At 38.2% G+C, this 134,453-nt stretch overlaps 1 protein-coding gene across 2 annotated transcripts; it reads right to left on the bottom strand.

Moving 5' to 3' along the window:
• Positions 1–27,976: 27,976 nt before the first annotated feature.
• On the bottom strand, positions 27,977–69,855 carry LOC126248494 (dimethyladenosine transferase 2, mitochondrial). Of its 2 annotated transcripts, XM_049949525.1 has the most exons (7): positions 69,356–69,854; positions 60,153–60,313; positions 59,745–59,892; positions 46,194–46,333; positions 41,724–41,879; positions 28,572–28,729; positions 27,977–28,410 (listed from the first exon to the last, which is right to left on the bottom strand). In XM_049949525.1, exons 1-7 carry the CDS (start codon positions 69,684–69,686, stop codon positions 28,125–28,127), a joined length of 1,380 nt encoding a protein of 459 aa, XP_049805482.1. In that variant the 5' UTR covers positions 69,687–69,854; the 3' UTR covers positions 27,977–28,124. The 2 variants fall into 2 exon arrangements, with proteins under 2 accessions (XP_049805482.1, XP_049805483.1); XM_049949526.1 differs by lacking the exon at positions 41,724–41,879 and having other exon boundaries at positions 69,356–69,855.
• Between the last annotated feature and the right edge of the window lie 64,598 nt (positions 69,856–134,453).

The raw sequence follows: 134,453 nt of genomic DNA, 5'->3' as shown, positions 1-134,453 counted from the left end.
AAACTGATCCATGTATAGGTACCATACATAGTGATGCAATAAAAAAAATTTATCACTAACACATGTAAAGAAAAAAAACTTTCACCCCCCAGGAAATGGCAACATACTGTTGGTATAAGTCATACCTGCATTAGTAACCTACAAAGAACAACCACTAGTTGATGCCTGACTGCCATGAAATATTTCAGTGTTCTTTAAATGGCGAATCATTCACATTGTATTTTGGCTTTCAAAACTATTTTAATATACCAGAAAGAAATATGACGACATACATTATTTTCTAGAATATCCATGAAATATTCTCAAGCCCGCGATTTCCTCTTGGTGGTCATAAATATGCACTCCCAAGTACTGAGTTTATTACAACATTCTTCTACTCGTGCCAGACCAATTATAAAGCTCAAATCGACTGATCAAATTCTCAGGCTATTTTCAAATGTATTTGGTATTGTATAATTCAGGTTCAAAAAAGTTTGAAATGGGACTAGATACCTTTCAGAAATGTAGCAACAAGAGAGAAAAATCAGATTCATTGTTTGTTAAACTATGTGATGCATTTTATATTCCCCTGAGAGTTTCAAAAGTGAGTTCTCTTGGTTTGAAAACAATCAGTACATAGACTACAAAGCAGAAACACATTAAATGTATTCACTGTTGCTTAAATGGACAACTGTCAGATGTGTAATGGAATAATGCCAATGAAAATTTGTGCCGGATTGGGACTTGAACCTGGATTTCCCACTTATTGTGAATGGTCATGTTACCATTTGGCTCTCCAAACACAACTCATGACCAGCGGAAGCATCTCTGGTGAAGCGCGCTACCTGCTCTAGGCGTGAAGAAGAGCTGCGAAGCCATGCTCTGACTGTGACGCAACGCTAGCACAAATTGTCGTGTGTCGTTTTTACGACTCTGCAAATTGTCGTGCTATCTAGCGTCACAGCATGGGCAGAAACGCACAGAAGAAGAAGACAGTCGTTGAGAAGCAGCCGACGCCGCCGCAACCCAGTAGGAATGCGGATCGGAAGCGTGAAGAACTTCATGTACCTGTCCCCCCTCTGTACATCCAGTGCAGTAGAGGGTCGTGGACAGAGATATATGATGTTATAGGCAGCTGCTGTAGCGAAGAGGTTGGCGTCGAGTCACTTGACTCAGGCGCTGTCATACAACTACAGGCAGCGAGTGCAGCTGACCACTGCGCACTTAAGAGCGCAGTGGTCGCCCACACTGTGGATCCACCCAGCATGGAGAAGACTACGGCGCCAAGACAGCGCGAGAAGCAATCCAAGGCCCTGATCAGGGGACTGCCTTGGATTATCGACGAGGAGACAGTCCAGGAAGGGCTGACACATGCAGGATTCCGGGGTGCAACTATCAAGCTGGACAACTGGACGAACAGGAAGACGCCACCGTTGTTTATCGTCGTAATGGTACTGCAACAGACGGCGGCGACATCTTCGGGCTAAGGAAGCTTCTAGGCTTCCCTGTGACAGTAGAAGCTCTCCCCCTGGGCATGGACCCTAAGCCACAGTGCTTCAGGTGCCAAGCCGAGGGGCATGTGGCCAAATACTGCCACAACTCACCACAATGCGTGAAGTGCGCTGGCGCACACGACACCTGCGACTGTGACAGAAGAAGAGAAGCAGCGCCGACTTGTGCTCGCTGTGGCGGGTCTCACACGTGGCCAACTGGCATGGCTGCCTGTCTTTTACCGGTGGTGGCTGCGCTGGTGTGAAGGCTCAACCTGAGAGACGACGACGAAAGCACCGCCATAAGAAGACGGAGCCGGAAGGTGAGAAGACTGCTCCCACTGCCAACAGGCGGCCGGAATATTGCACCAGTGAGAGTGGGGCGGGGGACCGGCCGCCGACGGCGGCTGAACAGGTGCCGCAAGTACAGGAGATGCGCGCCATGCTAGCGGCCACGGCGGAGGAGGCGATTGTGGCCTTCAAAGCTGCCATGGAAGAGGACAGGACAGCCTTCAAGGCCACCCTGACCGCAGAGACGACGGAGGCATGCAACCTGCTGTGGCAGCTGCGCTCGCAGATGGCCCAAGACATCCGGGCAGACGCAGTAGGCAGAGAAGAGACGCCAGCCGCCGCTCCCCCGCTGGAGCAGCCGGCGGCAGGACACACCGCAGCGGACACACCGAGGAGGAAGAGGACGGAACGCGCCGCACTGACACCAAAGCCCATCGGCTCTGACCAGCTCGGCTCCGACGAGTGGGCAAGCATGGCTATAAGGACGCTCAAGGACCTGGGCTACGTCATCCACAACACGGGGAAGACGCAGCCGCGGCCCTCACTGAGCCTCTCTGCACGGCCAACGAGCGAGGAGTGGTGCCACTACGCGGTCACTCATCTCCGAGCACTTGGCTATGACGCGCGCCCGCCAGACGCCGATGGATGACCTGGGCCCTAGCCCGCATGATGTCACTACTGACAGCGCGGTACGCGCTCTCACATCTCGAATTGCAGCACTCTGTGCTGCAGCACCGTCTAGGACTGATCTCTTATGACGAAACTTGGCATGACACGGTATCCGATTGCACGATACCCGCTTTTAACATAACCTACCCATGCATGACCTATCGCAGTCAGCAAGACATCCGCTACTGCTCTTATTACCTGACCTAACTATCGCAGAGGTTTTTTTCCCTTGGTGCTTGCCTTGGCACTTTTTTCCCCTCTGCCCTTAAAATCGCTACCCTTCGTTCGATCTTCGACCCAATCTATCTACAGATGAGTGCGTATAAATGGCTAATCTTAGCCAGACGTACGCAAACATCGCAGTACCCACATCCTGCGACACCTCACATTAGTGAATACTAACCCTTTATGCAGAGATGGCAGTAGACCTTTTGAGTTGGCCATCATGCCGGCGTGGGCGTGGAGGGGCTCCACCTCTTTTTTTTTTTTTTTTTTTTTTTTTTTTAAAAAAAACTGGTATTGACAGAATTTGAGCACAAAGTGCTCAGCCTCCATGATCCGTAAATGTAGAACATTTTTAGCTTCTCTTGTCATCTCTTTTTCTCCTTTTCCATCTATCTCATTCATAGGCGGGCAGCCAGCACTGTGGAAATCAGCACACTGGGAGTGGGCTGCAATGGGGCTTCTTGGGGAGCCTTCATCACAGCCCCAGAGACCTGCTCCAGTGTCTCAACAAGGTGTAAAACCATCTCAAGAACTGCAATTAGCATGGCGATTAACAAAGCTAGATTATACTGGATGCAGAGGGTGGGACAAAGCTAGATCATACTGGATACAGAGGGTGGGTGGTGTTCCACACAAATGGCAGCTGTAGCATTGCCATTACTGCTGCCTGCCAGATTGTTGATATCCTCTCTGTTCTCTGGGCAGTGGGGCTGCCCCTGGGAGATCATCTCACTGCCCCTCTTGCGTGCTGGGCCTGGCACTCTTTCTGGTGCGCACAGGCTGCCTCTTGTAGTTGAAGCAGTTGTATCATCTTTGTTGGCTGGCGTCATTGTAGGATGGTGGTTTTGGCCAATTTTTCTGCTGTCAGTGCATGTTTGTGTGAACTTAAGGCACAGCATTTAGCTCTTATGGTATGCCGCACTGGTGAGCTACTGAGGCTTCAAACTTCTCTCAGTCACTGTAGTTCACAATTTACTTGTCGCGACGTTTCTTATACCTCAACAAGTCTTCAGATGTGGGCATTGTGTAGCTGCTTGATTGCCTAAACACTTCACACATGCCTCATATAAGGAACAGTTGTGTGCCACATGCCCCACTCTTTAGCAGTGGAAGCACTGCAGTGAGCCCGTCCTGTGCATTAGTGACTCAACGGTGACCACTGTATTGGCTATCTGCGTCACCTGATAGTGTTCCCTGTTCTCAAGGTTATCGGTTGTGATAACTATGAGAGTCTGGATCTCTTTGTGTGTTAGAGGTGGCTTGTGCACACCACAAAGTGTACACCTAATTCGAGGTCCTTCACCTCTTCTTAGAGGGCTCAAGGTTTGCGAGGTGTGGGAATTCCTTAAAAACTGCTTTGATGAGCTTCTCTTGGGGTGGTGGCATTTTTATAGAATAGCTGTGAGTGTGCTACCACTTCACTCGTCAGTCTCCTATAGTCTTCAGTATTATCAAGCTGTATCCACACCATATCTGTTCCCGAAGCCCTCTCATTATAGGCTGCAGTCATTCACTGTCTAAGGCACTGCATGAAGCCTCTGTAGACTTCCTTCACTTAGGTGATGACTGGTGGTGGACTTCGCCTAAACCTCCTAGCTCCACACACCGTGTGGGAGCTGGCCTCTTCTGCAATGGGAGGATTGGTGGCCATTTGTACGGCCAACCTGTGTTACCCCAACTATGCTTGAAACGGGTTGGTGGAGGAGGTTTTGGTTTGCATTTGTGCCAGGTGAGCCACGCATTTGGACTCCATGGTCATCCACACAAGGCCCACAGCACTAGTTTCTGCAACAGAATGCTTTTTCCTTCCAATAGTAGTGACAGTCACCTGCCTCTTCTTTGGTTAATGTTTGCCACTTGTCCTGCTTTTTGTTGTTCATGTGGATCAGCACTGCTGATGCTTCTTGACACTTCTACACTTCTTCTGACAGGTGAAACTAGTGTTGTGGCACATTAGGAAGACCATCTGCATTGTTCACACCTGTATCCAAGTCCATGCACATAGGACATGTTGTCATATGTGGTGGGCCGGATGGGGCCACCAACGGAGCAAGCTTTGCCAGATGGTGATCTACCACACAATTTGCTCCATCACCTCAGTCTGTATGCTTTAATATCTCAGCTCTCTCCTACGGCCACCTACCACACTCCATACAGCTTATCAGTATCTTAGCACATGATTATACAATTTTATTGATAAAATTTGCCTCACTAAATTATGCTTGTTTAGTTGATCAAAACATAGTAGCTTTAGAGCAACAGTGACTCATGGAAAGTGGAAATGCTACTTATGGCATGTAACCATGAGTGACGGAATACTGAAGCAGTACAATTCAAGTATCCATCAGGAGGGAAGGCCAAATGCCTGGACTTGATCTCAGTGACTGATTGAATGCAGAAGTGAGAGAAAACAATATTTTTAGTATTAGTGCAAAGGTAGAATTTTCAGAAATTCTACAGTCAGCTGTTCAAAATTTAAATTAGCTGATTAAGATTTTATAAATTGTGAGTATAGTGGTGCAAAAGGATTTTGACATGTTCTATAAAAGACCTAAAACTGACACTTGCATGTGCTTTCCTCCCCATTTTTATCTTTCTTTACTTTTACTACATTCACAAAGGGCATGGTATATATGTTCTCCATTTTGTCACTGGATGGCTTCAGACATGAATGTTGCATTCAAATAACAGTTGGAGCAAGCATCATTTCAGTTAATCTGAAGAGGGGGGAGGAGAATCAAACCACAAAGCAAAGTGGCAACTTCGTTCTCAGGCAGAAAGCATGTGTTTTAGAAGAATTTCATTCTGCATCAACCAACCAAATCAGTGCACTTCTTTTGAGAAATGCTTTCAAAGTTGTCATACATCATTCATGTCAATTGTTGGGAAAGTCTGCAGGAAAGAATTCTCCTCCCCTCAATTATCAGTGTCACCCACGATTAATAAAATCTAGAAATTCCGGTGAGTAATTTTACCTGTCTGACGCACACACTAAGATGTTACCAAAAAGGATGGAAGATTATTGTTTAACATCCAATCAAGAACGAGGTCATTAGAGGGAGAGTGCAAGCTCGGATTAGTGAACGATGGGGAAGGAAATAGGCCATGCCCTTTCAAAGAAATATCCTAGCATTTGCCTAAGCTATTTTGAGAACTCATGAAATCCTAAATTTGTATGGCCAGATGGGAAGATAAATTTTAGTGATAGTGATTTACAGATCTTTGTGAGTAAATCTGAAACTATATTAACATTTTATTTACAAGAAATATACTAGTATAATACATTGTAATACACAGGGACTTCTATATTGACTTTTGTGGTCATTGCACATAAAAAAGTAGTGGAGCAGCTTCTTCACCATTAACTGTCAACTACGACATTCCCAACAGAGCAATGGACAATATTTTCATTGGTATCTCATTAGGTTCGATGTGGAGAGACTTACTTATGGGTAGTAAGACTATAAGGCATTAGTCTCACATTGGAGGACTATGTAGATATGCAACATTTAGTCACTGATTCATTTACAGTACAATAAGTTATTCAACTCTTGAAGGACCATCAATTGCATGAAGAGTACAGAGCCCATCACTTTGATGATAGACACAATATGTTCATACACTTTTATTGAATTTCATTAACATGTATCCAGTGAGGATAACTAAAGGTATTATAATACCACATAAAAAGTTGGAATTTTATTGAAGCTTATAGTACATCAAAACCATATGCAGTGGCTCTTTACAGAAAATACTATAAGTTCTTAAGAAAGAAAGGGACTTTGTGCCTAGTATACAAAAGACTGCATATAAAATTAAAACACTGGATATAGTGAAGAAAGTTCTGTGCCACTCTGACATGTTACAATCCTGCCAATATAGTGGGAAGGGATTGATAGATCTAAGGTTTTATCATGTTAGGAGCCTATGTTACCTTATGTTTTTCGTAGGAGTACTTTGATCAATGCAGTCTTCATGGTTGACATCTTGTAGCGATACATGAGTTTTATCATTGTGTTGATGAATCTGAGTTTCATCTGGCGGGTGAAAATGCTTGACTAAACAGGACTGATCCAGCAGATGAGGACTGCAATATATGGTCATGATGTGTCTAGGCTGGTCAACTTGTTACCTGGATATCAATCAGACTGAAAATGCATATAATGCTAAGCTGAAGGAGAGAAGCCCTCCAGTGGGAGCTTTTGGGACATGGTCTGATCCACAGCACAGAGAGCCAGTGTGAATCCTATATTGCCATGAAAGGACATCACACTGTGTACTGATACTCTGTATATTAGTGGGAGAGATGAAATGCACACAGTAAGTGCTATCCGCAGGCAATGGCTGATCACCCGGTAGACTTTGTACCACATGTCACAATATTGCCAGACATGTTTCAGTGTACATTTCAACTTTAAAAAACATGCTTCTAGATCATTTTATAATAATATCAACTTGTAGAACATTGAGTGTATGCTTCATAATACCGCCAAATGCTATTAAATGTGCAAATACTTCCACATGTTAATGAGATACGAGGCTAGAGTCAACATCCTTCATGATCACATACAGGCAATAAGGACTTTTACTCTATAAACTTAAACTAGACCAGGACTCAGCAGAAGTTGAAATATGGAGGTTGTCCATAAATTAAGGTCTCCAATGCTTTTTCATGTAGTAAACAGAATTTTATCGCAAAAACAATTATGGATTCTGACAGTTTGGACTTTTATGGCCATCTGTGAACTCCCTACACCACTTATACACATTTTTTACATCCATACACTTTTATCCATACACATTGGTCAACTGGCATGGATTTCAATAAGGGTTGACGCCTGAAACCACAGAAATTGAATCAAGGAACACAGTTCACACTCGATGATAGTGTGGTTTTTTCCCTTCCATCCTTAAAGGCTGCTATGTCAAGAATGAACTGGCACGAATAGTGGTGTGGGAAGCAAGGAACATGGTGCTGTTGTCAGATTTCGCTCTGTCCTGATGGGAGCTCGTCGGAGACCTTACTTTACAGACAACCCTCGTAAACATCAATAGAGCATTTGGTTCTGAACAAACACAAGTGTTTAGATTCAAAAAAACTCCATTCTTATTACATTATATCTCATTGGTACATGGAAGTGTGTAGTTATGCATCTGTACTCATTTAAATCACTTAAGTGCACATGCTACTGGAGTCTCATACTCAACAAACTAAGTTATATCACTGTTGGTGTTAATTATTCTATAAAAGAAAGACAGCAAATATTTGTAAAAGTCAAGAATCTGGGTTCACAATTACACCACTTTAGTTCTGTATGGGGTAATGGTGTGGTAAAAACAATGAAAACCTGAGAATTACAGCTGCAGAGTTGTACAGTTAAGGGTTATGTGAAGCACAGAAAACTAAATCTCCAGCCAGAAAAGGTATTGGTATATTCTGCAATGTGTCCTTGGTGTAGTTCTAGGTGGCAGTACAGCTGAAATATTAGTTACAATGGCTCTGTTTTAAGACTTGCTTTTTTTTTTTTAGGGTAAATGGCATTATTGGCAGTAAATGCCATGTGTTTCTGGTTAAACTATTACACAGTGTAAACTTACAACGCATGAACCGAATGGAATTTGTCGAGTGCATATGTAGACAGACCGTCTTTCTACCTCTGAACCAGTATGTAGGTTTCTTTGTCAGCATGCAGTACCATACATTGTGACTAATACCATTGGCAACATGGGGCATTCAAGTGCTATGTCAGACGCCTTCAACTGTCTTCCCTGCTGGCTGTGCTCACCCCCAACAATATGTGGCATAAGCTCTATCCAATGCTTCTTGCCACCTGGCAATTCTGTGAAGGTGAGTGGACTATACTCTGTCAGATCAAAGGTATCCGGACACCAATATGTAATGTGGAACTGACTACTAGTTGTCAAGAGAGGTGGACTCACCAGTATTAAAGGAGTCCCCAGCAGAGTACACACACTCTGCACTTATGTCCATTAATAGTTTTCCGATACCCAATTGCTGCACTATGCTGGCTCAGCAGAAGTGAGGATGGACAGTGCAAGCAAGTATTATAGGAGTAATCATGGAGAAATAATTAAATTAACAGTAAATTGACAAGCAGTAGCAGTTGCGCGTGGACACGAAAATCACCTCAGAAGGGTAAGAATTAGCTTCACCGATCCCAAAGATAAAGGAAAAGTGAACAATTTAGAAGATTTTGTTGAAGGTATTGTACATTTTGTGTAACATAAAATTACTGAATACAGCCACCATGGAATATGACTACTTGAGTTCTAATGAGTCTCATAAATATTGTAATTCCACGCAGATAAAAATATACTAGGAATCATGAAGAGCATGCTGAGGCTTCAATTTTTCCAAGGTCAGAACACAACCAGAAAGCAGTTGTTTTAATTTATAGTTAACGTGAAAATACGTAAAGACTTTTCTATACATTACATCTGATTATAACAGTATATAAGTGACATTTTTGACAAAAATGGGATACAGGAATTGGACGTGAAAATACTAATTTGTTTGGTAGTAAACGGATCCTAGTGATTTTATCAAAAGTATGTGCCACCTAGCGTGAAGCCCCTTGACTACTTGGTGGGTTGTAGTTAAACAGTGGGGGACTAGAGGTCCAATATTACTAGGACCCCTAGTGCTGGTGACAAAGTGTGTCACCACATTTTCTTCCATACAAGACTAGCTGACATGTGACCATTTGGTGCTGTGTTTAGTCACATTTGGGTGTTTCATCCAAAGTAATTGTAAATAAATCGTTTGTATACAATGATTGGGAATGAGAAAGACGTTCAACCTAAGCTGCAAATGATTGGTATGTTTTGTTACAATACTATTTTTTTATAGTTGCTTACATATTTATATCTGGGTAACAATTTAGTTATTTAGTAGTAGAAGTACAGAAACTTTAGGCCTCTCATCAGTGTACCAACAAACAATGAAAGAATTTATTTAAAAAAAGTAGTTGTTTCCAGATTGTATGCCCAAGGCTGATAATAGAAACAGTCATGGCAATACCAATAATGACAATGACAGTTATATTGGTAGTAGCAGTGATGCATCACTGTTTGGAGATGGTCATGATTCTGATAAAGAAAGTGGTTGGAATCCTTGTGATGACAATGATGAAACCAGTGAGGCTTCTTCAGGTACACTCTTTGACATAAAACTCGACCGGCGGCCGGCCGCTTCAGAGGCTAAGTCCGCGCCGATCGCGACATGGGACAAAAAAACTGGCCAACTCGCTAATTCTCTAAGTCCGGTTATCTGCACAATCTGGCAACACTGTAGACTGCGGCACTTCCTGGAGGAAAACTTGACCCATGATAGAGAAACTCTAGGCTGATTACGCCTGTGGTCTAGCGGTAGCGTGCGTTGTTTCTGTTCATAATGTCAGTGGATCGACAGCAGCTGGCATAAAATATTTTTATAGCCTCTTCTGTCTGAATGCTGAAGACGTGAATGTAATGGTAGCGCAGATTCAATCTATTTCGCTTTGTGACACACCGATATCAAAATTTTATCCAGTAACGATTTTGCGGCAGATTTCCTGCAGACTGTCCTCCTCTGGACGCCGTATGCGGCAAAGCTCCGGGATCCATTTGCTGGCTACTGGCAGCGGCCGTGGCGACAGCAGCGGCGCTGCACTCCCCCGTTCTTTATCGAAAGCGCCTGCTACCGCTCATCGCTTTTGATGATTTAAAACGCTTTATTACTAAATGTTGCTCCACAGAAAATTTCGACAATTTCCATTCACGCTCAAAAGCAACGGAGACAGACGCCCTGATTAGTAGGCGGGTATTATATTACATTATTCGGCAAGAGCTGAGTATGGCCCGAAATTAATTTTATAGACTGGGACGAAATTAAACCACCTCACTACATTCGATGAATTTATAAATGCTTCATACCTCGTTTCTTTTCCTTTCAAACTCAATTATTTGTGCAACTTTTGGTCAATGTTTGGATGTTTTCGTCAAGCCAGAGTGAGCGTCTGTGGTGTAAAGTGTATTACAGTTCTTGTTTCATGCCTTATGGTAAGTCTATGCGATAAACTGTGTGAATACCTTGCAATGCATGCTCTGTAGCAGTGCAGGAACACTGCACATTTGGAGTTCCATGTATGGGTTCATGAAGTATTTATTGTTGATCGGAAGTGATAGTTAAGGTCATCAGATTTAAACCAGAAAAATTTGTCGTTTTGAAGGTTTCAGAGAACGGAAAGGAATTGCTAACGCCGGTGTTAGAAAACGTCTACAGTTAAATGCTATTGCAAAAATTTAGAAGAAGGGAACTATATTAATGAACATGTGCACTTCATAAACAACCTTCTGACATGTTAGACCTATATGACGAACAAAGCTCAAATTTATATCGTTGACAGTCGGTTTGAATCTTTTCAGGACCTATTTTAGAGTGAAGCACCTTGGAATTTGCAAAGCAGAAATCCATGATATTAACTTAATTTACTAAGTCGAAATCGGACGAAGATTGATGTTTAAAGGCATTCTTCAGATTTCGCATAAGAAATTTTTACTAGCAGTTTGCAACTCCATTAATTAAAATGGAAAATAAAAGGTTGTAGTCAGCGGCTTCTACCGTGATTCGAACTGCTATGTCTTATAGTACAAGTACTGCAACGCACAAGGGAACCTCTGAGCTAACGACACACTGGCGGCCAGAGGCGGACTATAATCACTGCGATGTTGCCTGAGCCTCAAAACGCAACCTTAAACACACAAACAGAGGAGGAGGAGATTACTGTTTTAACGTCCCGTCGACAACGATGTCATTAGAGACGGAGCACAAGCTCGGATTAGGGAAGGATGGGGAACGAAATCGGCCGTGCCCTTCCTAAGGAACCATCCCGGCATTTGCCTGAAGCGATTTAGGGAAATCATTGAAAACCTAAATCAGGATGGCCGGGCGCGGGATTGCACCGTCGTCCTCCCGAATGCACACACAAACAGATGTTACTTATGTGAAGAACGCCGTTCTTGGAGTCCAGAAATTAAATATACTTTCTAATTGTGTCATCTTGCAGTGGATTATATCGTACGAGTCTTCGATGTGGAAAACGAATGTCAAGTTAATTTAGCGAGGTAACGCCGACCTACACCCGGAAGTAAATGCACTATCAGAGTGTTGACAAATACTTGCTACGACGCTGCCATTTCTCGGCTCTCTGACGAGGCAGCTCTTCAGCGAAATGCTTGCCGTGATTCTCCGATACGGTTCTTCAGAGTGGAGACGCGCGCGCACGTTTGGTTTTTATGCGGCGTTCTCCCCTGATGGTTTCTGACGTCGCCTTGTGGGCTATGTATACATATGACACATTCAATTATCATTAATCCAGAATGATACAAGTTTCAGCTTCCGGCGTGGAAGAAGGCTGTTGACGCCGACATTATATCATTTCAACGTAGGGAAAGCAAAACGGATCATTCAATGTTTCTCATTCAACAAAAAGCATGTGAGATAAATTTCCGTAACGTTCATAATCATCTAAAAATACAAACGAAGTAAAAATACACCGGAAGCTTATTCGAATTGAATATAATGTAAGATACCAAACGCTTTGCACCTCGATGTCGAATTTGTCCACTTGCAATCTTTTGCAGCATACACATAGAATGTCATGATTACCACGAGAATGAAGAAATATGTTGGTAAGGATGGAAGCAAGAAGAGACGCAGTCAACAAATATTCTATTCCTCATGGCATTCATTTCATTTGACACGTAAGAAGAGGTAAAGCGGGAATTTACTTTCGTTAACACGAAAGATATGCCGCACATGTTGATAACGAGGAAGTCTGCGTCTTCATACGTTTCCTCCTTGAAATCTGTATGCTCTATTATATACTAAGTAGCCCGATCATTGTTTCAGTAATGTTACCCTCTTGTTTGCCCCGTAACGATGAACAGATTCCAAATGCATGTCTCTGCGTGAAAGTAGCTGTTCGAACCCTTCCTGGGTTGTTTTTTGTGTTTTATTGCTTGGAATTCCTGAAGCAGACCACTGTGCCTTCTCCCCTCGTGGGTTAGGTCTCAAAACTAAACCGCTTTGTATCCAATGGCATAATTTATTCATACAGCATCAGCATAAGACTCTTGCGAGTGAGAGAATGACAATAACAATCGTAACAAGAACAAGCAAATAATGAATGATGTTTATTCCAACGCAGAACGAGAATGGCTTTAAATATTAAAATCTATATCCATATCTATTGATCTTTGAGTTGGGACAATGCAAATATATTCTTAGCATTTAGTTACTGAATTTAGTTCTGGATGTTTGCAGAGAAAAGGAAAAGTCGGTACTTCTCGCTAGTGTAATATAATGTGAACCAGCAACTACCCTTTCCTTAGAACACGACTCAAGCAGGTCCTCAAGTAGGTACCAAGGCACTGCTGCATTCTGTTCCCTGACATTGCTCTGATGACGGTTAATGCAGATAGTTCCGATTATGAAATACAAAACGTATTGCAGGTTAGTTCCTAGGATAGTAACATTAAATTTGCGTTGTAGACGGCACATGAACGTGACGACTATCCATATTACTCATCAATATAAAAAGACAATATTTTGGGAATTTAGCAGGATTACTCAAAATGAATTCTGAAATTGGGTGACTGACCGCACAGGTGCTAAACGTCGTCAAGAATATACGATGTCCTAATCGCATTAGGAATATGAAGATCGTCTTCGACAGCTCGCAACTTTCACATTGCTATCTCCACCCTACTCCAGACAGCCCTCGATGAAGTTGCACTACGTTGCCGATGTTATGGAAGGCCTTCAAACCGACAACAGACCACATATTGAACAATACAAGCGAATTCTCTTGCAGCGTAAGCTTATTGTAACTAATCTAAAAATTATTGGAGAGGAACATTGTCCTATTCAAAAAAAGTAAAATGTTACACACTGTTGACATCAAACGGACATTATCTATGTCCTGTCTTGTGTCCTACTCATCTATAATATCAAGTGTACTATGAAAATGATTATATATAATGGATTATAAGGTAATGCATTGATACCAGATGGTGGGGGCCGGCCGGTGTGGCCGTGCGGTTCTAGGCGCTTCAGTCTGGAACCGCGTGACCGCTACGGTCGCAGGTTCGAATCCTGCCTCGGGCATGGATGTGTGTGATGTCCTTAGGTTAGTTAGGTTTAAGTAGTTCTAAGTTCTAGGGGACTGATGACCTTAGAAGTTAAGTCCCATAGTGCTCAGAGCCATTTGAACCATCTGAACTATTTAACACAAAATGACATTAAAAATTTTAAGTTATTCACGAGCAGCTAGTTGAGAATATGTATGAACATTAAATGACACGACGAACCGTCTTGTTCTGCATATGGATTCAAACCCAGCTCATGCAGACTAAGCAAAGATTTCGTGACTGACGGAAACTAACAGTCATTCCTGATTAGGCATACAGAGAGTGATATACCTCGATTTTAGAAAGTATCAGTTAGCAAATATCAACTTTAAATTGCATAACGCAAACATTTTTAACAGACGCGAATTCCTACCCAGCATCTATTGTCCCTGTTAACGAACTACGAGAGATGTTAAATATTGCTTCTTCACAAGTAACTTACTTGAAATGCCGTGAGGTAAAGCTGTGTGTTGGACACGGATTCGAACCCGGAACCTAATCGGATTGCTATCGAAGCACAGTCAAATGTGACATATCGGAATTTCGCGGCAGTAGCTAGATGTTTTAACTGAAATGACGAGACGAAACATTAATTTTTCCCTTCCCAGGACTCCAACCCGGCACCTATCGCTGTTATATTCTAGAGAAAACGAACGTTAAATATGGGTTTGTTGCACCAGCAGTGACATGTGAGCATGTTTGAACTGAAATAATATGACGAAGAGTTCAGCGCTCACTGGGAATAGAGCCCCACACATATCGTTGTTGACTACACACAAAGAGACGTCAGCTACCGAATTTTTCTCCACCAGCTGCTCAGAATAGCAGTCATCTCGCAAATAGTTCTGTGTCTCACTGGGAGTTAAAAACGTCAGATATCGTTAGTGTTGACAGCGAATGAAAATACATTAAAAATCAAGATTATTATCCACCAGCAGATAGGTGTTCTCATGCTAGAGCTTGATAATACATAATCTTTAGTGCCGGGCCAGGATTCGATCCCATTCACGCGTAATATGTGAAGGTGTTGAGGAATCTGCAGTTTTGAACAAACAACAAATTGTAGCCGAGCTGTATTGCCACGAAGGGATCAAATTCCGCGTTAAGGGCGGTCTGAGTTGCATTCCCAGTTCAGAACCAATTTTATCGACATACAGAAGCTCAAATAAAAGATGGAATAAGTGTCCTGTGACCATACATAGCGTTTGTGTCGTCACTTGAAATACATAACTAGTATAAGAAAGGTTACTGGTGATAGAGTTTCTACATGTCGCCACTCCAGACTTTATTGTGGTTCAACCTACCGTCTACTTGGTAAAGAAGGAATATTACCTTTAATGTGAATTTTCAGACCACGCAGCCATTATATTTCCTTCACTTGGTGTAGCCAGGAGAGAATGGAATCTGTCTCTCCCTATCTAAAATCATTGAGAGAAGTGGGAATCGAACCCAGACCATAGGTAAACGACCTACCATCCGTCCAACAGACCACGAAATCCTCTTCTCTGCGAGTCATTTTTCTATCGTAACGCAGTTGCGCCACACTGGATGAGAATTCTGACACACAGGCTCCCTGTAGTAATTTGCAGCATGTCCAGTAAATTCATTTACTTGGTTGACCGAATCACCGTGAACTAGCTGCCTCGGCTACCCAGTGCATACATTCGACTATTTTGTAGTCACAGAAATAAAATCACGTAACTGCCACCTACACACAACTGCCAACAGTGTAGGATGCAGAAGTTTAAATAGGAAGTGTTCCTTTCCACTTGAGCTATTCTATTGCGCTATCTGTTACTAGAAAACGTCGTTCAGTCCAAAAGAAAAGCTGTAACTGTTTGTCTCTCAGAAGTCAAGACCTGGCCATATGCATAATCTCACAGTGCTGTGGAATCCAAAAGTTCTGGAGGAATAGTTACCGAGCTCTGGAGCTGTTGTAGCTACGTGTCAGCTTGTAGCATAGATAAGATGTCGCGAGTTCGAATACATTCAGTGCTACATTTTTTAAAACGCAATTCTGCTCTCTGCTGAAGTTATCAATCTAATGGAACTTTGAACATAATTCCCTTCACTTCTCAACCCAAAGTAGTCGCATGTCTTAGAGAATTAGCGAGTTGGCCAGTTTTTTTGTCCCATGTCGCGATCGGCGCGGACTTAGCCTCTGAAGCGGCCGGCCGCCGGTCGAGTTTTATGTCAAAGAGTGTACATTACATCTAAGTTGTATATGTCTCAAGCTAGATATCTAACGTGTTCATTTTTGTGTTTACATTTTAATACAATTTAAGATACAATATTGTTAGCCGACATTACAAAAACCCTGATTTAGTATACATTAATTTTAGATGACACAGAAGAAGAAGCAGCAGAATGAAGACCTGGTCAAATTGAGGACTTGCCAGCCAATGCTATTCCCCCTGAACCTCAGCCCAGGAAAAAAAGGGTAAGAAGGGAACACACCTGGAAATCTCAGAAGAGGAAGACATTGAGGAACACAGGGCAGGCCTATGTTGATCATATGACGCTGCATGGGGATAAAGAGATACATGAATACAATCACCTGTGTAGGTACTAATGTAATGAAAATATTCTCCATGAGCAGAGGGAAGTAATATTTAAAGATTATGGGAAATTAGGTAGCTGGGAACTTCAGACATCATTCTTGAATGGTGCCATAGACGTACAGCCTGTGTTGAGGAAGGAAACCACAGCTGTTATGCACAAAGTCATATCATGTAGTTATAAACCGGATTGTTTTAGTGCATGCAAAACCTTTTTTGTAAAAATGTTTGACATATCTAACAAAAGGATAAGAAACGTTATCAATAACAAAAAAAAATCAAACCCATCTGGCATTGCGCCACGTGACAAACTGGTAATGAAGGAGCCCCCAAATAAAATTCCAGCAAGCAAAATTGCAATAATCAAGAAGCATATAAGAAGATTCCCAATGTACTCAAACCATTATAGTAGAGCAAAGGCTCCAAACCAAAAGTACAGTTTGCCATGAAGACAAAAAAGTGAAACCTGAAAGTGAAAGTTTGTACAGACATATATTCAGGACACAATTTAACCCAGGCTTTCACAGGTCTCATACCGATACCTGTGTAACTTGTGACAAGTTGCAAATGAATATTGTACATGGTACGCCTGATGAAAAAAAGGCAGCTGAAGTCGAAAAAGAATTTCATCTCAGGTAGGCACAAGCAGGAAAAGAAGCTGAAAGGAAATGCAAGGAATTAAGGGATGATAACAGAGTTACAATATGATTTGATGTTCAAAAGATGTTGCCGACACTACATGCGACAAACTCGAAAGCAACTATATGCAACAGTTGTGGATATACAACCTCAATATGCACAACTTAATCAGTGGTACTGCCCATACATTTACGTGGCATGAAGGGCAGGCAAGTGGGAGTTGCCAGGAGATAGCATCTTGCCTGCTTAAGTATATCCAGCGTCTTTCTCACACTGTGAAGCACATCTTCAGTCTTCAGTGACAACTGTGGATGCCAGAACAAGAGCCATCTAATACTATAATTTTTGTGTTATATTATTACAAACACCCAAATTGAAACAGTTGATCACTATTTCGTCGTTTCTGGACATTCATACAAAGAATGTGATCAGGACTTCAGAATCACTGAACTTAAAATAAGAGGAACCAATGTGACATTTATATAGCAGAGGACTGGATAAATCTAGCTGCCACAGCAAGTCGAAAATTTGTTGTTACTAAAATGATGGATGAAGACTTCATTGATATTCAACTACTAAACCGGTACTTTAGAAACACTGTGCCATGGATACAAGGAATGCAGGTACTTCATTTTGAAAAGGCAAACCCAAATACCCTTTTTTATAAGACATCAGCTGAAGGTGTTCTGCCAATGAGAAAACAACGAATAGGAAAAATGCCCTGAACAACTTCACAGTCTTAAATCCATTTCTGTGAAGCCAAAACTAAAATACGAGGGCATTTCAAAAAGTAAAGCTACAATGGCTCGCAGTCCTTAAATAGAACATTTATTTAGAAAACGTCAGTTACATCTTATTAACTGGATTATTTGTTATTTTTCGACATAATCACCCCCGTTAGCCAAACATTTCTTAAGTCGGTGCACAAGCTTTTGTATCCCACAGTCATAGAAGGTTGCCGCCTGTTGACGGAGCCACATTTCAACTTCATCTTTGATCTCTTCATCAGGGTGGAATGATTTCCACCAAGATGTGACTTCAGGTAACGGAAGACACGTAAGTCGGTGGGCGCAAGGTCTGGGCTGTTTCAAAGTCTGGCAGTATGCAGCAGCATTAATTGTCATTCCAGGAGGCATAAATTCCAGCAGAAGAATGCCTTGTCTGTCCCAAAAAACAGAAGCCATTATTTTCTTCCCTGAAATCGACGTTTTGCATTTCTTGGCTTTGGGTGAATTCGAATGGCGCCATCGCATTGATTGTTGCTTGGCTTCAGGTGTATGGTGATAATCCCATGTCTCGTCACCTGTCACAATGTGATCAAGGAACTCATCACCTGCTTCAGCATAGCACGTGAGGAAGTCGGGTGCAAAGCCCATCCTTTTCTTTTTGTGTTCTGCCGTTAACAGTTTTGGAACCCAGCGCGCACACAATTTCCTTTACCCTAACTTGACAGTCACATCATAAAGAGTTGTCATTGACACGTCCGGTATGATCTGATGCAATTCTTTCAATGTGAGATGTCTATTCGCATGAATTGCTTCCTCTGTTCTCCGAAGTAGGGAATCAAAGATCACAGATGGCCGACCTGTTCTTTGTTTGTCATGAACATCGGTCCTACCTTCAGAGAAATGACGACACCATTTCGTTACATTTTGTCGATTCATAATGTTCCCATAAACAGAAACAATTTCTTTGTGAATATCCACTGGTGGCTGACCTTTTGCATGAAAAAAACGTATGACGGAGCGCACTTCGCATTTGGCGGGATTCTGAATTGGCCATTTTAAACACGACCTACTCCAACCAGAAGCAACATTCAACTGCCAAACAACCGTGAGGAGAAAGCTAACGGTTCAAAGTTAACACCAGTGTTGCCAACTTGCTCGCCAAAACTCTTCTGTTCCTCTGGCGTACGGTGTATCTTTACTTTCCGAAATACCCTCGTATACAAAATATGAAGACCTGATGGAACTTCTGCAATTTGTGCCACTGATACACCACCAATTTTATAAACGTTTATCCCATGAAACAGACTGGTGAACCATTTTTAGGTTAGAGAATTCCCTCCCTAGGCCCGACAAGATGCCTCCTGAGACGCGGCAAGATAGTAGTAGTCAAAATGCAACAGGGAATAACAATATTAATGTGCTAATAGTAAACTGCAGGAGCGTCTATAGAAAGGTCCCAGAACTGCTCTCAATAATAAACGGTCACAACGCCCATATAGTACTAGGGACAGAAAGTTGGCTGAAACCAGACGTAAACAGTAATGAAATCCTAAACTCAGATTGGAATGTATACCACAAAGACAGGGGAGGCGTGTTTATAGCGATAAGAAGTGCAATAGTATTGAAGGAAATTGACGGAGATCCGAAATGTGAAATGATTTGGATGAAGGTCACGGTTAAAGCAGGCTCAGACATGGTAATTGGATGTCTCTATGGCCCCCTGGCTCAGCAGCTGTTGTGGCTGAGCACCTGAAGGATAAAATGGAAAAAATTTAGAGTATATTTCCCCAACATGTTATAGTTCTGGGTGGAGATTTTAATTTGCCGGATATAGACTGGGAGACTCAAACGTTCATAACGGGTGGCAGGGACGAAGAATCTAATGAAATTTTTTAAAGTGCTTTATCTGAAAACTACCTTGAGCAGTTAAACAGAGAACCGACTCATGGCGATAACAGATTAGACCTTCTGGTAAAAAACAGACCCGAACTATTTGAAACAGTTAACGCAGAACAGGGAATCAGCGACCATAAAGCGGTTACTGCACCAATGATTTCAGCCGTAAATAGAAATATTAAAAAAGGTAGGAAGATTTTTCTGTTTAGCAAAAGTGACAAAAAGCAGATTTCAGAGTACCTGAAGGCTCAACACAAAAGTTTTGTCTCTAGTACAGATAGTGTTGAGGATCAGTGGACAAAGTTCAAAACCATCGTACAATATGTGTTAGATGAGTATGTGCCAAGCAAGATCGTAAGAGATGGACAGGAGCCACCGTGGTACAACAACCGAGTTAGAAAACTGCTGCGGAAGCAAAGGGAACTTCACAGCAAACATAAACATAGCCAAAGCCTTGCAGACAAACAAAAATTACACGAAGCGAAATGTAGTGTGAGGAGGGCTATGCGAGAGGCGTTCAATGAATTCGAAAGTAAAGTTCTATGTACAGATTTGGCAGATAATCCTAAGAAATTTTGGTCTTATGTCAAAGCGGTAGGTGGATCAAAACAAAATGTCCAGACACTCTGTGACCAAAATGGTACTGAAACAGAGGATGACAGACTAAAGGCCGAAATACTAAATGTCTTTTTCCAAAGCTGTTTCACAGAGGGGGACTGCACTGTAGTTCCTTCTCTAGATTGTTGTACAGATGACAAAATGGTAGATATCGAAATAGACGACAGAGGGATAGAGAAACAACTAAAATCGCTCAAAAGAGGAAAGGCCGCTGGACCTGAAGGGATACCAGTTCGATTTTACACAGAGTACGCGAAGGTACTTGCCCCCCTTCTTGCAGCGGTGTACCGTAGGTCTCTAGAAGAGCATAGCGTTCCAAAGGATTGGAAAAGGGCACAGAGCATCCCCGTTTTCAAGAAGGGACGTCGAACAGATGTGCAGAACTATAGACCTATATCTCTAATGTTGATCAGTTGTAGAATTTTGGAACACGTATTATGTTAGTATAATGACTTTTCTGGAGACTAGAAATCTACTCTGTAGGAATCAGCACGGGTTTCGAAACAGACGGTCGTGTGAAACCTAGCTCGCGCTATTCGTCCACGAGACTCAGAGGGCTATAGACACGGGTTCACAGGTTGATGCCGTGTTTCTTGACTTCCGCAAGGCGTTCGATACAGTTCCCCACAGTCATTTAATGAACAAGGTAAGAGCGTATGAACTATCAGACCAAATGTGTGATTGGATTGAAGAGTTCCTAGATAACAGAACGCAGCATGTCATTCTCAATGGAGAGAAGTCTTTCGAAGTAAGAGTGATTTCAGGTGTGCCGCAGGGGAGTGTTGTAGGACCATTGCTATTCACAATAGACATAAATGACCTTGTGGATGACATCGGAAGTTCACTGAGGCTTTTTGCAGATGATGCTGTGGTATATTGAGAGGTTGTAACAATGGAAAATTGTACTGAAATGCAGGAGGATCTGCAATAAATTGACGCATGGTGCAGGGAATGGCACTTGAATCTCAATGTAGACAAGTGTAATGTGCTGTGAATACAAAGAAAGAAAGATCCTTTATCATTTAGCTACAATATAGCAGGTCAGCAACTGGAAGCAGTTAATTCCATAAATTATCTGGGAGTATGCATTAGGAGTGATTTAATATGGAATGATCATATAAAGTTGATCGTTGGTAAAGCAGATGCCAGACTGAGATTCATTGGAAGAATCCTAAGGAAATGCAATCTGAAAACAAAGGAAGTAGGTTACAGTACACTTGTTCGCCCACTGCTTGAATACTGCTCAGCAGTGTGGGATCCGTACCAGATAGGGCTGACAGAAGAGATAGAGAAGATCCAACGAAGATCAGCGCGCTTCGTTACAGGATCATTTAGTAATTGCGAAAGTGTTATGGAGATGATAGATAAACTCCAGTGGAAGACTCTGCAGAAGAGACGCTCAGTAGCTCGGTACGGGCTTTTGTTGAAGTTTCGAGAACATACCTTCACCGAAGAGTCAAGCAGTATATTGCTCCCTTCTACGTATATCTCGCGAAGAGACCACGAGGATAAAATCAGAGAGATTAGAGCCCACACAGAAGCATACCGACAATCCTTCTTTCCAGAAACAATACGAGACTGGAATAGAAGGGAGAACCGATAGAGATACTCAGGGTACCCTCCGCCACACACCGTCAGGTGGCTTGCGGAGTATGGATGTAGATGTAGATGTAGTACTCGTGTGGATGATGATGATGATGATGATGATGACTATGAACTTGGGTAACAACATCTATGACACAGATGATGATAGTGATACATGTTGATAAGTGTTAAACCCGAATATTTGTATTTTGTAAATCAATCAGTACCCTATTGATGCAATACTGTATCCTGTTATAACAATAAATGTATGTTATATTGAGTATGTACTCTGAGCATTATCATTTTATTCTACTGTAAGTGAGAAGTAAAGGGGTCTAAGTGCGTATTGCCGATTCTTTGTATGTATTAACTATAAACCGGATGTTCTTCTTATTTATTATTATTGGTAATAAAAGGCTAAGGACCTGATTATTCATCTGAAATGTTCAAAATGGTGTGTTCTAAAAACTGTGGTTGGCTTTCTTACTCATCAGAAAAATGGGCCGAGATATGACACTTCAGAAAATGTGTCCTACTTTACATTAACACACAATCTTACAACATACTAAAGCTTCATACAGCAAAAATTTTAGTTATCCAATACGAGCAATTGGGATGTGCATAGCAACATATGAAGTAAAATGTTTTCCAGTATCTGCTGTTGAGCTGAGTGAGAAAGTTGGATATGATACTACTACTACTAAGCATTATTTAGTGTATGTCATAAGATACCTTATAAAACATAAATATGGAAGAACTCAGGGGCTATTTTCTCATCAATGTACACTTTGTAATGCAAGGCATGAAAAACAGCACTTTTTTTTATAGTTGCTCTAATTTTGACAATCCCTAAATTGTCCATATGAATCTGTCCTCAGTTTACAATGCACTTTTTGAACACTAAAGTATCTTTACAACTTGTCCTTCTGATTATTCAAATTGATCAGAATGCACTCAATAGCAAAAACTTGACTGGGAGGGAACCTATATTTCTATAAGTTCAAGAAACACAAATAACTGGTCCTTTTCAAGATCCAAAATGGCGATAACTTCATGAAATATTGAAAGACTGTCTACAGAGAAAGAAATTTTACTATTACATAAGTGAAAACAAAATTCATGGGACATTTTGGCATTGCAAGAATCTCACAGAGGGGTACAGACTGAAGACCAAAAACTGAAGGGGTCAAGATAGTACTAGAATGCCCTAATGAACAAAATGATAACCACTATCTTTGTAAGAACAGATATAAAGGTTAAGGCTAAAAGTATCACGGACACAAAGAACACTGAAATTTTAACAACTGAGGTGCAATCGCGTACTATTATGTCAGTCTACAAACTACCTAATATTGATTTTTACCTTGCACAAGCCAAATAATTTTCATAACCAAACCATGAAGACTGCATTAGGAGATTTAAACTATCAGTGTGTAAACTGGCGATACAGCTTGGTTGATAAAAATGGGGAAAAACTAGAAAGTTGGACAGAGAGAGAGAGACTAAAACTTAATTCTGACCCCAAACTTAGACCACCATCTAACAGCGGCAGATGGCAGAGATGATACAATCCTGATAATATCTCCATTACTGAGTACATTGTACACCCGTCACAAAAAGAGTAGAAGAATCCACCCCCAGGATGCAACAATGTCTCCAGAATGAGATTTTCACTCTGCAGCGGAGTGTGCACTGATATGAAACTTCCTGGCAGATTAAAACTGTGTGCCGGACCGACACTCAAACTCAGGACCTTTGCCTTTTGTGGGCAAGTGCTCTACCATCTCAGCTACCCAAGATTCTTAACATTGTCTCATCTCTTGTACTGTTTCTGGAGTTGTCAGAGTATGTACCTTCCAAATGCAACTATCATAGCAAGTACAACGCAGATTCTTTCTCAGTACATAGAACTGAAGCAGGAGAAGAACTACTCTGAAACATAGCTGAACAAAGAAGGCAAAGATGGGCTAAATTACTATCTGATCTGAGTACATAACAGAACAGTCGAACAGCATGGAAACTAATAAAATTTCTTAGCATGACCCTAGAAGTCTGCTGCTGAGCACAAACGCTAATCCGAACCAGACTGCTCACGATCTGCTACTGAACAGAAAGACAAGACAGAAGGCGACTAGACTGAATCTCGAGCAAAGCATAGGAAGAGGGAGTGAATCTCTAGACACTCCAATCTTACCTGAAGAACTGGGAAGAGCAGTACTAACTGGGAGGGCAAAAAAACAGCAGGTCCTGATAAAATACAAGCTGAACAAATAAAGCAGTTTGGTCCAAAAAGTAAAGACTGGCTAGTGAGGATGATGAACAGATATTTGGAAAACTGTGGAGGAACGCACATGTAGTATCATTACAACGCCTGGCAAAGAGCAGATTGAGCCAAATAATTCTATCCTGTTTCCTTCACCTGCCACCTATACAAGCTATCTGAAAGGATGAATCTGTCAAGAATAGCAACCAAAATTGATACAAAACTTATCCCTGAACAAGCTGGTTTTAGAGCAGGGAAATCATGTAGTCAAATACTAAATCTGATGTAACACACAGAAGATAGTTTTGAAAAGAAATTAATAACTGCTGCTGTCTTAGCTGACCTCTCTGTTGCATATGACACAGTAAACCAGTGATGACTCTTCATGGAGGTCTATGAAATAACATAGGACACCTGACTGACTTACATGCTATGAGAGATGCTGCAGAATAGAAGATTTTATGTAACTCTGCAATGGAAGAAATGTAGGTGGAAAAACCAAGGGAGTGTTCTTTCCTCTATTCTGTGCAATTTATACACAAATTACCAGCCACACCAGCCAGAAATTCAAGGGTTCATACACTCCTGGAAATGGAAAAAAGAACACATTGACACCGGTGTGTCAGACCCACCATACTTGCTCCGGACACTGCGAGAGGGCTGTACAAGCAATGATCACACGCACGGCACAGCGGACACACCAGGAACCGCGGTGTTGGCCGTCGAATGGCGCTAGCTGCGCAGCATTTGTGCACCGCCGCCGTCAGTGTCAGCCAGTTTGCCGTGGCATACGGAGCTCCATCGCAGTCTTTAACACTGGTAGCATGCCGCGACAGCGTGGACGTGAACCGTATGTGCAGTTGAGGGACTTTGAGCGAGGGCGTATAGTGGGCATGCGGGAGGCCGGGTGGACGTACCGCCGAATTGCTCAACACGTGGGGCGTGAGGTCTCCACAGTACATCGATGTTGTCGCCAGTGGTCGGCGGAAGGTGCACGTGCCCGTCGACCTGGGACCGGACCGCAGCGACGCACGGATGCACGCCAAGACCGTAGGATCCTACGCAGTGCCGTAGGGGACCGCACCGCCACTTCCCAGCGAATTAGGGACACTGTTGCTCCTGGGGTATCGGCGAGGACCATTCGCAACCGTCTCCATGAAGCTGGGCTACGTTCCCGCACACCGTTAGGCCGTCTTCCGCTCACGCCCCAACATCGTGCAGCCCGCCTCCAGTGGTGTCGCGACAGGCATGAATGGAGGGACGAATGGAGACGTGTCGTCTTCAGCGATGAGAGTCGCTTCTGCCTTGGTGCCAATGATGGTCGTATGCGTGTTTGGCGCGTGCAGGTGAGCGCCACAATCAGGACTGCATACGACCGAGGCACACAGGGCCAACACCCGGCATCATGGTGTGGGGAGCGATCTCCTACACTGGCCGTACACCACTGGTGATCGTCGAGGGGACACTGAATAGTGCACGGTACATCCAAACCGTCATCGAACCCATCGTTCTACCATTCCTAGACCGGCAAGGGAACTTGCTGTTCCAACAGGACAATGCACGTCCGCATGTATCCCGTGCCACCCAACGTGCTCTAGAAGGTGTAAGTCAACTACCCTGGCCAGCAAGATCTCCGGATCCGTCCCCCATTGAGCATGCTTGGGACTGGATGAAGCGTCGTCTCACGCGGTCTGCACGTCCAGCACGAACGCTGGTCCAACTGAGGCGCCAGGTGGAAATGGCATGGCAAGCCGTTCCACAGGACTACATCCAGCATCTCTACGATCGTCTCCATGGGAGAATAGCAGCCTGCATTGCTGCGAAAGGTGGATATACACTGTACTAGTGCCGACATTGTGCATGCTCTGTTGCCTGTGTCTATGTGCCTGTGGTTCTGTCAGTGTGATCATGTGATGTATCTGACCCCAGGAATGTGTCAATAAAGTTTCCCCTTCCTGGGACAATGAATTCACGGTGTTCTTATTTCAATTTCCAGGAGTGTATATGCAGACTATATCTCTATGCTATATCTATATCTATATGCTATCACTCCTCAATAACAAACATTTGAAGAGGTTGAAAGAAAACTGGTATAGGCTTCGAAAACCTTGGGGAAAAACTATTAGGAAAATCATCTGTAACCTAATCAAGTAATAACTCGAATAAGCACATTTCACCTGTGTAATAGAGAAGCCAGGAGACAGCTGGAAACAGAATGGAGAGGGATTAGACTAAGTCACCGCTCCACCCCAAAATACTTGGGAGACAGCCTAAATCATACTATGTCATTTTAAAAAATCTGCATTGACTTTAATGGAAAAATATGTGTAACAATATTACATGTAAACTAACTTGGGATTCTCTGCAAAATACGAAACTGCATCCCAAAGAGGAAATCACATTTGGGCAACAACTGCAGTATAGTAGAATGGAGGGCATAGAATAAATGGGCACAAGTCACAAAAAAAGCAAACATGGTTAAATGGGACTACTCTGAAGATGAATAGTGTGAATGCAGAGAAACAAGACATTTGCACATTTCCTCATGTGCCCAAGGATTGAATTTGCTTGCACAGTAAAAGACGGACCTTTATGCAATGACAAGGCTATTAAACCTGCTATGTTTTGGAAGATGAGAGTTTAGATGTTCTTGTCCAGACATGGGAAGCAAAGTAAGTAGTCTATAAATTCAAGTGTATGCTCTGCAGAATATTTTACATTGATATGGCCACCATAAGAAACTCAATGATGATACACAGTTTTACATTCTCTGCTGAAAACACAGTCTCGTGCTGCAGAATGTATTTACTTCCAACTCAGTCAGATCACTAATCATTTCATAAATGCACTGAAACTGCAGATCAGTCAAAACTTCTAATAAAAATCTAGTTTCTCCTAGCCTTTAAGGCTTAAATTTACACTAAGCTCATCTTTTAACCTGCTCAGCAAACCTAATAATTCATTGATTTTAGAGTTTTCATTGGAATTAATATTATATTACACAAAATTTTAACAGCTTCCTTAGCAGTCGTCCTTAAGAAGTGCAGATATAAAGAGCAGTCAAAACTTCTAATAAAAATCTAGTTTCTCCTAGCCTTTAAGGCTTAAATTTACACTATCATCTTTTAACCTGCTCAGCAAACCTAATAATTCATTGATTTTAGAGTTTTCATTGGAATTAATATTATATTACACAAAATTTTAACAGCTTCCTTAGCAGTCATCCTTAAAGAAGTGCAGATATAAATTTCTGATTGCCTGGACAGTTTGGTTGGCATGCACACAGAGAGCAACTAATACCAAACCTGAAGAAGATAGCTATGGAAGCAGCTGAAACAGCACATATATCAATATTAACTTTCTGCAAACTTGAAAATTTATGTCACTGCTCTTAATTACATTTCTTCCACCTACCATTACCTTCATTCGATGCTTTTCTTTCATTTACCTCGTGTATGTTAGTGTGAGCAAATGTTAGACAACTTTAACTACTAATGAAATGACCTTGCTGCTCTCTGTACCTCAGCCCCCCCTCCCCCTCCCACCATCCCCTCTATTCCTCCAAATACATTTTTATTTTTTATTTAGTTCTCTTCGGAATTAAAATATATTCATCTCACTAGTGGATTGCTACCTATGGTTGTTAGCTACTGCATTCTATTACTTGGATTTTGTTCTGCTTTTAACACTCATATTATTCTCAGACTTCACATTTTTGTCACTTTCTACAACCTTCTGTGTAAATACTATTGTTCTGTATCCTGTTTTCTTTTTCAGCTTCTGACAAAGGCTTAACGTTTTCATTTAAAAATAATACTGTTAGGGTTTTAGTAATATGGTTACATAATTTTTATTTTTTAATTTTTTGTGCTGTACAACAGCAAATTTACATTTCTTCCACTTCTTTTATTAAAAAGATACATTTGATCTCTAGGGTTCTGTGTACAATCATGAAATACAATGAACACTGTAAGTATAACATAACTTCACACTATGTTTCTTCACACTGTAACACGGTATCAGCATCAGGTTCAGGTTCAGGTTCAGCATCTCCATCAGCAGGGTAGTGTGATGAGCTATCAACTTCATCTGACATCAGTTCTGTCTTCATGAAATTTGTTTCCATGGACGACAAGAAATTACTCTGATAAAACTCAGGCCAACTAATAAATTCCTTAAATAATGATAACAGTTCAGGTGGGTTTAAATCACCAAACTGGTCGAATATACTTCTACCCTTGATTATTAGGCGAGGCCCACAACCAGGAATCCATTGCCTACAGAAAAAGCATTTTTGATAGATGAGGGAAATATAAATAAAAAATAAAATAATAAAGTATTCATTTTCCACATTATACATACATTTATTTGTTGAATGAAAAAAATCTAGTGACCTAAAGTTATTGATTGACAAAATTTTTTAACAATTGCAACTTACTCGAGTTGTGGCACAATCCTGTTGCGGCGACTCATCATGTGTGTTCGTAAGAAGTACCAAAGGGGCTGCAGATGCTCCACTGGAACTACCTTTTCAAAGAAATCTTTGCGTGCCACTATTTTTACAAGGTACATGTATTCTTCCTCTGCTGCTTTGAACTGAAAGTTACATTTCATTTATATTCTTCTTGTGGCATTTTAAAATGTTTGCATAATTACATGGAAACATAAGTGAAAATTGAGTCAGTAAAAAAATCTAAGCTATACTTTTGTAGGAACACTAGAATAACATTTCAGTTGTTATTTAGAACTGTATTCTATACGCCATCATGTGGCAACACATCCGTGGCCAACCATTCTGTTCTGTTGTCTGCACCTACAGTAGCCAAGCTCAACTGTATTGGGAACAGAGCCATTCTATACGCCATCATGTGGCAACATATCCGTGGCCAACCACTCTGTTCTGTTGCCTGCACCATGAGTAGTCAAGCTCAACTGAATTGGGAACAGAGCCATTCTATACGCCATCATGTGGCAACATATCCGTGGCCAACCACTCTGTTCTGTTGCCTGCACCACGAGTAGTCAAGCTCAACTGTATTGGGAACAGAGCGCGTGAGCCACAAGGCATTGTTGAGGCTCGCTGATTGTTCAGTTACCTGGTGAAGCATGAGAATCTACAAGGCTCATTGCAACAGAGAAACAAACAGCACTGGGAATGACTGGCCACAAATGAGCAGATTTGTGTTTTGAATCATTTGACAATTGTGAAGATCTGACATGCTAGGAGGAGGATGTTCTTGATCCTCTGCAAAGTGAAATAGCTCTTAATACTTGTAAAATAATAGATGTAACATAGTAATGAGAAATACAATACTGAACATAGTACAAGTAATTTTTTACTGGCTTATACAATTCATCCTTTCCTTTTACCACTTCTTTCTAAGGAATTCGCCTTCCTAAGATCTTTTCTGAAACTTTATCTCAAATTTTGTAGCTAAGTTTTTATTGCACTTTAGACCACAGTTGAAATACTGTCAATAAATGTTTTATCTAGCTCTTCCTCTGTTTTATTTTTTTTTGTATTCTTGCTTTTGTAATGGTCCTGGGTCATTTACCACAATTACAACCTTTTGCAGTACAATTTTATAAGTTTTTTGATATGGTCACTCCTTCACCATACTGGAAGCAACTAGAACTTGCTGTCATGTGGAAATCACAGGAAAACTCAGAGACTTCCTGGTAGCGGCCTGGCCTGTTGCTGTAGAAATCCACATGTGTGCACCCAGCTGATGAGGCCAGATCAGCAGTTCTGATAATTGCAGCTGACGGCCTCAACGTCGAGGCTCCACTGACACAGAGGTAGGGACTGCAGCTGTTCTAGAATCCACTGGAAATATCTGTTCTCTGTTGCTAAAATCTGCTTGTATGTGACCAAGTAATGCAGCCGTACGGAGACAGTTCAGTACAAGACACTGAAGTGGTCAGAGAGTAAGCGACTAATAACTGTTTTGTTTTTCTTGATAGTGCTTTTCAGTTATCATACATTATTATTATTATGTCAGAAATACACACTGAACAGCAAAGCTCCTCCCAACACCCAATGATTAGAGAATGTGTGGAAGAGAAAAAAGAAGTTTCCTTGAAATTGGAGAAGGGAACTACACTCGTCTGAAGAAATCAGGAGATAGTATGACAGGAAAATTTTTTACACAGGTTATAGATCATTAAAGTAAATCTGTAGGTTTTGCAGGCTGTAGTGGCTACTGTAAGTTATTAGCTGTCCGCATTGGGAGTACCAGTACCCTTGTTACGACACTTTAATACCTGAAAAGCTTCTCCTAATAATAGCAACATTCCAGCATCAGCAAAATCCACTGTCCTGGACAAGTGCATAAGAATGTGTGCTACAAGTCTGTGGCCATTCAACATAGTTGCAGGGGAAGGCTTTCAAGATCTTGCACAGATACTGATAGAACTAGGAGCACAGTACCGTATTGCAAGTGGAAGAGATGTGCTTCTTCACACATCAACAATTTCTCACATTGTTAAAAGAACAGAAGATGAATACCATGTGGCTATGGTCCTCCTCATATTGCAGGATATAGAGAACGGGTGTATGCGCATGTACAGCGACATGTCAACAGACACATACACGAAAATGCATTATTTGACACTAACTTTGCATTCAGTCTTGCGATAGTTGCAGTGGAAAATTTACTCCCTTAGCACTGTTCTACACCACACTCGTAAGGACAAATGGTTGCGGGAATAGAGTCCTTTTAAGTTTCATTGGAAGCAACAAAAAAATGTTGCAACTTATTTAAAAAGTAGTGGCCATATGAAAAACTCACAGTTGCAGTTTTACCATAAAGCAGAATGTACGTCATACTAAAATCTATGTTTCTGCAGCACGAACAAAATGCTGAAGTTTTATGTGAATTCGGAAAAATACACTTTCAAAAGCTGGCATTACCAGGTGGCTGACAAATTCATTCAGTTTCTTGAAGAATTTCAAGAAGTACTGAGGCTATGAAAATTAACGGTGGTCCGACCCTGTAGTTATCGAGCGAGGTGGTGCAGTGGCTAGCACACTGGACTCGCATTCGGGAGGACAACGGTTCAATCCCGCATCTGGCCATCCTGATTTAGGTTTTTCGTGATTTCCCTAAATTGCTCCAGGCAAATGTCGGGATGGTTCCTTTGAAAGGGCATGGCCGACTTCCTTCCCTCATCCGATGAGACCGATGACCTCGCTCTTTGGTCTCTTCCCCCAAACAACCCAACCCCCAACCCTGTAGTTGGTTGTGCCGTATGTGTACTAACTACAGAAGCACTGGGCTGAGAATAAAGCAGACAGTGAGATGAGAACACACAAATATGAAAAATGGATATGTAACCACATTAAATTTAAATTTTTGGTCATATATTTTAAAAACCCGCAACAGGATAAGAGATTATATTTGAAGAAGACAGTGTGCCTCAATATTGTCAATTATTTTCAGGAAATAGCACTGCTGAAAGCATGGACTCTGAATTTCTTACGTGAAAAAATGGAAATAAAGCCTGTGCATTTGCTTGCATTATTTCTAGTACCACAGGCACATCACATGAAGCAACTCTCAGTAACAAAGAAAGAGGAAGTTCATGCGACACCCATGTTCCAAGTGTGGTGCACTTCAAGGTAAATGCAATGTTATGTAGGTTTGCTAAACAAATTTAAGTTTGATCATATAATAGTGAAAAGATGTACATTTGTGTGAACACTGCACCAAATTTATTAGCAGCTATGTCATATAACATTTTTTTTCCCTCCATGCAGGAATGTTGTATTAATTTCAGAATGTAATACAGAGGATGAAGCCTCACCATCAATGCCTTCCAAACTTGGAATGAGATGAGGAGGAAGAGGAAACTGTCGATGAAGTTCCCGTGTATCTATTAATGGGAAAACTAGATCAGGGACAGTCACTTCAGGAGAAGTGGAAATCAAGAGCAACAGCTTAACTTGGACCATTGCAAGAGGTACAAGAAGTTCTATGTAAACCTGTGTCTAGTGCTTCTAGTGAGAGGATATTTAGTAGAGCTGTGGTTGTTATTCACAATAGATGTAATAGAATAGCTATGGAAAATGTGAATGGCCTGCTTATGGTGCACTAAAGTAGCAATGTAAGTTTCACATTCATTTCCATAACACACTATTTTCACTATCATAAACCTCTAAGGTTAATGCCTTGTTTTGGGAATAAATTTCCAGGAGGCTGTTATAGCATTACGAGAAGAGGAATATTTCTTTATTTACTTGAAGAAGTAAGTTTTCAATAAAGTTTGTATGTATTTCTTGTCTGTAGTTTGTGCTCTTACACTATTTCAGCATTAAATTTTAACAAATATATTTGTACCCAAGAGATAATTTAGGGGCTGCTTCGTACAACTGCGGTGTCATATATATATTTTTGCAGATACCTAAGAGCAGCAGTTTCTAAACTTTTTCGACATGTGACACTGTTTCGCAAAAATCTGATATGTGCAAACTTACTGTAACATGCAAATAACTGAATTACAAGCAAATGGTTTAACAGCCATAATGCTTTTATAAGGTTTACATTTCAATTAGGGGCTTTTAATACAATGAGTAAGTTTAGTAGGCAATACTAAAGTATTTTACATATTTCTGTTGACCTACAAGTTTTCATTATGGAATTAACTGGCTCAATCCTTTCTTGGAATTTAATGAGAAGGATCTGCCTGCTTTGCAAGTTGAAGTTAGGAACTACAAAATTACTTTCAGCGAGAAGTTTGTTGTTTTATTTACTTTTAATACAACTGTAACATGGAAAAGTCTTTTTGCACGAATTTGTGGATGAAAAAGGTAACGAAGCTTTTACCACTTTATAACTTAAAAGTCACTGGAGATTTTGAGAAGCTGCTCATTTTAATTTACACTTAATGTGGATTCTAAAATTTTTGTTTCTTCCAAGAGATTGTGAATCCAATTGTTACTACTACACAGAACATGGAAATAGTCCCCTCATATGTTCTTTAATTGTAGTCTTGACATTTTTGTCTGATGACAGATGAATTTCTGTTAGGAAATCACGAAGAGTACCAAAGCACTAAATTTCATTGGAATTCAAACAGCTTTCCCAAATTGTAAGGTTTTTAATGAACAATTCAGTATGGTCTTGCACAGTACAAATATGTGCATTTGGTCCCTGCTGTAATAAATTTAAACTGTTGATTTTTAAGAAAATTGCTGCCAAATAAGCCACAATCTGAAACCAGACTGTGCCCTGGGAAAAGTGTAGCTAGTGAGAAAAAGATACACTTAATACAATATGAGAACAGTTCTGCCACAAAATAGCCACCTAATTTCCTTGTATATCAATAAAAAAATTCTAAATACTTGCCATTTCCTCACACAGTACTGCAAAATTCCGATAACTGGTAGAATGTCCTTAAAAAAAAAAATTACCTTCTTTCAATGCACAGTAAAGTACAGAGTTTTTTCACATGCATTTAACAATTTGTTGATTTACCAGTTACAAGCAATGGAGGAGATTTAGGGAATCTTCTTGTTCCTGATGTTACAGCCATCAGTTAATTTAATATAAGACCTGAGGTAAAATACTGTATCTGTAAATACTGTGTGAAGTAAAAAACTGCTTGCAAACAGGCCACAGAGATTTCATTTCGCGTCCATAATAGTGTAGTGCCTGATGGGCGCTCAACTTGACAAGCAGCTGAGTCACATCGACTCCCGGGCGGACTTGGGCTCTGGTGGGGCACCACACAGCCCAGCAGGTCTCAGTGTGGCTCCACCGGTTTACCGAACAGTGCAAGTCGAGGCTCACCTGGCAGCCGTGGCTACAGTCCCAGGCAGGCCGCACAGGCTTGATGCATGGCTCATGTATCTGTGTGGCAGAGGATATATAGTGTACTGGAACAACTGAAGAATATATTTCTAGACGTAAACTGAAAGGTGAGCTCTCACAATTTTTGTGAGTAAGTCACTACATACTACACAGTGCCTCTCCTATAGTGTCTCCCACTGGAGTTCATTGCCAATTTTACAAACTTGTGGTGAAGTGTGTAACAGGAATATTGAGGCTATTATGCTGTGGTCACATGAATTTCATATTGAAACCCAATGTTTCATCCGCATCTGTGGAGGACATCTTCAAGGAATGCTGTAGTTTCTTTGAAGGTCTGATGCACATCCTGGCTTGCTACTAACTGAAGTGCTCCCACACAGAGGTGTGACATCATGTGTTTTGAATATGTGACCTCAATTGTCCATTGTCGGTTGCTGTCATCCCTCGGCGGAAGACTGGTACGCATCTGCTTCAGCACTGGAATCAAGATGTCATTCAGATTTACACTCTCCTCCTTCCGAGCCTTCTAAGTAAAATATTGGGTTTTTTAACAATTTCTATTGGTACTCCTTGTATAGTATTTCATGGTATCGGCTTGTGGTTGCCAGTACCTGACCTGTATCAAAACAAATCTGCTGGTTTCCTGGCTGCAGAGCATGTTTTGCAAGCTAATGTGTGTGTTTCTCCCCTTCAATAGTTACCCTTGTGTCGTTCTATTCATTTTCTGACCGTTCTTCCGGTGTTACCCATGTACATGTCCCCACAACTAAACGGATCCTTGTAAATTCCTGCTTTTCCCAGTGGTTTATGAGTGTCCTTGGCCAACTTTAGGCATTCCTGTATCTTTTGCATGTCTGTAGATTACAGCGATATTCCGTTTGATCAAGATTTTTCCTGTGTTCAGTAACGTCTTTAATGAATGGCAAGAAAACCTAGCATTCCACAGAAGTCTGTAGACCGCTATGATCTTTTCATGGTTGTCTTAACATTCTTTATATCTCAAGGGATGAATATCTATTCTTGAGCAACACACTGGTGAGGTATTTCAATGCCACATCGAGCAGCTCCAGTTCACAGACCTTCCTTGCTCTATCCACTAATGTTTTTTATAACACCTTGCTTTTGTCATGGGTGGTGATTTGAATCCTGGTCTAGGTAACAGTCTGTGTGCATCACTTTCCAGTGGCCAAAGCTACTGTCCTCTTTCTTGAAGACTAGCACATCAAGAAAATGTAATCTTCCATTTATCTTCTCTTCCATACTAAACTGACTCTTTGTATTGATCTTATTGAGATGGGCATGTAAACAACCTAGTTCCTCTCTGCCATGCCTCCACAACACAAAAATATCACCTTTGTGATGGAACCATGGATTCAGTTTTTTGTTGCCAGTTTATATTTGGTGCCATTATGTAGATGATATGTTTTTATTCTGTAGAAACGGCTTCATAGCAATGTATAGGTGCCTGTGAAATCCAAGATTTTCCTGTCATTCATTAAAGACATTACTGAACACATAGGAAAGATCCTGATAAAACGGAATGTTGCTATAATCTACAAACCCCCCTGAAAGATACAGGAACATCTAAAGTTGGCCATGGATGTTTACAAACTGCTGGAAAAAGAAGAAATTTACAGAATTCTGTGTAACTGTGGGGATCTGTACATGGGCACTATCAAAAGAATGGTTGAAAATTGACTTCGAACAACACAAGCGTAACCACAGAAGGGGAGAAACAGATCAGTTGCTGTGGTACATGCTTTGCAGCCAGGAGACCACTGGACACATTTTTTATAAAAGTGGGAGGGGAGGCCATGGCAACTGCTAAACACCACAATATTTTTAATCGGACAGAAGGGGGTTTAAAATTAAATGACACCTAGATTCCAGGGCTGAAGAAGATCTGTACGAGTCTTCCACAATGGGGTGATGGCAACAGCAGATGACAGCAACTGACAACGGCCAGTTGTGGTCAAGTATTCAAAACATGTGATGTCACACCTCTGGGCGAGAGCATGTGGTTGAAATTTCACTTCAGTTAGTAGCGAGGCTGGTGTGCTTCAGACCTTCAAAGAAGCTACAATCCTCTTGAAGATGTCTTCAGCAGATGGGGACGACATGTTCAGTTTCAGTACAATATTCACCTGACAATGGCGTAATAGCCCGATATATTAAAATAAGTGTGATATTTCCAGCTGCAATAGTTTACACTGTAAGAGCTCCTTGTTTGGATCTTCTCTCTGCCTTACATTAATACAACTTGATAAGGGTCCCAGAAAATAGCAATACTCAAGGATGCCTGAAACTAAAATTTTATTTGTGAACTCTTTCATCGGTGAATTACAAGGGGTAGCCATTAAGTAAGACAACACTTTTTTTTCTCCGCCAATTTTGGTTGAAAAAATGTGGAATTTGTTTTAGGGCATCATGGAATATTCCCACTTCAACTCCTACAGTTTCATGAAGTTCTGATAGGTGAAAGTGCTACATGAAGCCTTCAAAATGGTGTCTGTAAAAAAGGTACTTTCTAAGCAGTGAGCTATCGCTGAGTTTCCTTTACCGGAAAATAACAGTATTGCAGATATTCATAGGTGCTTGTTGCAGAATGTCTACGGAGATCTGGCAGTGAAAAAAAGCAAAGTGACTCGTTGCGTGAGGCATCTGTCATCATCAGAACAAGGTCGCGCAAACCTGTCCGATCTCCCCCATGCTGGCCGGCCACACACAGCTGTGATTCCTGCAATGTTGGTAAGTGCAGTGGACACACTCATTTGGGATGATCAATGGATCACAATCAAACACCTCGCTGCACAACTGGATGTCTGTGTTGGTAGTGCTGAAACACTCATCCACTAGTTGGGTACTCAAAGGTGTGTGCCAGCTGAGTTCCTTGTCACCTAAAGTTGGAGTCACAAATCTACATCTACATCTACATCCATACTCCGCAAGCCACCTGACGGTGTGTGGCGGAGGGTACCCTGAGTACCTCTATCGGTTCTCCCTTCTATTCCAGTCTCATATTGTTCGTGGAAAGAAGGATTGTCGGTATGCTTCTGTGTGGGCTCTAATCTCTCTGATTTTATCCTCATCGTCTCTTCACGAGATATACGTAGGAGGGAGCAATATACTGCTTGACTCTTCGGTGAAGGTATGTTCTCGAAACTTCAACAAAAGCCCGTACCGAGCTACTGAGCGTCTCTTCTGCAGAGTCTTCCACTGGAGTTTATCTATCATCTCCGTAACGCTTTCACGATTACTAAATGATCCTGTAACGAAGTGCGCTGCTCTCCGTTGGATCTTCTCTATCTCTTCTATCAACCCTATCTGGTACACATCCCACACTGCTGAGCAGTATTCAAGCAGTGGGCGAACAAGCGTACTGTAACCTACTTCCTTTATTTTCGGATTGCATTTCCTTAGGATTCTTCCAATAAATCTCAGTCTGGCATCTGCTTTACCAACGATCAACTTTATATGATCATTCCATTTTAAATCACTCCTAATGCGTACTCCCAGATAATTTATGGAATTAACTGCTTCCAGTTGCTGACCTGCTATATTGTAGCTAAATGATAAAGGATCTTTCTTTCTTTGTATTCACAGCACATTACACTTGTCTACATTGAGATTCAAGTGCCATTCCCTGCACCATGCGTCAATTTATTGCAGATCCTCCTGCATTTCAGTACAATTTTCCATTGTTACAACCTCTCAATATACCACAGCATCATCTGCAAAAAGCCTCAGTGAACTTCCGATGTCATCCACAACGTCATTTATGTATATTGTGAATAGCAACGGTCCTACGACACTCCCCTGTGGCACACCTGAAATCACTCTTACTTCGGAAGACTTCTCACCATTGAGAATGACATGCTGTGTTCTGTTATCTAGGAACTCTTCAATCCAATCACACAATTGGTCTGATAGTCCACATGTTCTTACTTTGTTCATTAAACAACAGTGGGGAACTGTATCGAACGCCTTGCGGAAGTCAAGAAACACGGCATCTACCTGGTAACCCGTGTCTGTGGCCCTCTGAGTTTCGTGGACGAATAGCGCGAGCTGGGTTTCACACGACCGTCTTTTTCTAAAACCATGCTGATTCCTACAGAGTAGATTTCTAGTCTCCAGAAAAGTCATTATACTCGAACATAATACGTGTTCCAAAATTCTACAACTGATCAACATTAGAGATATAGGTCTATAGTTCTGTACCTCTGTTCGACGTCCCTTCTTGAAAACGGGGATGCTCTGTGCCCTTTTCCAATCCTTTGGAACGCTATGCTCTTCTAGAGACCTACGGTACACCGCTGCAAGAAGGGGGGCAAGTTCCTTTGCGTACTCTGTGTTGGCACTATGGCTGACTAAAGGGACTCTCTCTGACTGTATTCGAAACAAACACGAAATCTATGGAACACTATTAATAGCACTCGTCAATTAAAGCTTCCTAACAGCAAAAACACACGGAAGAAGAAGTGACAAGTAAGAAAAATACAGTTAATACTTAAATTAAGGTAGCTCGCTGCACAGCAGACATTAAGCAGACGGCGGTTAGGACGACACTGACTTCAGCATGTTTGTCACCACAAAAATTCAAATGAACCTCTTCTCTGTGACAATGCAAGGCTTCACACAAGTCTGCGCACCTGAGAGGAGCTCACAAAACTTCATTGGACTGTTCTTTGTCATACTCCCTACAGCCTGGATCTCTCATCTTCCAACTTCCATCTGTTTGTCCCAATCAAGGATGCACTCCGCAGGAAGCAGTACATGGATGATGGGGAGGTTATTGATGCAGCAAGATTTTGGGTCCGATGTCAGTCAGTAGAATGGTACCATGCAGGCAACAGGCCCTGCCAGTAAGGTGATGTAAGACTATTGCATTGCACAGAGATTACATTGAAAACCAGGGTTTTTATAGCCGAAATAGTGGGGAATAACATGGTGTATTGGAATCCTGAATAAAACCAACCAGCTTTCATAAAAAACATTGTTCCATCATTTACTGAATGCCTATCGAATTTTTCCTTACTCTTCTTCCAATAAATATATGTCTTACGTTTATTTTTGCCATAATTCAATTGAATAACCACATAAAACACAATTTGTTCCGGACACAATAGCTAGTGTTCAAATATACAGGAAACTCAAAAATAATGTTGCAAAATTCCCTCCAACTATGAAGGATGAAAAGATTAGTGTTTGACCTCCCTTCAACAACAATGTCTTTAGACATGTCATTCAAGCCTGAATTGGGGAAGAATGGTGGAGAAATCTGGTGACATCTTATTCAAACGAACAATCTGGCATTTGCCTGCATTTAGGGAACCTATGGGAAACCTTTACCTATATGACCAGATTTTGATTTGAATGGTGGTCCTCCTGAAATGTAGTACACTGTCTTACCACTGCAGCACATCACTTAAACTGTGTAAGGAAACAGTAAAGTCTATCACTTGCAGGGAAGGCATGGTAGGATAATATAAGAAGATACTGCACAACATGACAGCAACTCACACTGGTTTTGATATTGTTGACAACATACAAGCTCTGAGTAAGGATTTGTCTGAAAGCTTCAATCTTGTTTATGTGGCTATCAACTACTCAACACGCCATCTATTTGGTACATTGTTATCTTTAAGTTATTTATAAAAGGTAAACACAGACGAGTTCCAGAGAGATACAAATAGTAAACAGGTTCTTGCCCTCTTAACAGTTTGCATGATAAAAAACAATGAACGTGATTTTATTTCTGATGGGAGGGAGTGATGAAAATCCAAGTCTGTCTGTATTATACAGTTTCAACAAAGCTCACATATCTTTCAATGTACTGCAAAAATCTAAAACACAGCTGGTGACTATACTGATTAAAAATAATTATTCTCTCCTACTATCATGATACAACCATGATAAACTGAGGTCTATTTGAATCATTAGATTGTTTCATGAATTATACACTGGTTTTGGTGTTCATAGATAAAACTTAATGACAGCATTTACGTAATTCACATCTAAGTTTATAAAATTATCAATGCCATCTTATACAGAACTAACAACATAACAGCATTGCTATTACCATGAAATGATGTTCACACTGAAGTACTGCTTTAGTCACAGGAACACATACTAGTATTAAAATATGTATCATCGTTACAATCTGTTCGAAATAGGTATCTTAATTTATTTTTATATTTCCCTATTGGGAAGCCAAACAAATATGGGAATGTAGAAATTAGCACATTGCACTCAACAGAACGTGTGAAAGTAACTTTGGGTGTACCTCCCAGGGAATGCTATATGATTGTTACTTTTCAAAATACATAACAATGACCTGGTAAATAATCCTGGAATCTCCACGAGGTTCTTTGTGGATGGTGTTACTGTTTGTAAGAAAATCAAAATGCCATAAAATTGTAGGTAATGCAAAAACACCTATAGAATTATAAACACCTATTAGAACACCTATGAATTACAGTTAACTTCCAGGGTAAACAAATGGAAAGTATTGCACATAAATAGAAAGAAAGGTCCGAACAACCATAGAAAACTAGCTGTAGGAAAGGAAGATGCCAAACTGAGATTACTGGAAGTAGTCTAAAAAGTTGTAATTCATCCATGAAGGAGATAGCTTACATCATCCCTGTATGTCTGATGCTTTATGACTGCTTCTCAATCTGGAACACTTACTAGATAGGATTAACAGAAGAAACAGAGAAGAATATCAAGTATTGTCACTGGTTTGTTTACTAGTCAGGAGAGCAAGATGGAGATCCTCTCCAACAGCAGACACTACTTGGGAGGTATTGAGCATCACAGAGAAATGTATTGTTAAAATTCTGAGATTATACTTCCCCAGAAGAATCAAGCAACATATTACTTCTACCACAAGTATCTTGTGAACTGTCCATGGTTGAAGAGGGAGAGAAGGGGTGAGGGGAGGGGAGGAAATTATAGTGTTATACCAATTATCCTTTATCCTTTGTGGCATACTGTAAAATGTATTGAGGAGTATAGGAGACAATGTAATTGTAAACAGAAAATTAACAAATGTGGTAAACAATGTAATGGTAACTGTTTAGTTGCTAATCTAAAATACTTATACAAAAGATTGTCAGAAGATTACTCATGATACACTGACTCTGCAAGTGTGTTGTGGTAAACTGACACACTACACTAGTATGATAATTTATGGTGCTGATAAGTAATGCTGTAGTGGACTTCTTCAGTTCAAAGATGGAACAAACTGTATGGGATTCTCAAGGTAAGTATTGAGACCTAGTATTACATTAACTGCTGACATCATCTCTTAATTTTAATGAAAATGATGTTGGATACAAACATGTTTCCCCATCAAATCAAATTATAGGGGAATCAGGTGACCGGGTTATTATTCAAACTTATATGGGATGTGCACCCAATATAGTGTGAACATTATTTGCTCCACCACTAAGTCCATTATTCAACCAGAATAATCACTAGATCTGTTGGGATGTAACCTCCACGAAAACTTGCAGTCCTTCATGTGACAATCACTGACATTAACAGGAGGGTCAACAAACCCAATATATATCACAAGAAATGACTCTGCCAGTGTACAAATTTCACCAGTCTGTACTGGGGCCAATGGCATCACATCCATGAATATGAACATGAGTCTGAAACAATGATTATAATGATTCTGCAAATGAAGTCCCAAGCCACTCGTGGTACAAAATAATATGCAATCTGAAAGGAAAGGTTCTAATCCTATTCAGTATTAGTATCACTGAACTCACCTCATCCAACTTCTTCTTCCCCATATTCCTAGTTATCCAAGGGAAAAAGGCTTTTCGTGGCACCTTTGATAAAAGCATTGCTTCAAAGATGAGTTGAAAGATAACGGTTGTAGAACGATAATATCGATAACTTGCTTTGCTGTTACATGTGAGGTGCTGCAACAATAAGCAGATAAATTTACTTTGACAAATAAAATCTAGCAACATATAAGATGAGCATACACTGATCAGCCAGGACATTATGACCACCTACCTGATAGCCATTACGTCCACATTTGGCATGGATAACAGTGACGACGCATCATTGCGTGGAAGCAATGAGGCCTTGGTAGGTCACTGGATGGAGCTTGCACCATATCTGCACAAACAAATCACCTAATTTCCATAAATTCCAGGGAGGGGAGCAATGAACTCTGAACATCCCAGATGTGTTTGATCGAGTTCAGATCTGGCAAGTTGTGGAGCCAGCACATCAATTGGAACATCACTGTGTTCCTTGAACCACTCCATTACACTACTGGCCCGTGACATGGCACATCATTTTGCTGAAAAATGCCACTGCCCTTGAGAAACATGATCGTGGAGGTGTACATGGTCTGCAACTGGTGTATGATATTCCTTGGCCATCATGGTGCCTTGCACGAGCTCCATTGGACCCATGGATGCCCACATGATTGTTCCCCGGAGAACAATTGAGCCACTGTCAGCTTGTCTCCATCCCATAGCACAGGTGCAAAGGAGCTGTTCCACCGGAAGACAACAGATTTGCACCCTCCCATCGACATGATGAAGGTGGTATTGGAATTCACCAGACCGTGCAATGCTCTGTCACTGCGATAACATCCGGTGCCAATTGTCATGTGCCCATTTCAGTCACAGTTGTCGATGTCAAGGTGTTAACACTAGCACATGCGTGGGTCATCGGCTGCGGAGGCCCATCGTTACAAGCTTTTGGTGCACTGTGTGTTCACACACAAGTGTACTCTGCCCAGCATTAACGCCTGATGTTAACTCTGCCACAGTTCGCCACCTGCCCTGTTTCACCAGTCCACCCAGCCTATGATGTCTGACATCTGTACTGAGGGGTGGTTGCCCAACCCCATGATGGCTGCATATGGTTTCACCTTGGTTTTGACATGTGCTGAAGAATCTAACCACAGCCCTTCTTGAACACCCGACAAGTCGTGCACTTTCTGACTTGATCGTGCTGAGACTCTGGGCCATCACAATCTGCTCTTGGTCAAACTCAGATCACGCGGCTTCCCCATTCTATAGACACACACCACACTCACTGTTACAACATGCACAATGTGTGTCTGACTAGTAGTCATTCATTGCCAGGTGATGTTACTATTGTCTGGGTGGGTTTATATCGATAGCAGGTCTGTGGTCATAATGTTATGGCGGATCAGTGTATGTAGAACTATGTAATAGACTAATAATCAAGATTACTGCTGCACCATTTTGTGCAAATTTTGGAGTTTGGAAATGAATAAGAAATAGTAAAAACTGAAACATCACAACTACATTTTCATTTAACCCATGCTTTGTAATCCATCCTCATTTTTTAAAGTATCATTATGATTGATAGTAATGGAGTACATATTTACAACTTCACATTCTAGTGGTAACCATTTTACTGCAAAAGACAAACCTTTACCGATTCTCATGCAGTTAAAAATGAAATTGCCTTTATCCTTCCCCTGAAAGGAAACAATTAACCTGACAATACAGGAACTGAATAGTCTGCCTTGCAATCACAAGTGGTACTGTTTAGCTGGTTATAGGCTATGTAAGATATGCCATTAAGCTATGTACTTAGTGCCATGCTCCCCCCAGCCCACTCTAATTACTGGTATTTCCTTTTTTCTCCCAAGGAGAAAGGAGCCACGGTTGCAGAAACTAAGAGCACTTTCATAATTTATTTTGATGTAGTCAAATATTATCCAAACAGTCTGTCTCTTAGTGAATGTAAGATATTTTTGAACAGAAATTTGCCTTTTAATATAATGAAATATTAATTTGAATGTGATAAGAATTTCAAGCTAGTGTTTCAGTGACGGTAGTTAGCTACTGGAGAAAAATGATGACTTTTCAAATCACAGACATGGTGGATAAAGCAAACAAGTTTCTCAACCAAGATCATTCCCTTCTGAATAAATGAATGTATTTGATCTGAACATCAATTGATGAAGTATGCATTGGACCTGTAGTTAAGGAAAGCACATCTTAAGTGACTGGAATCTCTGCAATGTGATTATGGAAGACCATCAACTGACTACCAGCAAATAATTTACAAAGTAGGAAACTGTTTAGCAGCATGTAGCATATCCTAGACAACATATTAAAGGTGATGTAGACCTTTGCATGACACACATTGCTAATGCAAACCTTTGATAAGGAATAGCCAAAATCAGACAGTTTGAAGTACTGTTTCTTTGTGACTTATATGTCACCAAATAGATTTCTGCTGTCAGTTCAGAACTATGGAGAAACATGGGACTACCATTATACTCTTGAGCAGAGAAAAAACTTAAATGGACCTGATGAAATTAAACTGAAGAAAAGAAAGTCAATTCTTAAGCATGGTTTGATTGTGTTCAACCACAATTATGCAAAGCTATTTCTGAGATGCACAAGATAGTCAACCAATGAGGATACTCTTTCATCTGGTCGACACAAAAATTCATATTTTGATTAATTCCATAACAAAATTCTACACACTGCAATATTAATTAATGTTTCTTGAACCTACACTAACGTATAATCTTGGGACACCTAAATTTTCATCAGATGAGGGAAGAAAGATTAACAGTTTAACGTCCCACCATCAGTGAGGTCATAACAAATGGAGTACGAGCTGGGGTTATGAGAGGATGGGGAAAGAAATCAGCCGTGACCTTTTCAAAGGAACCATCCCAGCATTCACCTGGAACAATGTAGGGAAATCACAGAAAACCTACATCTGGATGGCTGAATGGAGAATTGAACCGCCATCCTTCAGAATTTAAGTCCAGTGTACTAACACATCCGCTATAGGTGAGTGGTTACTTTCCCTTATTTTGTGTGTAGCTCTGTCCAGGAATTTCCATTATTGCTATGTAATCCTTTCAATTGACTGTGATACATGTTGTCTTCACCCACATTTGTAAATTAGTTACACTCACTAACAGATTTAATTTATTTAGAAACATTTATTTATCCACAATGATATAAGACTTGTCATCATAAAACAATGAAAATAAATAACTCAAAATGTATACGTACATAATATATAAGTATGTTTTTATGAGGATAGGATAGGTGGTTGGCTGTGGTCTTGATGAAGGAACCATCCCAGCATGTGCCACAAATGATTTAGAAAAACCACAGAAAATCTAAATGAGAATGATTGGACAGAGCAAACATCACCACCCTGAATATGAAGTCATTGTCTCAACAACTGCACTGCCTCATTGTGTTTGTCACTATTATACAATGTTCTCTGATTTATGCACAATTTGCTCCATATAATTTATAATATAAAAAAACCATTTTATACTTCATTACTGCACTCACTAAGACCACCCGGTGGTGACTCCTTGGCCACAAATGTGCTGATATGCCTCTTGCAGTGACTCCAGTACATTCAAAAAAACAGTACAATCAGTTATTCTGAAATTAATTTTCTGATTACAATTTCCTTGACATTGGCTGTATTAGGTACAGATCTACCACTAAATGGTAACACGTGAAAATTTGTACCAAACCACGACTCAAACCTGGATTTCCCACTTATCTGGCAGTACAAATATTCATATGTCGCTGTTGGGTAGTAGTTCTATACCAAACACAGCCATCAAGGAATTTGCAGTCAGCGAATTAATTTTGGAATTATTTCATACAGCTGTAGATTGCCAACAGTGTGTGTTCTTTGAGATATGCATGTAATTAGTAGAAACAGTGTTTAGGTCAATTAAAAAGAGTGCACAGGTTGTTAAGAAGATCACTTAAGTAACAGTACAAACAAAGCTACTGACTCAAGGAAGATCACTTCTGTAAGAAAACGTGGGAAAAAAAAATTGAAATGAAAACTATAAAATAAAGCCACATAATCACTTTACAGGGTGTCTAAGGAGGAATGGTCAATATTCAGGGTGACAGGAACAGTCATTTGGAGCAAAGATATCTAGTAAACGTGCTATAAATGCATATCTTAAGAGCTATGAGCACTTGTTCAGAGAAACAGATGTATTTCACAGTAGTGAAGATGAAGTAGAGCTCATAGCTCTTAAGGTACGCATTTTAGAGCCCACATTTACCAGACTTTTTGCTTCAAATGATTGTTCCTGTCATACCCCTGAATACTGACCATTCCTCGTGGGACACCGTTTGGCTGCAGTAACTCCATAGGATCCTACTATCTGCTACAAAATTACACACTGGCAAATTTACGTTACAAGCATTCTGAAACAAGTATAACATGCCTACATGGTAGAGGGTTGGACTAATGACGACATAAAGCTCCGGCCGACCTTGCAGCATGAGACCACTCTGCAGTATGTGACTCAGCATTAGGTACTTCAAGAAACCAAATGATGGCAGCACACCGACCACTCTGAATGCTATGTCTGAAATGAAAATGATATTTTAAGATCAGGTGATAGGATTATAAGATACAAAAATATGTTTCAATGAATCTTAAACATATAAAAAGAAAACCAAAAGCATAACAACATATATACAAAATATTTTTTGATATGAAGCACAAATTAACTGAAAATGCATTATGAAACTCAGTAAACCTGTAAGTATGTTTTTATTTTTATACTTAACACTATCTTTCTGTCTGCTCAGTGACCCGAGAGTTTTTAAGATGTACTATATCTAAAAAATAAATCAATTTCTGGACTAGGAATATTTGTTCGTATAGTGAAATGATAGGAAATGATGCACTAAATGAAAAAGACCACTATTATAAAACTGTAATTCAACTTAGGAGGACTACAATTCATAGTCACATTTAGAGCATACTATGGAGTTTCAAATTTCCAGAAAAAAAAAAAATCAAGAAATTACTGGAGTAGTTTCTTTTGTGGAATCTAACTTAGTTACTGTTCAAACTACTAGTATTTGAATTAGTATTATAACCACCCTAGGATCATTTCACAATGATATGTTTTCTCAGACAAATAAAAGGATTAACATACACAATGCGTACAAACATATGAATATAAACAGAGGCAAGGACAGTGTGTATCATTCACATTAAAGATGATATCCACTAAGTATTTTACACAGACAAATAATAATTGAAGAAAGGAATAAAGTAACATATTTAGTGCAGAGAACAGCTAGACATAAAATAGGCAACATCAGCTTCAATACAGAATGAAATAGAGTGCAAGCGTATCAATGAAATACAGTTACAACAATATGACAAATGAGTAAACAAAGGTAATGTGTTATATAGGGTGTAACTAAATTCCCTTTATAGACATTGAGGACTTGTAGTGGAGACCAAGACAGTTAAGTCCAGTGTAGGAACACATGTCCAGAAACATACCATTTTCCCCACTACACACAAAACACCACAACATATGTTCAAATCTCCCACTTTTTTGGCACCACTGGCTAGGGTATTTCATATGTCATTCACTGATGACCTGATGTCCCATGCCCACTAAACATTTGTTTACATGCCATTCAGTTGAGTTTGTGATCTGCCCAGAGAGGTTCATACCTGCTGTTGTGCTTGTGGTCTTTGTTCGTATTGCACTGCTTTAAAGTAGTAATCATCCACTACACAACAGAATGCAAACTGTGTGTACATTTCATTTTTAGTGTGTTGCTGCTGAACACTGTGAACTACACGTTTGTGGATTACACAGATATACTACTACTGTGCGCTGAAGCACAGTACGATGGGAGGGCTGCCCATCAGTTATATGCATAGTGTTTTCCACACCGCCAGACACTTCTGCTCTCGCTCATTGCTACGGTGCACCAGCAGCCCTCGAAGACAGGTATTCACCACATGTGGTGCTCCATGGGGATGCTGCACACCCATGTTTTAAGAGGTTGTACTCCATGCAGTGGAAGTGGATGCAACGATGAGTACCAGAAACACAGGAGGCAGACTGATTGTGGATCACGGAACTGTCTGGTGTGTTCTGCATGAGCAGCAGATACACCTGTACAAGCCCCAGAAGGTACAGACAATGCAGCCACAGGATTTTAGTTCACAAGCCCACTTCTGCAGGTGGTTCTTGCGCAATTATGTGGAAAGCCCGACTTCCCATGGTGGATCCTTTTCATGGATAAAGCAAAGTTCACCAGGAAAAGTGTTCTCAGTTCCCACAACAGCCACATGTGTTTGATGAAAACCCCCACACTATATGCCCCCATGGGTTTCAGGAATGATATGGTCTGAACATTTGGGCAGGGTTGTTGGATGGATGTGTGAGTGGGCCATACCTTCTTCTACCACATCTCAGGGGGAGGGGAGGGGGGGGGGCTTCGTACCTGTGATTCTTGGATGGCATGCTGCATAGGCTCTTGGAAGACGAGCCACTGCATGTGTGTCAAAATGTAGTTCCAGCACAAGCCCAACTGCTTGGCCCGCATCTTCTTCTGACTTGAACCCACTAGACTACTAACTGTGGGGTCACATGAAATCCTTGATTTAGGAGACCCTTGTGGCATCCAAGATAGGCCTACTGCTGTTGGTTATGGTTGCAGCGGTTGCTGGAGGACCAGGTATTGATGGTTGTGTGCACCAGAATATGGTACAGTGATACTGTATCTGTGTTGATATCAGTGGTCGTCACATCGAGTGCTACTCGTAAGTGGACCAAGACAACAAGCAGCAGAACTAAGAGAGCAACACTGGTATCATAAATCTACTAACAATGAAATTATTAGAAAATAAAAGCTTATTGGAATATTGCTGAAATCTTTAGAGAGTAATGTTTGTAAGCTTTCTCATATGCAAATAAACTACCTTATAAAAATATCCAGACACCTATAATGCGGAATTGGCCACTAGATGTTGGTTGGTTGGTTGATTGATTTGGGGGCGTAACCAACCCACTGGATGTCATGGGAGGTGGACCCATCAGTATAAAAGGAGACGGGAAGTATTGTGTTGTCAGTAGAGAAGCAGGAACAGCAGAATGGGTTGGTCAGGAGAGCTCAGTAACTTTGAATGTGGCCTAGTCATTGGATGTCACCTCAATAACAAATACATGAAGGGCATTTCAACTATTCTAAAGCTGCCCAAAACAGCCACAGCTAAAACTATCTCAGGTAGGCCTCATTTACTTAGGGCCAGGGACCGACAACAATTGCAGAGGGTAGTTGTAAAAAATCACATGAAAGCAGCAGAATGAATTACCCGTGAATTCCAATGTGCTACCAGCAGTCGACAGCACAATATTTGTGCATAGTGTGTTAAAAAGAATGGGGTGCATTGGTCGAGCAACTCCTCATAAGCCATCTTTTGTGCAGACAACGCTAGATGACACTTGAGGTGATGTAAAGAGAGAGACCAATGGACAGTGGATGACGAAATGAGCAATCTGCTGGAAGGGTTTGGTGAGTACCTGGACACTGTTACCTGCCATCATGTGTAGTGCAAAGAGTGAAGTACAGAGTAGGTGATGTTGCAGAATAAGGGTATTTTTTGTGCTTAGCGTGTACTCTACTTATTGCGTGTAAGAAAATGCTTAGTGGGGAAGGGTATGAACACATTTTACAGCATCGTATACTGCGTAGGGCAGAGGAACAGTTCCAAGACAATGACTGATTGTATCAGCACAACAATGCACTCTGCAATAAAGCAGCAACTGTGAGGCAATGGTTTGTAGATGATAACATTCCTGAAATGGACAGGCCTGCCCAGAGTTCCAGCCTGAACCCAATGGAATACTTTTGGGATGTTTTTTTTTAAACATATTCATGCCATAAGCTGTACAATTTTATTTTTGTTCTCATCAGCTTCAGTTATAAAACCACCTTTACAGGAGAAAAACAGTATACATCAATGGATGTCCTATCTGACAAAAATGTATTTTCGATACACAGATGTATACAGTTTTCCTCCTGTGACGACTGTTTTTATAACTGAAACCAGTTGAGAATAAATATAAAATTGTACAGCTGATGCTACAAATGTGCTTTTTTCAAAATACTTAACAGCTGTAGCCAGCCACCTCACAAAAGTTTTACCTTTGAGATGAGTTAGAACGTGTCGCGACATACATACTTAAAAGCTCACACTCAGATCAGAGGTAAAGCGGGATGTTGAGGTCATCTGTTTCTTGCTACATGAGTGGCTGTGGACAGGAATGAAATAATGACGGGATCAAGCTGAGATTTTTCTGGTCTCTGTGGTTGGAAACAGTACGGAAAGGCTTCGATGATTTTTCAATGCATTAGCAATGAACATGCAGAAGAGCACAGACACTGGTTTACAAGAACACAGATGATGCTTACTAGAACAAATGGCCACCCTGGCCTTTAACTTTGTTAAGATGCAGTAATGTATGATACTACAGACCATGATCCATGGAAGTGGCAGATTCTACTGTTCTAATCAAACCCTTACATTCGAGTACTTGTCACAATGGCCAAACGTACGATGGAAACCAGTAACCCTAGTCTAGAGGTTCGTACAGATAAGCTTGTGCAAGTTGTCCTGAGCTCACGAAGTTAACAGAGTTTCATGCTCACTTATATAGTATCTGCTATAGGTTCGTTCATCCAAGGCTGCTGCTGTTCGAACAAACTCTCAAACTCTGTTGAGCTCTTGTCTTGATTGGTGTTTCAGAACCTCTATAGGCCTATTTGGCATTTGGGGCTGTTTGCTTATAGATTGTACATGACTGCACCACTTTTTACCTCCAATTCGCAATCAGCGAGCATGAAAACAGAAGTTTCCCAATGCATGTGACCTCTTAATGGATTGATGAAAGTGGCTTGCACTGTATTTTGATCTAAGTTACAAGACTTACAGCTGGCAACCTCCTCATGATTCGGTCATTACATCTCCCTTATTGGGGGAAGATTTGTCCTCAAATCTTAGGCACTAATATTACACTTCTTTGTAACAAAAGTTTCATAGTGCGTACATATGTGAGTTCCTCTCTCTCTCTCCCCCCTTTTTTATTTTCTTTTTTTTAACACATAATCATTATTCATACACGATTTGCTATCAAATGTACAGTTCGGCTTTAGAAGTCGTTTAACAACTGAAAATGCTATATTCTCTTTTCTCTGCGAGGTACTAGATGGGCTAAACAAAAAGTTTCGAATGCTTGGCGTATTTTTTGATTTAACTAAGGCATTTGACTGTGTTGATCTCACAATATTGCTCCAGAAGTTGGACCATTATGGAATAAGGGGAGTAGCTCACAATTGGTTCACCTCTTACTTTATATAAATGATATGCCCTTTAGTATTATGGGTAACTCTAAAATATTTCTGTTTGCTGATGACACTAGCTTGGTAGTAAAGGATGTTGTGTGCAACATTGACTCGGTTTCAAATAGTGCAGTACATGACCTCAGTTCATGGCTTGTAGAAAATAAACTAATGTTAAATCACAGTAAGACTCAGTTTTTACAGTTTCTAACACACAATTCAACAAAACCTGACATTTTAATCTCACAGAACGGGCATATGATTAGTGAAACTGAACAGTTCAAATTTCTAGGTGTTCAGATAGATAGTAAGCTGTCGTGGAAAGCCCATGTTCAGGCTCTTGTTCAAAGACTTAATACTGCCATTTTTACTATTCGAACGGTATCAAAAAAGAGTGATACTTCGACAAGTAAATTAGTCTACTTTGCTTATTTTCATTCACTTATGTTGTATGGTATTTTGTTTTAAGGTAAATCTTCCCACTCTAGAAGGATATTTTTGGCTCAGAAACGGGCGGTTCGGGCAATAAGTGGTGTGAGTTCACGAACCTCTTGTCGACCTCTGTTCACGAGACTGGGTATTTTGACATCGGCCTCTCAATATGTATATTCCTTATTGTTGTTTCTTGTTACCAATATTAGTTTATTACCAAGAATAAGCAGCTTTCACTTGGTTAATACTCGGCAGAAATCAAACCTCCATTTGGATCGGACTTCCTTAACTCTTGTGCAAAAAGGTGTGCAGTATACTGCTGCATCCATTTTCAATAAGATGCCACTCGAATTCAAAAATCTTAGCAGTAATCCACGTGCTTTCAAATGGAAACTGAAGAGTTTCCTCATGGGTCACTCCTTTTATTCTGTCGAGGAGTTCCTTGAAAAATTAAGCTGATTCTTATTGTATTGCTGATAGCGTTTACTTAAACTTATGGACAGACTTTTTTTCAGGTTCATGAACATTCATTTTTATGTGTTATTACTTTTATGTTGTAAGTTCATGCACTGACACGTTCCACGAACTCGGAGACTTGCTTCTCAATTTGGTCCTATGGAACTTGATGAGTATATATAAAAAATAGAAATAAAATTTCCAATGATACAATTAACGCATCCCTGTAACACGTACATATACAATTAGTAATCACATCTTCCCCAACCTTCATATGTGATTTTGTGTATCTGGAGAGAAAGCAATGGGGTTAGGAATAATTTCACTTAGGGGGTTCACTTCTTGGGATATTTTTCTTCCCGTAAGCTGGATCACAATTCACATGCATATGGCTGTAACACCTCTCATCTTTCCACATTCTGCAATGGATGCAGTAGCTCAGATGTCTAAAGCTTATATTTCTCACTGACATATTCCATCTACGTCCTCTCTTCCTGTTTGCTACTGTTCCCACAGTTAGGTTAATAGAGGCAAAGTGACATGTGTTTAGCTTGTCTCCAAGTGCTGATTACATCTCCCTCACCTACACCTGTAGAACTTCTATACCTAAGATCCTATTAAATAAGTTTTAAGATGGAATTTTGTTTATTTTTTCTCTTTTATCTTTCAGAACAAATGGACTCGACTTTATCACAGCCTCATATTTCTAATGTTATATAAACTGCTTGAATGTGTCCACATGTAATGTTACGAAAGTCTTATTTGTTAACTGAAGTACAACATTTGTTCCATGAGACCTTACAACACGAAAAGGTCCCCTCCATGGGATTGTTAACTTCTTTGATGCCATCTTTTCACATTTTCATCATGTAATAATACCTTGTTTCCTGACTTGAATTCCTCGGGGTTTCGAGTGTGACCATAATACTCATTATTCTTCTCCTTACATTCCTTATTAAATCTCCTTGCTATCTGGTGCATGCAGTGCATCTTTTCCTTTAGCTCTGTTAAGTAATCCTCATAGTTGTATTGTATTTTGGGCAGATTCTCCCAAAAAATAACTCAAATGGAGTGAGCCTAGTTGATGAACGCAGTGTAGTGTTATATACAAAAGTGACAAAATGCATCCATTCATTCTAATTTTCCTGCTTCGTTCCCACATAATGGTGTAGATGTTTGATGCATCTTTTCAAGTGCTCCAGTTGTTTGCAGATGGTATGCACAAAATATTAGATCTTTCAGATTCTCAGTACATGATAAACCCTCTTTAAGGTGTCACTTAGGAAGTCTCATCGTTGGTCATTCAATAATACTGACAGTATCCCATAATCACTAATTATTGTTTGCATTAAGACTTGAATTATTGCGTCAACTTCGTATTGCGCTATGGGCTCTGCTACAATCAATTTTGTGAGTGTATCCTGAAATGTTACGATGAATCTATTACTTCTCTCTGTTATCTGAAGCAATCCGACTATACTGATATCACAACAAGCAAAAACCTGGTTGGGTATTTCCATCAGCACTAACGGCATCTTCACCTTATTCTGCGTAATCTTGTTCTTCTGACAACTCTCAAAACTTCGAATGTACTCTTCTATGCCTTTCTTCATATCTCTTCATTATCTATACCTTTTAAGACGGTCATATGGGTGGTTGGTTTCTTGATGTCCAACAATCAGTGAATTGTGAAATTGCTTCAGAATAGCTCGCTTCTCCTCTTCACTAATCACTGGTTGCTGGTTATCTTGATCTTCCTGATCAGTCTCTTCCACATTCTTGATGACTATAACTGGGTCTTCTGGTATCTGTGACAATCCATCTGCAACTATGTTTTTTGATTCCTTTTTGCATATTATCTCAAAGTTCTATTCTGTCAGTTTAATCCTGCATTTCATTAATCTTCAAGACTGACCACTTATACATGCCAACCATTTCAAGGGTATGTGATCAGTACATACAATGAATTTTCTTCTGTGTACGTAAGGTCGGTTGTGTTTCACAGCCAACACAATGGCTAAGAGCTCTCACTTGGTCATGCTATACCCTCTCTTGGCACGGTCCAACATTCTGGATTCAAAGGTGACAGCTGAATCCTGTCCTTATTCTCTTTGACTCAGTAAGGCACTTACTGACTGCTTGCTAGCATCCATTATAATTATGAACTGCTTTGCAAGATCAGGATACTGTAAGATCAGGGGTTAGTCATTTCCTCCTTTAATTTTTGGAAAGCTGTGATCTGCTGAGTCAACCACTCCTAGTTTGCTCCTTTCCTCAGTAATTCACACAAGTTTCACTATCCGACTGAAGTCCTTAATAAAACAACGATAAAATGACACGATCACTAGAAAGCTATATAATTGCTTTGTGGTAGCGTCTCTTGGATACTCTTTTATCACACTCACAGTCGGTTTAAATCACACAGCTAACACAGAGCTAATACAGATGTCATGTAATCTCTGGTAATCTGCAACTATTCTCTACTTTAGTACCCAAGACGCATCCATCTTCTTCTGAATCATTAGCGACGGTAAATTCCAACCATTTATGCTTGGTGTAATGATATCCTCCATTAATATTGCTCCCATCTCGTTTCAGATGGCTTCCTTCTGCATCTCTGGTAGCAGATACGGCCAGACATTTTCCATTTTACCTTGCACTTTTGGTTTCAACTTAATTTCATGCTTCACCATTTCCGTTGATCTATCTCCAGACAGGTGATATTCAACATGATATGAAAAACACAATTACATAATGAAAGTCCTTTTCTTTTTGTTTATGCAATTCACTCACACCATTTCCTTTAATTTGCTAATTAATGAATTTCTCTTTTGGTTTACTGTAACTATACTACGTATGTGGCATTCCTCACCTTCTCCCGTGTCAGGTACTGCTTCTATCTTCACTTTGTGAAATTCAAATATTACTTCTTCTTCTGTGGTATTCAAAATATTCCTCACGAATCGTCTCTCTGTACAGTTACAAATGCTGCAGATAAATATCCTCCTGTTTGCAACTGTTGGCTATCCATTATTCCTTAGGTCAGATCTGTGTTCTGCACTGTAATCTTTAAAATCTTTTTTTCTCATGGGCCTATTTGGATACCATTACACAGGGTCTCTTTTCTTTCCATCTGCTGCTCATCTTTGTTCAATTTTTACTTTACGTGTTATGTCCTATCTCTTCCTACACTTCTTAATTCTTGTGAATCCTTGCTCTGGCAGTCTCTCTTCTTCTTGGCTCTATGTCGGATTCTACCTGGATTCCTAATGATACACTTGCCACTGTGAGCCATTTCTCTCGGATGCCTAATGTCCAAACCATGGGACACCACTCATTTTTCTGTCACTCTCTTCCAGTAAGGAAGATTCGCCATTTCGCTTCCAGTTCCATCTGTAATTGTACTGGTCTGCCCTTGACCCACAGCATCTTCTTCATTGTGAAATCTATGATTACTTTAAACTCTTGCAGAAGTCTGCCTAAAATTCCTTCATACACATCTGACACACACACACACACACACACACACACACACACACACACACACACACCCCAACGTCATCTGTCTTCAGCGTTAACCTCAGGATCCAAGTGTCTATTACCTCTTTCCTTCAAGTTTTATTCTTTTGTCAGCGCTCCTGCCCACTGTACTCTTCAGTGATGATTCCTTTATTACGTTAACCTGAGTAGCAGTATCTACTATGGAACTTGCCGTTCCCACACTTCCATGAGCACATCTTATATTTACATCATCACTCCTGCACTTGCAGTCTAGTGAAAACAACTTTGTGACATGGGGTGATTGCATACTCGTTTCCTAGTTTCTGAATCTTCATATTCGTTAGCCTAGCACTGACACTACACTGTTGGGGTAAATGTCGTAGTTCTTTATAAACTCAACACATCACAGTTTTCGGCATTGCTGAATAATAGTCATACAATAATTTTTAAATAAACACACCACCATTTGACTGTATTGTTGTTTATTTAATTACAAATCTGGTTTTGGCCTTTTTATGCCACAAATTAAGGAAAATATTCACTCCTACAAAACGACAGATGTAAAATAATGTTTTTACTAGATGATGGTTTTACATGTAGCATTTTTTAATTGATGGCCAATTTTGAGTTTGATGTCCTGCAATATATGTTAATGACATAAACTCAATCACTTCAAAATGGCATAAAAGAACGAAACCTGGGTCATAATTAAATAAACAACACTACAGTTAAATGGTGGTGGGTTCATTTAAAAAATAACACATCACAGGTCTCGCCATAGCACACGGCCACAGATGCCCCCAAAGATCGCATTGATGACACCGCGTCAGTCGCAGGCTTCCAATTTCCCTGTAATGACCTCTGCACAGAGTTTGCTCTATCCATTTCGGCAGTGGTGCCTGTTTCTCTGCTTATTTCCTGATGTGTTTGTCCATAGTGCAGTTCCTCGCATGGTGGCTGCCTCTCTTAACCTAAAACAGTAGTCTCTCGATGACTGTATTCAATGAACTTTTCTTTACTAGACATGATGGATGCTGCTTCTGTTAATACTAGATATACTATTTGTGCTAACATTAAATTCTCTCCTCTTGCTCTTCAAATTGGCTCTGAGCACTATGGGACTTATCATCTATGGTCATCAGTCCCCTTGAACTTAGAACTACTTAAACCTAACTAACCTAAGGACATCACACAACACCCAGGCATCACGAGGCAGGGAAAATCCCCGACCCCACCGGGAATCGAACCCAGGAACCCGGGCGCGGGAAGCGAGAACGCTACCGCACGACCTCCTCTTGCTCTCACACCTGTTTTAATCATCCTATCTTTGATACCTTGTACAAACACTGCTTATGGCATTTTCCCAATTAGAGTATGGCTACCTGGAATATCTGATGCTCTCGTCACTCCCTCAACAGCTTCTAGAAATTGCTGTTGCAATGTATTAATAGGACTCACCCATTCGGCCATGCTTTTGGCTCTTTTCTGTTAACTAGAGAATAATAAACACACATGGTAATCCAGAGTCCATTTTTCACATCTGCCCAAGTTACTGTTAAATAATTTAAGAGTAGTTTACTTTGAGCTGTGCCCACAATTTCAGTTTTAACAAATTTTAATATCACACTATCACTATGGCTTGGTGTTAGATTGTATGCTAGGTCACACTAGTCCACAAACTCTCCAAGTTCATCTTTATTTCCACCAAAAGCTCTCAGGATTAACATCAATGTGTCAGACAAGACTACATGCTGAGCAGAAGAGCTCGACAGGCATACAGCCCACCTGTATGGCCTGCACATGGGTGCAGTGTGAGAGACAGATGTAAAATACCCTTTGCAAATGTTGGCGGCAATTTTCAAAGAGGACCGATGCTACTTTGCCTGATAACGCAGCTGAGCAAGCATTTCTTAACAGCCGTGAATAAATCATGTGCTTATTGACCACTACACAGTGCCAGGCTTTTGAAATCATTTGCATACTCGCAGTGAATGTACAGTGTGAGCATGTGCGATGCGCTACGTTTACCACTAAACTTTACACTTACTACTTCTTTCTGGTCAGTACCATTAACATTATCAACTATAATGGATTGTATTAGTTTATTCGCTCAATTTAATCGTGAGACGAGTGAGTGGCAGAAGGTCGATGTAGGACAATCCGCACTGCTTGCCTGACACTTAGTGAGTGAGCATCGTGAATTGGTGCATAGTGTAACTACTGGCTGCAAGCTTCTGTATGTGTAGCGAGTGAAGGGTGTGTCGCTCACATGGTTTCTCCATGTGAATGCAGGGCTGTACTGAGTGGGGACCTCACTACCTTCCAGATTCAGATTAGGTGTTTTTTTTATCCTTTTTCACAGATGTAGACCTCAATTACACACTGTGTTGTGATCCACTCACTACGTTTCTCGATCAGGCAGCAGTGTTGTGTTGATATCTTGTGCAAATGTAAGGTTGGAATTTGGTGCGGTTAGCACACACATGTTGCTGATTCTACGGTCAGTGTCCCCGATCTTGGTTATCATAATTGCTGCAAAGGTGCCATGTCTTGTTTACTGCTGTGAGCTGCTTGTTGCGATCACGTAGACAAATGTACAGTAACCCCAGTCCAGATGTACGTACTGGCAAGCTTTTGCAAGTCCTTCTGATTGCACAAAGTTAATTGAATCTGATGCTCACTTACATAGCTTCTGCTGTAGGCTTGTTCATTGGCTGGGACTCTCAAATTCTGCTGAACTCCATCTTGTTTGGTGTTTGCGGGTCTCTATATACAGCATTTGGAGCTTTCTACTTATAGATAATAGGTGACTGCATCACATCTTAACTCCAATTTGCAAACAGTGAGTGCGAAATCAGTGGTCTCTCCCCCCCCCCCCCCCCCCATGTGCTCTCTTAATGGACTGACAAAAGTGGCTTTCACCAAAAGTCTCTACCTAAGTTACCAGACTTACAGCTAATTTTCATATTTAGATGATTATTTTTGCAACCCATCGTAGTTTAGTCATTACAGTACGCTTTCCCTAGATCCCAGCATACATCACAACCTGCTCTGGTTTTTTCCACTTGAAGAAGAATGGGCTGCCATTCCTCCACAGACATTCAGACACCTCATTGAAGATGTCCTCAGCAGAGTTCAAGCCATCACAAATGCGAAGGGTGGAAAGAACCCATACTAAAGTTCATAATGCTTTTGACCTGATAATGTGTGTTAACATTAAGCCCATATGTTACAGTATGGGAGTTGTGTGTAAGAAAGGAGGTAGATTAAGAGGCATGTAAAACAAATTTTAGCATCCCAATTTATCCATCAGCCCTGTCAGATCAATATTCTTGGACAAAATTATTCAAGTTTTCCAGCTGTACAAGTTTTAAATGATATTTTCAGCTTTCAATAATCTCCATAGTCAGTGTCAGGAGTTGACTTCTATAACAGATTATATGGTGGTGGTGGTATTGTTATCTTCAGTCCAGAGAGTGGATGCATGCACCACTCACTGCTACTTGATACTGAGCAAGCCTCTTCCTCTCTGAATAACTAATGTAACATACATTCATTTGAAGCTGCTTTGGTCTTCCTCTGCAATTCCCCCCCCCCCCCCCCCCCTACCCACACCCACCCACCCACCCACCCACCCACCCACCCACACACTTCCATCCAATACTAAACTGATAATTCCTTGGCGCCTCACAGTATTTCTTACCAACTGATCCATTCTTTTAATCAAAATACACCACAAATTTCTTTTCTCCCCAGTACTATTCCGTACGACTTCATTTGTTAGGTCACCCGCCCATCTAATCTTCAGCATTCTTGTAGCACCACATTTCAGAAGATTCTGTTCTCTTGTTGTCCTCCTTTCAAGACAATGTATGATTCACACCTGCTAGCACCTACTTTCTTTGGAACTGGAATTGAAGTATGAAGATATTTCTTGTCTCATGTATCTTGGACACCACTCGGAATAGTTTAGTCATGGCTGGCTCTGCCAAAGATATCAGAAGTTCTGAGGGAACATTGTCTACTCCAGGGGCTTGGTTTGACTTAGCTCTGTCAGCATTCTTCCCGCAGTATCACAGTACTTTACAGGTACTGCAGGAAGAAAACTAAGATAATTATAACAATTTTTTTTGTAATATTACTGTACTGGGTGCATTTCCTGAAAACAAATACAAAAATTCTAGAAGCCGTAAAATAAAGCTCTACGGCTATCTCCCAACAATTACATACCGTCATTCCAACTTCTTGCAGGGACACGTTTTATAATAGTTTCAACTCTGCTACCACTGTCCATTTTGTCTTGAAATTTGAACTTTGCAAGATCTAAAATATCTGCTGAGTAAAGTGTTACTCGACTCCTGTTTTCTTCTTCAATGGCCTAAAGAAGATGCATTAATGTGACTAAACTGAGTCTAACACAACAGTATTCTCACAGAGATACTGTGCAAGCAGTATCAACATCAATCAAAAGGACAAATATATGCGACAAGTAATAATGGATAATAAATTTAACTCAATAAATCTGCTATGATAGTACTGTTGGTTCACTATAGTTCATATATGACAACCCATAATTAGGTTTGAAGGTAATCCACTAATTATGATAACTGGTACAAAAATGTTGACTATATAATTCACCTGCAAACGAGCTTTAAACTCAGCACTGGATTCATATAACTGCAAGTTTTGTGCACCACAATTAAGCAATCTTTTAGTTATAAGTCCAAGTCCTGGATTTGCTTCTATTATTGGTGAGTTTAAGCTTTCAACTTCTTTGTTAATGGTTGTCACTATCTCATCTGAAAGAAAGTACATTATATAGAATGCTTACTTAGAAATTATGCAGTACAGTTTATGTAACTATGCTACACTCTATCGCTTACTGTAAAATTATACTTGTTTGGAACAAAACAATTTTTTTCAATAACAACCATTTCAGTGTTTTCTTCCACAAAACTAACAACAATTACAGCTGTTCAATTGCAATTAGGGTAAAGCTATGTATAGGATGTCCCGCCACCTCCTCCTTGAAACCTTGGTTGTGGTGACAGACTGAGCTGTAGTGCAGGCTGAGGTCTTGATTAGGTTGAAAGATGACAATCTGGTCGTGAGATGACGAAGTCGATGAATGTGAAAGTCAAATAAAGCTGCAGTAACAACCTGTGTGGTAGCAAAGCCTAATGTTTACATCCATGCCATATTGAAAAATGCAAGGGGAAAGTATCTGTGAGGAGAGTTTAGTTAAAGAAATTTGTTTCTGTAATGAAAGAGGAAGTTCTCTGTGTGTCATCCAATAGAACCTACTTCTAACTGTGTAATCCTGAAGCCCACTGTATGGTGTACACTGTACCAATAACATTATTCTCTACTCTCATTCCATTCAAAAACGTTGAGCAGAAAGAATGACTGACTGAGAAATTAGAGCTTACACCTTAGTCCTGCAATTATTTTCCTGTATTCAAAAAGGGAAACAACTTCAGGAACTCATCAACAATTTATTTACATAAAAACACCATAAATATTTCAACTGTGACAACATGGAGTTTTGAATTTAAAACTGCATGTCGTCCTCCCTTGCTGATGCATTGTGTTTGTAGTGTCATATTAAAAGGAAAAAAAAGCAATGTTCATCCAAATAATTGAAGAGAACATCCAAGACGATACAAATCCATAAATTGTCCTTCATGAAATGAACAGAGTGCATTATTGGAAGATGAGCATATGCTGAGTGGGGAATATGCTGACCAAAGGAGATAAATGAAATTGACTGATTCTGGTAAAGGCATTTCTCGTTCATTAGTCAATTTTCAGGACGGAAGTGATGAAATTAGGTAACACACTAGACAGCTAAGAATGAGCATCAATGGTTTGATGCGAGGCAGTCAACAGAAGAGAAATATCTCAAGCCTTAGATTTAACTGGAAAGAATAACAGTAACTTATTTTTTGTCTTTTTGATTATTTTCTTTGCCTCAAACTGAGAACGGTGTTATCTACCCTGAAATGTTAGAAGATCCACCAACCTATTAAAACAAATGACAAGAAATGTTGACACTGGCAATTTGCTGACTACATGTGAACATCTGTGCCATCATTATGAGTGGCAACAGGCACTATTGCAGTTCTTCTGGTGGAGAGTTCTGGACACTACTCCTAAAACCCAGATATCACAAAAAAAATTCAGTTGTTTTCAAAGTTGCATGAATACACTTGTGCAGCAACTTTTGAAGAGGATGATGTGGTTCAATTAGTGGTGATGAACAGGTTTAAAAAAAACCAGTACAACGCTATTATCATAAAGCCTTTTAAAAAAGAAAAACATAATATCCAAACTTAGAAAAAGATATGGTCACTGATGACAATATGAGGGACAGTAACTTAGGGTAAATAAAACATACTGCTTCATAAGATATTTACAGGCTGTTTGAAAATTTTTCCCTTCAGATTAGGTGGACAGGTACGAGCATGCGTTTTGTAGTTTGTCCTATTAGGGCATGGTTGTGTAATTTATGGTGTGTTTCACTTTACGAAGTCACATGCACATATTGTTCCAGCAAACTATAATGCGTTTTATGAAGCTTATTTCATGAATGGCGCTTTTACTTACAAGAATGTTTAAATTTGCACTAACTGTGTTAGTGCTGTTACGTATTGGACACCCCCACCCCTCTGAAATCTTGGCTGTGGTGACAGACTGATATGTGGCACAGCCTGAGGCCTAGATTAGGTTGGAAGGTGACACTCTGGTTGAGAGTTGGCAAAGCCAACAAATGTGAAAGCAAAAATTATGGTTGTGGTAACAAATTGAGCAATAACAAAGCCTAATGGTTCTATCTACACCATACTGAAAAATGCAAGGGGATGCAATACATAACTTTCAGGTCAATGGAAGCATTTGATTCCACCCATCTGCTTTGACCCATGACGTAAGGGTGTGCAGTGGCGAAATTTGTTGGTGGTAAGTAATTGTGTTTTTGGGCCTATTTTTCCCGAGTTTTAATGTTTTGTGTATTTACTGTGTATTGAATGTGTTTTAATTTACGTAGGGATGTTTGACTTTTGAATTTTTGAGGTGCTGTGGTTTTAGTTTTATTTTTTGTAGTTGTAGGTGTTGGATTTTTGTATCAATAGTTATGGTCAAGGGAAATGGCCAATTCCAATTTTCGTAGTTTTATATTGGTGTTATGGTATCATCAACTGTGGTCAAGGGAAATATCTGATTCCAATTTTCGTAGTTTCTTGATGGAGGCGTTGGTGTTTTGGTATTGTCAGCTGCAGTTGACCTACATAGGTCAAGGGAAGTGTCCAATTCCTGTAGATTTTGTAATTTTTTTTTCTCTTCATTTTGTGTGTTTTGGGATCGTGGTGTGTTTTCTTTTACTGTTATATTTATGTTGACCCCTCCCTAAAACCCCCAATTTCCCGTTAGTTTGATCATATTTTTGGAGGGAGATGTTATTGCCTTATTTATACGTGTTTTCGTGTTTCTTACCATGTGTATGTAGTGACATCATAGGCGCCATATTGCAGACGCTCAGAATAGCCATTTCCGCTATATTGATGATGTCATGGGTCAAAGTAGACGGGTGGAATTGGACACTTCCATAATCCCATAGCTTTCACACAGTATTGGACGGTGAAGTCGATGATAGGTATGCAGTTCAAGCAAGTCACATGCCAACACGTGCACATCTACATTTACAATCCACACATTATGTTACATTAAATAGTAGAAGGTATATGATGTACCACTATCAACCCCTCCCCTCCCCACTTCTCTCTCTCTCATCCTGTTCAATTTGCAAATGGCACATGACATTGGTGCTGTCTGCAAAGTTCTTGTAACAGTTTTTCTCTGGCTGATGTCATTCCTTCATTATCTCAATCAACATGATTGAGATAATGTTTAGCTGTGGCTTTCAAAAGGGCTTATATATGGATGTTTCTGGCGTGAAAGGATCAGCCATAATTTCTTGACACCCAGTGTATGCCTGACTGCTTTTCTCAATCGCAATCTTCAGGGAGGCTTCTTTCATGTATGGTACAGCAGTGTATGACACCATCAACCACAAGTTATTATTAAATAATGTCTACAACCTAAACAAGGATTTCATCCTCATCAGGCTCATGGCCAATCTTCTGCAGAACCCAAGATTCTTTGTTGACCGATGGAGGCTAGAGAAAAATAGCCTTATCCAAGGATGTGTATTGGTTCCAATTCTGCTCAATGTATGTACTAACGACCAACCCATAGTCCCCAACTGCAGAAGTTTTGGAGTTTGTTGTATGCTGATGATCTCGCCCTGGCAACCCAAAGCCCAAACTTTGATTCAATAGAAATCACCCTAATGAGTGCTCTTGAAGATCTGTCAAAATACTACAGAATAAACCAGATTAAACCAAACCCACCAAAGACACAAGTGCGTGCTTAACATCTGAGCAATAGGGAAACCACCCACAAGTTAAAAATAGAATGTTTAGGCGTTAAACTGGAACACTGTGATACTCCAAAAGACCTAGGAATAATACTTGACAGATTTCTAAAATTAAAAAAAAAACACTGCATGAATTTCAAATCAAAAGTGTTCACCAAGGAAAAACCTACTGAGAAAACTTGCCACATCACACTGAGGCAATTAAGCTGAAACCATCCAAACTCCTGCTGATGCAGAGTATGCCTGTCCTGTTTGCTATGAGTCAACACATGCCAAACAGGTGGATACTGCCCTGAATGACACATGCAGAATTATAACAGGCTGCCTGAAGTCAACTCCAGTTGAATGGCTCTATCGCCTTGCAGGAATTGCACCAAGAGAAATAGCAGCAAACAGGCAAAGAATGAAACTGGAGCAGGAGCCCCCCCCACCAATACATGGGCAACAATCTTACTCAGAATGACTCAGGTCAAGAAAAATTTCCTCACAACATCGGAGAGCCTAACAACTACTGATAAGCCAGGCTGCAACTATGGAGGGCTGAGACATCCCACTCTCGTAGCTGGAAAAGATTTTCAGACTCTTTACCCCCTGGTCATGATGAGAATTGGCCAATCTGGAAGTCCCTGAATAGGCTGAAGTCAGGAATGGACAGATCATGGGTTAACCTGGCAAAATGGGGATACACTGAAGAAAACAAAACATAATGTGATTGTTAGAGAAGAACAGACTGTTCAATATATGCATAAGTGTCGATTGTGTCCAGCCACCTGCAAAAATGATGATCTGTACCAGGCAATGGAAAATGCACTGGAAGTGGCCAAATTTTGGTCAAAGATTATATAAACTGTGGTGCTGTGTTGATCAGTCAACAATTGTATAGACTGTGTTTTATGTATGTTTCTAACAGGAAAATAATAATAATAATAATAATAAGCAAGAAACAAGACAAAAGCTATAAATACTTATGCTATACCAATACAGACCTACTCATTTGGAGTAGTGAAATGGAGTAACACAGACCTAGAAGCACTCAGTACACTTACACGATCACAATGCCACAAATATAGAATACATCACATACATTCAGCAACAGAAAGATTAACATTAAGCAGAAAGGGGATTTATCGATATAAAAAACCTACATTATGGACAGGTAGACAATTTAAGAAAATTCTTTCTAGAACGAGCAGAAACTAGCAAAATACACAAAGCAATCACTCATATAAATACATCGGCTACACCACTGCAATTTCATAACCACTTCTACAACCCTTTAGATCACATAACATTAACAGATACGAAGAAAGTAAATTGGAAAAAGAAAACACTACATGGCAAGCACCCGTATCATCTAACACAGCCACACATCGATCAAGACGCATCCAACACATGGCTAAGAAAAGGCAATATATACAGTGAGACGGAAGGATTCATGATTGCAATACAGGATCAAACAATAAACACCAGATATTACAGCAAGCATATTATTAAAGATCCCAATACCACAACAGATAAATGCAGACTTTGCAAACAACAAATAGAAACAGTCGATCACATCACAAGCGGGTGTACAATACTAGCAAATACAGAATACCCCAGAAGACATGACAATGTAGCAAAAATAATACATCAACAGCTTGCCTTACAACATAAACTTACAAAACAACACGTTCCCACATACAAGTATGCACCACAAAATGTACTGGAGAATGATGAATACAAATTATACTGGAACAGAACCATTATAACAGATAAAACAACACCACATAACAAACCTGACATCATACTCACCAATAAAAAGAAGAAATTAACACAGCTAATTGAAATATCCATACCCAATACAACAAATATACAAAAGAAAACAGGAGAAAAAATTGAAAAATACATCCAACTGGCTGAGGAAGTCAAGGACATGTGGCATCAGGATAAAGTTGACATTATACCAATTATACTATCAACTACAGGAGTCATACCACACAATATTCACCAGTACATCAATGCAATACAGCTACATCCAAACTTATATATACAACTACAGAAATCCGTAATTATTGATACATGTTCAATTACCCGAAAGTTCCTAAATGCGATACAACACATACCATACAGTTAAAAGGAAGTCACGCTTGATCAATGTCTGCGTGACTTTCCATTTTTGACCAGACATAACGTCTGAGAAAAGAAAGAAAGAATAATAATAATAATAATACGACTGGAAAGTGGCTCTCATCCATCCCTTGCACAAGAAAGGTGATAAGCAAAATGTAAATAACTACAGAGGTATATCTTTGTTGTCAGTGGACTACAAAATATTTTCAACAATCATACTAAACAATGTAGAAGCAACATTTAATAGCCAATTGGGGAAATACGGAAGCGTCCGATCCCGCCCGTCTGCTTTGACCCATGACGTCACACACTTTCCACAAGAAGCCTAATGACACTAACGGGACAAGCGCGGGAAATGGGGTGTTTTGGGTGGGGGGCAAACTAAATATAAACAAATTTAGATGCCTTGCGTAGCTACAACGTGTAAGTGAAGACAGCCATGCATGAATACCCACCCACCTCCCAAGGGGTCGTAACCCCTGCAACCCATAGAAGATAAACATGCTTCAGTAGCTGATTAGTGTTTTTTCTCTTTTTTTTAAAAAAAATCTCATGGGATAGAATGAACAGATCAGAAAGATAAATATAATAAACTAAAACAGAAATTGGAGGAAACAGATAATTAAAATAAGTAATAAGTGTTTTTAAATTAAAAAAAAAAAAAAATCTCACGAGATAGAACGAACAGATCAGAAAAGTAAATAAAATAAGATAAAACAGAACTGGAGACAGCCACACTCAAACCAAACTCTGCGCCGTCATGACGTCACACACGACAACACCCTTACGTCACGGGTCAAAGCCGACGCGTGCAATCGGACGCTTCTGTCGACCCCCAATTGGGAGAATACCAGAGTGGATTTAGAAAGGGCAGATCTTGCTCAGAACAGATTTTCAACCTAAAGTCCATAATTCGTCACAGACTTACAAACTCCAAAGATATAGTTGTAACATTTATAGATTTTAAAAAGGCATTTGACTCACTTGATAGGGAAACACTATAGATAAAGTGATCAGAGAATTTGGCATCAAATCTAAATTAGCAAACCTTATTCATGAAACACTCACAGACACCAAATCAAAAGTAAAGTCTCAGGATGTAATATCAAAGGCATTCAACATGAAAACAGGTGTAAGGCAAGGTGATGGCCTGACTCCACTCCTGTTTAACTGCGTACTAAAGAAAATAGTAAGAGAATGAAAACAAAAATTAAAAGAAGATACGCTATCACCAATCAGACTGGGAACTAAAACAAAGGTATTGAAATTCACTGTTTAGCATTTGCGGATGATTTTGCCATTCTTTCTGAAAACCTAACAAATGCTGGAATACAAATCAATCTCTCAGAAGAAATAGCCAACAAAGCAGGTTTAAGAATATCTGTAGAAAAAAACAAAATTTATGACAAATATAAAAAATGCTCTGGAATCCCTAGCAACAGATATTGGCCAGATAAAGAGGATAAATAAATTTAAATATTTGGAGAAATTATCCAAGAAAATTGCTTAGAAAAATTTGCTAGAGAGGAAAGAGTACACAAAATGGAGAGAGCTTATGAAATAATTAGGAATGTCTTTATGCAAGTGAATGTTTAGTACTGAACTACAAATTAAACAAACTTGAAGTACTAGAACGAAAAATCATTTGAAAAATACTTATACCACCTAAAAATACAGAGGTATGGAAATTAAGAAGCAATGAAGAAATTTATCGCAACACAGAGAACATAAATGAAACACTATGAAAGAGGCAACTGCTATTTTTAGGACACTTACAGAGAATCAACAGCAACAGGTTAACCAAAGAGATTTTTAAATATCTTTGGGACAAGAAGTCAACAATAGCCTGGATTCACGAAGTTAGGAAAGATCTGGAAAGAAACAACATAAGTGAAAAAGATGCAACAGAAAGGGAGATTTTCAAGAGCCAATTGTTAAAAATGGAAGGTTTCCAAGGCAAGAGGTAGAAGAAAGACAGGGTCAAAATGGTCCGAGAAGAGAAAAAGGATACTAGTGAAGCGATGAAAGAATACGGGAGGAAAAAGAAAGAACAACAAAGAAGGAAGCATTGAAATTTGTGTGTGGTCCTTAGATGACCCACATGAAGAAATAACAACAATAATAATAATAAGCGAACGGTAGGTGGGAAAACTGATTGTCTCAGGTACAAGCTACAATTTCACCAATTTTTACCACCAGCCACTTTATGAGATATATATGCCAGGAAGAAATATACCACTTGACTCTTCATGGAACAATGAAAGTTACGTGATGGTTATCCTAGCATTTTTCATTGTTTTTTTATACCATACACATACATAACATGCATTAAAATAGTTGTAAATTGTCTAAGATACATTTTATGAATTTAGCTTGCACTTCTAGTTTTTGTGATGAAACATGCATAAACTATGCCACTAAGTGTATAGCTACAGTGCGAATGTAAAGATCAGGCTACATTATACATCAATCTGTTATCACAAATTTTATTCACATTCACAGACGTTGGTTTTTCCAACTCACTACCAAATTATCATATTTCAACTAAACCCATACCTCGGGCTACTTTACAGAGCAGTCTGTTACCAGCATCAAATTTTCAGTGTAGGGGGAGGATCCAATTAGACTTGCCCATGGAGCATACATTAGCACAGTATTAACATTAAGGTCTCTGCAGTTCATCTCACCAATCTTGTAGCATTTACTACTGTATTGATTGATTTCGGGAATGGACCAGACAGTGAGGTCATCGGTCCCATCCGATTAGAGAAGGCTGGGAAAGGAAGTTGATTGTGCACTTTCAAAGGAACCATCCCAGCATTTGCCTGAAGCAATTTAGGGAAATCAGGGAAAAAACAAATCAAAATGGGCAGAGGCAGGTTTAGACTGTCATCCCCCCAAATGCTCTCCCACTGTCGGTGGATGACCATCTTCATGATACTCATTCGACGACTAAAAGAATCCTTGCCAAAATCTGTAGTTCCATGCTGAATGCTTTCAATCACCCCTATTTCTGAACTGGCATGGATCCAAAATTGACGGACAACAGTCAAGAATCGTGTAACTAGTGTTGTGATTAATCTTCTTTACATTTGAATTATAATTAAGTTTTGACACCTCTAGTACTGGCTGTCATGTGCTAACTGACTGTGATCACCAAGATGTTATACTCAATAACTGTTAGAAATATCGGTACTAGACAGCCCGTTAAACAGACTGGCTGATATATAAACTTACAAAGGAAGTGTGCAAGAAAAAGTGTCAAACCAAGTCAATCTGTGGGTCCCCTTCTTACCGGCGACATCGTCATCAACAAGATACAATGCTTCTGGAATTTTTCTCCGCATTTTTAAAATTTTCCCCGGAACATCTTTCAGTACATTCCGAAGAGATTCCTTTGTCTGAAAGTAATTACTTATTTCCTCAGATTGAGTGATGCGTCGCTTTCTCTTACGATGTTCCTCAGGTTCATCTGATTTCCATCGAAGAACACATCCGCATAAACTGCAAGGTCGAAGCCGAATGAACAACGCTTCAAATAGTCTTCTGTTTACATTCTTCTCAAGACTCGTGTACTTTCTAGCGAAACACCAGTCATTAAAAAAAATGGAAGTATTCCTCAGCATATTAATCAATGATGTGTCACACAAAAAGGAAGAACACGAGTCCTAGTTACTTTTCCTCCACAGAATAAATATAAAAAAAAAAAAAGTACACCGCACGTTCACAGTTAGCAAATACACCACGTGCACCCAATCAATTTCCCTCATCTACTACCAAACAAGCAAACATAAACATTGACAGAGATATTCGTTAAAACAAAGACGGCAGAGATAGTTGATTATACGCAGCAAGAGGTAACCAAAGAAATAAACTATATTATCTATTTGGAATAGGTATGTTTATAAATAAATAAATCTTCTGCTACCAGTCACGATTTTCCTTTATTTTACTATTCGCACGACGCGTTTCGAGAAATGATTCCCATTTTCAAGTGGGTCTTTTGTGTGTATTAAAATTTAAAATGGGAATTATTTCACGAAACGCGTCGTGCGAATAGTAAAATAAAGAAAAATGGTGACTGGTAGGAGAAGATTTATTTATTTATAAACAAACCTATTGTTTTTACAGTCGCAGGCTTTCAAAAACCATTTATAATGTATCAAATAAGATCTATTTGGAAATCACTGATTTTATAATTTCGATACGAAAATAGCAAGAGAACCATTCACTGAATATTTAATCAATGTACCAGTGCGAATAATGACCAAGGAGGAAAAAGGAAATATCAGTACTAAAACAGTTTAGTACTGTTCTGTACTTAATTGGAGTTCTTCATATTTTTAGGACAATTTAGTGAAATGGTATGACTGACACTTCACACTGGTGGTCACATTACGTCAAAACACTCCACAATGCATTTGAAATAGCGGCATTCACTCAGGCCGTCACGTTTCTCGAGAAGAAAGTTTTGATGGTATCGTCGTTTGCTGACATTGGAAGTTAACGTATTTTCGATACTCTCCCTCATGTTGTACTAAAAGATTTCGTGCTCTTGTATCTTCTTTATCTTTATTTTACTACTGTACGTTGTTTTCCTGCCAAATTACAAATATTCCATGACGACTTGGATATTTTTTCTGTTTTTTGTCATTTATTACCAAGTCTGTGTCGATCGCAATTTGTGGATGGATGGATAGACTGCATAAAAATTACAAAACTGACATATTAATAAATGAATGATATCTAACATGGCAAGAACAGATTAAACATTTTACTGTAGACATATTTCATATCCAATTGACATTTTAGTTCTCTGACATTTCCGAGTTTAGGAGAAAGTTCAGTAAATCCATTTACTTTCATCACAGTCAAAAAATTCCTGACAGACTGCAGTGGACGTAGATTTGTCTCTTGAAATTTTTTTCTTGAACATCTCCAGCGAAAGGACCTGCACTTCCATGGGTAGTGATCTGAACATTCTCAGGGCAATTGCTGGAAAGCTGTCTCTTCTTCTGGAGAGTCGACGGGTTGGTACAGTTATGTTTTCTTTATTGTGGATGTTTTGATGGTGTACCTCATGCCTGTTTTTGAAGGAATCTAGATTTTCCATATATACGAAAAGCACAGTGACTATGAACAATCATTATTCGCAATTTTGGGAACAATAGCCTGCAGTAGTCCTGTCTCCTACTCGGTGTTATGACGCGTATTGTTTTTTTTTTATTTTAAGTAGTAGTAACATTTTAGCAGCCTGTAGAGTGACCCCATAGTAATAGCTCGTAGCTGGTATGGCTGGGAAACACTGAATAATATACTATTAGCAGATACTGATCAGTTACAAAATGTTTCAGTTTTCTCAGGAGGTAGACGAATTGTGACAGTTTATTAGATACACGTGCAGTGTGTTCTCATCAGACGAGTTTTTTGTCAACCATGAAACCTAGAAGTTTCATCAATCCTACAAAGTTCAGGTATCCTTTTTGCGGTTTTTCTTCATTGATTTTCATTTTGTCTGTACCAGGTGTAGAAGTATGAAACCGGAATTTCCGTATCGATGGTGCTAGCAGTCAGTGTAGGGCGCTTGAGACCACGTCTGCAGCGCCATCTACTTCCTTTAACGGGTGACGACGAATGTCAATCCACAGTAAGCCAAGTTCCATAAATCATATCTGTTTCAAACCCGTAAATATGTTGATTTTGCGCCTACGAACTAACATTTGCGGACAGCATTAGTTTTCTGTTATCATTTGAAGAAAATGGCATCGAATGCTTGTCGAAGCTTTCGGCGAACACGCTCTTGAGAAAACACAGTGTTTCGAATAGTTCAAAAAATTCAAAAGTGGTGACTTTGACATGAGAATCGACGAGCGCCGGAAACCACCGAAGAAGTTCGAAGACAACGAATTGCAGGCTTTATTGGATCAAGATGATACTCAAACTCAACAGGATTGGATTGGATTGTTTGGGGGAAGAGACCATACAGCGGGGTCATCGGTCTCGTCGCATTAGGGAAGGATGGGGAAGGAAGTCGGCCGTGCCCTTTCAAAGAAACCATCCCAGCATTTGCCTGGAGCGATTTAGGGAAATCACGGAAAACCTTAATCAGGACCGCTGGACGAAACTCAGCAGGAACTCGGCACAATTGGATGTTTAAAGCTATGGGAAAGGTGCAGAAAGAGGGGAAATGCGTTCCACATGAACTGAGTGAAAGACAGCAAGCAAATCGAAAGGTCCCTCGTGAAATGCTACTCGCCACATACAAAAGAAAGTCTTTTCTCCATTTAATAGTAACAGATAATGAAAAATGGATATATTTTGAGAATCTTAACCGTCGTAAATCATAGATGAATCCAGGCAAACCATAGACATCCACTTCAAGACAAAAACGCTTTGGAAAGAAGACCATGCTCTGTGTTTGGTGGGATCAGAAGGATATCATCAATTATGAGCTGCTAAAACGTGGTGAAACCGTTAACACTAATCGATACCAACACCAAATGATCCATTTAAATCCAGCATTACGTGAAAAACGACCGGAATATGGCAAAACGCAACACAAAGTCATATTTCTCCATGATACCGCCCCAACACACACAGCAAAACGGGTCAGGGAAGTGATCGAGGCGTTCAGTTGGGAAATACTAGGGCATGCGGCTTATTCTTCAGATTTGGGTCCATCCGATTATTGTCTATTTGCATCAATGGAACACACTCTCTGTGAATAACGCTTTAGTTTCTATGAAAATGTACGAAAATGGGTCATTGACTGGTCTGCTTCAAAAGAAGAACTGTTTTTTTGGCCTGGCATTCATAGCCTGCAGGAGAGGTGGGAGGAATGTATAAATAGCAGTGAATGTTACTTTGAATAAAATATTGTTTATTATTTTCAACATTGGTTATGAACTGCAGATTAAAGGGTTGGGTTGATTTGGGGGAAGAAACCAAATGGTCAGGTCATCTGTCTCATCGGATTAGGGAAGGATGGGGAAGGAAGTCGGCCGTGTCCTGTCAAAGGAACCATCCTGGCATGTGCCTGAAGCGATTTAAAGAAATTATGGAAAATCTAAATCATGATGGCCAGACCCTGGATTGAACCATCATCCTACCGAATGCGAGTCCAGTGTGCTAACCACTGCGCAACCTCACTTGGTCCGCAGATTAAAACTGAAGAACCTGCAAAAAGGTGGGAATTTAAGGAGATGGGATCTGAATGAACTGAAAGAACAAGAGGTTGTAGAGAGTATCAGAGAGAGCATTAGGAAACGAACAGGGGAAAGAAATACTGTAAAGGAGGAATGGATAGCTTTGAGAGATGAAATAGTGAAGGCAGCAGAGGATCAGGTAGGTAAAAAGACTAGGACTAGTAGAAACCCTTGAGTGACAGAAGAGGTATCGAATTTAATCGCTGAAAGGCGAAAATATAAAAATGCACTAAATGAAGTACGCAAAAAGAAATACAAACGTCTCAAAAATGAGATCGACAGGAAGTGCAAAATGGCTAAGCAAGGATGGCTAGAGGACAAATGTAGAGATGTAGAGGCATATATCACTAGGGGTAAGACAGATACTACCCACAGGAAAATTAAAGAGACCTTTGGAGAAAAGAGAACCACTTGTATGAATATCAAGAGCTCAAATGGAAAACCAGTTCCAAGCAAAGAAGGGAAAGTAGAAAAGTGGAAGGAGTATATAGAGGATCTATACAAGAGCAATGTACTTGAGGGCAGTATTATGGAAATGGAAGAGGACGTAGATGAAGATGAAATGGGAGATATGATACTGTGTGATGAATTTGACAGAGCACTGAAAGAAGTAAGTCGAAACAAGGTCCCGGGAGTAGACAACATATCCATTAGAACTACTGATAGCCTTGAGTGAGCCAACCCTGGCAAAATTCTACCATCCGGTGAGCAAGGTGTATGAGACAGGCGAAATACCCTCAGACTTCAAAAAAGAATATAATAACTCCAATCCCAAAGAAAGCAGTTGTTGACAGGTGTGAAAATTACCGAACTATCACTTTAGTAAGTCATGGATGCAAAATACTAACATGAATTCTTTACAGGCAAATGGAAAAACTGGTAGAAGCTGACCTTGGGGAACATCAGTTTGTATTCCACAGAAATGTTGGAACACGTGAAGAAGTACTGACCAACTACTTATTTTAGCAGATAGATTAAGGAAAGGTAAACCTACGTTTCTAGCATTTGTAGACTTAGAGAAAGCTTTTGATAATGTTGACTGGAATATTCTCTTTCAAATTATGAAGGTGGCAGGGATCAAATACAGGGAGTACAATTTGTACAGAGATCAGATGGCAATGATAAGTGTCGAGGGACATGAAAGAGAAACTGTGGTTGGGAGGGGAGTACAACAGGATTGTAGCCTATCGCCAATGTTATCCAATCTGTAAATTGAGCAAGCAGTAAAGGAAACAAAAGAAAATTTTGGAGTAGGAATTAAAATACATGGAGAAGAAATACAAACTTTAAGGTTTGCCAATTTCATTGTAATTCTGTCAGAGACAGCAAAGGACTTAAAAGAGTAACTGAACGGAATGGACAGTGTCTTCAAAGGAGAATATAAGATGAACATCAACAAAAGCAAAATGAGGATAATGGAATGTAGTTGAATTAAATCAGGTAATGCTGAAGGAATTAGATTAGGAAATGAGACACTTAAAGTAGTAGATGAGTTTTGCTATTTGTGGAGCAAAATAACTGATGATGGTCGAAGTAGAGAGGATATAAAATGTAGACTGGCAATAGCAAGGAAAGCGTTTCTGAAGAAGAAAAATTTGTTAACATCGAACACAGGTTGAAGTGTTGGGAAGTCTTTTCTGAAAGTAAGAGTAGTCATGTATGGAAGTGAAACATGGGCGATAAATAGTTTAGACAAGAAGAGAATAGAAGCTTTCGAGGTGTGGTGGTACAGAAGAATCCTGAAGATTATATGGGAAATGGGTAGATCATGTAACTAATGAGGAGGTACTGAAGAGAATTGAGGAGAAGAGTAATTTGTGGAACAACTTGACTAGAAGAAGGGATCGGTTGGTAGGACTTGTTGTGAGGCATCAAGGGATCACCAGTTTAGTATTGGAGGGCAGTGTGGAGGGTAAAAATCGTAGAGGGAGACCAAGAGATGAACACACTAAGCAGATTCAGAAGGATGTAGGTTGCAGTAAGTACTGGGAGATGAAGAAGCTTGCACAGGATAGAGTAACATGGAGATCAGCGTCAAACCAGTATCTGGACTGAAGACCACAACAACATCAGTTTCAGACAAAAGATGTGTAGTTATTGCAACCAAATCGCGGTTTCATACTTCTACACCTTGTAAGAAGCCTGTCTTTTGTCACTTCAAACGAAGTGTCCAATTCTCCTTTGGTATTGCTGCCATTGATGGCTTTCGAGTGCAAAGCTGTGTAATCTGCAAATTGCAGGAACTCTCCATGAGAGCTTAAATCATTGATAAAAACTAGGAATAGAAGGGGCCTATTAGTGATTTCCGTGGCATGCCATATTTCAACTTCAGTTCACTTGATAATGCTCCTTTGAGTGACACAATCTGCCATTTCTTTTAGAGATAAGATTTGAGGTCTGCCAGAGCAGCGCCTCCAACTCCATACTGACTGAGCATATTCAGAAGGACCTTATGGGGTGTACAGTCAAATGCTATACTAAGGGCAAATAGTGTCAGTGCTAAGGATTCTTTTTCTTTCAAAACTGTGCTCTGTCTTAGCAACCAGATCTAGTGGTGCTGTTATAGATTTACCTTTCTGGAAACCATACTGTGCGTTTGAGAATAGCTATTTAATTTAAATGGAATTAGGGATCTTATCTTTCATTGCAGTCTCAACGACTTTTGTGAGGGTGTGTTGTCCATGTGTAGAATGGGGAACAGGCGCGATCTATATGAGTTTGACCGAGGGCAGATTGTGATGGCCCGGAGGCTTGACATGAGCATTTCGGAAACTGCATGACTTGTCAGGTGTTCAAGGAGCGCTGTGGCGAGTGTCTTTAATATGTGGCGAAACCAAGGTGAAACCACGTCCATACATTGTGAGGTTGGGTGATCACCACTCATTACAGATGTTTGACATCGTAGGCTGGGCAGACTGGTAAAACAGGACAGGTTGCAAATTGTGGTGGATCTAACATCAGAATTTAATGCTGGGGAGAGTACACTTGTGTCTGAACAGATGGTGCACCCAACATGCCTAATGATAGGCCTCCGTAGTCGATGACCAATGCATGTGTTAATGTTAACACAACATCGGCAACTATGACTGAAATGGGCAAGTGACAATCAGCACCAAACGTTGGTGCAGTGGCAGAGCATTATGTGGTCTGATGAATCCTGACACCTTCTTCATCATGTTGATGGGAGAGCGCGAATCCTTCGTCTTCCAGGGGCAACAACTCCTTGACACTTGTACTGCGGGATGGAGACAAGCTGGTGGCGGCTCCATTATACTCTGGGGAACATTCACATGGACACCCATGGGTCCAGTGGAGCACGTGCAAGGCACAATGAAAGCCAAGCAGTATTGTACACTCGTTCCAGATCATGCATACCCCTTCATGACGACCATGTTACCTGATGGCAGTGGCATTTTTCAGCAAGAAAAAGCGTCATTTCACAAGGACAGCAGTGTGATGGAGTGGTTTGAGGAACACAGTGGCGAGTTCCAGTTAATGTGCTGGCCCCCAACTCGCCAGATCTGAACGCAATCGAACACATCTGGGATGTGATTGAATGTGGCATCAGAGCTCATTGCCTCCCTCTCCAGAATTTATGGGACTCAGGTGACTTGTGTGTGCAGATGTGGTACCAACTCCCCCCCAGCGACCTACCAAGGTCTCACTGCTTCCATGTCACGATGCATCTCCACTGTTATCCGTGCCAAAGCTGGACATACCGGCTATCAGGTAGGTGGTCATAATGTTCTGGCTGATCAGTGTATATGTCGACTATCAGAAGGCTTAGAAGATTTTACAGTCTTTGTCGTTTATTTTTTTGTAATTTCTTCCATTTCATTATGAGGCACTTTTCGTCATTTCTTACAGCAGCTGTGCAGTCTATATTGCATGTGTAGTGTTTTCCACAATCTCAATAAAATAATTATTGAAGTGATCTGTACTGCACAAGCTTAAGGATGAGATAGAATTTTTTATTGTGTTCATTGATTAGGTCCTAGGCTGCCTTACATGGGTAGTGAGCGCCTTCAATGAACCTAACGTTGCTTTTCTTTTAGCTTCTTCTGAAGCCTTTCTCTACAGTCTTTTTATCTGTAAATATTTGCTGTAAAAACATTTCTTTTGCGTTGAGATCTATTTCTGTTTTGTAACGATCATGTAACAGCAGTACAATGAGTTTTAATTTATTCATTTCACCAGTATACCATGGTTTTTCTTCCACTAAACTTCGCCTGTGTTGTGACATGCTCACAGGACAGTTTTTGGTCTTCTGTGGATTTAATGGTCTGGAAGAGCACTTTAAATGAATCAGTTGTTACTTCCTGTAATCCAGTCTGCCACTTCTACTGAAGGCAGTGCAATTACTAAATATTTGCAATATAAATATTTGCAACTTCCAAAAGCGAGGTCACATATCTGAAAGCGAAACATTATTAAGGTTTTACAACAACGGAACAGAGCTGGTGTCCACACTGTAATATAAATAAGAACATAAGTTTATGAAGCAATTTTCATTAAATAACGTTTTAAGTGAAGAAGTTGGCACTAATTAAGAAGAAAAATAGCGTTGTTTATGACATTGTTAGTTACATAAGGAAAAAACTCGTAACGCCTAAGGTAAGCAGGCTCTACTTTTTTCCCTTCAGACATTGTTTGATATATTTCTATGTATATATTTTCGCAAGAAAATAAATGTCTACGTTTTGAAATATTGTTTCGCTAATCAGCTCTGAATGACGAAAAAGTTATCAAGAACATACATTATGAAGCTTGCATTGGTTATTAATCAACCTTATCATTTGTTTTCCAATTCCAATACCACCCTCTGACTTTTTGTATTATGAGTAGTATCTCATAGCTTCACTTTCACCGTTTGGTACTGGGCTAAGTGAATTGGTGTGATGTGACATCAAGGAGAATGTGAATTTCTCCACCTTGTGACAGTGCTGTGACATAACGTGAGGTGACAGTCAGTGTGAATTGGCCTTGATGAGTACAGTTTTCCTGCTCCTTTTATAAATACATTTGTATTATAGTTAATAGTGAAAATAAAACAGTTTTTAAAAACTATATATTGAATTATCTAAACAACTTTAGCTGTAACAGAATATTATGTTAACTAAGAAGGTATGTGAATATTATCAATTCGCAGTTTAAGAACACAAGGAAAAAACTGAACTCCAATGCAGCAACAAATACAACAAATATTTACAAGGCATTGAAAATTTTATGCAGAATAGCAAGTAGAAGATCACCAACATGTAGCTCTTAAACTCATAAACAATTGATGTATGCTATAAAAGCACTCATTAGATGATAAATTTCAGGAGTTGATTTGAAATATGTAATGTATTGTTCTGCGTTAATATAAACTGATAATTTTATTGCAAAGTTTTACACCTGCTCATAATGGTTCATTTTGCTTCACGTCAAAATGATGTATAGAGCTGAAGCTTCTGTTTAGTATTGTGTGTGTGAATATCCTGAATTGTTGGAATAAGCTGGTTTCTAATCTCTATAATTTTCTTCATAAGTACAGTCATCTTCAAAAAATATATGCAAGAGAAATTAAGAAGTTTAAGTTTTTTCAAACAGTGGTTTGCAGGAGCTTCTGGAAGTTGTAATTTCAGATTCAAGTAATTGTTTATGAATTACAATGCAGTTGCTACTTCCAAGAAAGTTCCCCCCCCTCCCCCAAAAAATTCCATACCTTAACAATCATTCTACTTGGGCAGAGTACGCTTTTTTACTACCAGTGCCATATATGTTGTGCATCCTATAAGAATTTGGATACATACTGTCTGACTATAGCAGAAGAATAAAGACATAGACCATAACAAAGCTTTTTAATGACTTTCCAGTTTAAAAATTATATATCAAATCACCATATAAATATGTACAAATTTATTGTCAGTCACAGAAATAATGGAAAAGCTGAGGAAAAAACTTGTGTAAGAGGTTATCATACCAGCCATTTCTGCACTGCAAGTATTATTCGTTACTGCAATGCTAGAGAGAGATAGTATTCAACGCAAAACTAAAGCATTACCTGCTTACTACAAAAAATACTATAATGTTTTATGGAAAGTTATTAAAATACCCAGAAGTAAGTATTTCCCAACAGAAATTAATATTGCAGATAAGCATATGGGGTATTGTTAAATGGGAGATGGCACAGCCAGTCAGTGTGCAAGGTATCATGACAAACTAAATGACAATGTTGTGACCAATAATTTAAAAGTGGTGTGTATTTTTAACAATCAGTTTCTAAATGTAGCAGCAAACTTAGGATTAAACGATTCAGTTGAAGAAGCAAGAAAATGTATTTAAAAGGTTATTCTACAAAACTTTAACGAACTAGAGTAACACCAGCATATATAATGAACAGAATTATAAACATTCTAAAATATAAAACCTCATATGCTGTTGATGAAATTTCAGACAGAATTCGTAAAAGTTGTTACAATTTAGCAAGTAAGATCCTCAGTGACATACATGCAATGCGCCAGTGGCACAAAGAATTTTTCTAGACAAATAAAAATACACAGTTATCAAATCACTTCATAAGAAAGCTGACAAGAAATCCTTAAATGAATAATATTCAGTTTCCTTACTGAAATCTTTTTCCAGAAGATTTTAAAAAGTAATGAACTCAAGAGTAGTATCATATTTCAGTAGAAATAATTTCCTTATCATATCACAGTTTGTATTACAGAAGGGTTGCTACGCTGAGAATGCTGTTTGCACTTAACTCATCAAACATCAGGTATCTTAAATAATAAAATATAGCCAGTGGGTATTTTTGTGACATTTCCTAGGCATTTGATTGCTTAGATCATGTTTTTCTCTTAGAAATAGTTAAACTTTGTGCATCTGATGACTTTGTACATAACAAGTTGGAATATTAATTAACAAACAGAATGCAAACAGTTCTGTTGAATAATTCAAACCATGTTTAAGTGAGAGTAATTTTAGTGATGTGGAGAAATCACAAAGGGAGTCACACAGAGTTCAATTTTTAGTCCACTACTATTCCTCATATATACAAAAACTTTAAGCTTAACATTCATTAAGCAGAATTGGTGCTTTTTGCAGACAATACTAGTGTTATAATAAATCTCATTATGAGAAAGCAACAGAAGGAATTGTTAGTGACATTTCTCAAAAATTATTATGTGGTTCTGTGAAATGGGCTCTCCTTTAACTTTCAGAAAACATACTATGTTCATTTCTGTACAACATATACAGACACACCAACAGCTGAAACATAGAACAGCAGTCAGTAAGTAGGACAAAATGCTTCAAATTTTTGGATTTCATATTGATGAAAACAAATTGGAAGTAACATATTGCTGAGCTTCTCAAGCAGTTATATTTAGCTTCTTTTGCTCTTCATATAATTGCTAGTTTTGGAAACAAACGAATCAGCCTTCTGGTATATTTTGCATAGTTGCAATCGATAATGTCTTATGGGATGATTTTCTGGGGAAACTCATCACTTAGAAAAAAAGTATTGATTGCCCAAAAGAGAGCAGTAAAGATAATATATGGTGTTCAGTCGTGGTTGTCATGTATGCACCTCTGGAAAGGGATCAGGCATTTTAACTGCACATTCAGAATACATATACTTGCTAATGAAGTTCGTCCTAAATAATCCATCACAGTTTGAGAAGGACATTGATGTCCATACCCTTTACACTAGAGGAAAAAATTACCTTTATCAACCATAATTAAAGCAGTTATTGGCTCAGAAAAGACTTCAATATACAGTAACAAAAATTTTTGATAATTTGCCCAAAAACGTAAAATGTATGCTATATGGGTAAATCTAACATAAAATAATTTCTCCTAAACACCTCTTTGCATTCCATGCAAGAATTTATATTTAAAATCTGGCAACCCATAAAAAATAAAATAAAAAGTTCTTGTTTTTAAGTGTAATTGCATGAGAAGGACTCAAAAATAATGTGATCGTTAATATTAACACAAATAATATGTAAATATCTCATAAACTGATTTCTTCCACAACAGTTTGATAAAAGAATCGTTCAAACGACCTATGGAATATGTAACTAACTAAGTTCATTTCGATGAGGCAATGTGACAAGTATGTCATCTTTCAGAAAGCAAATTTCTGGTTGTTGATTTTCTTGAATTGTACACATTAGCAGCATGTCTCTTTAGAATAGAAACACATGCTTGTTAATTTAACTTTTCGTAGAATTCCTTGTAGTTGGTTCCTGTGTGGCATACTAAACAATATCAAGAATAATATCTTCTTAATATGAAAGAAGATATCTCTTCCCAAAACGATAAACATACTAATTTACTGGGAGACATTTACGGATGCTTACAGAACAAAGGGATTTGCAACCATTTTCCTGAAAGTCAGATTTTTAAATGTATTATTTTATGCTGCAACTTTCTTGTTTATATACTCTCTGTGATTCTTTTGTTAGAGACTCATCCCTAGAATAATATGTGGATAAATGGATGTAGACATCTGATTTGCCTCTAACTTCCTGTTAAAAATTAGGTTTTCACATAGATCATCTTAAGGACACATTTAAATGTTTTAATGGCTTGGGCATTGTTGATTATCTCTGTAAGTGAGGCATTGAGCATCATGGACAGGTCTGCTGGTGAAATGCTGAAAGTATACATATGAGGGCGAGTCAAATGAAAACCTTAAATATTTTTTAAAATATTATTTATTGTGCAGAAGTGGTACAAAGCTGTATCACTTTTCAACATAATCTCCCCCACGCTCAATGCAAGTCCTCCGGGGCTTACAAAGTGCACAAATTCTTTTAGAAAAAATTCTTTTGGTAGACCGTGCAACCACTCATGCACTGTGTGGCGTACCTCTTCATCAGAACGGAACTTCTTTCCTCCCATTGCGTCTTTGAGTGGTTCTTTGGTTTTGGTGATGAGGAATGGCGCCATTCCTTGCTCGCTCTCTTCATTTCCGGTTAGTGAAAGTGAATCCAGGTTTCGTTCCCAGTAACGATTCTTGCACGGAAGCAATCACCTCCTCGTTCAAAGCGCCGAAGAAGTTCTTCATAAACAACAACACGTCGTTCTCTCATTTCAGCAGTCAGCTGCTGTGGCACCCATCTTGCAGACACTTTGTGAAACTAGAGTATATCGTGCACAATGTGCTGTGCTGACGCATGACTAATCTGTAAACATGCTGCTACGTCATTCAGTGTCACGTGGCAGTTTTCCTTCACTATGGCTTCAACTGCTGAAATGTTCTGTGGAGTCACAGCTCGTTGTGCCTGACCTGGATGAGGAGCATCTTCCACTGAAGTCACACCATTTGCGAACTTCCTACTCCATTTGAAGACTTGTTGCTGTAACAAACACGCATCCCCTACTGAACCTTCATTCGTCGATGAATTTCAATAGGTTTCACACTACCTGTCGGCATTTGTTGTTGTCCCAGGAACCATGAAGTCGACTAGCAACACTCTCTTTGGCGCCCAGAACATAGTTGCCATGACTTTACCAGCAGACTTTGTTCTTTTGAAATTTCCCGCCTTGGGTGAATCGGGATGCCGCCACTCACGTGATCGTTATTTGGCCTCAGACGTGAAATGGAAAGCCCAGGTTTCATCCCCTGTGACTATTGAATCCGAAAGGTTGTCCTTCTAAGCTGCATAACGTTGAAGAAATTGGCAGGAAGTTTAAACGTTTTGCTGTTTGTGGTCTTCTGTCAGCATTCGTGAGACCCATCTTGCGCAAACCTTAGGAAATTTCAGCACTTCAGTCAAAATCTGGTGAATGGTGCTTCGAGAAACCTCACGAACGATATTGCAGAGCTGCCGATCTCTAAACACAATTTGTTCAACCTTTGCAGTTGTCTCTTCGGGAACTGGCCGTCTTCCGCTCCTTTTCTCGTCGTAAATTTCAGTACCACCACCTGCAAATTCTCTACACCACTTGCGGACATTTTTTACATCCATATACGACACTCCATACACTTTCGTCAACTCTCGATGGATGTTGATTGATTTAACGCCTTTTACACTCAAAAACCGAATAACTGCGCGAACTTTGCATCTGGCGATACTGGTTAACGGGAGCTCTATTGCAACTGGCTGCCAAACAAGGCCGAAAGCTCCAGCCGATGCCCGATGGCTTCTGTAGAGAGCGGAGAGAGCACGGGAAAAAAAGTGTGGCCAACAGTCACGCAAACAGTTTCCCTGTGTCCCCAGTGCTTGGAGACCTTACTTCTGGGATTACACTAGTAAAAATCGCAATAAATAAAGAAATGAAATAGATACCGGTGCGTTGCTTTCAGAGAAGATAGTATGATGCAATGCTATCATCTGAGATATCGTATGCTGAAATTTCACGAAGTGTTTAAAAGTTGTTAATTCAGAGGTTCATTGCAAAAATGTTTATTTGCTGTGAAATATTAACTTCTGTCGTTTTAAAAATACCGAAATATTGTTGAGTCATTGGATGTGCCTCATTTTTTTTTGAGATGGCAGATGTATTCAGATTTGCTTTAATACTTGACAGAATTATTACAGATTTCTTGAAGAGCTGTAAGAAGCTATCTTTCAGCTTGTCTGACACCTCGCTATTTCTTGGAACATCGTCTCCTGGACCAAGGCCATGTAAGCAACAGCTGTCTAAATTTCCAGCTTAGAGATTTACTTATTTCCGGCGACGCTGTTCTTCTTTGTGCGTGACTGGCCGGTCCCAATCACCTAGCTGGACCCACAGCGGCCAGCCCTGGGCCCACTAGTACAACAGTTTCACCTCCCCTCATGCCAACTACAGGCAGCCATATCGCTCGCCTACATACGTGAAACATTACAAGACTGATGGCATCACTCTGTTGGTGGCCATCTTTTCTACGGTGCATTTCTAGAGGAGAGCACTTGAATCAGCTACATTTAAGCCAGCTGTACTTGCTAGGTATGAGTACGATGCTTCCATAGTGTGGCATCATTGAGAATATAAATTGACAGAATTGCTACACCTTCTCAACTCCATACAGCTCACTATGAAAATAGAGCGTCGACCGCTGTGTCCGAGTGTTTCTAGGCGCTTCAGTCCGGAACCGCGCAACTTCTACAGTCGCAGGTTCGAATCCTGCTTTGGGAATGGATGTGTGTGATGTCCTTAGGTTAGTTAGGTTTAAGTAGTTCTAAGTTCTAGGGGACGGATGACCTCATAAATCCCATAGTGCTCAGAGCCATTTGAACCATTTGAAAATAGAGCAGGGTGGTTATCTGCCTTTCTTGGATGTCTTGGTTAGTTGGAAGAATGACGGCTTTCTGGAGCATTCAGTTAATCCTAAGGCCACTCATACTGATTTGTATTTGCAAGCGTCAATTTGTCATTATTCGTCTCAAACTATGAGCATGCTTAAAACACTTGTACATAGGGCTCACACCTTCTCAGATATGGTCAGCTTACATGAAGATCTCGCCCACGTAAAGACAGGTCAGAAGAAATGGACGTTCCACCGAGTGAATTAATAGGGCACTGTGAATTAAAACCAAGAATCAGGAAGTGGATAAAGAGGAGAACACACAGCCAAAATCCTTAACTTCTATTGCTTTTATGAGCAATATTTCGTTTAAAATAACAATAACACTCTGTAACTTTCATATTAGGATGATTTCCTGTCTATCATCTAAGATGGCAGACCTTTTGGGACCAGTGAAAGATGACTGGCTATTGTGGAATGTCAGAGTTTACAAAATACCTTGTCAGTGTGGTATGTCTTACGTAGGACAGGCCACACAAACTGCGAAATAATGCTGCACTAAACATCAACATTACACTTTCCTTGTGCAACCAAGCAAGTCTGCCATTGGCGAACACTGTATTTCCACTGGACAGTCAATGGAGTATGAGAGACCTATGATTCTCACCACAGGAACACCTTTCTGGGACTCCATTACTAAAGAATCCGTGGAAATACGCCTGGCGGAAAAGCGAATGAACCATGACAGTGTCTATCAGTTGGACAGTGCATGGAACTCCACCACCCCCATAATTTGTTCTGTGCTGGCGTACGCTGGCGCCAGTACACCATACGGCATAGAGGTTACGAGAGTATCGATAGAGGCCAAAGACAAGACTCGCTGGAAACACGCCGACAACGCCCTCTCAGCCGCCATTGTTTGGGATCGCCGCCGTGGACGGACCGGAGGGCCAGTTTAGCCAGCTAGTTAGAGCCTGTTACGCTAGTTAGTTCGAGTCTGTACGCCGTGGGGCTCCAGCATGTCACCGAGACGAAGTCACAGACTTAACATCCAGCACAGAGACAGGCAGCACATAGCAACCTTACAGAGAACACAGCAGACTTCTGTTTTAGCAGCATTGAGGCTACGTGGACTATACAGAAGGGAACTTGCACCACAGCACATCGAAACTTAAGTAGTTCTTTCAATAAAAATTTTTCTGGGTTTGTGACTGCATTGTCAATATATATAAAACTATCGACTTTTTGGTCGCTGTTGCAAGCGACCTTCTTCAGGGTGTTTATGCATACACCATACGGCATAGAGGTTATGAGAGTATCGACAGAGGCCAACGACAAGACTCGCTGGAAACACGCTGACAACGTTCTCTCAGTAAAAACACCCTGAAGAAGGTCGCTTGCAACAGGGGCCGAAACGTCGCTAGTTTTATATATATATATATATATATATATATATATATATATTGACAATGCGGTCACAAGCCCAGAAAAATTTAATTGAATGTGACAATGGCCATGGAAGCCTACGTTCATATTTAAGTAGCTCTTTGTTTATGAATAAAGAACCCAGTTATTAACTGCGTGTAGTTTGTGTTATAGAACGAGGATACTGGCCACCAATCAACATCCTCTCCTTGTTTCCCACGGTACAGCTCTACAGAGACAATGAGACAACAAAAAGCGGCTAAAGAGAATACAACAGTGACGACGAGAAAACTTCAGTGACGAAGAATTTGCTTGCTTATCTTGTGTTTCAGATTGCAGGGTTTTCTAATTGATAAATTTTTTGTTGTGTTCTGGCATGTATTCCAGGAGGGGAGCCGCTGAACTAATCCAGTTTCTCTTTTCAGAGGTTTTGCTTACTTTTTGCTATAACATATTTGTGTAAACCATGGCTACCCCGCCGCCTGCACCCCTTGCGTCCGCGCCTGTCACAGACAGCTAGTGTAATGGATCTAACACCAGCTTTTCAGTTTCAGAACCAACAAACTGCTGCCTTGCTGACGACGGTACAACTTCTGGCTGCATAAGCAACGGCAGCCGCACAACAGGCCGACCAACACGCCCAAAAAGTGCCGCAGCCCCTCATAGCTACGTTCCGACGACACCGAACAGGAATGGCACGAATACCCAACACAGTTCCAAACTCATTGTGCAGTTCATCGAGTTCAAGGTACTGTGAAGCTACAATACTTTTTTTCGATTGTGGGGTCCCCAGTGTTCAGGTTAATACAAAAACTATTCCCAACTGCGTCTCCCGATGAACTCAAAGTTGGTTCTAATGGCTCTGAGCACTATGGGACTTAACTTCTGAGGTCATCAGTCCTCTAGAATTTAGAATTACTTAAACCTAACTAACCTAAGGACATCACAAAAATCCATGCCCGAGGCAGGATTCGAACCTGCGACCGTAGCGGTCGCGCGGTTCTAGACTGTAGTGCCTAGCCGGCCGATGTGGCCGAGCGGTTCTAGGCGCTTCAGTCTGGAACCGCGCGACTGCTACGGTCGCAGGTTCGAATCTTGCCTCGGGCATGGATGTGTGTGATGTCCTTAGGTTAGTTAGGTTTAAGTAGTTCTAAGGTCTAGGGGACTAATGACCTCAGATGTTAAGCCCCATAGTGCTCAGAGCCATTTGAACCATTTTTTTGTAGCTCCTAGAGCCGCTCGGCCACCCCGGCCGGCCCGACGAACTCAGATATGACGAAATAATAGCTGCATTAACCGAGTACTATGACCAGCAAGTTCAAGTAGCTGCAGCCAGATATCAGTTTTTTCGTTTGCAGAAAAATCCGGAACAGACGCACCGTCTGTGGTACACAGAATTAACGGGCATGAGTAGAAAGTGTAAATTAAAGTGTAGTTGTGGCAACTTTTACAGTGACCTCATGATTTGAGACGCTATAACAGTCAATGCCCCCGATAGTAGAACACAGGAACAGATCCTAAAGCACTCTGATCCTTCACTTCCTCAAGTGTTACAAATCTTAAAGCAATATGATTAGGATGCCTTAGCGTCCGATAAGTTTGCGGAGGCCCCGATTTGTCCGGTCGAGTCGCCCCTTGCTCGCGACCGTCCCAAGCAGCCACAACAGCGAGCGCGTACACAGCCGCTCGGACAGCCTCGTAAAAATGTAAACAGACCTGTGAACTTAGTGAAGTCCTTCCCCAGATGTTTTGCTCGCCATAAACGACAAGACTACCCATCACATGACGCAACGTGTTACATGTATGGAAGAAAAGGCAATGTCCAAGCTGCTTCTTTGCAACGTCATGAAATCGCCAATTTGCCCGCTCCCAGAAAACAAAGGCTCGTGTTCGTACAGTGAACGTTGTGTCCTCCAAATCTACAACAGGTTCCGGCAAACGTAAGATTAAGACTGTGTCTCCTTTTCGCCCTAGTGCTGTGCAACGTCGTTCTAACAAACTATTTGTCTCATTACGAATTGCTGGCCATCGTGTAATCTTTCAGATAGACAAACGTGCCTCAGTAACCTTGCTTAATCGTGCCATGTACCAACAGTTAGGCGCACCATGTCTTCCTAAATCTAGCAAGCACCTCACTGCTTACAACAGACAGAAAATTCCAGTGCTTGGACTGTGTAGTTTGCCTGTCATACACAAATCTAACACCAGGACAGTGGATTTTACGGTGTTGATATCAAGAGACAGGTACATTTTCGGTTTAAATACATTTGATTTGTTTGGCCTTAGCATCCAAGACAATGTACTTTCCTCATCGGCTTTTGATCCGAAAGCCAATGTAGCTAGCTTGCTTAAAGAATACCCTGAACTATTTTCCGAAGGAATGGGCAAAGCTAATAACTTTGGAGCGCATGTTACATTGAAAGACAATGCACAGCTTAAGTGTTTTTGGGCCTGCCGCGTTCCAGTTGCTTTACGAGACAAAGTAGCTAGTGAATTGAAAGAATTGCAAGATAATCGTTTAATTGCTCCCATTCAAGCTAGTCAATGGGCCAGTCCAATAATCTTGTTGCGTAAGACTTCTGGTTGCATTCGCATTTGTGTTTACTTCAAGTCTACAGTCAACCCACAGACAGTAGTTGACACTTATCCGTTACCGCGCCCTGAAGAACTCATGGACGGGCTTGTTGCAGGACGTAATTTTCTAAGATATATTTGCGTGATGCTTATTTGCAAATTCCATTGGATAAAGACTGACAGAAAGTGTTTGTTGTAAATACACACTTAGGACTGTCCAAGTATTTGCGTTTGCCCTTCGGCAGTGCTTCCGCACTCGCCATTTTTCAACGTTACTTAGAACAGCTGACTGCAAAAGTGCCAGTTTGCTCCAACTACCTTGACGATATTGTCATCTCAGGTCGTAAACCAGAGGAAAGCACAGCCAACTTGTGTGCTCTTTTTCGAGTGTTGTCAGAAGCAGGACTCAAGTGTCGTCTCAAAAAGTGTGACATTTTCAGACTGAACTGTAGTACTTAGGTCATGTAATAAACAGTCAGGGTGTGCACCCCGTCCAATCTCATTTGATGGCATCGCTTGCGTCGCAAAAATGTAACTTTTGTGTGGCCTAAAGAGTGTCAAAATGCGTTTCAGAAACTCAAAAATGCCTTGCTTATTGACAGATGTTTAGTGCATTTCGACCCTGCCAAGCCAGTAGTTTTGAAAGTCGATGCTTCTTCCTACGGAATCGGCGCTGTGCTTTCGCACAGAATTGGTGCACAAGACAGTCCTACTGCTTTTGCCTTGAAGCTGTTAACTCAAACTCAGTGCAATTATTCTCAAATTAAAAAAAAAATGTTCTGAGCACTACGGGGTTTAACATCTCAGGTCATCTGTCCCCTACAACTGAGAACTACTTAAACCTAACTAACCTAAGGACATCACACACATCCATGCCCGAGGCAGGATTCGAACTGCGACCGTAGCGGTCGCGCGGTTCCGGACTGAAGCGCCTAGGACTGCTCGGCTACAGCAGCCGGCCTCAAATTGAAAAAGAAGCTCTTGCTATTGTGAATGGTGTGGTAAAATTCCATCACTATCTGTATGATATTAGTGATACATCACAAGCCGTTGCAGTCCTTGTTTCACCTGTCAAAGCCGGTTTCTACGCGCACTGCTCACAATTTTAATGCTGGGCTTTGTTGCTTTTGCAGTATCGGTATGAAATTGTGTACAGACTTACGGCAAAGCATGGCATGCAGACGCCTTGTCTCGCCTTCCAATTGGCCTAGACTCTGAAATTGATGCATCTGCCGTATCTTATTGCCAAATCGATGAGCAGGACTCTGAATTGCTGGAATCTTTTCCCTTGCACTACAGAAAAATTGCACAGGCCACGGAAGCAGACCCCGATCACAAGATTATGTTGCATTACATTCGCACGTCTTGGCCTCGCTCATTGAACAGTATCCGGAACTCAGTTGCGCGCAGGTATTTTGTACGTCGACATAGATTTTCAGTCCAACAGCGTGTGATTCTAGTTCAAAATGACAGTGGACAATCCCGTGTGCTTATTCCCAAAGTGTTGCAAAAGTCTGTGTTACGATTGTCCCATGAAGGACATTGGGATATTGTTCGGACTAAACAGATAGCGCGACGGCACTGCACTTGGCAGGGCATGGACGCCCGCATTGAACAGATGACGTCATAGTGTCGCACATGCGCGGAGAACCAATCCGCTCCGCCACAGACATTTGCAGCTTCGCCTAAGACTGAATCGCCATGGCAACGAGTACACACAGCCTTTGAAGGACCATTTTGGAACAATTGCTGGCTCATAGTGGTAGAATCCTTTAGCAAGTTCCCATTTTACAGTGCCTATGGACTCTACCACATCACATAGCACCATTCAAGCGTTGTCCTCAATATTTTGCCTCGAAGGTTTGCCACACCCACCGCAGCTTCCGACACCGCCAATGGTCCGCCGCAAGCATCGCTTTACGCCGCGCAAGCTTGTTCTTTTCAGGGTTTATGGCAACAGTGGGTGCTGGGCAAGAGGCGTAATCCAGGAACGCATTGGCTCATATATGTACTTAAATGAATGTTCCGATGGTTTGCAGCGCCGCCACCAGAACCAAGTTGGCGTATGTGATTTGCCCCGTGATTCTGCTGCTTTTCTTCTCCCAGATTCACGGCTTCACGGGTCTGCGCCGCCTTCCAGACGCTTGCTGGTGCCACCAGGGCATCCCAGGAGGAGCGGATGGACGAGGCGCCCTCCTCTCTGCCGTCCCCGCTCGCCGACCCCACGGACCTGTACCCGCCATCGCCGTCATCGCCATCGCCATCGCCGTTATCGCCCCAGCACACGTCCTCAGACCTAGATGTGAGCCCTGGCAGCAATTTTCTGGACGATAATTCTGATGTCTCGCACGCTAGTTGACGGGGTGCGGTCGGGAGTCCGCCATCCTCCACAGTCACGGCTCCCAGCCCATCACGACGTCCAGCGTCCTGCTTCCCTCCCCATTGTCGTTTGCAGACTCACTGCACGACAACGGTGCGGAATTTTGGGGGGAGGAATGTGCTGGCGTCCACTGGCGCCAGCACATCATGCAGAATAGAGGTTAAGAGAGTATCGAAAGAGGACAAAGACAAGACTCGCTGGAAACACACTGCCAGCACCCACTCAGCCTCCAGTATTTAGGATCGCCGCCGCAGTCGGGAGGGCCAGTTTAGCCAGCTAGTTTGGCCAGCTAGTACACGCCTGTTACACCAGTTACTTTGAATCTATATGCCATGGAGTTCTGGCGTGTCACTGAGCCCTAATTTTTACAATAACACAACTAATTGCAATAACCAACTGATTTCTAACTCCATTATTTCATTTACAATGTGATTGTAACACATTAACATGTATTAGTTAACAAAAGTAAGTTATTTTTAAAAGGTTTTACTGTGAATGTGAGTAAAATAATTAAAATGTATTAGTTAACAAAGTACATTATTTTAAAAAATCACATTGTGAATGTAACAAAATAGAAAATGTATTAGTTAACAAAAGTAAGATATTTTTAAAAATTTTACATTGTGAATGTAAGTAAAGTAATTAAAATGTATTTGTTGCCAAAGTATATTATTTAAAAAAATCACATTGTGAATGTAAGTAAATTAATTAAAATATATTAGTTAATGAAAGTAAATTATATTAAAAAATTTACATTGTGAAGTCTGTATCATAAAATCAATTATTTCTATTTGTAAGTTCCTTCATTCCTTTATATTTCAATTTCATTTGTCGTTTTTTAGTTACTTCAAAATCAAAATCATCAATTAATTTAGAAAATATATGTGGTAAAATAACTTTAAAATCACTATCGAGTTCTAGACAAAGTTGTTCTCCATATCTATTATTTAAATATTCATTGTTAGTAATATTATATATAATATTTATCTCTGTGCTATGAACCAATATTTACCATATGGTGGATTTCAATGGGATGAACCAAATAAATTTAATTGTGCAAAAATAAGTGAAATTTCAAACAATAGTGAAAATGGTTATATATTTGATGTAGATTTAGAATTACATGATTTACATAAAGATTTACCATTAGCTCCTGAAACAAAACTTATTTCAGGTACAAATTAAAGTAAATTAATAACTACTTTAGATAAAAAGCAAAATTCTGTAGTAAATTATAGGAATCTTAAACAATATTTATCTCTAGAAATGCAACTTACAATCTAAAAATTTAAACAAAGTAATTGGTTAAAGAAGTACATAGATTTCAACACACAGTTAAGAAGTAAACTTACAAATGATTTTGAAAATGATTTCTATAAATTAATGCATAATTCCGTATTTGTTGAAACAATGGAGAATATAAGAAACAGACAAGTTATAAAATTAGTTTCAAATAGTAAAGTATGTGATAAACTTGGAGCTAAACCAAGCTTTAAATGTAGGACTATATTTAACGAACATCTTGCTGCCAGTCATATGTATAAAACTAAAATTACATTTGATAAATCTATTTATGTTTGATTAAGTATACTTGATATATCTAAAGAATTAATGTGTGATTTTCACAATATAGTTATGAAACCTAAATATGGAGAAAACATTGAATTATGTTATCGAGATACAGATAGTTATATTTAAATATTAAAACTGAAAACTTTTATGAGTATATAAAATCAGTAATCGATTACATTGATACAAGTAATTATCCAACAGATAATATGTATGGTATTCCCCAAATAAACAAGAAAGTTGTTGGTAAAATGATAGACGAATGTAATGGAAAATTAGTTGATGAATTTTTTGGTTTAAGAGCAAAAATGTAAGCTTATAAAGTTGGTGACAATATGGAAAACAATCTAAAGGAATTAAGAAATGCGTTGTTAAAAACAAAATAAGTTTATAAGATAACAAAGATTGTTTGTTTACCAATATTGAACAATACGGAGAAATTAATTTAATTAGAAGTTAAAAACATAAAATATATACAAATTAAGTAAACAAAAAGCGCTAAGTCCTCCTGACAATAAAAGATATATTTTGGAAAATAAAATCAGTACATTACCATGTGGTCACTATAAGTTATTAAAATGTAATTAAAATATTTCTATATAAAGTTAATAAGAGTATTTCTATATAAAATTAAAAAAAATTTTATTAATAAAATTTTTCTATGTAAATGGAAACTTTTTACAAAGATCAAATAAAACATAAAGATTGTTGTTTACAAAAGCTAAAACATTGAATAAAAAAAACAATGAAATAAGAAAAATTAAGATGGTAGAATTAAAACGAAAGATGAAGGTAATAAAGTAAAATATTTAAGTATTAAAGTACAGATGAAATAATAAAATCAAAATATGCTCAAATTCAAAATTTGATGGAAATTGTTGATACTTTCAAAAAAACAAATTGATTGTTAAACAAAATAGTAAACTACATAGTAAACTAATTCCTTAAAAAATTAATTGTTTGAAATTTATTTGATTGTTAAACTAAATAGTAAAGTAATTCTTCTAGAAAACTACTTGCTTAAAAATTAATTATCTGTTAAACTAAATAGTAAACTAGTTCTTTATAAAATTATTTTATCTTTATGTATCCTATTGTTGTGTGAATTATCAAAACCTAACCATTTAACATTAACCTGATTACCTTTCTTTCTTATAACTTTTTCAACTAAGTAGTCATCTGGATATTTAGTTTTCTGTGATTCTTGTTCATTAAAAATTCCTTTTGAACCTTTTAATTTGTATGTAATTGGTTTAGAATGAATAACATCTTCAATTTCAAAAATGTCTGTTGACCAATTAGCTTTACTTTTTCTAAAAGACATTTAAGTTTACTAATTTGTACATTATCACCTTTTTTAAATTTAGCATTTTCTTTAGATACAATATTACATATTTTTAAATTTTTTAGTAACTTCTATTTGTTTCATTTTTATTGAAGAATGTTTTGTGTTATTGTATTCATGAATTGGATTTTTCACTAAATTTAACCAATTCTAATTTCTTATTTCATTAAGTTTTCTGTTAAATCGTTCAACAACAGATGTTTCAAATCTGAAAAAGTTGAATAATGATTAATGTAATATTTCTACATTAATTTCTTAAATTCTTTGTTATACAATTCTTTACCATCTGTTTATTAATTGGCTTTCTAACTACTGAAATTTTTTGAAAAGCATCAACTATATTTCTAGCTGTTTTATCTTTAGTAGGTACAGAAAATGCATATTTTGAAAAAACATCAATTATTGTTAATAAGTATTTTTAACCATTGTTTATTTTTTAAATTCTTTTTAAATTACCAGAATCCATTTCAAATAGAGTTAAAAATTTATAAAGATTTTTTATACAGTTAATAAATTATAGAGTTATATAGTTGAAAACTTATATAGTTAAAATTTTATAAAGATTTTTATTTTATTTAAAAATTTATAAAGATTTTTAAAATAGTTTAAAATTTTTTAAATATTTTTATAATCCCCAACAATTTTCAACAAATCAACATTAATTCCCAAACCTAATTTTCGTTTTCCATACATTATTCATCTAACAACTGTTGCTGCAACTTTTTTACCAAATGAAGCATCATTTGCATATGTTTAATCTTTTGCAGCTAACTGAAGTTCATTATCAGCTATATGCCTTTTTTCTAAATCTTTGTTATCTCTGTAAGCAATATCATGTTTTTTACAATCTTCATCTAATGGATTTTTACCTTTATCACCTTTAGCTAATCTTTCTTCTAATTTTGTACCAGGACCACAAAATCTATAACCTGGAAGATGCATCTGAAATGGTAATTTATTAATTAAAGTGTTTACTAATCCTTTTCCATATTTATCACTTTTCCAAAATGTATGTGGAAGATTATTCAAAAATCTAAGTAAGTATGAAATTCCTTTTGGATTATCAATTATAAAATCACTAAATTTGTTTGTTAACATTAGTGCAATACAAACTTTTTGATTATGATAATTCTTTTTGCCAGCTAGTTCTTCAACATGAATTACTGCTAATCTATCAATTAATTGTCTAACATAATTCAACCAAACATATTCAATTGCTTTATCTGTATATTTTTTAACTAAAGCTTCACCTATTTTTCAGGTGAACTAATATCTGAATCTTCTATATTTGATTTTAGCTTTGGAAAATAATCATCAACAACTGATTTGATTTGATATTTATATTTATTACCTTTATCTGATCTTGTTTTATTTGGATTATTATCAGAATTTGATGTTCCTGAATTGAATAATATATTTGCATAATTTGATAAATTTTCACAATTGAACTTTTCATTTAAATCTTCTACAGTAATTTTTTTTGAGGTAAAAGTCTAATTAATCCATCAGTACCTTCATATGTTTTCACCAATTTTTAATTTGTTACCATTAAATCTACAGGTTTATGATCAAAATATTTAAACATACCAACATGTTTGAACCAAATACTGAATCTTGACTGATTTATATAGTTTATCATTCTTTCACTGACATTTATCTTTTTAGTTTCATTTATCTTTTTACTTTCTTTTTCTTCCCTGTAGTTATTTAATATATCTTTAATGTCTGTTTTACTTTATATATAACTATATTTTCCAGAAATATCTGCAGACCAATCTTTTAATGGGTTAGTTGGTGTTGTATCTCCGAAATTTACTATGTGATTACTATACAGAACCATTTCTTTTTCGACTTTCCTATGTTTAATATTTGCTTTTAAAAAATTTTCACCTAAACCTTCAATTCTTTGTTATACCTTTTCAATAGCATCAATAATAGGTTGCTCTTACTTTTTGTATTTCTCATATTCTGTTTTTGGTTGCTTTTTCCAAAGCTTAAATTGTTCTTTTTGTTCTTCAAATTTCTTTCTGTTTTGCTTAGCTTGTTCAATTACCTTTTAATCATACTTTGCAAACATTTATTAATCAAGAAAAACAGTAATTATATATGTGTTTATGTTTAATATTTATATTTATGTTTATGTTAATATGTAAAGTTTAATGTTTTTGTTTAGTGTTTATGTTGTTAAGAAATGTTTTATTTTATTTCTAAACTTACCTTCATTTGGTTTTCTAGACATATCTGATGTTAAAAAATTCAACATTTCAACATTTGCTACACATTTCTTTTAAATTATCAAACTTTAAATCTTCATTAACAAACTCATGGTAAGTATGATTTAAATTAGTAACATCTTCTCTAAAAATATTTAAAAAATTTTAACTGTCTTTTACTAGTTGTTTTGTTATTTTTAAATAAGTTTAGCTAAGTATAAGCAATCTATACCTTTGCGTCTACCTCTAGTAAAATAATTTTTAACAATATCTAGATTTTCTAGAATAAAGTCATTAAATACAACAACTGAATTTTCTTTACCTTCTTTATTATTTTCAATGAAACTAACATTTGGTTTATTAATTTTTTTACATTGTTTTATAAATTCTTGATATTTTGGTTGATCTAAACCTATTGTATAAACATACAAATGTTTAATTTTATTCCCATTCTACCATCCTGACGTTAAAATATAATTATCAATTATTGAATTATTAATGTTGTTTTACCACAACCACTTGGTCCAATTATTGCAAATCTTATAGAATTTGGTAGACGTATACCATGTTTATTTTTTAGCTTATTTTATGGAATTCTTACTTTATGTTCCCAATCTGTTTTGTTCATTTATTAATAATTTTTTAATTTATTGATGATTTTCCATTTATTAATAATTTTTCAGTACTAAATGAGTAGTTAATTTCAACTTAGTAACAAATCTTCTATAATTAGAAAACGATAACTGTTCCAATACATGATAGTTTTAGTAATGTTTTATTAATGGGTTTTTATTAAACTTTTTAACACCAAATGTTACAACAAATAATAATAAACTTTACTGTGATGGAGAAGCAATAGAAATTCCTGTAGGTCAATATAGATTTAAAAATTAAAAAGACTTATACTTTTGAAAAAACCCAATGTACACAATAAAGCAAATGAAATTTTAAGCAGAATAAATATTGAAAGTGATGTAAAATTGTATACCGCTATAGCAGATAGTATTGGAAGTGTACTTGGTTTTAGGAATCAAGTTTTCCAAGCTAATGAAAAAGCTGTAGGTAAAGATGTACCTAAAATAATTCCTTTTGAATTAATCAATATAAATTTCAGCTTGCTGATGGAGTGTATGAAAAGATAATGATCATTTTCATAAAGAAACCAATATTATTGCTTCATTTAAACATAATGCAGAGTTTGTTCGACCAATAATTTGTGAATCAAATTATCCTGTAAAAATTACTATATTTAATACGATTCAAGATTTAGAAGTTATTATAACTGATGAAGATGATAATTTAATTTACTTTAATGGTGCTACTGTAACAGTTATTTTAGAAATATCTCAATAAATTTTTTTCTTATAAAATACATAATTACTAAAACAATCATGAATAAATTTGAAAGTTTTCAGTTTTGTTCACTTCCTGTTCATGAGAAAACTAAAAATAATTTAAATGTTCCTAACAAAGATACAGAAATTGAAACAAATATTAGTGATGGTCAGCTTCATCGAAATCATGCACAATTGTATGTGAATTTCGTATCATAGGAAATGAATGTACAGATTATCCAACTTATGATGGTAAATAAAATAAAAAATTACTTGATAATTATGAAACAAAATTGTTTGACTTTGTAACAATACGAAAAGGAAATAATATTTTGTCTAGAATTTAACATCCTTTTATTTCATTAATAGTTTTACTACATCTAACATCATCTGTTACTGAGAAAATAAGTTTAGAACGACATATTCTTAATACAGGAAAAATAAATAGTAAAAAAAATTAAGTAATTTATCCATTGTCAATGCTTGGTGGGCATTTTACAGATTGTAAAGAAATTATGTTTGAAAGAAACTTAACTGCACTTTTTACACATAGTTCATCTTCTTGAGATGCAATTCTACATTGGTTTGATACAAATGATGCTGGTGTTGAAATGAAAGATACACTTCTAAAGATGGTAAAATAGTTATAGAATCTATGGAAACACGTGTACCAGTTGTTAAATATGAACCAAATTACGAACTTGAATAATGTGAAAATATTTTTAAAAAATCAAAAATTCCTATTTTATGAACTTCAATCAGAAGAAGTTGTTGGTTTATCTAGTATAAAAGGTTTTGATCTAGATATAACAAATTTTTATAGTTCTACAGACTTTAATATGCCAGATTTTGTTTTTGTTTTATTTCAGACAAATCGTAAAATTAATCAATTATTTGAATCATCATTATTTGATCATATTAAACTACAGAATATATATTTAAAAATGGTAGAAACGAAGCTTTTCCACAGCAAATGTCGAATATTAATCCTCTAAATAATTATCTTAAAATCATTCTTTGCATTTCTAGATTTTAAAAGTATTAGTGTACTAAAATCAGATATTGATATTAATACATTTAGTTCTATAGGTAATACAATTTATGTAATCAGTATGACACAAAAAACGTTGTAACTACACGGAAAGCAATTATGAATCTATGTGCATCTTTTAATGATAAAATTCCAAATGATACACATCTTTAAGTAATTATGTATGGTAAAAAGTATCTTACATATGATGCACAACATAGATTACTTACTGAAAATTTTTAGTTATTAAACATTAATATTTGCTTCTATATAAATGAATGAAAAATTTAAAAAAAATAAAAATATTAACTTCAATTTTATATACATTTCTGAAACATTTTAAGAACAATAGAAAAAATAAATACTGAAAATATTAACATAATTTACTTTTGTTAACTAATACATTTTAATTCATTTACTTACATTCACAATGTAATTTTTTAAAAATCTTACTTTTGTTAACTAACACATTTTATTTATTTACTGACCTTCACAACATAAAATGTTTAAAATATAGTATTTTTGTTAACTAATACATTTTAATTAATGTACTTAAATTCACAATGTGAATTTTTAAAATATTCTACTTTTTAACTAATGCATTTTAATTAATTTAGTTACATTCATAATGTAAAATTGTTTAAAATAACTTTTTTGTTAACTATTACATTTTTATTTATTTATGTATACAATGCGATTTTTTAAAATAGTTTACTTTCTCAACTATTACATTTTATTAATTACTTACCTCCACAATTAAAATAATGTCCTTTATTAACATAATAAAATTTAAATTAATTTACTTACATTCACAATGTGAATTTTTCAAATTATGTATTTTGTTAACTAATACATTTTAATTATTTACTTACCTTCACAATGTAAAATGTTTCAACTAGTGTACTTGGTTAACTATCACATTATAATTAATTTACTTACATTCACAGTGAAATTTTTTAAAAAATAGCTTGCTTTTGTTAACTAATACATGTTGATGTGTTACAATCACGTTGTAAATGAAATAATGAAGTAAGAAATCAGGTGTTTATTGTAATTAGCTGTGTTATTGTAAAAATTATGTATTTAGTTAATATACTAAAATCATTTTATTTAATTAAAATTATACTGAATTTTAAAAAATCTGTTGTGTTTCTTATAAAACTCAGAATATCGTTCAAAATTGCGTTAGTGCACCAAAACCTGTAAAAACAATCTACTAAAGTTCTAACCGGAAAGGACAGAGTGCGCCATCTGCTGCTGCATGCGGTAATGCAGAGGATAGCTGATTTCCATGGTTCCACCAGGAAGGGCGCTGCTACCAGATTGTGGTTCGTTTGTCAACTGGATTTTGATGCATGTGCAGAATACTCACAAATTCTATGTATTGCAGAATAGAGAAAGTCTTCTACAGTCTTCGATGTCTCACCTGAAGATGCCTGTGGGATGAATTAAACAACGACTGCCTGCAAGCACGAAATTTGTTGTAACATTAATTCACTGAAAAAATTTAAAGAAATTTTGTAATTCAAATAATTTAATATTATTAAATCAATTGGATATATAAAACTAAAATTTAGACAACGTTTCTTTTATAATGAGAATCAAAAAGATGTTTCCCACTGATGGTGGTCATCCTATGAAACACCACTTGAGCAGTCTTTGTTTGAGCTGAATCCAAGAGCAGCCTTTGTTTTAGCTGAATCCAACAACACATAAAGAACTTCAAAGTTGTCAGTTTCTCCATGTTTAGATACATGAAATAAACACAACACAAGACATCTACAAAAATGGCGGTATGCACAAAATTTACAATGGGACTGTAAAGGTAGCAAGTCATTTCACACAAGATCGTCATACCTTGCACAGTATTCAAAACACCCACATAATACTTCATACAATTTGGAAGTGGTACTTTATGGACATGTACAAAGAAATGTAAATTCCCACCTGCCTAAAAGAATCCAAGGAAAAACTATCAATGGGCAGTGAACACTTAGAAACACCTTCAGCTTCCTAGACATCTGTCGCCCTGTTATAGTTGTAGTGTATCTAAGTCAGTTCAAGAACAGTTCAAGGTCATCCCCTCCAGCTCCCCCTCAAGGTCATCCCCTCATAGTTCCCCTCAAAGCCAACCTCTGGCTACCCTCTCACAGTCACCACCTCAAGTTCACACTTCGAAGGTCATCCCTTGGCTCATTACCCTCACCGCTTCTCCATTCGTCCATTCCTTGATTAACCCCACCTGCTTTGATTCCTCCTACCCTGTATGTTTGTGTCCAGGTGTTTTTTAAACAATTTAGGATTACTGCTGCTGCTCAGCCACTACAGTTTAGAGCTGAATGCCCTGTTATTATTATTTATTTAAGCAGTTATACTGGAACAGGCAGCATTGTGAGTGCTGCAGCTAGCAGCATCCACCACAGCTGTATGGACCAACAGCCTCTAATTTATTTAGGCCCATACATTGCCATGCCTCTTGTGGCAGCCACCAGCTATGGGTGCTATGAGAGTAGTGAAAGCTACAGCCTTGTGGCGAGAGCACTGCCATGTCTGAGACAATTTTGGATAATCTGTGGTTGTGTGAAACTCACTTATGAGTGAAACACAACTGTCTGAGCTGAAAAGAACCACACCCACAACACCTGCCTTTTATCCCACCCATCCATCTGAGCTGAAAAGAAGAATTGCAAGTTGGAGGACGGTTACATGTGTAAATAATGACGAGGAGCGACTGTAGGGAACATAAAAATGAGTCAAGAATGTACTACTGAATTGTGCTGTGAGTCCCAGCTCGGGTACTCGGGTAATTGCGACATCACAGACATTGAGACGACATAGCTTATAATCATTTCCTATACTTGACGTTTTTTTATGTGAATTTATACATACCTTTCATACAAGACGTTGTTCGATTTAGTCACTTTGTACAACCTTTGTACAACTCGCATTTGGGAGTTTGATGCTTCAAACCCACGTTCGGCCATCTGATTTAGGTTTTCTGTGATTTTCCTAAATCGCTTCATGCAAATGCCAGGATGGTTCTTTTGAAAGAGCATCGCTGTCTTCCTTCCCCATCCTTCCCTAATCCAATGGGACCAATGACCTTGCTGTTTGACCCACTCCCTCAAACCAACGAACGTGCATAGATCAAACTTATTACTGGTCCATCATTTCTGAGCAGCTTTTACTATTATCTCTGAACCCACTGATCGCCTTTCACTGTGGTATTTGCTACGGCTGTTTCTGTGGGTGTGAGGAGCCTAAGCCAGTGCGAGGTGATGATGTGCAGATGCTAGGCATGGTTTTGAAAATTTCGAAGGAAAGCAAAACCTGTGTCTCCTTCCTGTTGTGTTTGAGGCTATGTTAGAGAATAGGTGCACTTTCCTACAGTGTAAAATAGTCTACTGTTGATAGTGACTGCATATACACGGCTCTATAAAACTTAAGGGTGAGATACATAAAGTAACATAACATAATAACAACTTCATGGAAATGAATGGAAGTTTGGCAAGACGTTGCCAGAGATATGCCAGTTCTACACAGAAATCTGGACGTCACGTGACATGAAATCAGCGAGACTGCGGTGGCCCTGGAACACTGGACAGGTGAAGGAATGGAAAAGCAAGTGTGTGTGTGTGTCAATCAACATGCAGTTACAATGCACTGTGATGGTGTCTGTCATCACAACATGGTCCAGAGGCAATATTTGGATGACTTCAGATGGGGGAAGAATAATCGAGATACTGGAAAGAGGACGAGCTGTGACGACTGTAGTCCAGGAGTTTGGTATTTCTCACAGCATTGTTTCACGTGCAGGTGGAACATTTCGAACCACAGGCACTGTTGGCTGTAGGAGAGAAGGTGGCCGACTGTGGTCAACTGTAGCAGCATATGACCGCTACATTGTACAACAGGCAATAAGGACCCACGTCAAACAGCGGTGCAACTGCAACCACATTTAATGGAACTGCAAGTCATGCAATCTCACGCTCCGCAGTCGCACAGTGACTGCGTTGGAGTGGTCTGTTTGTCCAGCCAACCGGCCAACAGTATGTTGTGGAAGGAGGACGAAGTGTGACGAGTACAGCGCAAGAGTTTGGTATTGCTCACGTCATTATTTCACGTTCATAGGGAGCGTTCTGGACCACAGGCACTGCAGCCCAAAGTTTAAGAGGTGACACCTATACATCAGTGGTACCATTTGTCGTGGTGTCAAAAGTATAGGGACAGAACCAATGCGGAATCGAGTCGTATGCAGTTCTCGGATGAGAGCAGATTCAATCTGAGTAGTGACTGCAGATATACCCTCATATTGGGAGAGGTGGGCACACGTAATGCACCAAAGTACATTGTGAACATGATCGTTCAGGTGGTCCAGCTGCTATGGCGTGACGAGGCATAACTTTGCGTGGGTATACTGATATCCAAATCGTTGAACACAGTACGTCCACTGGACAACGTTATTGTGACACTGTACTCCTTGAATATGTGTATCTTTTCATAGGTGCATTTGGCCGTGACTTTATTTTTATGGATGACAATACGCAATCCCATCAAACAGCAGGATGAAGGCGCTCTTGGAAGGAGAGGATATTCAGTGAATGGATTAGGGTACATACGCCTCCAACTTAAATCCCATCGAGCACATGTGGCATGCATTGGTGAGACGTATTACAGTACATCCACATGCACCAATGACCATCCAGCATTTGTCAACCATTGTGGCAGAAGAATGGAACGCCCTATCACGAGAACTCCTTACCAACCTCATGGGAGCACTTTGCAGAGCATTCACTGCCGTCTGTGGTGATCACACACCCTACTGAGAAGCATGTCCTGCCTTTTGTAATGCCGAGAGACCATCAGAAATCGTGGTGACGTCAGTGTAATCATTGTCATCGTATCAAAGTGTCGTATCTGCCCGTCTCGTTGCATGTTTCTTTCCATTCCCTTTTATACTCTACTATGGTTCAAATGGCTCTGAGCACTATGGGACTCAACTGCTGAGGTCATTAGTCCCCTAGAACTTAGAACTAGTTAAACCTAACTAACCTAAGGACATCACAAACATCCATGCCCGAGGCAGGATTCGAACCTGCGACCGTAGCGGTCTCGCGGTTCCAGACTGCAGCGCCTTTAACCGCACGGCCACTTCGGCCGGTATACTCTACTCTGCTGTAGCAGCTGTTTCTCTATATGGTCCAAGATTCATCAGCTCTGTTACTTGGCAGTGACACATCGTGCAAAAGTTGCTTTCGTCCTTAAGTTTTGTACATTAACATATATACTGGGTGGTTGTAATTAAAGTATAGGTACTCACAGAGATCCAATGTGGGCTGTAATTATCGTATGGCAGCAAATTTGGCAGGTATTATAATGCGATAATGGAGAGCTGATTTATGCTGGAAAAAATTTACCTATTGGTCTACATGTTCCTTTCTGCCCTTCCACCAGTATCATTCCACTACCTTCTGGTTAATTGCCCTATGCCCTCTGTGCCCAGGCAGTATGTGATCACATGTTTCCTATAACACTTCTCCCTTTGGATTAGCTGGCACCACCACACATGGCCTCAACCTTGTTGCCTCAAATCAAGGCCATCACACATGCTGATCTGTGGCTGTATTATGTACAGCTTGCAGCCAGTGTCAGTAGTCTGTGTTGCTTTCCACCTTGCAAAGCGATGACCCAGTGCCTGTATTATGGGTACCTTCCTGCTGAACCCCATTCTCCTTGCATGGCTTATATACAAGTTCATAATCAAACTTGTTCATTCTCAAGTGCCCATCTCATGAGCCAGCTACAATGGTCCTTTAAACCTAATACAATTGAAGAACGACATGATCGGTTCCAACCTTGAATTTGTTTCCATACAACTAGCATCGAAAGTATGGAATACCATACACCATCTGAGCATTTATCGTATGGCAGCAAATTTGGCAGGTATTATAATGCGATAGTGGAGAGCTGATTTATGCTGGAAAAAAATTATTTCCAATTTTGGTCACCAGGTGCAAATCTGGAGCTGAGAATACTCTTAAGACGTATAGAAATGTTTCCATATGTAACGTATTAGGAACGGGATATACGAAGGAAGGGGAAACAATTGAGACAGGGGTAATGTTGATTTTATTGTTAACTGTCGCCGACAGAATGTATTCAATATGAGCACCAGTGACATTGACAAGATACTGAACAGAGCCACATTTGCACCCAGTGGCCAAAATTCGAACTAATTTTTTTCCAGCGTTAATCGGTGCCGAATTAATTCATTAGCATATCTCCTGAGTTTTGCTGCCATACGATTATTATAGCCCATACTGGACCTTTGAGATTAGCTGCACTCCAATTATAATCACATGGCATGATGACAGAGAGAGAGAGAGAGAGAGAGAGAGAGACAGACAGACAGAGCAATAAATGAAGCAGCAATGCATATGTATGTGTGAGTGCTGAAGCGAAAGACAAAGCTCCTCTCATACGATTATTCTTGATCAGAAGGTAACATATTTCCATTACTAAGTGTGCTTTCAGCCATGTTGGGTTGTCGGGATTTACCTGGGTCATACACTGAATGTTATGGCAGAGTGATTCTGGGGATTATGATGTAGTGGGGCAGATTCTGTTGTGTTCATGAACTGCATTTAATTCATGATTGGGTTTAGAAAATTGATATTTTATTCCCCAGAAAGGTTTTCCGTCTTACACGCTTTTCAAATATACGTTAAAGAAGTGGTCTTTGTATGAGTGGGATGACGGCAGCACGTTTTGTAAGTAACATTAAGCGGATTGGCCCACGTAAAACTTTTGTTTTATTGAGGTACATTAATAATTATAAAATTAATACAAATCTCTCATGTTTATTTGAGATTCGCGCCTTTCACGAATTTAACTTAATGTAATACCAATTTCGTAAGATAGCAGAAGCGAAATGCCTTACATGTGGAAGCATTTAACTAAATATTCTCGTGCCTAAATCAGTCGTTTTTTCGCAATCTAAACCACTTCTAATCGTAATAGATGTTCACAAACGAACTGCTCTTTGCATCAGTAAATCATTACCAGATCACAAAAGGCAAGTTGTCTCCAGGTCTTGGAGAGGACAACTGTTCGACATTCTGTTAACATGTTTTGCGATACCGTGGTATTAACAGGTCACCACAGCAGCATATAGTAGCTTCAAATATGAATACAGAGTTCTCAGTTTATATCTTGTTAATCTGGCAAAAACTGATTGTTGTTACAATCATTCAAATTGTATTCAGCAAAGGGAAAATTAACCAATAGGCAATGCTAAAATATTTAAAGTATTAAAAAACTTTTCCATTGTGATGTTTTTCTATGGGTGTCTGAAGAACCATAACTGAGAATAGTCTGACTGCGTCACATTACATGGGCCTTACTCAGCTTTGGAGGAAGGGTAACATCTACATCTACATGATTACTCTGCTACTCACAATAAAGTGCCTCGCAGAGGCTTCAATGTACCACCTTCAAGGTGTCTATCTACTGTTCCATTCTCGAACGTCGCGGGGGTAAAACGAGCACTTAACTTTTTCTGTGCAAGCCCTGATTTCTCTTATTTTATCGTGGCGATCATTTCTCCCTATGTAGGTGGGTGCCAACAGAATGTTTTCGGAACCGGAGGAGTAAACTGGTGATTGAAATGTCATGAAAAAATCCCGTCGCAACGAAAAACACCTTTGTTTTAATGATTGCCACTCCAATTCATGTATCATGTCTGTGACACTATCTCCCCTATTTGGTGATAATACAAAACGAGCTGCCCTTCTTTGTACTTTTTCGATGTCATCCGTCAGTCCCATCTGATGCGGATCTCACACCGCACAGCAATACTCCAGAATAGGGCGGACAAGCATGGTATATGCAGTCTCTTTAGTAGACCTGTTGCACCTTCTAAGTGTTCTGCCTACGAATCGCAGTCTTTGGTTTGCTCTCCCCACAACATTATCTATGTGATCGTTTCAATTTAGATTATTTGTAATTATAATCCCTAAGTATTTAGGTGAATTTACAGCCTTCAGATTTGTGTGACTTCTCACGTAATCGAAATTTAGCGTATTTCTTTTAGTACTCATGTGAATAACTTCACATTTTTCTTTATTCGAGGTCAACTGAACTTTTCGCACCATACAGATATCTTATCTAAATCATTTTGCAATTCATTTTGGTCATCTGGTGACTTTACAAGATGGTAAATGACAGCATCATCTGCAAACAATCTAAGAAGGCTACTCAGATTGTCCCCTATGTGGTTAATATAGATCAGGAGCAATAGAGGGCCTATAGCACCACCCTGGGGAACGCTGGATATTACTTCTGTTTTACTCGATGACTTTCCATCTATTAGTACGAACTGTGACCTTTCTGACAGGAAATCATGAATCCAGTCGCACAACTGAGGGGATATCCCATAGGCATGCAGTTTGGTTACAGGGCGCCTGTGAGCAACGGTGTCGAAAACTTTCTGGAAATTTCTTCTGTGGGCGTTAGTGATCAGTGAGCATTGCAGTTCAGAACACAAGTAACGCTAATGCATTTACAGAAACCATACAAGTATACCAACTGCAACTATGTACACATGGTGGACTGTCTGTAAATGTGCCTCCACGCCAGTTTTCTGATTGTACTACAAAATTTTATTGCAACTGCTCATCAGAAGCCACAGGAAAGCGATACATCGACATACAGTGACAAGAGTAGAGCAATGCCTTCGTCATGGGCTAAATCTGCAGTCAAGTAAATTCAGTGTCACAAGTTCCAGTGGCAGAGTTACAAGTAAACAGTCCAAGAAGAAACAATATCATAGCGATCTGGTAACAGATGTGGGTGGAATCTATAAACTAAATTCACTGGCTGTGTTTTTACGAGTTGGCTCACTTATTACAGACGCAGATCCGGGGTTCAATTCTGTGTGAGCTACATATGCAACAGGTGTTCAGACCCCACCAATTTTTCCCCTCCAAATTTAACTTGACTTTTAATATGGCACAGATGCCTATTATACAGAGTGAGGCGGAAATGACGGACTTTTTTTTAGGACAGATGGTATTCAGGGTCAGGTAATAGGAGTGGGGAGACTGATGTGGTCGTGTGTTTGGTAGCTCCTGCCATTTTGTTTAGACGAGGACATGGAGCTGTTGACTGTGCAGCGTCAAGTGTTCGCTTATGATAGTTTTGTGCATAAAAATGAGTCTATCGTTGCAGTTCAGAGTGAGTTTCGTCGCCAGTTCAATCTCGTGAGACACGACAGTGTTTCCACTCGGAACACCATTTTACGTTTGGCTGAATCATTTCGTTTACAATGAAAAGTGATGAATGGAAAACCGCCAGGCGCTCCTTGCTCAGTACACACTGCAGAAAATGTTGAAAGAGTTCAGCAAGCCATACTCCATATCCCTTCTCGAACTGCTAGGAGACATGCTGCTGAACCACACCTCGCTAATGTAATCGAGGACTTCATCCCTACAAAATGGCCACAGTGCAGCAATTAAACTCTAGACATAATGTACAATGGCTAAATTTTGTTCGAGAAATGGAGGCCATATTTCAGAAAATGACATTATTTTGTTTATGAATGATGAAGCTCATTTTCATTTGAACGGTGTGGTAAATCAGCAGAACTGTCATTATAGGGCCAGTGAAAATCCAAAACTAATGTTATATAGTGAATTTTATCCATAGTGGATGCTGTTGAACTCCTTGACTGTTCCTCTATAGGGTGCAGAAAAATTTCCGCTACCAGTCACAATAAAAGATTATTTGTCACACGACCGGTTTTGGACTTGTGCCCATCCTCAGGTGTTTACACATTCAGGTACATGTTTATATTCCTGGAAATCACTGTATAAATACAAAAAAATTATTTTCTGGTGACTAAACAGATACAAGTAGACAACTGTAAGATGGAGCGCCGGATGGAGTGGCCTAGCAGTTAAAGGCGCTACAGTCTGGAACCGCACGACCGCTATGGTCGCAGGTTCGAATCCTGCCTCAGGCATGGATGTGTGTGATGTCCTTAGGTTAGTTAGGTTTAAGTCGTTCTAAGTTCTAGGGGACTGATGACCCCAGCAGTTAAGTCCCATAGTGCTCAGAGCCATTTGTAAGATGGAGCATCATCATTATAATTACGCTGTGGTGACAGTTTTTCCACTTAGGTGCACACTTGTTATCATTTCCACGTCCATATTTCAGTTTTATAATGTTTAGCTGCATATGCATATGTCAGTTTTATAAAATTTAGCTGCATATGCAGTTAAACTTCCTTGATGTATATGGCATCAGATTTCTATGCACAGAGCACACAATTCCCATAAATTACTGGCCAACTGTTCATGGGTGCAGACCTGGTTCCTGGTAACGTCCGAAAAGTGTTCCACCAGGTTCAGATAAGACGAATTCGATGGCCAAGAAATCACTGCCATTCTCCTCAAACAACTGTAGTACGTTTCTGGTCTTGTGACATGGAAAGGTATCCTTCTGTAAGTTGTCACCACCATTGGAGAAGACATCAAATATGAAGGGATCCAAGTGATCCACTATAACGATCGCTTAGTCCACGGCTGCCATGATGCCTTTGGTTACTGTGACATGTACCATGGAAGCCCAAGTAGTTTGCCCCACAGCATAATACTGCCCTTCAATCTAGCATGCATGACCTAGTGTATGCTTTGAGCATCAGATGATGGTGTATGCAGACATGGCTATTGAAATGGTGTGACAAGAAACTGGAATGATTCCCCATTCATCCCTGCTCTGCTTATATATCTGCTTATCCACTTTGTTGACAGGATGGTAGTGCTCTGCCTGGGCCAGCTCGCATTGTGTAAACTGTACTGATGCCGTAGTGCATGTTGGATACTTATGGCTTCTTCAATTATTGTGGTTGATCTGCAGTAACGCCAAAAAAATAGTGATGGCGCTAAATACCTCTGTCCTTTTGGCGACCCAGCCCCCAGGCCTGTAGCCTGAACTGGTTTGCAACAAAACTCAGCATACATGAATGACATTGTACAATATTTACAGTTTTCCTCCTAAATACCAAACAACTTGAGCCACAAGGGTCAGAGTCAGAGGCTGTGAACCTTTTAGCTATACATAAAAATAAACTACTTTAGTGACTTGGCGAAACTTTTAACTGACTTCCCATCCTTGCCGATGTTTGGTCTGAGCACATGAAATGGGGTAGCCAGTTTCCTTCCATACACCACATCATAAGGAGAGAGCCCAGTGGTAGTGCTAACTTTCAAGTTGTAATCTGCTATGACAAATGACAGGTTCGTACCCCAATCATTATGGTGAGAGTTTATGTAGTAACTCAACTTCCTCCCAGTAGTACAATGCACACATGCCATTCTGCCATTAGTTTGTAGGTGCAGTATACTACTTCTTAATTTTTCAACCTGTAACAAATGATGCAGCTGTTCATCATGTCCAACATGAAATTCATGATTATTGTTTCAGGTACACCAAACTTGAGCAGCGAGTTGTTGACCATGGATTGCTCATATAGAATGATGATCACTTCCACATTCTGTGATAAGTAGTCGGTACTGTTAAAAGAAATGGTTTCCCACTGGAATCTGGTTGAATAGGTTTAGGATATCCAATCCTATCTTTTCAAATTGTTTGGTTGCATCTGATAACCATGCTACATGCTTATGGTTCACATCCACTAATTGTGTTAACTGTACATGATTCTTTACATATTGGTCTACATGTTCCTTTCTGTCCTTCCACCAGTATCATTCCACTACCTTCTGGTTAATTGCCCTATGCTCTCTGTGCCCAGGCAGTATGTGATCACATGTTTCCTATAACACTTCTCCCTTGGGATTAGCTGGCACCACCACACATGGCCTCAACCTTGTTGCCTCAAATCAAGGCCATCACACATGCTGATCTGTGGCTGTATTATGCACAGCTTGCAGCCAGTGTCAGTAGTTTGTGCTGCTTTCCACCTTGCAAAGCAATGACCCAGTGCCTGTATTATGGGTACCTTCCTGCTGAACCCCATTCTCCTTGCATGGCTTATATACAAGTTCATAATCAAACTTGTTCATTCTCAAATGCCCATCTCATGAGCCAGCTGCAAGGGTCCTTTAAGGAGGAGGAGATTAGTGTTTAACGTCCCGTCGACAACGAGGTCATTAGAGATGGAGCACAAGCTCGGGTGAGTGAAGGATGGGGAAGGAAATCGGCCGTGCCCTTTCAAAGGAACCATCCCGGCATTTGCCTGAAGCGATTTAGGGAAATCACGGAAAACCTAAATCAGGATGGCCGGAGACGGGATTGAACCGTCGTCCTCCCGAATGCGAGTCCAGTGTGCTAACCACTGCGCCACCTCGCTCAGTAAGGGTCCTTTAAACCTAATACAATTGAAGAACGACATGATCGGCTCCAACCTTGAATTTGTTTCCATACAATTAGTATCGAAAGTATGGAATACCATACACCGTCTGAGCATTTCCTTATCTGTTGTAGACTAGTTCCTTTCCCAGTTATTCAATTGTCATGCAGTGTAAGCCACAGGATTCTCCTAACAACTTACCATCTGACTTAAATCACAGCAGTAGTAGATTTGTGACAGATCTGGACCAAAGAGCATATTTTTTCAAAATTCTCAGATGCAAAAAGCAAGATTTTATTTTCGTTGTTTCTCCTATTTAAAAAGTTATCTACATCCAGAAACCAAATTTTAATTTATTTAAAATTCTAATAAATTTATTTTTGTAAATAGGTTCAATGAGATTACATTTATCTATATTCATCAACAAAATTTTCATGTTTTAAGAAAATAAAAATTTAATAAATTTTTCTTTGTAAATAAGCTCTCCAAGATCGTGTTTATCTATATCCACAAACCAAATTATCATTTATTTAAAAATAAAATTCTAACAAATTGTTCTTTTTATAAATACACTCTGTCAAAGCTCATATATTTATATCATCGACTGAAATTTTCGTAAAAAACCCAAAATTAATTTCAATTGTAAATGTTTTTATTTTTTAAAAAGCTTAAGTTTTTTCTATGTAAATAAAAGCAAAACAACATGTACCCCAAAGCTGAGCAATTTCTAAACCAAAAAACTATTATAAAGAAAAAAGTGGATTAATTTATGCTGGTTTAGAAAAATATTGCAAAGAAAAAGGTTATTCAAATCTAACTACACAAGATCTAGAAGAATTTATTGATTATTTTAATGTAAAAGAAATGAATAAGAGAGAAATAAAATATAGAAGAACTTTGATCAATTGGTAAATCAAGAAAACAAGAACATTGTTCTAAGCTTAATAAAGAAAAATTAATTGCTCTTGTTCTAAATCCTGTTGACAATATTAACAATAATGTCGATCTTTAAAGGAACTTCATGAGATCCATAAAACAATAAACATAAGATGTATTCCATACATAATAAACAACAATTAACCAACCTTTCCAAAAAATCTGAGGACAATTTTAATAATAATAATGATAATTATAACACATTGAATAAAAGATCTTTAAAAGAACTTAATTAAATCTGAAAACGAAAAACTTAAAAAGTTTTTCTAAATTTAATAAACAACAATTAATCTATCTTATCAATAGATCTGAAAGTAGCATTAATAGTATCAATTACAAGAATACCTGTAATCGTTAACTTTTAAAGTATTTTTCTTTTTCTTTAAATCGATTATAATGTTTGAATCCATAAATTTAAACATATCTAAAAATCTTAATGTTAAATTATCTTCAACCCTTTCAGTAATATAATATTTTTTTCATTATTTGGAGCAGCTGCATAAATTTCAAAAGTTACTCATAATGAACTATTAAAATTTTCAAATACAATTTTTCATCTCTTTTAGGCATATTTATTTTTAATTTTTTGTGTTCCTTACAGTCATATTCATAACTGTCTAAGTTTTCTTATGAATAAAAATATCTTAAACATCTATCACAAGGAAAATTATTCCATTATGTTCACTTGTTTGTCAACTAGTGAATCTAGATAAATATTTTATCCAATAACAATGAGAATTACTTTCTTCTCAAATTGAAAGAAGATTAACACTTTTTCCTACTGCTTTTCTGTATGGTAAAGAGGATATCAATGAATATTTGATCATAAGTGTAAACTTTAATGGAAATATTTGACTTCCTTTCTAGTTTTAGAATATTTGTTAACAGAATAGGAAAATTTACTTCTTCTTTTCCAAACATTTCGCTTAATTCAAATACTAATTTTTTGTACTTTTTAACACTTTGCACATCATCATTTGCTGGATATATTGCTGATTTAATTGGAAGAGGAGAGCATTTTTGTTTTCTACATTAACTACAGCTCTTCTGTCTTTAATTTTTCATTGGTAAATCGAAGAACCAGAAATTGGATGCAAAGAGAAAGTAAGGAAAATATTAGAAATAGAAAGAACATTAAAATAATGACTGACCCAGAAAAATTTATGGAATACATTTCAAAACCAAAATATGAACATGATATATAATTTTCAGAATATCTAGTTGCAGTTCATCTGGAAAAACAGGTGTAAAATCCAATAAACCCATTGATATTTGAAGGAGTGTTCTAGATATTTCGAAAAAAAAGATGTATGATCTTCATTATTATGTTTTGAAACAAACATTTGGTGAAAATTTTCATAGCATAAGAACTGAAGAGCTTTTATAAAGATATGAAGACGATGCTAAACGAATTCGACACAAGTGATTATTCAAAAGGTAATCTTAATAGAATTTCACTAGTAAACAAGAAGTGAAAGATGAATATTGTGGAAAAATTATGTCAGAGCATGTTAGTATAGGATCGAAAGTATATGCTTATAAAGTTTGTGATAAGGTTGAGAAAAAATCTAAAGAAGGGAAAAAATTTGTTGGAAAAAGTGAAATTAGTTTTGATGATGATAAAAATTGTTTAGATAACAAAATCAAACTATTAAAATAAGGAAATTAATTTAATGAATTGTATACAGTTGAATGCAATAAAATTATTTTCTGACGATGATAAACATATTATAGTAGAAGATGGATTTAATAAAAGACCATATGGTCATGATAAATTAAACTCACATAACATAGTGGACGATAACAATGATTTCGTATGTGAATTAAACAGTTGCATAGAAGATTAGCCAAAAAACAAATAATAAATTAAAAATTAATCAGTTTTTAATATTTTTTCATGATATGGCAGTTGTTGATATTTTCAAATGTATTTTACAAACCAATTTTCCGCAAAAACGGTCAACTTTTTCATAATAGCTTTCTTGATGGTTTTCAATGTAGTTACAGCTGTAAATATAGTTAGAAGAATTTTTAATTCCTTATTTACAATTTGAAACCTAAATGACCTTTTATTCCGGTTATTAATAAATTCTCGTTTATGATCATATTCATTTTGTCTATATTCTTTTGTTTCTATGTATACAATCAATAAAACCTGTTTTTGAAGATGTATTCTCATGTGTCATTTTTATTTCTTTTTCTTGTTTGGATGGTGGACAAAACAATTTCTTTTCACAATCCATAAAGAATAGAATTTAAAGAATTATGTATCTATAAATGAAATCGGTATAAGTTCTAAGAAACAACAAACTTACATATATTGATAAAAAGTTTTAATAATTACTGATGAAAATAAAAATCAGTGATTTAAAAGCCAAAGATGTGGTTAAACATTTAGAATATAAAAAAATAGACAAAGCGTTCATACATTTTGAAGATGAAGATACTATTACATTAGAAAAGATAAGCTGCACATCTTTGGAGGTATTGTAAGGAAATGAAAAAAATATTTTCATCAATGAAGTTGGTTATAGTTTTTTAATCTAAATAAGGAAATAAATGATTTAAAAAACAGGTTACTCATGGAATTTAATCTTCAATAAGGAAATACTGAAAATAAAAAATAAAGACAAATGTAACACAACTCTATGATGTTGAAATAAATCATTTAAAAATGTAAATAAGATTAATGTTACAGGTTCGCAGGAGAGCTTCTGTAAAGTTTGGAAGGTAGGAGACGAGATACTGGCAGAAGTAGAGCTGTAAGGACCACGCGTGAGTCGTGCTTCGGTAGCTCAGATGGTAGAGCACTTGCCCGCAAAAGACAAGGATCCCGAGTTCGAGTCTAGATGTGGCACACAGTTTTAATCTGCCAGGAAGTTTCATATCAGCGCACACTCTGCTGAAGAGTGAAACATCTCATTCTGGAAACATCCCCCAGGCTGTGGCTAAGCCATGTCTCAGCAGTATCCTTTCTTTCAGGAGTGCTAGTTCTGCTAGGTTCGCAGGAGAGTTTCTGTAAAGTTTGGAAGGTAGGAGACGAGATACTGGCAGAAGTAGAGCTTTGAGGACAGGGCGTGAGTCGTGCTTCGGTAGCTCAGATGGTAGAGGACTTGCCCACGAAATGCAAAGGTCCCGTGTTCGAGTCTCGGTCGGGCACACAGTTTTAATCTGCCAGGAAGTTTCATATCAGCGCACACTCCGCTGCAGAGTGAAAATCTCATTCTGGAATAATGTTAATGATATGAAAATATCAAATGGAATATATTATTGAGCTGTAGAAATTTTATGTGAACGAAATGAAGAAAGAACAAAATTTATTTTTACTTGTTGTCCCGCAGGTGACTAATGAAAATTTATGACCTACTGTTCCTGGTTTATGATTTCACTACGGTAATGTTAATTATGGTTATTATGTTATCCGAATATAGTTTAAGGACGTTGAAAAACAAATAAATATTATAAGAAACAGACATCCGAACTGTGAAGAATTTTTAATTATTAATTATGTACCGAATTCAGTAAATTTATATCAATGAATGAAAGAAACTTTAAGCATTACTTGTTGTCGAAATTATTTGAATATGTTGAATAATTTTCCATGGGACCAGTTGAATGATGATATAACTAATCTAGCAATCGTTTCTTAGAATAAAAATATCGAAGCGTTTTTTTCTTAATTAAAATTTAAATAACGTCCATAAGACGTTTAATATCGACAATTATATATATTAACCAAAATTCTTTAAAACTAGTCGTTTTCATTAATTCAAATTTATGATTTTTAAATAATTCCCACATTAAGTCATTTGAGTAACACAATATACTTGTCTTCTTTAAAAAACTATAACATAATGAGTATAATATTCAATACCAATATATTTACATTTTCGATAGCTAACTCCATTTCTATATAAAACTTTATCACAGCATATAAAGAAAAATTTATTACTTTTATTTCCCAACTATAGTGTGAATTATCTAAACATTACTATTTAAGATCTACTTCATTATCTTTCTTATTTGAGACTTTTTCGACAAGATAAACTTCTGGAGAATTCGTTTCCAATAGTTCTTGTTCATAAAATTTCCGTTTGGGTCTTCACCATTTAAATCTTTCTATTTATATGTTATTGGATTAGAGTCAATAACATCTTAAATTTCAAAAACTTCTTTTGACCAGTTTACTATGTATCCTTGATCTAAATTACTTTTAAATTACTTGTTCTCATTTTATATCAATACCATATTAGCATTAGTATCCAAGAAATCTGTCCAATAACCAGTTTTCAATGAGATATTTTCTTTTTTTGTTTATACACTTTTGTTTCATTTAAATTGTTAAATGTTTTGTGTTATTATACTCATTAAGTAATTTGAAATCTAGTTAAAATCATTTATAATTTCCTTGCAGGTCTAATTTTTTCTACATTTCTTCTTTTAATGTTGTATTAAATCTTTCAAGAAATATGTTGTTTATTCATTAAATGATGAATAATAATTAATATTTAATTTTTCATAAACTCTTAAAATTCTTTTATTATAAATCCTTTACCATTATCTGTTGGAAAATATTTGGTTAAATATTTTGTCAATAGAATGAACTCTATATTTTAACTGTTTTTTCTTTAACTTAATAATCCCAGGCAAATTTTGAAAAAAACATCTGTAACATTTAATAAATATTTATCAGATATTTATTTTTTAAATTTCTTTTAGTTTCCCAGAATCAATTTTGTCTAATTCAGCTTGCCATAAATCACATATTGCAAAAGAGATTAGTTTTTGTTTTAAATTAACAATTTCTTCACGAATATTTAATGCATTAACAACCAAATTTTTAGCAACAATTGAGCAGTATTATGTGTTTCAGAAGATTTTTCCACTTCAGACAGTAGTTGTGATTATGATTCCTCATTTATAAGGAATAAAAAGTGATTAATTTTTTCCGCAAATATAGATAAATTTACATCAGCTGGAATAGTTTAAACAGAATTTTTTAATTCTATAATTAGAAAATTTGACTTGTCCTCTGTTTTCTTGTTTGAATAGAATTAGTTATTTTGTGAAGTTCGTCAAATACACTCATAAAAAGATGGAAGTCGTTAACTGTTAAATCTCTGTTTATACTTTTACCAACAAGAACAATTTTATAAGAATAAAGTCATATTCATTGAAATTATACATTTTTTGCTAGCTCTAGTCATAGAAAGAATTCAGTTCTTTGTTTATTATACACTTTATCTTCTAGATTACTTAAATCGTTTAAGTATGGAGTTCAATCTGTTTTGGAAAAATAATCGGAATAAGCTGTTACAGTTTCTTTTTTGTAAAGTATTTTGTTAGGTTAGTTAGATTAAGTTGATTAAGACCCATTTTACTGATATAATTATTCAACTGTGTTAAAATAATTCTATATACAGCTTTAGAAATTAACAAACCTTAATTCATTATCTCAATATTGTTTGTTCGCAGAATCTTTTACGTCAACTACATCATTTATATTAACAATCCTTCTACTGATAATTTAACATCTTTAAAGCTTCTTTCTACCGAATGTCACGATGGATTTATTTTGTTTAATTCTGATGCTAATGATTCCAGAATTATTGGATGTATTATTTATTGAATATCTTTAACTTAAAAAGTTTGATTTTGAAGATTATTCAGTATTATTTTCCAGTTCTAATTATTGAAAATCACTAATTCTTTCTAAATCATTATTGAGTTTATCATTTAACTTATTCCCAATATAGGTAAAGTATCACTAATTTTATAATTCATTTATAATAGTATTGAAACTAATCTCTGCAAATAATTTTTTTTAAAATTTTGTATCCTTTCAGAGTTGTAATATAAATTGTTTTTCCTCAGTAATTTTGTTATGTTTTGGTATATTTCTATCAAATGCATCAGAATCAAATTTTTTATCTTTATTCTTATAAAACAAATCCAATAAGTACCAATATGATCATATATATCTAATTTAATGTTCCACATTCAAATTTTTTTGTTTTTCAGGTTAATTATCAATCATAAAAACCGCACGAAAATGTTCAATTTTTAATTACTTAAGTAATTCTTCTGTGGCATAATTAGAGAATGTATTATTAAAAATTTGATTATAGCTTTGAAAATTGTTAGTTTTTTCACAAATTTTCTTTTCATTCCATTGCTTGATTATGTCATTTTTCTTCTAATTATTTATCAGCCTGTTTCTTGTTTATGTCTGCATTTGCAACAGATGTACCTGCTGAAATAGCACTAAGCAAAATAGGTAAAGCTGAGAACAGTGAAGCTAAAAATCCATCTAGGTGTTTTGTTTCTATTTTGTTCCTTAAATATTTAATATTTTTTTCACAACAGCAACATCTGATTTAATAAACAAATTTTTTGTTTCTCATCTTTTTTATGCATCAGTTAAAATGCTTCAATACTGTTAAATTATTCATTAGTTAATTTAACTTTATTTGATTTTGGTTTTATTTCACCATTTGGAAGGTTGGAATAATCAATGCGGAAGTTCCTGATTTATGCACAGTAAAAATTAATAAATATTTTTTGTAATCCCATCAATTTAATCAATATTTAATAGAAGTTCTAATTTTCGTTGTTGATCCAGTGTTCCTCTTACTGCATATGCAGCTAATTTTTAAACAATTGAAGCCCATGAAGTATAAATTTTTTCTTTTGCAGCCAACTGAAGCATTTTATCAGCTTCGTGTCTTTTTGTAATCTCTACGAAAAATATAATATTCCTAACATCCATGATCTAGTGGATTTATTCCTGTACATCCACATGCTAATCTTTCATTTATTTCAGTGGTATTACCGCACCAATTGTAACTATATAAAAGCATTGCAAATGGTAAATTATTAATTGCATAATTAAGTAAGCCTTCTCTTTGTTCACTTTCCCAAAATGACTGCTAAATTATTCAAAATTCTAGTAAAATATGAAATTCCTTTTCGATTGTTAGTCATAAAGTCATTAATTTTATTAGTAATTATTTATGTTATTCCAACTTTTTCATTATATTAAAATTTATTTTCAAACTAATGCTTCTCCATGGACTGCTCTTAAGCTATGAATTAATTGGTGAACATCATTCATCCAAATATATTCATCTGTCTTGTTGGAATATTTTATACTATACCTTCTCCAACATTTTGGATATAATCATTGCGATTGGTTTCTGAAAAACTAGCTAACTGATCTTCAACAATTGTGTTTATCATTTTGTTATGTTCATTTTCTTTTCTTGATTTAATTTTATATGGATTATTTTTTGAATATATGGCATTTCAGTAGAATAAAATTCTGGCATAATTTTGTAAGTCAAGAAAATTAAATTCTTCACCTAAATCTTCCATAATGATTTGCTTTATAGCAAAAGATTCACTAAACCTTCAGTATCTACACATTCTTTTACACCAAATTTTAATTAATCACCATTGAATTCAACTATATATTTACTAGTACGTTTCAAAGTAGCAACAGGTATTAATCCAAAGACAGTATAATCTCTATGATCGATAATTTGTAACATTCTTTCACTACTATTTACCTTCTAACATGTTTATCTTTTAGTTTTTTCTATCTTTCTTCTTCGTATTTATTCAATAAATCATGATTCACTTAATGTATAATTTTTATCACTATTGTATTGTGTAGTTCTAGAAATATAGTTAAATTCTACAAAATAAATTCTATGTAAGGAACTAGTTGTTTTCCAACTCCTTTATATTCGTCAATTGCCTTTAACACATTACCATCTAATTCTTCGATTCCTTATTTAACCTGTTCAATGGCATCAATGAGTGGTTGATTTCCTTATTGACATATTTCATTTTCTGTTCTTGGTTGTTTTTTCCATTTTCAAACTCTTTGTTTGATTGCAATCTTTTTTTTTCTCCAGCGGTTTTAATAACCTGTTGCTAATATTTTGCAAACATTTATTAAGGATAAAAATTCAGTAATCTTTCTTTTATTTTATATTCCTCATTACGTTCAATGTTTTCATGTTCAGTGTTGACACCCACTGTTTTCGTGTTTAATGTTGAATATTTAAAAAGTTGTTGATCTTTTCTCTGTATTTATCATATTCATTTTCTTTATGTCTATTGTTATACAACCAAATTCTTCTTTATTTCAACATTTATTACATAATTCTTTAAAATCTTCAGATTTTTAATCAACACCTACAAATTCATGATAAATGAGATTTAATTGGTATCATCTTGTATCCAACTATTGAAAAAAATAAGATTATCTCTAACTGTTTGATGAGGTATTTTCGACTATGTTTGAGCGAAGTAAAAACAATCTATTCCTGTATGTCTACTCTAGTTAACTATTTTCTGAGTGTATCTTGTTTCCCAAGAATGAAATCATCACAAACATTCATTGAATTATATTCAAATTCATCTAATAGAATAATTTCATCATTGTTTTCAATAACAGAAATAATTTCTTCTTTAGTTTTATTTTCAATTTTTTCACATCTCTTTATAAATTCTTGATACCCTGGTTTACCTAAAGTTTTTGAATAAACATTCGTGTGATTAATTTTTTGGTATTTTAACCATATAGGTGTTAAAAATATAATTAACAATGATTAATGTTGTTTCTCCAGAGCAACTTGATCCTATTACTGAACAACAAAGATTTTTTGGGAAAAGTGTACTGTAGTTATTTTTTAACTTTTTTTCACGAATTCTTACTTTTGATTCATAATATGTCTATTATTTATGTGATATTTATTAATATTTTTATTAATATAAACGAATATATTATTTGAATTCAGCTAAAATTCATCTATTCTTAAAAAAGATTACCTGTTATAATAAAAGGAACTTCTAAAAATGTTTCACTAGTTGGCTTTTATTCAACTTTTTTAACTCGAAGTATTATATCAAAAAATAATGAATTATACACTAACAAAGAAACAACAGAATTTGCTGTTGGACAATACAGTTTGAAAAAATTCATATTTATTTATTCTAGAAGACCTAATATATACATTAAAGGGGATAAAATTTTAAACACAGTTGGTACTGAAAGTGATATTAAATTATTTATGGAAAAGGAAGATTGTATTGGACAGATCTTACGATATAAGAATAAAGTCATTGAAGGTTATGAAAAATAATTTCGAATAATGTTTGTAAAATTATTCCATTTGAATTAATAAACATAAATTTTAATCTAGCAGATAAAGTTCATTTTCATAGAGAAACTAACGTTATTTCCTCATTTAAACCAAACCCTGAATTTAGAATGAGCGATAATTTACGAACAGAATTAACATTAAATATTCGAATTTTTGATACTATTCAAAATTTAATAATAGCATCACTAATGGAAATGATAATTTCGTTAACTTGAATGATGATTGTGAAAAAGTAATTTTAAAAAGGGATAAACAATTTCTTGCTTAATAACTCATAAATTAAATGGAGAGACATCAATTTTACTCATTTCCTTTTACCAAGGAAACAAAATAAATTTAAATCTTCCTAACAAAGAAACAGAAATGGATGGATTTATCCTAACCGTTGACAACTTTGTTTGACATTTCATGTTATTCAAACAGATGCAACGGTTTTTTCAGCATACATTGGTAAGTCATATATTAAACTACTTGATAGTTATTTGCTAAAGTTGTTAGATGTTATTACATTTTAAAAAAGATACAATATTTTATCTAAAATAGAATATTCATTTCTTTCTTCATCGACACTTATTCGATTAGCTTCATCTCTATCAAATGAATTAACTATGGAAGGACATATTCTCAACAGCGATAAAACAAACAAAGTAAGGTATTTTATCAACTAGAATTACTTGGTAGATTTTTTAAGTATTTTTAAAGAAAAAATTGGGATTGAAATTTTCACTTTTGTTTAATAAAATGTCAAGAAGGCATTATTCTTCGATGAACTACTAGTAATGATAATAGTGTACTTCTGAAAGAAGGTAAAATTGTTGTACGGAAATTCATGTTCCTATTGCCAAATATGAACCAGAATATTCGCTTCAACTAGAACAAGAAAGACTGGAAAATCAAAAAATTCCAATTTCTTTCGATGAACTACATGCAATTAAGTTTGCTGGATTAAAAGGAAAAAGAAATTTTCAACTGGATATTACTAATTATTAAAATTCTACCGAATATGATAGGCCCTACTTTATTATCATTGTTTTTCGAACTGATCGAAGAATAATTAGTTAAATTATTTTGCTTTATTTGATCACATTAAATTACAAAACAGTTACGTAAAAGATGGAAGATATTAAATTTTTCCTTAAGAATTATGGAATCTTGATCCCCTGAAAAACTTTTTAAAAGCTTATCATAATTATGGAGATTTGAAACTAATACCAGAATTAAGTATTGATGTAAATGTAAATCCATTCAATTTTATTCCAAATTATCGTATGACTGGAAATATGAATGTTTTATGTACCCAAAAAACAACTCTAGAATTGTGTCGAGTTTTTTATGAAAATATACCAAATGATATATAAGTTGTGTATATAATCATGTGCAGTTAAAGTAATTTAACTTATGATTTATATCAGAGTTGTAACTGAAAACTTTTAATTACATACATGAAATACAAATTTAAAAAAGGTATATAAGTGTTATCTTCATTTTTACATCACTTTTGAATAATTTTTGGGAAAGACAGAGAAAATACAAACTGAGAAATATGATTTCCAAAGATTAAAAGTTTGACAAACGTTTTAATTTTTTAAAATATAAATTTTTCAAATTTTTGTAATTTTCAACTCCAATATTATATAATTTTTGATTTTAAATATTTGAAAAGCTTAATCTTTTTCTATATAAAGAAAAGCAGAACAAAATGACCATGAAAGACTTTGTTTAAAAGTCTACTAATTAATTTAAGTTATGATAATAGTGATGTGGAAGTGTTCACTAAATTATCAGAGCTGAAAATATATATCTTACAATATTTCAAAAGCATAAAATTTGATAACTAAATATGATTAATCGTTTATTAGTTTTAGCTGATAAACATGAAATTACTTCTTCAGGTCATTATAGTAAAATCTTTTCAGAAGATGGTGATAATTTAGAGAAATTTGTTGGATTAAATTTTAATTATCGAGATAAAAGAAACAAAGGTCATTCGATTCATGTTATTGAATCTGCATAAATTTTAAAATGTTTTTTAATTTAGTTTTTTAAGTATTAAATTTTAATTGTATAAATTAATTTTTTTAATGAAATGATAATTTGGTTTGCAGATAGAGATAAATTTTATTGATGATCTCCATGATATTGGGTATCAGGTATACATCCATTATCGTTTTATTATTAAAATGTCGATAGTCACAGAAGACTCTATACTTTTTCGAACGATATTTCGACTTCTTGGACATGACCATGACTGTGATCCTCCATGGAGTAGCACTCCCCTCTGTTATTCCAACAACTAGGGGTTGATTCATGAAAGTCACAATAATTGCTTGTAAATGCTGAGGCATATGATAGAGTTTATGTACTACTGGTGCTTCATTTCCTGTTAGAATCTGATGTTGCATCACAGGTGCACTGGCAACAGACCCCTGAGGAAAAAATAAATACTCAAATTCTAACAACAATTTCTTTACTTGCAACATTTCTGTTCCTTTCAGCTGCTCTACCTTCTTATGTAACGCAGTTATTGCAGTGGCTTGCATCTGACCATGTCCCACATTTGATGTTCCCAGTTACACTTCTCTACAATTTCTGGCATTATTATCAAAATTACCTAAATTCACAGGTGCCACTTACCCATGATGTCTCTCCTGTATACAATGCTTTTCTTCACAGAACCTTGTGATGTTTAAAGTACACTATTCTCCCCTATTTACTCATTTATACACAACAAGTCGCCACGCAGCTCCAGTTCTATGGGTACATTCACCAAAAGCAACTTTCTGGTACCTTCCATCGCTGTATCATGGGAATCGAGCCTTAGTGTTTTTGTTCACAGTGTCCTTTGAGAACCTTGCGACATATACTTCACTTGCACAGGTTTCCCTAAGCTGGAAAGTTGTTCCACTAAGTTCCACCATACGCCACCGAAGGCCAAGTTTGGCATGATGTTCTAACAGAAAGTATAACCCCAGGCTCATGCAGTAACCTTTGATTACAGGAGGCACATTGCTTAAACCGAACAGCCCTAAGCTGAAAATTTCGTATCCCTAAACTTTATGACTTCACATCACTGTTTCCCAACCATCGAAATCTGTAGTACAGAGGGTTCAGTCGCTTCCGACCAGTGAGGTCCAGACTTGCCACTGACACATGTGCACTTATGTCTAACAAAAACGTATGTATTATGCCTCCCACAACTCTTACTATATACAACTCCTTCTGCATACATATCTCTAGCACCAAAATTTAAAGGGAAGGCCACTTGGTAGACCTGGAGCTCTGTCTTACGTTTAATGCCTATCCACTTTCCTTTGTCTACTACCACCATTACTTCTACGGTCTCATTCATGGATTGACCCTCACCATTCTTACGCCACTGAGGCTGCTGACACTGCCTCTGGGCGTGGCCCAGCTGTCCACACCTATGACATCTTACATGGTGGAAAACATCTTTCTTTTATCACACATCCCTGTTGCCATGTCGATTTCTTCAAACTCCATGGACAACCTGACAGCAGTGTACATGGATTTCAGTGTACATGTGTGAATCCTTCTTGACAAATCGGATGGCAGGCCCCTCAATAAGGATTAGTACACGATGCTCGATGCTTTGGAGTATAATACTGTTTGTATCGTCACTGTCCCTTCTGTTTGCATATTAATTCTGTGTACCCTATCCGCAAAACTTTCCAATACCTGACTGTAACACTACTGAATTGTCCACAGAAAAACCATTCGCTATTTTGTTGCTCATGCCGTTGCAGGAGGCCTTGTTTTGGTTGAGCAAACGTCTGTGCATTTATCAACCCCTCCTTACATCTGACAAAGGCTTTCGCCTCCCCTACCAACTATAATTTTGTTACTATAAATAACTGTTAATCTGACCATCCAACAATGTTTGCAATGTGTAATACAGTATCAGCCAACAATAGCAACACACAAACAATTAGAAAAAATTAATTTATACTCTATGACTCACCATGAGCCATCTTGGCTCAGTGCATTTTTTAGTAATATGACCGTATTGGTGACATGTAAAAGAGACTATTACCACTGAATCATCACATGGTGCAGCACGCCCTAACAGATTACATTGGGGACACCTTACAGGTTGCCAATACTGTTGTGACACAAATGCCAGTCCTAACGTCTCCATTAATGTGAATGTTAAATTTCGATGAATCTCCCGCCTAGACCCCATCTCGTCTGCACACAAAAGTAGAGACAAACAGTTAGTTCTCTCACCCTGCTGTGTGATGGCACTGCGAATTGCGGATGTGGTGTTGTACTACTTACAGGTCGAATCTTCTGAAACCAACTGAAGTGGGCTGGGCTGAAGAGCCACTGTGCAGGGTTGTGTTGCAGTGGTAGGCGATGGCAAGGGTACAGATCGTTGGCAGCTCAGAGAAACAATATTAAAAAGTCAAACATTTTATTGGGATTTCGTGCCACTCCACTTGTAACTCCCTTTTGCATGCGGTGTGGATGGCTCAAGCTGCACAGCAGTGGCCAACTGGAGACTCAGCTGCTGGCCATGACGTCTGCACACAAGAATGCTGACGCTCAAGGAGCCCACTCAGCACACCTGCACATGCCCGAGATAGGCTTGGGATGGCTGCTTGCGGAAGGCGACATTGAGGTGGAGGACTGCTGGAGTACTTTAGGGGGATGACAGCCTCCAGATGTGGAACTTGACGCCTTAGGCGAAGGCATGTGGCGCCAAGATTGTCATACCAGCATAAAAAGGCTATCAGTTGTTGCTAGGAGATGGTCCGGCGGTGATGGAGGTCCGAACTCGTGGTGGCTCCTAGCTGACCAATATCACTTGAGCCCCGTGGCATAGTCTTATCATCGTGTAGGTGCTGCTGGACTGTGAATACCTCTGTTAAAATTGACTGTTATTTATGCAGATTAGTAGTTCATTCATGACCCAGTGGTGTAGAAAGCATTTGACCTGTCTTGCAAGAATCTTGTCATTCCACTGTCTTAGTAGGATTGCGGTGCTCGGACTGGTCCACCTCGCAATGCATAAACAGTCCTGTTACTGCAACCTGCATGCTAACGTCTTTGCGCTCTCCGGCTGCTTGTGGCTTTTTCAGTTATTGTGGCTGCGTTGCTAGCAAACTACCCTCCCCCCCCCCCCCAAAAAAAATCGGAAACTACACACGTATATGGCGTGTCCACATTTCACCTATATGACAAACTCTGCTGGGGACACAATGGAGTATTTTAATATCCTTTGAGAGGCAAATCAGAGAAGGTAATGATGTTGACGACTGGGGTCTGGAATGAAGTAGAGTATCACATTATTAAAAGGAAAGTGACTTTAATATGAAATTCATGAATGTGCCGGAAATCAAGAACTTAAATTTCGCTCTTCCCATGAAAAGGTCAGTTTTACTAGTTGACTGCAAGTATTACATCCTTGTCTTTTAGAGAGGGAAGTTCGTTAAGTAACTAAACCATGAATTCTGGCAAACTATAATAAAAGTTTATACTCGGATTCCAAAATATTGTTCAGCTATGTGAATTAACTGATTTTCTGTGTTTATCTTGGCTTTTGTATTTTAGGGGTTGCCTTACCTAATTGCTAATAATTGTGACATCTTTTGTACTATTCTGCAAGTGAATTTTAATCGTTAGAAAGAAATGCTTTGGAAAATGTAGTGACAGTTAAGATTATTGTGAAGTCATGTTTTCAATCGTTACCCTGTCAAATGTTGCAACTACTTAATCAGTTTTGGTTTTAAATGCTTGTAAAGTATTCGGTGTAATGGTGATTTAACTGCCTAAAATCTTGGAATCACTTGTAGATTCCAGTGAGGTTCCACATACGTATTGACCACTGCCACACACATATGTTTGATTAATTGTTACTTAAGTTTCAATCCAACACAGTCAGTTTCAAAATTACTTTCCTTAAACAGATTAGTGGCTATAATATTTGATTTAATAATTGCAATTTCGCTAAATTTAAGTTCATAATTAATAATAAATCCAGCAAACTAGTCAACATTAATTAACGTAATTACACACTTTAGTTCCCAATCGTTATCAGAGCAATATATATCTTTATCACTATTACAATCAGTAATAGGGGAGGATGTCGTAACTGGAGAATAGTGTACCGAGGAACAATTGTTCTTTCGTGGTCGGTGTTTCAATGTACTGAGCGATCTTAAGATCACATGAAGATAAGCACACTAGCAACTGCCATAAGCGTTTTCTGCTGTTTTAATTGTTGTCTGCTGTCTCCAATCAGGCACATATGGTAATTCATCGGAGGACAACTCCAGTGTCATCATCAGCCAACAGTAACTGTCGCTGTATTGACTGACTAAGTGCAAGAGGCATGGAACTCCATCCCACAAACTGACATCTGACACCTGTGCAACGCAATGGATGCACGTTTGCATGCTTGCATTCATATTTTGGCGGTTACACCGGTTATTAATGTACCAGAATTTAACATTTGCAATGGCTTATCTCGCGCTTGGATTAACCTGTGATCTTACAATATTAATCATTTAAATAAGTTACCTAGACAAATTCAGTCCCAAAATTTCATTCATTATTTTTTGGTACTGCGATTTTTTCCTGTCAGTGTGTCAGATAAACTTTACAGTGCATACTCATACAGACGGACAGCTGAAACCGTATGCTTTTGAAATGGAAGGAACTATAATTTAGAAAAGTAAAACAGTTTTAATGGTCTATATATGTATACATTTATCACGCAGTCTAACCCTTTTATGAAAAAGAAAATACGATGATGAATAAGACTATACCACATTTTTAGCACCTCATAAATTTTAATTTTTTTGGAGATGTTCCTTAACAGAAATATATTTGCTTTCATTTCTGAACAGATGTCTCTATAAGTGTCCAATGCAATAAAACTGTATGTCTTGTCACGATTTTTGCTAGATTGATCTTGTGTGAGTAGTGAGTCTTCAAATTTGATGCTGAAATCGTCTGTTTAAACAGAGAAGTAGTCTTCCCTAATGTCTGACAAATAACTAAACAGTTATTAGATAGATAACTAATGCCTAGTCTGTATAGTTTCAACAGCACAAGAAAAATATGTTGGAAAAATTGTGGCACAAAGTAACAAAACCTTCAGATTTCCAGGAAATCTGAAGTGAATTATTTAATATTTACTTATTTATTTGCCAGAAAATTTTAATCTGGGTGAGGATATAAACTACAATTTATAACAATATTGATGTCCATTCTTGAATGTGAAATAATTAGCAAGCTCTTTCATTTAGTGATTTTAGTTCCATATTATCCATTACAAATTTTTAAAGAAAGCTTGTCATTGTAAAAATCATATTTTTTTTTATAAAACAACATTTAAAATAAAAACGGAAACTATGACTGACAACAGAGACTGTTATATTATAAAAGACAAAATCATAGTAATATTAGGTAGTTAATAAAATTATATTATGACGAGACACATGTAGAGTTTATGACTACATGCGTATAAATTTTATAACATAACAAATATAGAATTTGTAGCAACAACAATGAAAATGGTTTTTGAAAGTAGAGACCACAAAGACAAAAAATACAAAAGCAATGAGTAATTTTCTGGAACAGGATTAACTGACCCAACGAAGAGGCATGTGCATAATTGCTTCCAGAAAGTGTATTAGTTGTTGCACTGCCCAGAACACCACGCATCCTACCAGTAGACATGCAGGAAACAGCAAAGCGCGGCCCACTTGATGGACTAAGCGTTTTTGCTTTTTTTTTTGAGCACGGAGTTTCTGACGCTTGATAAATTTCTTTTTGATTGAACCTGGACGCTTTTCGGTGGGGCAGAGATCTTCTCCATTTGCTGCAACAGAGAAAACTGTGGTGAATCAAATAAATTATTAAGTATATGTGAATAAAGAAGAGTTCTCTCCTCTGCATATACCTTTATGTTCACCATCAGCACGCACATGTCTCCTCATCTTTGTCACCAAGAACACCTGAAGCCGTAGGTGCTCTACCTGAAAATTATTATGCAGTTCATTTTCAGATGTATTCAGATATTAGTAAACACATTAGACGTTTACCTATGAATACCCTCCAGTTCTCTTCACAGACGACAGGACGTTAAACCCCAACCATTTTGTTCATTTTTCGTTGTTTTAAGGAGAGAGACAAATAACGAACGCCAACATTTTCAATAATACAGTGTATCTATTTTTATTTATATAGACGACAATCACAGTTTTAGTTACACAAACACAAGTTTTTTCTGCAATCTACTGTTATCAGCAGATCATATGCTGCAACTTTTAATTAGAAAAAGACTGCAGTTCAGACGCGGTTTGTCCATGCAACACATGCTATTGTACCCGCTCTGTCAGAGGCCTTGCAACACACTGCGCATTTTTCTCGAGTGGTGGGGAGGGGGACTTGAAAGTGACAGCAGTTTTGAGTTGAAAGTCATAATGCTATTGATGGTTATGTGCAAGTGATTGTCCAGTATTTTAAAGCACTGGAAATAATAGATCACTGACATCAAATTATTTGTATCTTCGAACATTTGAAGAGTACATTCGATGTAATTCTACTTTATTAAACCACATTTTGGGTATTACAGACTGCACAAGAGTTTTATGTGTATGTTTTGTTCCATTGTGGTCTGCTGTGCATTGTTACGGACTTAAACTGGGGTATTTTCGACGGACATTGTTTGCTTTATACTGTTCATAAGCTCGTCTTAAAATCGTTTGTTGCCATACTTTCGCACCGTACTCTCGGCGTGTCGCGACATTTTACCGCAGTCTACGTGTTGGAGTGTTTTTTTTTCTCTTTGTTATGGTTTTAGGGCGCAAAACTGCTACGGTCATTAGCGCCCAGATGTGTTGGAGTGTGATTTTACTGTGTGGCGCAGAACGATTCATGGATTACAAAATTTTGTCGTATCCGGAGTATTTTATACGTTTATTATACTACATATTTTACTTTTTAGTGTGAGCTGAAACAAAAAAAAATCAATTACGTAAGTGTCTGGAAATGGCAGCCTCTGCAATGGCAGGTTAATTGAGCACTAGTAAAAATATGGAACAGTTCTCCCAGTCAGTGAAAAAAAGATTAATAACACCCTGAGTATTAGTCCAAAATTAATGTCTCAGTTTTATAATAGAGAGATCTATCATTCGTGAACAGTGAGTTTTGCTTGCTATGTGAATGGAGCTGATAGGAATCAACTGTGATGGCACGAGTTTTAGTGCCTTGAATAATGCTGATTATGTTTCTCAGATAATAGTTCAAAAATAAAGTTACATGAAACCTGTTCAGTTTAAATTATTGAGACAAATTTTGTTAGATATCGTTAAATATTACATGAAAGTAAAATAATACATTTAAAATTGATATGAGTACATGCACTGCCTGATTACAAATATCCAGGCATGTTTGATGTACATTCAGAACTCTCATAAAGAAAAGTGTTTAATTGTGCAATAACAACTAACTAAGGCAATATTATATCATAAATAAGTAAATTAGTACCTAGTGTGAGCTATGTATTGAAGGTTTCACTTTTATATGTGCGGTTTTGGGTAAAAGAAAATATTTCATATGCGCGAATTTTGGCAAGTTTTGTTTATGTTATCGTATATTGTAAGTAGCGTGATTATTTCAATAAAGTACAGCTTGTGTGGTTAGTGTATTCTTACACGCTATTCATTTGACTCTCTAGTAAGTAGCCAAAGTGAAAAAGTGCAGAAATAACTTAGAAGTTCATATAGTGGAAGTTCAGTTCTTTGTTTACTTTTGTTTCATCACGTAAACAAGATATATTTAATCGTTTCTATTTCTCCAAAAGTTCTGAATTAGTATCCAAACTTGAGGCCTAAATTTTCTAAGAAATTTAATATTTTAATTGAGTAGTCTAGGAAGTTATTCTCATTTAATTGAGACTAAAGCTAAAATTTGTTTGCTATGAGTGACAAGTGTGTGACTTGCCGTAGGATTGTTAGTTTTGGGTGAGGTGTGAGGGTTGTTACAGTTTCTTTCATGGGCATATGTACAGTGGCGTGGGCACTGGGGAAATAAACAAGGTTCATTGGTTTTGTGGTTTTATAAGATTTGCTGTAGAGATAGGGAGAAGTGGAACAGGAAGAGAAGATTGCTGGCCTTCAGGCGGAACTAGATAAGGCGAAAAAAATGTGGAGGGGTTAAGGGGGAGAAGGGAAAAGAGAGGTGGGAAGTGACAACAGGTTATAGAAGAAATAGTAATAAGATTTTCTTAGACAGTTTTGCAGTTAATATGGAAAACAGGTTTGATCTGTTGTCATAGATAGAAACTGATAAGCCACAAACAGATGTAGGAGTAGACAGAACACAGCAAACTTTCAACAAGTGTTTGAGAAGTAAGAAGTCAGAAAACGTTGTGAAGAAAAAGGAAATTTTGTTGTTAGGTAGCTGACATGATAGAGGAGTTGGACAACGGTTGCAGGATGAATTAGGGTCAGGTTACCAAGTTATAAGTATTTTTAAACCTAATGCAAGTCTGCCTCATGTGACAGAGGATGTAGGTTCACTTTACGAAGCCTTCACGAAGGAAGACACCATGGTATTAGTGGGTGGGGGCAGGTAACAGCATAGACAGGGATCCTAATTATTCAATTGAGGGTGAACTGGTAAAGATGGTTTTAGCAACGAGAAATACTGCTGTTCTGAGGCGCCATGATCAGCCTCATTTTAACTCTGCTGTTACAAGAGTTAATTTAGAGTTAGAACAGCTGCTTGGATCAGGCATTGGCTCTCATATTGGTGTGGTTCATGTTAACTCTATCACCTCAAGAGGAAAGATAATGGAAAACTATCTGGGCTAATAGCAAATATCTTATGGGGGCCACAACCACATGTGGTAAAGTACCAGTGATTAAATGTGACAGAACAGCAATTTTTTAGGTTAATGACGGCAGAAACAAAGGATGATCAGAGACAGGTTCAAAATGTCATTCAGATTGATAATATAGGCAGCCAGAAGACAAATTTTAATACACATGTCATGAAAACAGCCCCGTATTGAAACTTGAGATGTTCAGAAAGTGACAAAAAATTAGGTCCATCCAGTTGTAATTCAGACAGTGCACAATATGAGTTATCCCTATTGCAACAGAATATCTGAGGAGTGATGGGTAAGCTTAATGAGTTGCTCACTTGTTTTGAAGAATTAGAGTTGAGGAAATCAGTTGATATAATCTAACTGTCTGAACATCATGTGACCACAGTTCTAGATGTGGTAAATGTTACAGCAATTAAGTTAGCCTCCTACTTCTGCAGAGAAAATATGGAGGAAGGAGGAGTCGCTACATTTGTCAGAAACTGTTTTAATTTCAAGAATATCCATATTAATAAATCTTGCTCAACTAGCACTTACAAGTTTGTGCAACAGAAGTACTATTTCATAATGAGTCCCTTACAGCAATAAGTATATACACTCCTGGAAATGGAAAAAGGAACACATTGACACCGGTGTGTCAGACCCACCATACTTGCTCCGGACACTGCGAGAGGGCTGTACAAGCAATGATCACACGCACGGCACAGCGGACACACCAGGAACCGCGGTGTTGGCCGTCGAATGGCGCTAGCTGCGCAGCATTTGTGCACCGCCGCCGTCAGTGTCAGCCAGTTTGCCGTGGCATACGGAGCTCCATCGCAGTCTTTAACACTGGTAGCATGCCGCGACAGCGTGGACGTGAACCGTATGTGCAGTTGACGGACTTTGAGCGAGGGCGTATAGTGGGCATGCGGGAGGCTGGGTGGACGTACCGCCGAATTGCTCAACACGTGGGGCGTGAGGTCTCCACAGTACATCGGTGTTGTCGCCAGTGGTCGGCGGAAGGTGCACGTGCCCGTCGACCTGGGACTGGACCGCAGCGACGCACGGATGCACGCCAAGACCGTAGGATCCTACGCAGTGCCGTAGGGGACCGCACCGCCACTTCCCAGCAAATTAGGGACACTGTTGCTCCTGGGGTATCGGCGAGGACCATTCGCAACCGTCTCCATGAAGCTGAGCTACGGTCCCGCACACCGTTAGGCCGTCTTCCGCTCACGCCCCATTATCGTGCAGCCTGCCTCCAGTGGTGTCGCGACAGGCGTGAATGGAGGGACGAATGGAGACGTGTCGTCTTCAGCGATGAGAGTCGCTTCTGCCTTGGTGCCAATGATGGTCGTATGCGTGTTTGGCGCCGTGCAGGTGAGCGCCACAAACAGGACTGCATACGACCGAGGCACACAGGGCCAACACCCGGCATCATGGTGTGGGGAGCGATCTCCTACACTGGCCGTACACCACTGGTGATCGTCGAGGGGACACTGAATAGTGCACGGTACATCCAAACCGTCATCGAACCCATCGTTCTACCATTCCTAGACCGGCAAGGGAACTTGCTGTTCCAACAGGACAATGCACGTCCGCATGTATCCCGTGCCACCCAACGTGCTCTAGAAGGTGTAAGTCAACTACCCTGGCCAGCAAGATCTCCGGATCTGTCCCCCATTGAGCATGTTTGGGACTGGATGAAGCGTCGTCTCACGCGGTCTGCACGTCCAGCACGAACGCTGGTCCAACTGAGGCGCCAGGTGGAAATGGCATGGCAAGCCGTTCCACAGGACTACATCCAGCATCTCTACGATCGTCTCCATGGGAGAATAGCAGCCTGCATTGCTGCGAAAGGTGGATATACACTGTACTAGTGCCGACATTGTGCATGCTCTGTTGCCTGTGTCTATGTGCCTGTGGTTCTGTCAGTGTGATCATGTGATGTATCTGACCCCAGGAATGTGTCAATAAAGTTTCCCCTTCCTGGGACAATGAATTCACGGTGTTCTTATTTCAATTTCCAGGAGTGTACATGGCACCTATAGGAAACTTTAACCTCTACATAAAAGGCTGGAAGCTCTGTTGTCCCATCTCACAGTAAAAAACAAGAAAGTAATTGTTGTTGGTGATTTTAATGTGGCTTTATTGAAAAGTTGTGTGAGCAAACAATTATCACATTCAATAACACTGTCATTCAATTTAATTCCTGCTGTGAACTTTGCAGCTAGGGTATGTAAATGCTCTGAGACTGATACTGATAACATCTTTGTAGACAAATCTAGGGAAAAAAAGTCAAATCACAAAACTAATAGTAAATGGAGTACCTAACCATGACACACAGCATCTTATGTTCAGCGTTGAAAATTGTCAGGGCATAAAATCTATGAAATCTGAGTACAAGAGGCTAATAAATCAGTCAAAAACTGAGAATTTTAGGAGACTGCTCAAAGACATGAACTGGATAGATGTTTACTATGCTTCATACTCAAATGGGAAATACACAGCATTAATTAATAAAGGTACTTCTTCTTTTGGAAATTGTCATCCCCTAAATGTAACTCAAATCAAGCAGAAGTCTAAAAATAAACCTCGAATTACCCAAGTAATAAAGATATCATATGGGACAAAAAGGAAACTGTATCTACTATCGAGGAGCAGCTCTGATGTTAGCACAATAGTGCATTACAAAGAATACTGCAAAATACTGAAGCACGTAATCCAGAAATCTAAACAGCTTTATTAAGAAAAGAAGATAATTACAACAAG

The sequence above is a fragment of the Schistocerca nitens genome, chromosome 3 (genome assembly GCF_023898315.1).
Source record: "Schistocerca nitens isolate TAMUIC-IGC-003100 chromosome 3, iqSchNite1.1, whole genome shotgun sequence".
NCBI classification, from domain to species: Eukaryota; Metazoa; Arthropoda; class Insecta; order Orthoptera; family Acrididae; genus Schistocerca; species Schistocerca nitens.
The sequence above is the reverse complement of the archived record's forward strand: the minus strand, read 5'-3'. Positions and strand labels throughout refer to the sequence as shown.

Coding starts and splice junctions, on each gene's coding strand:
- LOC126248494 (XM_049949525.1), bottom strand. CDS start 69,686: ATGCTGAGGAATACTTCCATTTTTTTTAATGACTGGTGTTTCGCTAGA. Junction 28,730..41,723: donor GGAAGAAGAAGTTGGATGAG/GTGAGTTCAGTG, acceptor TGTAACTTTCAG/TTCAAAGCAGCAGAGGAAGA. Junction 28,411..28,571: donor AGGATTGTGCCACAACTCGA/GTAAGTTGCAAT, acceptor CTTTTTCTGTAG/GCAATGGATTCCTGGTTGTG.